The sequence below is a fragment of the Schistocerca nitens genome, chromosome 11, assembly GCF_023898315.1.
Source record: "Schistocerca nitens isolate TAMUIC-IGC-003100 chromosome 11, iqSchNite1.1, whole genome shotgun sequence".
Taxonomy (NCBI): domain Eukaryota; kingdom Metazoa; phylum Arthropoda; class Insecta; order Orthoptera; family Acrididae; genus Schistocerca; species Schistocerca nitens.
In genome coordinates, this window is record NC_064624.1 from 58,720,542 (window position 1) to 58,864,720 (window position 144,179).

At 44.8% G+C, this 144,179-nt stretch overlaps 2 protein-coding genes across 2 annotated transcripts; one reads left to right on the top strand and one right to left on the bottom strand.

Moving 5' to 3' along the window:
- Window positions 1–17,403: 17,403 nt before the first annotated feature.
- Window positions 17,404–60,658, bottom strand: LOC126212836 (ADP-ribosylation factor-like protein 5B). Its single transcript, XM_049940253.1, has 4 exons — window positions 60,014–60,658; window positions 57,837–58,045; window positions 45,099–45,334; window positions 17,404–18,345 (listed from the first exon to the last, which is right to left on the bottom strand). The coding sequence occupies exons 1-4, from the start codon at window positions 60,057–60,059 to the stop codon at window positions 18,297–18,299; spliced, it is 540 nt and encodes a 179-aa protein (XP_049796210.1). The 5' UTR covers window positions 60,060–60,658; the 3' UTR covers window positions 17,404–18,296.
- Window positions 60,659–61,314: 656 nt separating this feature from the next.
- On the top strand, window positions 61,315–95,874 carry LOC126212837 (phosphatidylinositol N-acetylglucosaminyltransferase subunit P). The gene is made up of 4 exons (XM_049940254.1): window positions 61,315–61,445; window positions 79,810–79,969; window positions 85,193–85,409; window positions 95,618–95,874. Exons 2-4 carry the CDS (start codon window positions 79,830–79,832, stop codon window positions 95,654–95,656), a joined length of 396 nt encoding a protein of 131 aa, XP_049796211.1. The 5' UTR covers window positions 61,315–61,445; window positions 79,810–79,829; the 3' UTR covers window positions 95,657–95,874.
- The last annotated feature ends 48,305 nt before the right edge of the window (window positions 95,875–144,179 follow it).

The following is a 144,179-nucleotide window of genomic DNA, read 5'->3' on the forward strand; positions in this document are numbered from 1 at the left end:
TAACATCACCTATCCCATCAAAGGCAGGGCTACCTGTGAAACCAGTCACGTGATTTACAAGCTAAGCTGCAACCACTGTGCCGCATTCTACGTAGGCACGACGACGACAAGCTATCTGTCCGCACGAACGGCCACCGACAAACTGTGGCCGAGAAACAAGTGGACCGCCCTGTTGCAGAACACACTGCCAAACGTGACGTCCTTCATCTCGATGACTGCTTCAGAGCCCGTGCCGTACGGATCCTTCCCGCCGACAGCAGCTTTTCTGAATTGCACAGGTGGGAACTTTCCCTGCAATACGTCCAACGTTCCCGTAACCCTCCCGGCCTCGACCTTCGCGTTAGTCACTGCCCTCACCCATCCGGCCCCCTCCCTGTTCCCATTCCAGCACTACACAGCTGTCATTTCACTGCCACACCCAGTCTTTTAATTTCTTTTATTTCTCTCCTTTCCGCTACTTGCCCTCTCCCCCCTCCGCACCTTCTCTCCTGCCCTCCGTCTAAACTGCAACACTTGTCTGTCCGCCACTCCCACCGTACTATCACTCCCCCTCCCCGCCCCAGCCTCCTCCTTACCCCCACCCAGTCGCCACTCCCATCGTGCGTTGGTGCTGCGGTTCGCTATGTGGTCTCAGCTCTCTGAGACTGCTGACGTGTGTGCAAGTTGTGTTTATTTGTGTGTGTGTGTGTGTGTGTGTGTGTGTGTGTGTGTGTACTGCTGACAAAGGCCTTAATGGCTGAAAGCTGTGTGAATCTTTTTGTTGTGCCTATCGCGACTCTGCAATCTCCGCTATATGGTGAGTAGCAACTTTCCTTCTCTGGTAGTTATCAATTTTCTTCACTCAGTGAGGGGCTTAATACAAAGAGAGGAAGAGAAAAGATTTTATACTACTATGGGAGGTTATTATATATTATGTCAAGGCAGGGTTTTCTACCAACTGTATCTAGAGCAAATCAACACACATCAGGCTTATGGCATCTGGTAGAGGTTCACTGTTGCTTCTAAAGCAATGTTTAAACAGAACGATCTTGAGCCGATGTAAAATTGTGTGTCATCAGTTTCTGACTTTTGGTGTAATATGTAGCCTGTGATTAGCAAGCTTTTTATTTCAATCGACAAACCGACTACACGTTTAATGATCTTTCAACTGAAGCTACATGTAATCAACGTAACATAACAGCAAAGTGCTGATAGTGTACAACTTCATAAACTCTTGCAGCTGTTATACGTCTTCTGGCACCTGTGACTCTTCATCAGGTTTGATTCCACGAGCAGCATTGCCCTACACACGAATCTGCTATCGAGTGGTGCCGCACTTCCACTGAACTACAGTATTTGAAAGCAAACGTAATGTATGTGTGTCCTCTAACTGCACTTGCCATCAACAAGTCCTTATTTTTCCACCAATAATACAAGCAAAAGCATAGATTGTTGATCACCATAAAGTTGACACATTGAATTGCAGACAGCCACAGCAAAAAGACTGTTACAAATTTATGTTTCGGCCAAAGTCCTCTTCAGAAAAATAAACATTTGTGCAGTCATTTTCACAAGCAAGCACACTTGAAACACATACGAATGCCACCTCTGGCAGCAGGCGAAGTGTGCTTGCTTGTGTGAATGACTGTGTGTGCTTTTCCTTTTCTGAAGAAGGTTTTGGTCAAAAGCTAAAAGTATAAGAGTCTTTTTGTTGTGCCTGTCTGCAAAGTGTCATCTTTATGATGAGTAGCAATTTATTCTTTTCCTTATATTGTTGATATCCCAACCTCGAGTTTCCATTGGTTGCTTATTTTTCCACCCACATGTGATGATGGTTAGTTCTTACTCTGTAATCTAAATGTCAGTAAGTTAGGTGTATGTTTCGTGGATCATTTTGCCAAATAGATTGTAACAATGTGGAACAAGTCAGTTTATGTTCACATTGCAAATTAATTTGTCCATATGTTACATTCTGAATGATACTTGCGTTTTTTTTATTTATTTTTTATTTTTATTTTTTTTATACGTCAGGATAAGTGATATAGAGATGCAAGTATTTCCTCAACAGCACCTTTTACACATCACAGTAATAGAAATTTTTCTATGGAATAGGAGTAATTCACAAGGAGAAACATTTTCAGTTTAATTTCAAACTTTACTTCGCTGTCTGTCAGACATTTTATATCACTACGTAAATGATCAAAATTTTGTGTTGCAGCATTATAAACGCCTTTTTGTGCAAAAGACAACCTTAATGTGGAGTAATGAAAATCATTTTCACTTCTAGTATTGTAATTGTGATCATTATTGTTCCTTTTTAACTGTATTGGGTTATTCACAACAAACTTAATGAGGGAATAAATATACTGTGAAGCAGTAGTCAGAATGCCCAACTCCTTAAAAAGATGCCTACTAGATTATTAGAGGTCAGCACCACATACTATTCCTGCTGCACATTTTTGCACAATGAAGACTTTGTCTCTTAAAGATGAAGTACCTTGAACATTGTTCCGTACGACGTTATTGAATGAAAATCTTCAACTTACTAATACGTCTCTCCCCAAGGTTTGCAATGATTCTAAGAGGAAATGTGGCTAAACTGAGTTGTTCTATGAGTTCCAAAATGTGCTTCTTCCAGTTAAAATCCTCATCAGTACGGACACATCTAAATCTGCAAGGGTACTCTGCAGATCACATTCATGTGCCTAGCAGAGGATTCATTGACACACCTTCACAATAAAAGAACAAGAAAACCTAGATATTTAGAGGATTGTGCAATGTTGGCCTTGAATGGAGAAGCATTTGTGGAAAAATTACCACAGAATTTTGAAGATGTGAAAGGGTACAATGAAGAATGGTCAAAAACAATGAAGGAAAACTTGGACTTTATGTCACTGAATGGAACTTGGACTTGTGCAACCCTTGCAGCAAATAAAAAGGCCATTTTCAAAGTAAAAAAGAGATGCATCTTGAAATACTGAAAGGTAACCTATAACCCACATTTAGTTATTACAGGTTGTGCTCAGGTAAAGGGATATGACTATAAGGAGACATATGGTCCAGTTGCTTGATCCATAACACTGAGAATTTTTCTTACTTTGGTTAATGAGTATGATTTTTTTTATGGAACAAATGTATGTGCAAAATGCATCTTAGTGAACTAATAAAATTTATAGGAAAGTTCCTCAAGGTGTAAAAATTAGGGAAGGGCTCGTATGCAAACTCAATATGGCTTTACAAGGTCTGAAATAGGTGCCAAGAATTTATAACTCTACATTTGACAATTTTATAAAGGAAATTGGGTGTCAACAATCCTGAGTTAATACATGTATCTATGTCAAAAGCACTGATGATTGTAATACTTTCTTGATACTGCATGTTTGTGATTTTCTAATTGCTGGGAATTGTGGTAGGAGAATCACTGACATTAAGAAAAGGTTAAAATTAAAATTTTGAATTAGAAAAGTAGGAGAACCAAAATTATTCTTTGGAATAAACTTCAAGAGGACCAGTGGCAAAATGTTTCTTAGTCAGTGTGTTCAGCGTGAAAATTAAATTAAGAAGAATCGACACGGAAGACTAAACCCTGTAAAACAGCGAAGGAAACCAAACCCAGTGAAGATACGTGTGGTGGCGTGGTTGGAAATAAACCGTACACAGAGTTAATAGGTTGTCTGACGTATGTAGTGACAGTTACAAGACCACACAAGTTCATCAGTTAACTATTTTAGTAGTCATCAAAATAAATGAACAGAATTCCACTGGAAAGGTTAAAAAACACTTGAAATTGGTCTGCGTTACAAAAAGGGAATTCAAATGTTCATCTCTGCTTGTTGATGCTGACTGGGGAAGTGAAGAAGACATAGGCTACAAAAGGATACATACTCCAGGGTTTTCAAAATACTGCCTGTTGGGCTAAAAGAAGAGAGCCACGTATTTCACCATCTTCCACAGAAACAGAATTATATTGCTTTGGAAAAAGCTGCAACAAACTGACATCATGTGGCTTAAGTTAAATCTTCTTGAAGAATTTAAAATATCTGTGAAAGTTCCAACAGTTTATGAAGATGATCAGTCATGCATATATCTAATGTTCCAAAAGTGGGAATAGACAAGCATGGGGATACTAAGTACAATTTCATATGCCAGCTTTATAACAAATGGCATCTGAACATTCAGTACATTAGGTCTGAGGAACAAGTGGCAGATATTTTAACAAAAGCAACTATGATTGTTCAGTTTAACAGACTGTCTGAAGATGGGATTAGTGAAATATGCACGTACTCAATGAGATTATTAAATTGCTTTGACTTATTTTCTCTTTGTTCTTATAAATGTGTTTCTCTGTGTTTTTTCCCTTCTGTCTGTATCGTCTCTTCGTGGTTTTAATTCTGATAAGTAATGAATTGATATAACTCAGCTCAATTCCTGGTAATTTCTATCATTAACAGCAACACACATTTCACCACACATTGTACAAATACCGCTAGTACACAGTTAAGTAAGTACTACTCCACAATTTTTTTTTATCATTGCCTTTGTAGAATATTAACCAAAGCCATGAAGAGGACAGAAATTCATAGGTTTCAACACTGTTCACTACAACCACTCTATACCCAAGGTTTTAATGACTCGAGCAATACAAAATCAAATTAAGCCTGCATACACAAAATATTAAATGTCATGGCGAATCTGTTTCGTGGGGTACGAATACTGCTTTCGTTTTTCACAGATGCACAGTGTTTATGTTGCCGCAATGTTTATGTGCCGGTGTAAGCTGTCACCGGCACACCGGTTGACAAAGACGCAGCGAGAAGATCGACAGTAGGTGCTGGATCGAGCTTGCCTACCTGGAGGGAGGCTAAAGACAGACTCACTAGCAACACACCGACAATGCCCTCTCGACCGCAGGTATTTAGATTGTTGCCGCTGGTCGGAGGGCCTCAGTCTGTCTCAGTCACTAGTGCAGTCGCTCAGCCATTAGGACAATCTCTGGAGCACTAACTCGCATCCTAGTTTGGTGTCTGTCGTTAATCACTTGGCGGGGCTTTTACTTCACCAGCAGTGAGGCTAAGGCAGACTGTCAGTGAAGGGCTTGCACCACAACCCGTGGACTCTTAAAGTTAATTAGCTTTGTGTATAAGTAAATAAACAACCCTGTTAATATGTGCGTGCAGTTGTGTCGGACTGGTTTTCTGCGCACGTGCAACACTGTCAAGTGGGCGTCCACGCCCTGCCGAGTACAGTGTCGTCACGGAAACTGTTTGGTGTGAATGTCCTCGGTGGAGAAATCTCAAAACATCCTTTTGCAACACTCTGGGAATAAGCACACACGATTGCCCACTGTTATTTTGAACTAAAAGTCACACCCTGTCGAACTGAAAGGCTACACCGTGCAAAATATCGGCGCACTACTGAGTTCTGAATACTGTCCAATGAACGAGGCCAAGATGTGTGAATGTAATGCAATTCAGATCTGGCTCTGCTTAAGTGGCCTGTGCAATTTTTCTGTAGTGCAAGGGAAAAGATTGCAGCAACTCAAAGTCCAGCGCACGAATTTGGCAACAAGATGCGGCAGATGCATCAAAATCAGAGGTCCGGGCCAATCGGAAGGTGCGATAGGGCATCTGCATTGGCACACTTTGCTGTAGGTCTGTAAACAATTTCGTACTGATACTGGAAATGCGACAAAGCCCGACGTTGCAATTTTTGAGCAGTGTACGTAGGTACCAGCTTTGACGGATGAAACACGGACTGCAAATACTCGTGATCAGTCACCAAACAGAACTTGCGACCGTACAAATAGTGATGGAATATGGTCACACCGTACACAATGGTACGTGCCTCTTTTTCTATGTGAGAATAATTGCACTGAGTTTGAGTTAACAACTTTTGAGTCAAAACCAATAGTCTTGTCGACTATTTCCGTGTGAAAGCACAGCACCGATTCTGTACGAAGAAGCGTCAACTTGCAAAACTACTTGCTTAGCAGAATCAAAATGTACTAAACATCTGTCACTAACCAAAGCATTTTTGAGTTTCTGAAATGCATCTCGACAGTCACAAAAGGTACACTTATGCGATGCAATGGAGCCACGATCTGAGCGGTATACCGTACGAACCGAATGTACTACGTCATCTAGCCTGGTACTGACTGCAGTTCAGACATATTGCGAGAGAGAGGCAGGTCACGGATTGAAAGCAAATGACATTGGACGGGGTGCACACCCTCTCTGTATCACATGATCTATGTACTGTAGTTCAGTTTGAAAAAAAGTCACTTTTCGAGACAACACTCGAGTCCTACTTCCGACAACACTTGAAAAAGAGCACACAAATTGGCAATGTGTTCCTCTAGTGTACAACCGGAGCCGAGAATATCATCAAGGTAGTTTGAACAAAATGGCACTTTAGCAGTCAGCTGTTCCAAGTAAGTCCGCAGCTCGTGGTCGTGAGGTAGCGTTCTCGCTTCCCGCGCCCGGCTTCGATTCCCGGCGGGGTCAGGAATTTTCTCTGCCTCGTGATGACTGGGTGTTGTGTGATGTCCTTAGGTTAGTTAGGTTTCTAGGGGACTGATGACCACAGATGTTAAGTCCCATAGTGCTCAGAGCCATTTGAACCATTTTTTGTTCCAAGTAACACTGAAAAATGGCGGCTGTAGCAGCACTGCTGAACAGCAAAGGCAAATACTAAGTGCGTATTTACAACAAACACATTCTGCGAGTCTTCTTCCTACGGGATTTGCAAATAGGCATCACCCAAGTTATGTTAGAAAAGTAACATCCTGCACCGAGCCTCTCCACGAGTTCCTCAGATAAGGGTCAAGTACTGTAAGTTGACAGTAGACTTGAAGTTACACAAATGTGAATGCGACCAGAAGGCTTAGGCTCCGCTACCTGCCCGGGTCGACTCAAGCGCACGCGCGCCACATTGGGTCGATCTGATTGGCTGCTGATGATGTCATCGTGCCTATATAAGCGAGAAACTGTAGCAGCTCTGGCAGTCAGTGAACTCCCGACAACGATGGCGGATACGGCCATTGAAAGCTCGAGGATTTTATTCGAATTGACGCGGCTGGAAAACCGGGAACATTTTATTCGTGTATGCCGTCACAAAAGACTCCGAGGACACACAGCAAGTGATACAGTTTAGCAGGTAGAGTCAGTGATTTACGTCTGTACTGCCCGCAGAATACGACGCAGATAGAGTTAGCGACAAATAAGTAAACAAACTGAAACTTCACACCTAATGCTGAAATCTTACTACACGAACAGCGAAAATGTATTACCAGTAAGCGATAAATATTTTTCCTTCCGTTATTAAGTTGGAGGTGTCGGCGAGGAAAACGTTCGTAGAGGTTTGAAATTACGTGAAAAGTTTGTTCGAAGTCCCTAATTGCTCTCATCCTTAAATTCTGGACGAATATACTCTGGGTAATTTTTGTGCCACAAATTGTGCTGCGTCGTGACATATACACAGTTTCTGATTGAATTCTTAAACTTTGGTCCGCACTAGCAAGTTACTTGCAGCAGTTTACTTTAGCCGCGAGTGTAAACACGTCTCCGAGTTGGTATTTATTGAGCAAGTGACTTGTAACCAGTCTCCCAAACGCACTTTCACAAGTGAAGTGAGAAGAGAAAGCAGGCTGCTATCTGTGTAAACTAAGTTGCCAGTAGCAGATGTGGATGATGTGAGTGACCATTTAAGTGTCTCCCATTTGCGGTCGCCCCCATCAGCCATCGCCCCCGATTACCAAATCAATTAGTACTTGCATAAAACAGAAATGAATAACAAAACATCCAAGTTGAAAGAGCAAGTTTTTGTAAGTACCGTTGTCACACCGCAACTTAATATTTTACTGAACGTTGCAAATTAATTTGATGCAACCATCTCTCGTGTTAACAAATTCCAGGAATGGAGGAGAACTGGAATGGTGAAACCGAGATATCAGAAATTTCACAGAAGCTTACACGAAACGAGGGATGTGCACAGTGATTTTAAAGACAGAATTAAGAATGCAATTGCACTAAACGAAATTTCTTCCATATTGGCGCGTCGGTGAAAAAAAATCCACACGAAGTGGCATACCGTAAGACGCAGTATTCTGCAAGAAGTGAGGAAACTGCGGCAAATAAAATGTGGCACCTCAGGGACAATTCTCGATTTTCAGTGGCCGTACGTTGCTCTGCTGGCGTGAAGTTTTTTTCGGAAAGTGGTGTTGCCACAACCTCTGACAGAATGTGTTAATTACAAAGGTAACATTATATTTGTAGATAACTTGCAGCCTATTGTTTGTAATCTGTACCTCCTTGTCTGGGTGTTAAATTACAGATTGCCATTTTTGTGACATTGTAACACCTTCTGTTCTATGCAGAAGAATTAACTACCAGGTACACTGTCGATCTGTCCTCTTAATAATAATTTATATAATTTGGCATTCACACACACTATTTGTTCGTTCCACTTTTCGGGATCTATGAATCTACCTGTACAGGGTGGTCTATTGATAGGGACTGGGCTAAATATCTCACCAAATAAGCATCAAACGAAAAAACTACAAAGAACAAAAACTCATCTAGCTTGAAGGGGAAACCAGATGGCGCTGCAATAGGTCAAACGGATATCGACTGCGTTCTTTTAAATAGGAACCCCCATTTTTTATTACATATTCGTGTAGTACATAAAGAAATATGAATGTTTTAGTTGGACCACTTTTTTCACATTGTGATGGATGGCGCTGGATTAGTCACAAACATATGGCTCACAATTTTAGACGAACAGTTGGTAACAGGTAGGTTTTTTAAATTTAAATACAGAACGTATGTGCGTTTGAACATTTTATTTCGGTTGTTTCAATGTGATACATGTACCTTTGTGAACTTATTTTTGTTACAGTATGATTACCTGTAAATACCACATTAATGCAATAAATGCTCAAAATGTTGTCCGTAAACGTCAACGCATTTGGCAATATGTGTAACGACATTCCTCTCAACAGCGCGTAGTTTGCCTTCCGTAATGTTCACACATGCACTGACAATGTGCGTTGTCGGTGGATCACGATAGCAAATATCCTTCAACTTTCCCCACAGAAAGACATACGGGAAAGTCAGATCCGGTGAACGTGCGGGCCACGGGGTGGTGCTTCGACAACAAATCCACCTGTCATGAAATATGCTATTCAAAACCGCTTCGACCGCATGCGAGCTATGTGCCGGACATCCATCATGTTGGAAGTACTTCGCCATTCTGTCATGCAGTGAAATATCTTGTAGTAAGAACGGTAGAACATTACGTAGGAAATCAGCATACATTGCACCATTTAGATTGCCATCGATAAAATGGGGACCAATTATCCTTCATGTCGTAGTAACTGAATACAGAAAATACAGACGGTGTGTCTTCGTTCATACAAAATAGAATAAAATAATACAGAGGCATCCAAAAAATGTATCCACTGTTTAAAAGTCCGTTAACTGGCAAACTAATTCACGGAGTTGTCACATCTTTGGTAGTGTAATAGTTTGTAGTTCCGGCAATTGCCACACAAGCGTTGTATTGTGTTGTTTTGTTAGATCACAGTCGCCAGATAGTGTTTTGTTCTCAGTTGCACCTAGTTACTCGAGTAAACACGGCTGACATTCGATGAAAGGAAGTCAGTTTTGAAGTGGTATTTTAAGTACGAAAACGTTAATGAGGTTCAACGGCATTGCGGAATGAGTATCAAACAGAGCCACTGACATGTTTAACGATTCGTCGCATTCGAGACAAATTTGAAGCCGAAGGCTGTGTTAAAGATGTTCACAAACAATGATCTGGACGACCTGTTAACGATTTTAAAACCCCATTTTATTCACCATTTCATCCCACCTTCTCTTCTATTTTTCTTTTTTATTAACCACTACAAAGTCCAGCTAACTCCCGTCATGTGTTACGACAATTCACTCGCTCATCACAGAAGTCTGTGATACAGTGTACACGCCCGTGAAACTGGAGTGAGTCGCTGAAGTGGTCGGTGAATTTTGGACAGCTAGGTGGAACTGCTACATCCCACGATTGCTACACACAATTAACGAGGACGACCCAGATTGTAGAATGGAGTAATACGAGTGGTTTACTTACACAGTGCGCGACGACGAAGAGTTTGAAGAGATTATTGTGTGGTCTGATGAGGCACAGTTCAAACTCAATGGTACAGCAAATCGCCACAATTGCATCTACTGGGTCACCAAAAATCCGAACGTCCGTGTAGACAAAACCGTGAATTTGCCAGGAGCAAATGTGTGGTGTGGGTTGTCTTACCGGGGTTCAATTGGGCCATTCTTCTTTGACGGCACAGTTACTGGTGAGGTGTACCTTCAGAAGCTTCAGACATCCAATTTACCTGCCATCCGAGACTTGTACGGAGACAGAAGAGTTTACTTTCAACAAGATGGTGCCCCAGCCCACTACCAAAATTGTGTTAGGACGTATCTCGACGAAAATCTACCAGGAAGATGGATAGGCCATAGAGGTACTGTGGAGTATCCACCACATTCCTTAGACCTAACTCCTCTGGACTTTTACCTGTGGGGAACACTAAAGGAAGTCATTTATCCACAAAAGCCATGAACATTGGACGAACTTCGAGAATCCGTCATACATTCTTGTGCAAATATCCAACTGGAAACGTTGCAGTCAGCACTTTGTGCTGCAGTTCGGTGGCATCGTTTGTGTGTGGATGTTAATGGTGACCATTTAGAACACCTACAGGGATATCTTTGAGTTGGACTTTAAGCTACACTTTAACCAAAAATGAGACACCTCCATCAGTTAGTTTTCAAGTTATGGACTTTTAAACAGTGGATACATTTTTTGGACCCCCTCTGTATAGCTGAGCTGCCACTAACATGGAATACAGCCACAATCTGTACGAATAATACATTACAGTATACATTTTTATAAACAAACAATTACATCTCCACCTACACCTTCACAGATACTCCACAAGCCACGGTACGGTGTGTGGCGGAGGAAACCAGTACCATCAGTAGTCGCTTCCTTTCCTGTTCCACTCACAGACAGAGTGAGGGAAAAATGACTGTCCATACACCTGTACAAGCCCTAATTTCTCATATCTTATCCCCGTGGTCATTACTCACAATGTATGTTGGCGGCAGTAGAATCGTTCGGCGGTCAGCCGGGAACAGTGATTCTCTTAATTGTCCAACGCTGACGTGGAGAGTCCAACGCTGACGTGGAGAGTCCAACGCTGACGTGGAGAGTCCAACGCTGACGTGGAGAGTCCAATGCTGACGTGGAGAGTCCAACGTTGAGGAGTGTGGAACCAGGGGATCGCGTAAAGGGAAGGGGGAGAAGTGTTGAAATTCTGGACGAATGTGTATAGGGTTTCCTCACCCTCAGTCCAGATCACGAGGATATCATCAGTGAACCTGAAGCAGGTGAGGAATTTGGGATTGTGGGTAGTTAGGAAGAATTCCTATAGATAGACCACGAATAGATTGACATAAGATGGTGCCACACGAGTAAAAATTTGTGTGAAAACTATTACAGCTTTTTAAATCAAAACAACTTTATTAACATTCTACCTGTTTATTCTGTGTGTCTTTGTATTTATTTCTCAGCACTGGGATGACAGACACACATTTTCTCAACGAAAGGCCAGTTTGTCTCCCTTTATGATTTTTATCACCCTCACCCACACTCTCTCCCCCCCCCCCCCCAACTCCAATCATAAATTGGTGATCCCTCCTAGTCTGGCTCTGACACGAATTTCTTGTCTTCCAAAATTCTATTCAATACCTCCTCATTATATACATCATGTATCCATCTTATATTCAGCACTCTTGTGTAGTACCCCATTTTAAAAGCTTCTATTCTCTTCTCGTCTGAACTGTTTATCGTCCACATTTCACTTCTGTACGTGGCCACAATCCATAAAAATACTTTCAGATAAGAATTCCAAACACTTAAATCTACATTTGATGTTAACGATTTTCTCTTCTTCAGAAACACTTACCTTGCCACTGTCAGTCTACATTTTATACCCTCTTTACTTTGGTGATCATCAGTTATTTTGCTGCCCAAACAGCAACACTCAACTACTAATTTTAGTGTGTCGTTTCCTAGTCCAGTTCCCTCTGCATCACGCGATTTACAATTCAACTGTAATCCCACTAGCCTTGTTTTGCTTTTGCTGACATTCATCTTCAAGACAGTGCTTCCGTTTCACGCCACTCGACTCTCAAAACTGTCGTCTGGTTTCTGTACACACTGTAAATAACCTTTCACTCCCCATATTTTACTCATGCTATTTTCTGTTATTCAAGGATTTCCACAAGACCTTGTCTTTTTACCTGTCGGGTCCTCTGCTGCCTTATTTCACCACTTAAAGTTACCCATTACTCTTCTATTGTATTCTTTTCCACTGTTTCAGTTAAATGTTTCTTAATTATCCCTCCAAAACTATCAACAATCTCCAATTCTTTCAACTCATCCAGGTCCAGTGTCTGTAATGTCCTACACTTTTGCAAATTCTTGAGTTTTAATCTACATTTCAAAACCAATCATAAACAATATATCTAAAAAATGTAAATTTGTAAAACTATTCTTAATGCCAGTATGGCAGAGGAGGTCATCAGTGATGGAGCAAAGCTCGGATTAGGGAAGGATAGGGAAGGAAATCGGCCGCGCCCTTTCAAAGAACTGTCCAGGCATTTGCCTGAAGCGATTTAGAGAAATCACAGAAAACGTAAAACAGGATAGCCGTACACAGATTTGAACCGTCGTCCTCCCGAATACCAGTACTGTAAAAGGTAGACTGTGGAAAAGCAGTATATTAAATGGCTGGAAAATGAATTCAATATAGTATCTACCTAAGACTTCTCAACCATTAACGTAATTTATAAAAAGATCTGAGGTACGAGATGGTATTCAGTTCCACTATTTACTGCATCTCAGTTTTGTGCTAAGTTTTAAAACAGCTTCATGCTGGAAACTTTTTGTACCATTATTTACCAATGTGCTTTTTAATCCATTTTAGGTAAGTGGGCGACCATTAGCTGTTCAATTTTTATGTTATTCCATAGGTGCTTATATGTGGACTGTTATGATAACCGTATCAACATACGGGGATTTTGCTGACTTATCTGAAACTATTGCTCATGGTGAGTGGAATTTATTAGTATTTTATCTACTTCATAGTCCCTTACTAGGAATTTCTTTTTATTAGTTTCCCCCTTTCTAAGTATCACAGGAGCATTCTACGTTATTTTAGTTTTTGCATCCAGTACTTAGCGAAAATTTGTCAATTATAAACACTGGCTCATCCCATTCTCTTTTTTCAGTACAAACGTGACTATTTTGTGAGTATGCTCATCCCATACACAATTTTCCCATTTTATTTGTGTTTTCTTGCTACCGGACATGAGGTTTGTTTACCAGTCTGCACGGACTGCACTTGATGCCCCTGAAATGCTGCGAAACATTTTGTGCCTACAAATAAAAGATTTACAGCTAAAGTTGTGTTATCTTTTGAGAATGATAAATTCAAGTTGTGGCTGCCCTAACTTTGGAGTTTGGCATAAACGAAAATACTCGAAAAACTATATTTGCGAGAGATTACAGCAGATTCGATTCTCATAACCTCAGTGACGGCAGCCACTCTCGCCTGTGACGTCCCGCTCGCTATCACATGCGGTACGCATCTGCCATCTCACTATGACATGCGGTACACATCTCCCCGCAGGCCGTATTCTGTATGGCTGTGCCTTTACAGAGGGAGCAAACCTCGCACCTCCACGATCTGCGACGAGACGCGGACGTCCGACACCTCGTCGCCTACTCGAAGTTTCGCAGTGTTTCAACTCCTGTCCGAAGGTGCTCACGACAGTAGCACGTCGACGATTGACCAGCTCTGCCATGTACGAGATGTTTGTTCTTAAGCGCTGAAGCGTAACAATCTATTATTTGACAAAGATACTTACATCAGTGGATTTCCTTATTTCATCTGCATCTACATACACGTACACGTGCCACAAACCGCCGTATGCTGTGTGGTGGACAGTACCTTTAAAACTGCAGTTCTCTAAATTTTCTCAATAGTCTTCCTCGAAAAGAACTTCACCTTCTCTCTAGGAATTCCAATCTGATTTCTGAAACACCTTCGTAATACTTGTACGTTTTTTGCATCTACCGGTAACAAATCTACTAGCTCACCTCTGAATTCCTTAGACGTCTCGCTTTATCAGATGTGGTAGTGATCCCAAACTCCACAGAAGTACCCGAGAATGGGTCACATTAGTGTTCTGGACACACACTCTTTTACAGATGAGCCACAGTTTCCCAAAATCCTCCCAATAAAGCCAAGTCTACAATTCACCTCACCTATTACAACCCTTACGAGTTCGTTCCATTTCGTATCATTTTCAGACATTACACCGAGACATTTAATTGATCTGACAGTGTCGAATAGCACATTATCGGTGCTGTATTCAAACATTACAGGCTCATTTTTCCTACTCGTCTGTATCAACTTCCATTTTTCTACATTTAGACCGAGATGCCACTCATCACACCAAATAGAAATTTTGTCCGAGTCATCTCGTATCCCCCAACAGTCACTCGAGTTTGACACCTTCCTGTACGTCACAGCATCGTCAGCAAATGGCCAGATTGTTGCACACGCTGTCCGTCAAATTTATGTACAACAATGAAAATAATCAGTTTTTGACAATGCAATGTAATTGGATACATAAAAGAATCTACTCACCATGCGGCAGTAGGAGAACACACGTACAAAACAGATTTTGTGTAATGTCAGCTTTTGTAGCCAATGGCTTCTCCTTGCGGCAGAAGGGTCCGAGAGGATGGAAAAGGGGCAACGGAAAAGGCCTAACGAGGTTTAAGAATATGTGTAGAGTTTGGAAAAGTCAGCCAGAACCCCAGGTCTGGAGAGACTTACCAGACGGGAGGAAAAGGAAAGGCTGATCAGTCGTTGTCAGGAACAGTGAGTGCCAACATTGCACCCAAATTCATATTACTACCCAGTTGCCGCAGTTGATGTCGAACTGTCCTTTTCTGCATATAAAAGATTTGAGTGATCAAATACACAATCATACTACCGAACATTTGGAACCATACTTGATCGTTTATAATTAGAATAGTAACAAAATGCAAAATAATTTGTAAATAATACTTCAGTCTGATAATACTAATCAAACGTTAATGTTGTTCAAAACATTCCTGATTGTATGTCATTTTCAAAATAAAATATTACGGAATTCTCTCGCATGCCCTTCTGCGTGCAATCTATCTCTAAGTCAGATTTGTGCGTATCGATTGTTTTGTGGGAACTAATTTGCATCGCATTCGCTTGTTACTGCCGACAATACAAAGAAGGCATACTGTGTGAAACACAACGTGCATTTCTTTTTGTAATATTTAAAAATTAATCTCAGAAATGACCCTGCCTAACCTCTACCACAAAGTATAGAGATCGTGAAGGCATTCCAAATGTTCCTATTTTTCAGGTGGCCAGTGCTCTTCTTCGCAATTGATATGCACAGGTCCAACTTTGAGACATATCACGTGCAATAACTACTACATTTTTTACTATACAATCTTGCACGTTTCAACACTTTTGTGCATATTTTAAGCTATTAATACTGCAAATAATCTGGCCTCTAGCTATAAATAAACAAAACTGAAACTGAAATAATTAAAACATGCAGCTACTTAGCGACTGCAGCTTGTAAGGTAATAAAAAGGTCTCAATTAAAGCTGAGTTTCCCATACAGAATATTGTAAGTGTTAATGTGTGGAATTCTTTTATGACAATATATTAAAAGCTGTTAAAAGAAGTACACCGTTCCATCAAAAAACTATACATACTTCAGTATTTTGATAGATAAAGTTTTGAGTATTAATTGTACTGTGAAGTACACACCTGTCTGCACGCTATCATTTTCAAAAAACCTCATTTTCATATCTAGAGCCATTTATGAAATACGAGAGTTTTCTACGGCAGCACGATTCACATTAAGCACAAACAGAACACTGGGTGTACTGCACGGAACCCTCCGGCAGATATAAAGTCTACGCAATGCATTTTTATCTCCACAGAACTCTTAAAATTTCGAGCAGTAGCTCACAAATTTGCCACACAGTAACCGAGACAAATAACTAAAAGAAATTCAGTCCTTTATCGAGCAAAGATATTGAGCTGTATGATGTGAAAGAATCAATTTTTTTCACTGAATAGTTTTCTTAATATCGAATGACGAGTATTTCAAAGCGACTGGCACATCCGCTCACGAGCATCGCTGACAATTTGTGGAATGCTCCAGGAATATTCGGTACAGGAAAGCCGGACCGTGTGGCAAAACCAGTACACAGGCAGCGGGCGGAATGCGGTTTCTCGGCACAGGTAGCAGTACGAGGTGACAACGGGACCGCGTGCACCACGGAACGCAGCTACCTCGTCTCTAGCACATGGAGAGTTTTTGTTTCAGTTACTCTCCTGGCAGTGCACGGCAGATGGAATCGGTCAGTAAAACCCTGAAATTACAGCAGGTTCTGTACAGAGTCCGAGAGGAACCCCCGAGTCCTCTGTTCCGTAGTCCTTCCACTGATGTCAAAGACGAGTGCCACAGAAATACCGAGTGTAGCAACTGATAGCCGGTACTGGTCAGTAGGAGTCCAGCTCTTGCTCGTGAAAGAACAGCTAGTTTCAAATCATTACATTTGTCCGGAATAAATAAAAGTATTTGACAAAACCAAAATACGGAAAGGAGAAAAAAATGTAATTAGGCTATTTACTTATCTGCGAATACAAATGATAAAAGTGGAGTAAATTTAACCTACCAATACCGCAATTGAGTTTCGTCCCACAAATTAACGATGTAGTGGGTGCACAAACTGAAAGGTAGCCAATCACTGAAAACATTTATTTTGCACTAATATTATTTTTTGAAATGTACATTACAGTGACAGACTAATATGCAGCACAGCCCAGTGTCAGTGGTTAGGCTGGAAGATGATACCGACTGTGAGTTGGGAGTTCCTCTCATTTTGTAAACATGGAAAGCAAAATTTTGTGAAAAATGAGAATGGGCCTGTAAAATTAGTATATCTAAATGATTTTAACTGGTAACAAGGCAGCCCTTTACATGCATTGCCAATGCAGTCAAAGTTTAACTTACATCAAATAGTATATACGGGCATTTATTAAGGTAGATGCCGCTTCCTTCCTTTGCAATTAATACTTATTAATAAACTGGTACCACACAGTTGTTGCATGAGTGAAATATTGTATAAAACTTGACTGGAACAAACTACCATGATGCACTGCATAAGATTGCAGCATTATTCAAAAAATGTTTCGGCACACAAAGTAACTGGGAATATTAAAACAAATGACACCAGTAAATCTGCAAGTAATTGTTTATTTCTACAGTTACTGAAATGCGATTTAGACCTGTAGCTTATTTACTGGACAAGGCAGAAAACCTGCCGCATACTGCAGCCGAGTGTTCATTTTTTAGAGTTCTGGCGTTCACAGTGAGTAAAACGTCTCCACACGACGATAAGTCACATTATTGGGAATGGAACAGTTATTTCATAAAAATCTATCACAGCCCTCACAAATCTGTGGGAGACATGACTGCAATTGCCACTTTCTGCGTACCCCGTCCAAACGGAGCCCGCGTACAAAAATTGAGGACACAAACACGATAAGGTAACACAAACAGCGCACAAACATCACAATACTGCTCGTAACTTGACAAAAAATGCTGGCACTTATTTCATTTGTTAACTGAATAACTCCCTTTTTATTCACTTTGTAAATTCACTTAAAATATGGAAGAGGACGAGTTGTGGCAAAATGATATGGGCTGGGGAAAGGCGGGGGGAGGGAGGGGGGGTGTAAGTGGCAGATTTAAGGTTCTATCCTAATTATACTGAACTTATGAAAGAAAAGATAATAATCATAATAATACAGTAATAGCAATAACAGTGATGTCCTTACACTGAACGACTTCAGATTTATTCCTCCGAAGAAATTAAAAGGCAATCTAAACGAAAAATTATCACATATTTCAGTCACTTTCTGTTCCCGTTTGTCCAGTCCACACACCTGCATGGAAATACGCACAGGCGGATGCGCGACGCTGCAGTCTGCCCCCTCGTCACTGTGATGTTTTGGGTGGCCGGCAGACGGGCAGACTCCGCCGCCGCCATCTCACCGCCTCCCCTCCGCCCAGCCCACGGGTCCGCCGGCAGGGGGAGCCGCGCCCGCGCTACGCCCCCATCGGCCGTCACTTCTTCTTCAGTTGGCTGCATATCCACTCCAAGCCCTGGTACAACCTGCAACACGGCATTCGCCTACACGTCGTGCTCTTCTGGGAAGGGCTGTAAAATTAATTATTAAATTTTGTACGGTACATATCTGCTACCGACTAATGACATACCCGTTACTACGTATTCGTTATTCATCACATCGTGTAGTGTTACAGAATATTCTCTGTAAGACGGACATCTACCGGCCTTAGCGCATCGGGTAAATATTTACGAGTTTGCTTTTTAATGTATATTATTAAATATCTACCAAAACTAATACAGAAATCAAATACTAAGCCAACAAAACATAGCACATGAAACAGGACTCGAGATATCCTTCGGAAACATTGAGACGATGTTAAAAGACCCGCTACTAATAAACCGTGTAACAGTAAATGACAACAGTAAAAATAGTAAAACAATTTTAATACCCAAGAGAAATTATAAAATGCACGTTAAATGAAAAAACTGCTTGGCAAGAAATAACTAGCGAAATGGTAAAGTCTCAAAAACACACACGGTCCACACATAATAAAAACTGTATCGATCAAAACAAAATTAATATACTACGAGGCAGTGGTTCAGCCACAAGAACGTACACAAGAGAAACTCTCTTAAAAGTCACTCACAAAATCAATCGACAAAATCACACGACGAGGACACTAGAAACCGTATTAATAAGTTACCGTGCGGGGATTTGTAGAAATCCCCTGGATAGGCCAGGGGCGCACAACACAGAGGAAGCAGCTACTCTGACAGCAGACTACTTGTGGAGTGCACACGAGGGTTTTTAGGTCAGGCAGTAGTTCGAAGTGCTCTATCGAACACTCGCCGGTCGATATGCGGCGAGGGAAATCGAACGGCATTCGGAATTGAGACACTTCCACTGTCAAAATTTTATCAGTAAGCTGTCAAAGTATTCACAATAAAGTTCCCAAATTTACTGCCCTCCAGGAAAAGTTCTAACGCTCAAATTATTCTCGGAACTGAGAGCTGGGTGAAACCCGAAGTGGGAAGCTCTCAGATATTTAGCGAGTCGTGGGACAAATATCGGAAAGACAGATCTGAGGCCGTACGGGGGAGAGTATTCGTTGAGGTTGACAAAAATATTGTCTCTACTAAGAACGAAGTTGAGTGTGATAATGAAGTCACGTGTAACAGGTGTAAGTGAAACCAAGTTAATTGTCAGATTTATTACAGGCCCCCCATGCTGCTGTGACAGTTCTAGAGACAGTCAAAGAAATTCTACAGTCAACAGCTTGTAAATACCCAGATCCTGCAATACTAGTTGGGGGCGACTAATCTGCTAAGTATATACAGGGATGTCTACGGATTCATTGCAGGCGTATAGACAGACAGTTGTGCAAAATACTTTTGAGCACGTTTTCTGAAAATTGTCTCGAGCAGCTAGCTCGGCAGCCCACACCCGACGGAAATATCTTAGACCTCGTAGCTACAAAGAGGCCACGTCTTATCGACGATGTCAATATAGAAATTGGGATTAGTGATTAGGAAGTCGTTATAGCAACTTTAATTAGGAAAGTTAATAATTCAGTCAAGCTGGCTAGGAGAGTCTTTCTGCTAGCTAGAGCAGATAAGCAATTATTAGCATCTCACTTAGACAGTGAATTGGCATCACTTGGTTCCAGTAAGATGGATGTAGAGGAATTACGGGCAAAATCGTGGTCTGGAGAATTATGTGCCTAGTGAGTGAAAATGTAACTGTTACTGGAGATATTACTTTGTACTATAATTATTAATAAAGTGTGATCCTTGACCTCTGTAACTGGGGTGCGTACATTGCGAACTGGGGGCTCGAGGATGCAACAGTTGAAAAAATTCGAAAACATAGTGCCGCACTGCCCGCTGAGCCCCTAGCGAGTCGGTGACGCAACCCGCTCGGCGCCAAAAGGCCGGCGCACCAGCGAGTGTGTGCTGCTAGTAAGGCTACAGCATGTGTCCGGGATAACGCTCACACGTTGGTGCCTGCAGAGTCTAAGTCCGTTACCGGCGCATTACGTAATCGAGGTCGCTCCTTTCCTATATAAGTGGGCAGTACATGCCAGCGGAACCATTCCGCCGTGAGCTCTATCTGCAACAGCATTGCAGCACTGTGCCTCGTCGACGTGCGCATCGTCAACGCCGCCACCGCATACCTGTGACGTAATAACATAATGTGAGCAAGCAGAGGCTGTTGCACTCTCAGTCGAAAAGGGAACACACAAATGACGGTTAGTAGAGAAGCGTGTGTCTGTGAAAAGATCTATGCACGAAGCATACAATAACTGCCATCATCACACCTTAGCAAAAGATCTGGCAGAGAAACTGAGAAAATTCTCATCTTACGTGAAACTGCAAAGCAGAGCTAAGGCTTCCATTCGGTCCCTTGTCAACCAGTCCGGTCTGGCAGTCGAAGATAACAATACGAAAGTCGAACACTGAAATTTCATGTCGAGATATCGTTCACGCAGTAGTGTACAAAGTACCGTCATTTGATTTATTGGACAGACTCTCGTACGAACAATATAGTAATAAGTGTACACGGTATAAAGAAACGACTGAAAGATTTGAAAGCAATTACACCAATAGGTCTGAACGGAATCCCAGTTCGAAATTTACAAAGAGTATTCTACGGCATTGGCCCCTTACCTAGCTCGCATTTATTGTGAATCTCTCACCCAGCACAAAGCCCAGGTGACTCCAGTACGTTAGAGGGGTAAAAGAACGGACTCGCAAAATTACGGACCGATAACCCCGACTTCGGTTCGCTGCAGAATTGTCGAACATATTCTCAGTTCGAATATAATAAACTTTCTCGAGAGCGCGAAGCTTACGTCCACGAATCGGCACGGCTTTAGAAAGCATCACTCGTGCAAAACAGCTTGCCCTTTTCTCACACGATATACTGCAAACATTCCATATTTCTAGAATTTCGGAAAGCATCTGACACTGTGCCCCATTGCAGGTTGTTAACAAAGGTACAAGTTTACAGAATGGGTTCACAGATGCACGAGTGAAGATTTCTTAGTTTGTAGAACCCGGCACGTTGTTAACGGCGAACGTTCATCAGAGACAGGGGTATCGTCAAGAGTGTCCCGGGCAAGTGTGATAGGACCACTGTCGTCCTGTAAATACATAAATGATTTGGCCGAGAGGGTGGGCAGCAATCTTTCGCCGTTTGCTGACGAGGCTGTGGTGTACGGTAAGGTGTTGTAGGAAGATACAAGACAACTTAGACAAAATTTCCAGTCAGTGCGATTAATGGCAGTTAGCCCTAAATGTGGAAAAATATAAGTTAAGTAGGAAGATCAAACCTGTAATTTTCAGATACAGTATTATTGGTGTCCCGTGTGGCACAGTCGAGTCATTTAAATATTTGAGTGCACCGCTGCAAGGCGATACGAGGAGGAACGAGCGTGTGTGAACTGTGGTAGGGAAGGCAAATGGTCGACTTCTGTCTACTGGGAGAATTCTGGGAAAGAACGGTTCACCAGTAATGGAGACCGCACATACGGTGCCGGTGCGACCTATTCTTCAGTACTGCTCGCACGTTTGGGATCCGTATTGTGTCGGATCTAAGAAAGACATCGAAGCACTTCAAAGGTGGGCTACTAGGTTTGTTACCGGGGAGGTTTGAACAACACGTAAGTGTTACAGAGTTGCTTCCGGAACTCAAATCGGAATCCCTGGAGAGAAGACGATGTTATTTTCGAGAAACATTATTGAGAAAATTTGGTGAACCGGCATTTAAGCTGACTGCCCAACGATTCTACCGCTGGCAACATATATTGCACATAAGGACCACAAACGTGAGAGAAATTAGGGCTCATACGGAGGCATATAGTCAGTCATTTTTCCCTCGTTCTATCTGCAAGTGGAACAAGAAAGGAAATTAATAGTAGCAGTAGTACCTTCCGCAACACACTGTACAATGTCTTGCAGAGTATCTATGTAGGTGTAGAAGAAGAAGAATTGTAGAGAAATAGTGGAACCTGAAATAACAACAACAACGATGGATCTAGGAAATTAGAGAGAATGCGGTATGATCTGGAAAACAAAATAAATATAACCAAGAAACTGAAAAACAAGAAACAAAAAGTTCAAGATAAAATAACAACAATATGGAAAGGATAAATTGCTACCCACCACATAGAGGGGGCGTGTACACACACACACACACACACACACACACACACACACACACACACACACACACACACACACGGCCACTGGCAAACGATTGTTTGGCGCTTGGAGACAGTGGTGGTAGAAAGAGTGAGTGAGAGTGAGAGAGAGAGAGAGAGAGAGAGAGAGAGAGAGAGAGAGTGTGTGTGTGTGTGTGTGTGTGTGTGTGTGTGTGTGTGTCCGTCCGTCCGTCCGTCCAAAAACTTGAATATTTCAGTGGTCTTTATCATGTCTGTGACTCAATGCCTCCTCTACGTGGTGAGTAGCAATTTATCCTCTCTATAAGATTTATAGCAACAATAGATGAATGGCATACAGTGGAAACGGTATTTACAGACGACAAAAGACGCAAAAGATGAGAACCGTGGAAATATATTGTTCAGAAAGAACGAAACGTAGCTTGTCAAAGAAGATGATCAGCAATTCATTGACTAGAGTGGTCCAATGACACCATACAAGTGTGTTGTAATAACATCAAAATACTGAAAGGATTTGTGTCATTTTTTCTGATTCAGGCTGAGCACACAAGTTCGTGACAATGCAGCCCAGTTATTTTATGCGGACATGGTGATACAGGTCAATACTATGCCTTTGCCAAAGGCTGGTGTGCAGAGCGAGATACCGACCGCATTGTCGAGAACCTCGCTGTGTTTGAACTCTGCAAAGCCATGTTCTTGCTGAGACTACAGATAGAAGATACTATATTATGCAATGCCATTACTGTTATCTTCTGCAATAAAATCTATCTCAGCAATGAGGAAGCAATGGAGTTTTATTATAGTAGTATTATACGGTATTAGGAATCACATTAAGGAAGTTAATGTTAGTTGTTAAAATTGGACGTCGAATGTTAAAATCGTTGTCTCTGGTAAATTATGCACCGATTTTGCTTTTATCGAATACGAAAGTTACAAACTGAAAGAAGTTAAACTACGAAGTTTCGTTCTCTTTCATCTTAATCGAATGGGAGAACACGTAACAAAATAATAATGACGCAACATCTTAATATTCAAACTAAGCTGTTTGAAACGGAGAAATATGAGAATTTACGTAATTTTTTGGTGTTACCATGCAATTCAGGGTCATTCTTGTTACAAAGTACCCATAAATGGCCGATTGTTTAAAACACCTTCAAACATCTGATTACTTTTCACAACAGTTAAGGTGTTACCTATTTGTCATTTAGCATGTTAGCGAGAAAAATGTTTAGAAAAGTTTTGAAATTATGTTTAAAAGTGCTCTCATTATCAAACACCAGATAAGTATTCTGGGTAATTTGCAGTATTTTAAGCAAAAGCTCTATGTTTATGATGTCTTATCTCCTGAACCCTGTGTCTTACAATGATATAATTTTGCAAGTGCAAATGTGGACATTGTCTGCAAAATGTGTTGTGAATACAGGCAGTAATAAAGAAGAAGCAAATTAAAATGTCAGGGCTAATGTGTGTGTGTGTGTGTGTGTGTGTGTGTGTGTGTGTGTAGGACAGGGGCGGAGGGGTTGGGTGTCAGTGAGAAGTAGTTTCACGAAGGTCTGAAACTGCGTACAAAGTTTGTCGGAAGATTCTAAGTCATCCTCAAATGCTGGATGAATACGATGTGGGTATTTGCGCGCTGTGAGTTTTGGCACCTCATAGTATATGCACAGTTTCTAAGAGTAACACGTGTCTCACTGTGTTAAACCAATAACATGAGATTATACCTATTGATGAGCAGATTATAACAGCCATTTTAATTTTGAAATTTCAACAATTATACGAAATAATAGCTGTTACCCACAGCTGAGCTCGAGTGAGTAACTAACTGTATGTGCCATAACACCAGCTGCCCTCATGTGTCTGCCTGTTTAGGTAAGCAGAGCTCAAAACAGTTAAGTCTGAAATGACTAAAACTTTCTTAATGTAGTTTTTACTTTTTACGTTTACTCACTCCGGAGTACCCTGCACCGTGCCACGAATCGTCCTCTCTGTCATTTCCCAGAGGCCTCAGCCAGAACATAACGATCACTGGCCTACTACAGATATAAACCTGTCCGAGTATAGCAGTGTCACCTGGCGAGGAACGACTGCTAGTCGGACACGCGCGCGGTGCACTCAGAATCGCCGAGCGTGCACGTCTGTGCGTACGACGAGGAATGTGCGCGACTCGTCCGAGTTTCACCGAGGGCAGATCGTGACGGAACAGAGGCTCGGCTCTCGCATTTCTGAAACTGCGCGATGTGTCAGGAGTTCGAGCAGTGCCGTCGTGAGTGTCTCGAAGACAAAATGAAACTGTGTCCAGAAGTGGGGTCAGACAGCTACCCCTCATTAAAGATGTCGGATATTGTACGACGGGCAGACTGGTACAATGGGACAGGCGGCAAACTGTGACCTGACGTCAGACTTTAATGCTCGGCAGAGTACAAGTGTATCTGACCACACAGTGCACCGATAACCCCAAACGGTGTACTTCTGCAGCCGATGACCTGTTTACTTGCCCCGAAATCACAACTATGGCCGAAATGGGCACGTGGACGCCAGCACAGTGGTAGAGTGGCAGAGAGTTGCACAGTCTAATAATTCCCGATGCCTCCTCCACCGTGGGCACGAATCTGTCATCTTGTAAACAGTAGATTTCAGCTATCAGTCATCCTTTGGAATTTTTATTGGTAGATCTAGATTTCACATAGAAACTAGGCATTCACAATGCACTATCATTTTTGGTCAATGCATGTAATGCCTGTTGGTCAGGCTTTGTTCACAATCCATTGAATTCAATGAACTGTGAACAAAGCCCGACCAACAGGCATCACGTGCATCGAGAATGGCTAGTTTCTATCTGAAATCTAGATCTACCAATAAAAATCCCAAAGGACGACAGATAGCTGAAATCTATTATTTACAAATCAAAAATAACGGTCGCCGCGTGCAACAGCCTCCGAATTGAGGGTAACTTGACGAATCTGTCATCTAACTTGACGAATCTGTCATCTACCGGGGAAACGGCCCTTCGACACCTGTACGGTGGGACAGAGACAGTCTGGGGGTGGCCCATTTCACACTGGGGAACATTCACACAGGCACCCGTCAGTCCAGTGGAGCTCGTACAAAGCAGTGTGACGGCCGAGGAGTACGAGACTGGTCGCAGACCTCGTACGCTCCTTCGTGTCGATCCAGTTTTCCGATGGCAGCGGCATTTTTCTCAACGAGGTAACGCACCGTGTCACGAGGACAGGACTGACACACAGTGGTTCGAGGAATACAGTGGCGAGTTCCAATTGATGTGCAAACCCCCAAAACTGATTGAGCACATCTGGGATGCGATCGAACGTGGTGTCAGAGCTCATCGACACCCTCCCGGGTATTTACGGGGATTAGGTGTGTGTGTGCGTGTGTGTGTGTGTGTGTGTGTGTGTGTGTGTGTGTGTGTGTGTGTGTGTGGTGCCAACTCCCTGACCTACTGAGGACTCTCACTGCTTCCTCGCCATGACGCATTGCCACTGTTATCCGTGCCAACAGTAGAAATACCAGCTATCGGGTAGGTGTCCATAATGGTCTGGCTGATCAGTCTGTAGGGATGACGACCTTTAGAGGTGCACCAAAATATACGGAATCAAAACATGGAAAAATAAAAGGATACATTGCTGGTCAATACAAAGACGAGACATCGAATTGCAGACAGGCACGACGCAAAGACTGATACGTATAAGCTTTTGGCCAAAGCCAGTCATCAGAAAGTGAGCAACCACACCTCACACACACGACCACTACCAACAGTCGCCCCAGTCAGAATGCAACCGAATTGTACCGAACGGAAGTGACAAATCTTAGTGTGGTTGGGAAGGATGAGGGACGGCAGGATACAGGTGGGACTGAAGGAAGGAAGGAAGGAAGGAAGGAAGGAAGGAATCGACGCTGCTGCTGAAGCGTGCAGCGACTAGATCGAACGATTAATCGAGAGGGTTTACGGGACCGAACGGCAAAGTCACCAGTCCTGTGATTCCAAAGTTACTCACAGAACGAAGAGGGACCACTAAAAGCGGACGAATCCAGTCAGGGAAGTGAAACTGAAAAAACATGGAAGTTAAAGAGACGCACAGTAAAAGGGATAAAAGGTTAAACCAAATCTAAAAACTGGAAAGAAGAGCGATCTCACCACGAGGGAGTGGTCGCGGTATAACATTACAGGTCGGGATTGATCTATGAAGTCTTGAATATCTTATCTGTACCTGTCAGTTGGTACGGAGAAATTGAGATTTCGGGCATTTCTTTATATAGTTCTGTGAGATTAAGTCCCGGCACTATGCAAAGCTGTTATTTAGTTACATGCGATTTTCTGATTACCATTAAAATATAATAACGATAAATGTTTGAGGTCATTTGGAATAATATTTTAATAACTATCTAGATGACGTGATGTCATTCTTTTACTCTTAGAAAAAGAGTGCTAATTGTGCGTTTATGAACAGTGTCGGGACCAGTGATTACGATCCGAGAAATAATTGATTTGATGAAGTTCAATTGCACACAATCACGAGGGGTGAATTGTGACCTTGGAATTGATTGTAGATGTATGCAGGTCAATTTCGTGACAGGCTAGTGAGCGTCGCAAGTGTGTCGCACTATCGAGACCGCTTTCACGTCACCGACGGTTTGATTTAAACTCACAAAAATACAATTTACACGAATTCTTAATTATTGCGAAAGGGTAGAATATTTTACGGTTATCCCACTGTTGATGGGCCATTGTGGAGGATGTAAGTTTGGATAGAAGATCAATTTAAAAATCCAATATAAATCCTGTTGATCGAAGTAGCCTAGCAATCCAAAAGCTCATACATGGTTATCAGCAAGAAACTGTGTACAGTCAAACGGGGTGATTTCGGACATTGGGGTGAATTCGGACAGTATGACTTATTTGCTATTTGCCACTGCATAGAAACAAAGAGTTACTTATTTTAACATCTGTGCGCCAGCTATTTTAAGCCCAAGATTGCATTTATCGCTTTCCACAACTTTTATTTGTGCCAGTTGTTTCCCTAGGTGAATAATTGACAAACAGTCTCAGTATTAAAAATCCACGCATTATCGTAAAGTGGAAACTTTCTATTGTTGTGCCGAGCGGGAAGTTATTGTAACCGTAATTGTCGACACGCTCAGTAGCTAACAGCATTGAGACAATTTCTGTACAAGTTTGTCAAGTTACAAAATAACGACGGTTTTTGTAAAATTGTGTACTGTGTGGGATGGTTTCAGACAATGCCAAGAACGTATAAGAGCAGGAGAGGTGCTACAGTACGGTGTAATTATGACCCAGAACTTTTAGATAAAGCTGTTCGTGATATTCAGAATGGTAAATTATCATACAGAAAAGTATGTGATTTGTATAGTATACCTAAATTAACCCTATAAAATAAAGTGCAGGAAGCACATCCGAAAAAAATGGGACGATGGCCAGTGCTAAATAAGGAAGAAGAAATGTTGAAGCAAGGTATCGTGAGGGCTGCACATTTGGGACTTTCCTTCACTAAATTGGATATTAGATATTTAGTTAAAGGCTACATCGATAAGTCTGGCCGAAAAGAGAAGAAATTTCGTAATAATTTACTAGGAGAAGAATGGGTGCATTTATTCCTCGTACGACAGTCAGAAGATCTTTCATTCGCTTAAGCGGAAATATTAAATGAGCTCGTGCAGAAGAGAACAGAGAGACTTAAGATTCTTCTCCAGTATCGAGGCAAAGCTGGAAAATCTCCCACCTAGCAACATGACCAACTATGATGAAACCAACATGTCAGATGATCCAGGCAAGCAGCAGATAATTACGAAACGAGGGAGTAAGCACGCTGAAAAAGTGACGGACTCATCAAAATCTAGTGTCTCAATAATGATGGCAGCTAGTGCTGATGGTAAACTGCTTCCTCCGTACACCCTTTACAAATCGGAGCATTTGTGGGACATGTGGCAAGAAGGTGGACCACAAGCAATCAATTCCGATAGGAACAAAAGTGGATGGTTTGACCTGCCAGTATTTGAAGGCTGGTTCTTTACAATCGCTTTGCCCTATTTGAAGAGGCAAAACGGGCCGACAGTCACGACTGGAGACAACTTATCCAGTTTACGTGTTACTGAAAAGGGTGAGCGGAACGATATTTCATTCGTTCTCCTTCCCCCCCAATAGCACGTACCTCCACCAACCGCTCGATGTAAGCTGCTTCAGGCCAATGAAAGCAGTGCGGCGAGCTGTATTAACTGATTGGGAGAAACACACTCGTGGGACCATTTCCGAGGATGCCTTCCCATCTCTTCTGAAGCAGACACTGACTAAGATTTCAGCAAACTCCAAGGAAAACATAAAGGGTGGATTTTGCGCCACGGGCCTAATCCCTTTTGATCCAGTGCGTGTCTTACGAAAATTTCCTGATAATCGGGAGAGCCAGCAAAGCAACACAGACGCTCGGTCTTCCACTTTTGAAGAAATGCTCAAAGAAATTCGTTATCCTCCAAATAAGCTCGGTAGCTCCCGCTGCCGCCACAAACTAGACGTTCGACCTGGAAAATCAATCACTGGCCGAGATTTCGAAGGAAACGAATACAGTGGTGAAACAAGTGACAGTGCTTCTAGCAGTAGTGAAAGTGAAAACAACACATTATCCAATGAAGTTTTACTGCTGAAAGAAGAGGCTTTTCTTGTTGCAGAGTACAAACATAAGCGTGGAAACAAGGAGCAAACAGGGCAGTATGTTGGAGTTGCCACAAATGTTGGTGCTACGGAAGTAAGTGTGAAATTCTAGCGCCCACACGAGAACAGTAAAAACATTACTTCCCACACAAGTTGAGAAGAGAGGAATGTTCATTTTTCGAGAAGATGTGCAAAGGACTCTAAGACAATCGTTTATTTAAAGTGTTTGCAACTTAATTTAGAATGACGAGTGAGAAAAACTATTTTGACCTTTTAATTAAATTACTTTGTTTGTTTCTGTTTCTAATATTTCAGTTAAGATCCGTAAAATTTTTTTATTTAAATTCTTGCAAAATAAAAACTTATCTGTAATATATAAAATTCATATCATATCATATCATTCCATATCACTTATTCGTAACAAAGGGCTTAATAAAAAAAGAAGAGGACAGTAACTGTCCGAATTTGCCCTCTATATACTGTAACTTTGGACAGAGATTTAAAAAACACATGTGTCCGAAATCACCCCAATCCATGGGGTGACTTCGGACACTTTAACTGCCTCAGATAAATATACCTACACATACACTTTCTGGTTCTTGGATATTTTATTCGTTACACATATACCCTACCACTTCCATAACAATCAATTAATCTAACAATATATACGAAACTTACAATCAAAATAATGAAAAAACCATCCGAAATCACCCCGTTTGACGGTACTATTTTTCGTGCACACATTTACACTGTACATTGAGGTGTGAATGATTTGTGGGTGCGACAAACATTTGAAAGCATTTGACTGAATAAAAGGAACGATATAAAGAAGTTTATTCGTATATTTCGTTATTTCATGAACAGTGATATTTTATTACAGTGGTGTATAGCGTTACGTATTATGAATATTGTGACAGACTGGTCGTAAGTGCTCTCACTACAAGTCGAGTTCTGGGCCCGATTAAGAGTCGCTGGTTCTTAGAGTCTCAAAGATTAAGTGAAGAATAAAATCACACTTAAATAACGTTGCATTGAAGCCCACTATCTTTATACCATATTAAGCTAGCTATCGTGGAATCAGGTGGTACCGTGGCCGTGTCATCGTGTGTTGTCGACAATAAATATGTAAACACGCACAAACATTTCTCACACTCTGATACCGACGAGGGAAAGAAGAGACGTCAACGATGACATACATATACAAATGGTATACGTGGCGCCTTACAATACGACGCAACGACGTCAGGGTATAGCAGGGTCCCAGACAGAGAAAATGTGAAAAGATCCCCCGACCAGAACTTCCTGCCCCTGCTCAGGAGTAAAGCAAAACTTTATACCTGGAAATAGAAACGACTTTCGTGGAAGAAACTGAGGACTAGTTCAACTGTGAATATTCTGCTAATACTAAAATTAAGAAATCTAGTAGACTAAACTTTGCACGAAGGGGCAAAAGAAAGGAGCATTCCACCAATGTGTGGGATACTGTCAGTCTGGTGCCACAGCCACACCGTGGGGGTAGTTTGTTACGCGGGAGGAAACACCGGGTGAGCCCGATACGACCAGTGAGTAGACGGCACGAGACGGTGGACTCCTCCTGTGAGGAGGGGAAGGAAGAGCGCCACACTGCAGTAGACTCCTCGACCGAGCAGAGTTTATTACCGAGAGCAGTTGCGCACCAGACGTCATTCCACTTTTGGGTAAAAAGAGATACGTCAGATCTGCATATCTGTACCTGGTGGTACGAAAGGGAACGGAGGGTAAGTATCGGCTCCTCTAGCCGAACGGTCAGCCATTTCGCTCCCTGGGACACCCACACAACTCGGGTCCCTGCTGTGAACACACTACAAGATCCCAGGAATAAACTGTGTTCTAAGCCAGTAGGAGCGTGTCCCGCTTCATCCACCACTTTAGGACCGTCAGTGTAGAAGATAGTAGCACCCTGGAACTCTGCAAGGACGGAACGTACGAGACGCCAGAAGACCGTAGGGGCGACAGAGACCTCGGCACCCAGGAACAGGTCGATCCTAATCCGTGATATAGGCACCAGCCGAGGGGAGGTACGGGGTGTATTCCGGTGAGTGGAGACGGTGACCCGGACAGATAAAACTGAGATGCAGTCTAACCGACAATCCCACCAGTGGGCGGTGATTAGGAGGGAGACATCCCTCGCTTGCAAAGATGACGAAGTACGAGAGACTTTCAGGGAATTTGCGGACAGCAGTACGTAAGAAACCAGGAGTCGGCTCGGTCATATTTGCGGAGAGGGAATCCCCGCACCTGCGAGGAGACTCGACGGGACTAGTGCGAAAGGCTCCGATAGCCAGACGCACCCCACAGTGGCAGTGGAAGGAGCTGCCGAGCCGTAAACCTGTCTACCACAACCTAGCCCGGACGAGACGAGAACGCAGTACGGGGGCAGAAGAGTCGCGCGGTCTGCACCCTGAAATGTGTGGGCCGGAAGCAAGTGTTAAGCTTCTGTGTGCACGGTGTAGTCTTCAGGTGGGGAATATGGGGCAGCCACGTCAGGCTTTTTATCAGAAATAAGGCCCAAGAAATGGAACTGTGCTATGAAATATGCTCACTATTTTTATATACACGAATTTAGCATATTTCGTGACAGTACTCACTTTTCCGTGGATGTTTATAAGATGATATTTGACTTTTTTGTGTTGGCTTCAGTCGTCTAGTGAAAGTATGATTCCATAATGCTGTTTCGTCTGCTGCGGAAATGTCACGGTTCGATGCGTTTGCCTCATTTTTGGTGCTTCAAATACCATTTTTCCAAATGTGCTTCCTTCTTGATGTTTATATAAAAAAGTAGTAGAATAATTCATTTTTGCTGGTCACTTGCAAATTATTATAACGGGGACCTGTACATTGTTCCACAGTCACACACCGAGTGTTCACTGCCGACCGACTTCGGTCAGAGACGACGCCAGCGTCAAAGACATTTCAAACGACACACCAGCTTCCACTTGTAACCAATCTCTTTGATATTATTTGTCACATCTACTAATATTAATCAATATGCTGTCACTCTCGAACATATAAGCAAATTAGCATAAAATAAGGCAAATTACAATTCACAAAAATATTCTGACAAAAATATAAGAAAACATTTACAACCTCCCTCATCAGATTTGGTATCGACAAACCCGGTACAAAACAACGCATCTCCCAGATCCGTCACAGCTACAACATCGAGGAACTCGTCATCTAAATAAAGTTACGGATTGGGGCGTACTGTGGGTCGATGACAAAAATGCACAAACCACGTTTTCGAGGGTGAAAAGCTGTGGGAGACGGCCAGACAGAGGTCCGTCGGACGGCGCCTTCGAGCCGGTGCTCGGCCGACAGTGCCAGTGGGAACGGCACCAGATGCAAACATCGTCGACATACAGTAACGGTGTAACCGGAGGTTACAAGCCTACCGGTGGCTACGAGGAAGAGTGCGATACTTAATACAGGACCCTGTGGGATACTGTTCTCCCGAATACGAGAGGTACCGAGTGAAGTACAAACTCGAATCTGGAAGAACCGGTGGGACAAAAACTCACAAATAAGAGTCGGAAGGGGACCGCAAATGCCGCAGCGATGTAAGGTAACTAAAATGTGATTGTGCCAAACTGTGTTGTATGCCTTACGTAGGTCAGAGAAGACAGTGACGAGTTCGTCCTGTTTGGAAGCGACACCAATACGGTGACCGAAGGCCCCCATACTCCGGTACCCGAGATAATCGGGAGCTGTCATCTGTAGTAGTTTACAAAGTATCACCGTCAGGGTAACTGGGTGGCACTGGGTTCTTCCCCGGCTTAAGGATGGGGACAACTATACCTTCTCACCATTGCGAGGGGAGATCACCTGCGAGCCAAAGGCGGTCGAAGAGCCCCGAGTAGACACCGCCTCTACGTAACGTCCGAGTGTCGGATCGTCCGGTTGTGGACGGAATCTGGGCCTCGGGCTGCGTCAGGTAAAGAGGAAAGTGCCTGCCAGAATTCCCAGTCAGTGAAGGGTTCACAGTAGGGTACAACCTGGCGAGGGTCGAAACAGAGGTTGTCCGTTCGACTCAGAGTTTCTGCCGGAGAAAGGTAGCGGGACAGAAAGAGGACACCGATGCCGTCGCAAAGTGTGTCGCGAGGTGTTCTGCGAGGACCAACAGATCGGTAGACAGAGCACCTCGGAGGAGACCCCGGACAGTCGACTGTCGCCGGCAGCCGCGAAGGCAAAGGAGCTCGGCCCGAAACTACGACGAAGGTGCGTACGTTCCCGTGAAGGAAACGTAGTGCTTCCGGGATGCCTTTTTACTCAGTTTAATAAGGAAATGAGCCTCAGCAGAGAGACGCTTAAAAACCGGGCCGCCCATCTCACAGCAGTGCCGGCAGCACAAAGAATAGTGGCAGAAATGCCCTGCACGACTGCACCGATGCAGTTCGAGAGAGGGGTGTCTAAGTGCACAGCAGAAGATTGGCACTGCAGAATGCCCGACATGAAGGCCCGTCTGCCCGGCAGTGGCAGGGGAATGACAGAATCGCCAGAAAGTGGTCACTGTCACAGAGATCGTGACAGGGCAACCGACGTGGGGAAGCCACGAAAGCAGGGGAGCAGATCGTGAGATCGATAGCAGTAAAGGTGCCACGAGCGGCGCTAAAGTGGGTAGGGGAACCGTCGTCGAAGTCTGCAATACGTCAGTCGAGTAGAAGACCCCTACCTGATGAAGTGGCACTCCACCACAAGGGGTCAGACGCACTGAAGATACGGGGATGGGAGTTGCTGTATTAAGTAAGACAGTTCGGCATAAGGAAATGGCCTCCTCGGAGGGAGGTAGACATTGCAAACTGTAATTGCCAGTGTCGTCTGCACTCTAACCACTACCAATTACAGGTCGGTACAAAAGGGGGTTCCGGTCACTGACGACATTGGCGCAAACCGAAGTGCGGGCCCCTCCAGACAGTATCCCGAGGCAGGCACGGTTCAGACAGAACAACCGATAACCGTGAAAAGCCGGAAAGTGGTCGTCACGTAAGTGCGTTTCTCGAAGAGAGAGACAGAATGGAGAGTAGGAGGAAACGAGGCGTCGTATTTGCGGTAGGTGACGATAATATACAGTGCGATTCCACTGGATTACAGTGCGGTGAGAGGCCAGGTGAGACATAAATATGCCGAGGGGAGTTAACATCGGTCGGTCAGTGGTCGTCACTGACGAGGATCGGGTGACATCCGTAAAAACTGGGACCTATTCGAAATGAGGAGGAGGAGCGAAGCCCCCCGGGAAGCCTCGTACTTTGACTTGCCTTCTTCTCCCTCAGTGGGAGGGAAGAAGGAAGTGTTATCTGTAAGGAGAAGGAGGCAGTGATGACGGGATCTGACAGAGAGCGAGTGGCTTCGGGGGCCTCGGAGCGCGGGTCTCGTGTCCGACCGAGGGTCCCGTCCCGAGACTGCCAGGGAGGGGTGTTCCGAAAGGAAGCCCCATTCCTACCAGTAGCCAGAGAAGAGGACGTCTTCCCTAGCCGAGGAGGAGACGGAAGAGGAGACGGAAGAGGAGGGGGTTCCTGGAGGGGAGGGGCGGGTGCTGCCGAGGGTGGGGAGAGGGAAGGGGGTAATGGGGAGAGGTGAGGAGAGAAAGCCGTAACAGAGGCCGAGGTACAAAAGAGATTCACATAGTGATGTCTGTCAAACTACTTCCGGGTCTGAAAGTGACTGAGACAGTCAAGTATTGTTAGTTATCTTTATTTCCTGAATTCTTTTTTCCTTCACGTACACGGGACACTCCGGTGAGCGGGGAGAAAGGAGCCCGAAGCAGTTTACACTGTTAGGCGGTGGGGTGCAAGGGGCTCACCACGCGAAGAGAGCGGCCACAGTCGCCACAGACGGGAGGTTTCACATCGCACCTGTACACCATTAGCTTGAACTTCTCGGGCAGACTATCCCCCTGAAATGCCCAGATGAAAGCACTAAAGCTACACGACAGTCCTCGGGGCCTTTCTGGACACGCCGGACGAAACTGACGCCACGTCATTCGAGATTAGTCCAAAGTTCATCATCGTTCTGGAGGACAAGGTCCCTACCGAAAATTACACTTTGTGTTATACTGAGTGACTCGTGAGGAACGATAGTCACGGTCCCGGGCACGGAGGGAGGCCGACTGACTGGCAGAACTTATCTTTACAAGGAGAGACAGATCTCGTCTCACTCGACTACTCGACTTCACCGAACCTGTCGTCCACAGAGGAAAGATCTTCGGTGGTGGCAAAAGTCTCACCGTCGGCCCCGGTACAGACCGGGAACTGTGGAAAGTGTTTCGCCCCGAGCCGGGAGGCCCGGTCCTCCTCACAGGGGATAGAAAAGTAGGGCACGGTCAGGAAGGCAGAAACAAGAACCGAGATAGAACTGTGTCGAGGAGAAGATGCGGCTGCAGAACGTCGATTATTCCACGACCGGACACTGCGCACAACACGGTCACTTGTCGAGAGTGTAGAGACTTCGCGACTGCAAAATGCGGATTCTCAGTCCCTCAAATGCACAAATTTTGCTTGCTAACAAACCCGTGCACGCAGATACTACACTCGTGCTCATAAATTAAGGATAATGCTGATACGTGGTGAAACAACGCTCTGGTGGGCGGTTTGCGGGTTTAAATCACCTCGGGGTATGACCGTGCGGTGCATTTGACCTGCGGTCGTCGCACGGTGGCGCTGGCAGCAGTCCACATACGCAGAGGTGTGTCGGTGCTTGTCAGAATTCGGTGCAGCGAGTAAGTGTGCCGACGTTCTCAGACGTGCTAATGGTGACTGTGTGTTGAAAATGGCTCAAAGAACATATATTGATGTCGTTATGAGTGGTAGAATACCAGGGCGACTGGAGGCCGGTCAAACACAGCAGGTCATAACACGTGTGCCACAAAGTGTGATCTCAAGATTATGGCAACGATTCCAGCAGACTGGAAACGTGTCCAGGTCCTAGAGTACGGGACGTCCACGGTATAGAACACCACAAGAAGACCGATATCTCACCGTCAGTGCCCGCAGACGGCCACGGAGTACTGCAGGTAACTATACTCGGGAACTTACTGCAGCCACTGGAACAGTTGTCTCCAGACACACAGTCTACAGACGACTGAACAGACACGGTTTGTTCGCCCGGAGACCTGCAAGGTGCATTCTACTGACCCCTGGTCACAGGAGAGCCCGTAAAGGTGTCGAGAACACAGTACACGGTCAATGGAACAGTGGTCCCAGGTTATGTTAACAGACAAGTCCAGGTATAGTCTGAACAGTGATTCTCGCCAGGTTTTCATCTCACGTGAACCAGGAACCAGATACCAACTCCTTAACGTCCTCTAAAGAGAGGAGGTCGCGGTTTGATGGTGTGGGGTGGGATTACGATTGGTGTACGTAGACCCCTGCAGGTCTTTGACAGAAGAACTGTAACAGGTCAGGTGTATAAGGACGTCATTTTGCACCAGTATGTCCGCCTTTCAGGGGTGCAGTGCGTTCAACCTTCCTCCTGACGGATGACAATGCACAGCCCCACCGAGCTGCCATCGTGGAGGAGTACCTCGAAACAGAAGATATCGTGTGAATTTAGTGGCCTGCCTGTTCACCAGACCTAAACCCCATCGAGCACGTCTGGGATGCTCTCGGTCGACGTATCGTTGCAGCTGTTCAAACCCCTAGAACACTTCAGGAGCTCTGACAGGCACTGGTGCGAGAATGGGAGGCTCTACCCCAGCAGCTGCTCGACCACACGATCCAGAGTGTGCCAACCCGTTGTGCAGCCCGTGTACGTGTGCACGGTGGTCGTGTCTCGTATTGATGTCGGGGTACGTGTGCAGGAAACGGTGGCGTTTTGTAGCACGTGTGTTTTGGGACAGTTTTCTCAACTTATCACCGATACCGTGGACTTACAGATCTGTGTCGTGTGTGTTCCCTACGTGCCTATTCCATTAGTGCCAGTTTTGTGTAGTGCCACGTTGTGTGGCACCACATTCTGCAATTATCCTTAATTTATGAGCACGAGTGTAATTCCCATCGTGCCACGTGCCAACCGTGCAGTTTGAATGTCTCAATGAAAACCGTTCGGAAGTTATGACAATATTATTTCGTACAGTTCAATAACTGTCATCCTGTATATGCTATGTGATATATACAATCTCCAATGTGTGTAAGCCACACTTGCACACTATTTGACGCACAACGTACACACTGTATAATGCGCACTCTCACCCGTTCCCCTCCGTACGCACTGCACGGGCCAACGCGTGCATGCAGATGTGCAGGGCAGCTGATATTGCGCGTACAGCAGCTTACTTACCACCACTCGTAGTAACATATCTACTGACACACGAACACAGCCTCAGGTGATAGCAGGCAGATAATAAACCGAACTACTGAGACTCCACTACTGGCAAGTACTTCCCCACAAATTTAACTATGAATTACTGTAACCGGTCTCATTTATCTTATTTACTTTCCACTATCTGTGTCGGTGTATTATACGTTCACAATTTATGTCAGTAAGGCACATACGTACCTGCCGGTTGTACAACTTTTGGGCCGTCTTTCGACAATACAGTCACTTACTGTACACTGAAACACAGTGCCACACATTACCACAGGTCCTAAATACAATACCTATACGTCTCATTACTCAACAGAGATACCCAATGCTGGGGGTATGCCTATAATCTTCCGAAAACAGTACTGGCGAGAGTTTTAATAAATGGGGCTGGTAAGAGTAACGTACAGCTAATTTAGTTAATAATACACACAACTAACAGGATAACCTCAAACGTCTGCATTTGAAGTATCTACTCTGTTACTGCAACTGAGAAAGTAACTTTTAGAAGCATAGGATTTCACATTAGTAGGCTGTGAGATCTGAGGTCGATTCTGTGAAGACAGTAACATAAGGAGAGATTGATGCGACGAGAGAACTGAGGAATATACTGACGTGCAAACTCGGGATCAGTGGCACACACAAAATTATGAAGGTAGCGGAGAAAAAATACAGGGAATAGGAGGTAATCTACAACTCGTGCAAAAGCCAAATAGTCGAAGGATGTGAAAGGGAAGACACAGTAAAGAAGGGAGTGGGACAGCACCTTAACTTATTCCCCACGTAAATTGATCCGTACACCGAGTAAGCACTGACGGTGCGAAAGAGAAATCCTGAAAGAGAGTTAAATGTTGTGGAGAACAAACAAAATATTTTTAGGTTTACCAATGACGTAATTGTTTCAGGGATGACAAAGAACTCTGAAAGCAGTCGAGTGAAATGGATTGTCTCCTGAAATGAGGTCATACACAGAGCATCTGAAAGTTCAGCAAATGGTCACTGAAAAATTAAGGAAACGACAGTTACAAATAGAATACCATTACTGGCCTCGAAAGTAACTGCCATTATTTACAACACACTTCTGTCATCAGTCATAAATCTGTCAGAAACTGTCAGCAAATGCTTCACGTCAAATCACTAAGTACCACGATCGGGTGTCGTTCCTCGTCTGCGACACGTGCGTGCTCAACTTTCTTGTTAGACTCGAGGTGTCTTCTTCGACACCCTCCCGATTCTCCACATCTGGCACTGGCAGACTTCTTTTCGTTTCCCCACCTGGAATTAGCCTTTAAAAACTTACGTTTCACATACGTTATTGGGGACAACCGTGCTTCGCGGGACCCGAAAACTTTACGAATGAAGGCAGAAGTGTGTTACAGATATAGGTTATTACTCTGAATGTCCGTAAAGGTTTTTGATCGTAACTAGAGTTCCCTTTATTGTCTGCGACCGTTTGCTGAACTTTCCAGACATATCTCTTGAGACGATCAATGAAAATAAATCGAGGATAATGGAATGTTGCCAAATTAAATCACTTTATGGAGTACGTGATGTCAAGTTGTCTGCCTCGTTATCACTACCAATTTTTGTTAACACACATCACCAAAGTGTAAGACCTCATATACAGGGTGTCACAGTCCTGCTATCATTTCAAAAGATCGTAACTTGGGAATTATTATATACAGAGAATTGTTGTTTGTTATAAAACATTAGCAGCTAATTTCTTTTCCTTTGTCCACCGGTGACAGAGTGGGAGGAGGTGCAATGTGCCTTCCAGTACACAGAACCCACATTGGTGAAAACAGTGCTGCGGAAATATCGATGACAGTGCGGGAGGGCACCTCCCGCAAAAACAAGTGTAAAGAGGTGGTTAAAACTATAAAGAGACAGGTACTGTCACAATAGTCTCATTGTGTGGCCCCTGCACTCTCCTACTGTAACGCCATTATACTTCTTTTGTGTGGTTAGGTCAAGGATTACACGTGCACAAAACCTCACAGCTACCCTTTGTGCACGAACTGATGAAGCAATTGAAACAGCTGATATGCTGATGCTGACCTGTCTCAATGTTCTACAAGTGACAAGTGAGGTGCACACTGAAATTATGACATTTAAAAAGGTTTTTTGAAGTGACTGTTAGACTTTAGAGACACCTCGTATTACTTCTGCATCAGGTCATGTCATATCAATACGGCAATGTGGAAACTTACTCACAGATTAAAACTGTGTGGCAGCCAAGGACTTGAACCTGGGACCTTTGCCTTTCGTAGGCATCTCCACAATACCCTTTCTTCCAGGAGTGCTAGTCCTTGTTTTGCAGAACTAGTGTGAAGTTTGGAAGGTAGGAGATGAGGTACTGGCTGAAGTGAAGTCGTAGGGCGGGATCCGAGTCGTGCTCCCATAGCTCAGATGGTAGAGCACTTGCCCGCAGTAAGGTAAACGTCCCGGGTTGGAGTCCTAGTCTAGCGCACAGGTTTAATCTGCCAGGAAGTTTCAAATTAGTGCACACTCTGCTGGAGTTGAAAATTCGTTCTGAATTACGGCAATGTTGTTAATGAGGAATGTCGAATGTTTGTACTCGGGAAGTGAAACCTGTTTGTTTCTGCTGTACTGATATGACACGACATAATACATAATTAAAATGTGAAATTTTATGCTGTGATGATGGTTATGAACAAAAATTCTTAGTGATAATAAGGGACATGTATATAGCTGTATAACATGCATTTTGTAAAGTACATAACAACTGTTGGCAAATGCCTTTAAAAAAAATACTGAATTAAATAAGGTAATTCTGGGGGAACTGTATTGGGAAAAAATTCTCCTTAAGGGGTCATTCCATGTCATGTCATCCAGGCCATGACACCCATTATCTAATTGTGAACTGAGATTTTGTGTACTGCTTTTGTATCTAATATCATGAACTTTTGACACTTTTTATTGCTTTATATACATTTTGTTGGTAGCAATTGCTGAAAGTTTGACGCAATTTGTTACTTCAAAGCAAACTGCAAAAATTTGAAAACTGGCTGCAGTTTTTGAACAAAAAATGGTACGCTGACAGTTTTTTTCCCCTGAATATCCTATCAGACATGTACTTTGGGAAAACATGTTAACCTGTGCAATTGAATTTTTGTAAATTAATTTTATTGTTAAATTAGAAAAAACATTTTGAACAACTGCGCCGAGCAACTGAATGCAACTTTGAACGAGATACTCCTAAGCTAGTATTGAGCACAGACTTTTCAGGAATTTGCACCTTCACACTATTGTCATTTATATAGTCTGTTCGTGAGTCGACACTTGCCGGTTTTTCCATAAATAAGGTTGATACAGGTTGGGCACATTTTCTCCCCAGGAATAACGCTAAAGTCTTTCATTTTGAAGGTCTTTGCCTTTTCTAAACTAATTTCACGCAATCCAGATGGCACTTGAAGGGATCACAGGAAATTTTCTTATGTAGAGCGAATCTGCGCACGTACCTGTTTGTGTTTAACACCTACACATGAAACACTTAAATCACAGTATGAGTGACTGTTGCTTTGTTCTTGTTCTTCACTGGTCAGTCTATTCACACAAGTCAGGGCATTATCACATACTGTATATCTTGCAGATACTGTCCAAGAGAACACTGCCTACTTGTACTTTCCATACTGCTTCAGTCATAAACCCAATATTTGTCATAATCATTCTATCCCATTGTTTCATTACAAAAGTATTTCCCATTATTATTAACATTAGGGGACTTACTTTTGTTTTGAAATGAATAGTTAAAAACTGAAACAACTGAATTTTTAACCAATAACTGACTCTGGGTACAGCTCAGTACAAGAGCTCAGAACTGCATGTTCAAAAAACAGGACTCAAAACAAAGGAATCGGGTGCTGCAATACACGGAATGGCAATAAAACAGTATTTTCAGGTATGATTTGTTCCTAGTGAAATCCAGTGTGGCCAACTTCAGCAATTTAGTGGTGACATGGTAGTCATGAATTAGCAATTTTAATATTTCTTTTACAATAATGTTGTTTTTCACACTTCCCATTATTTCTACAAACTGATTCTTTTTGTGTGATAATGGAATAATAATAATAATAATAATAATAATAATAATAATAATGTCGCAAATTTTTCGAAGGTATCTATGAGGGGTAATACCTTAAAAAATTTATTATTTTATCTGAGATGCAGATGTTTGATATTCACTACAAGAAGCATGAATATAAAAATATAAAACACACACACACACACACACACACACACACACAAAATAAATAAATAAATAATTCAAGCTTCTACTGCAAAAACTGTAGGAACTATTGCATTTCTAAATTATAAAGGAGCTCGTCTATGAAAGCCTAAATTCCTGAATCTATACAACTTCTTTTTTTCGTAAGTGAAAAAGTAATTGACCTGCAACATTTACATTTTAGAAAAGTGAATACAACTAGGTAAATTTCCACTATCCAAAATTTCAAGGATTTGTGTGATGGTGGGTGTCATTTCCTAAAATCACTGGACGATTTGACGTGACATGACCCTGAGGTGCCTTCTCCTGATGGAGGTTAGCGGTTCACGTAGCCAGTTCCAGACCCGACACTGCAGCACGGAAGACAACTTCACACGTGCAGTCTTATCGTCTCCAAATGCCCTCCACTCACAGACTTCTTCTGACAAATGTTTTCCCTCATATTTTCCCTTTGATGACGAGTCATAATAGCTGGTATCTTTTGTCTCTTATAACGTCTCCTCGATATTGAATTTTTCTTTGTTTTACAGTACCAATAGTTCTTTCAGATTTCTCATCCTACAAAGGACTACTTCGTTTGAAATTTTTTTCACCCAAAACGTCCGTAAGAAACGGCAATAAAGATACATTTCTTAAGTGTCATATTTTCTTCCTCCAGATATCGATTGACGGGCCAGCTTTCACACCGACAGAGAAAAATTGAGAACTAGTAGCGACAAATCATTTACGTGTTCAGCTGCGGACTGAGACCCGACCTTACGAAAGGTTTCTTCGTGCTACTAAATTGGCTACTGGCTTTTTCTGTTCTAGAGCCGATCTCTTTCTCGCAGTCACACTGCTCGTCCATCTCAGGGACTGAGAACATCGTGGACAATACCTGTCAAACCTTATTTCCCCGTACTGACGAGGTTGCCCGGACTCTTCTCCCAGATAAGACTACAACTCAGGTCTCGGGCAGGTTACACTCGCCGCACTGCCGGACTAAATTGTCTGTCGCATGTCGGACTGCAGGTAGACCGTTTGCTACACCAGTTTCACCTGCGTACCTAATACTGTCGATTATCTTTCCATTTGTAATGATCCCAATGCTACCTTCTGCCAAAGCTCTCCTAAGAATTGCTCCAGACTAAATGATAAACGAGAGAGGTGGTAGTATACAGAACTGAGAAACACCTTTACTAATTGTAGTCGCACCTTTACCGACTGTAGTCGCTTCCGATGTTCCTCTGCGAGTTTTCACACCTGCAGTCAGATTCCAATATTGCGCAATAACAATACGTAGATCGTTTTGTTTGAAACCGGTTAACCTCAAAATCACTGCCTTTTATGTCTTATGCAATCGAAGGCATTTTTATAGTCCACAGAACACCTGTTCACATTGACATTCATATGACTGACATATCTGTGCCGACTAAAGCGTAGAATGAAAATTTGTACCGAAGCTGGGAGTCTAAATCGGACCTCCCGCTCTCTAGGCAGGTGCGCTAACCGATACCCCATCCGGGCACAGTGGCTCTGCAGAACTGTACGAACTACCGTATTTACTCGAATCTAAGCCACACCTGAAAAATGAGACTCGAAATAAAGAAAAAAAAAAAAAGAAAAAAAAAAAAAAAAATCCCGTATCTAAGCCGCACCTGAAATTTGAGACTCGAAATTCAAGGGGAGAGAAAAGTTTTAGACCACACCTCCAAATCAAAACAAAGTTGGTCATTGTAACATGAGACACAATTTAGGTCGAATGACTGAAGATACAGTTACAGTAGTTTGGTTCGAGTCGTAAGCTTAACAGTTAAGCTTTACGAAGTAGCCATTGCTATGTGTCAGGTGCTCCATCCGTACTTATGCGGGTAACCTTCCTTTTTCACATGCTTCGTCTGGTTTGAATCGATTGCTTATTTTGCTTTGATTTGATAAGTGCCATTCTCTTTGTTATAGGTGTTTACATCACTCTAAGCTAAAAATACATTACTGTACTTTGTCATGCATTGTTTGTCACATTCTGATAATGAGTCTTTACGACCTGTCACCACTCGCGATATGGCTTGCTTTTGTGCACGCTACCACCGCTTACAATAAAAAAGGAAGAAAGAGAGAAAAAGAGAGAGAGAGAGAGAGAGAGAGAGAGAGAGAGAGAGAGAGAGAGAGAGGAACTGTCTCATAAGCGACACAATGGCAAGAGACTGCTATTTGTTGTTACTTACACTGCTGCTTTCTTTGATAATGATCAACAAGAACCAAATAATAGACTGTGTACGATAGATGTTCTGAACGAGAGTTTAGCAAAAATTTTTCTTTGCTTGAAAATCTTTGCAGACACCTCTTTAGTACATTACATTCTGCACAGAAATTAGAGTCATCTTAGATTTAAAAATCTAGTCAGTTGCCGTGCTTTATTTCTGACTGTATCACTATTCAGCATAAAATAATACGAATACGAACATGACACGATATGTATATTCTTCCGTGTTTGCTGTTGTCTCACTCTAGTTTCGTAGTTTATTAGGCAGACAGGATTTAAATGAGATAGCAACAAACACGAAAGAACACGTGGCATAATGTTTACATTCTTCTACCTTTTCTTTTAATTTATTTACTGACGCAGAGGTTTTGGCACCACTATTTATCTTTGTGCCTGTAAAGCACGCCTGTGTAGCACTACATATATTCGATGGCAGAAGTCAGTTGTGGCGGCACCTACCAACATTTTCCAGAACTTCTGCTCACTTTGCACTCGATTCCAAGCCGCAGGCGGATTTTTTGATTACAAAAACCGGAGAAAAGGGCGGCTCGAGTAAATACGGTATCCTAGCTTGCCTCCCTCCTCGATCCAAATTGTGACACGCCTTGACCCACTCGGTATCCCTCCACAGCACTGCAAAGACACACTAACAGTACCGGAATACACCTCAGCTTAGAACACATCCCACGCTCGGTACAAACGTTCGTTCGTCCCCTCAGTCTGCACGTATACGCCGTACGTGCTCGAGACTCGGAAAGGTCTCCGGTACAGTATATTTTCATCTGATTTGTATCTCTGCACTCTGTGCACTAGTGCATTAGGAAATAAGACACTTCTGAAATGTGGTGCTCCAGAAGGAAGCTAAACATTACACAGGTAGATCGAGTAAACTAATTAAAGAGGTGCAACTACGGAGAAAAGACCCGAGGAAGGGATCGGTCAGTAGGACACATCTCGAAGCACCTGGGAAGCGTCAACTCGGTTACGGAGGGAATCGAGGAATATACCACTCTGCTAATCGGGACCTGGCACCGACCTCTCCGAGGAGACTGCCACCGACACCTACGAACGACAGACTCGGGAACGTGCGGGAAAAGAAGAGAGAGAACTGACCCTTCTCCGGTGAGGGCGCAGCAGGACTGGATCTGCCACTGGTGGTGCTTGATTGAGGTGAGGTCGAGCAGGCGAGAGATCTCTGCCGCCGACATGGAGCCGCGCAGGTCCTGCTTGTTGGCGTAGACCAGCACCGCCGCCTTCGACAGCTCCTCGTGCTGCAGCATGCGGCACAGTTCCTGCCGGCACACGCCGATGCGCTCGCGGTCCGTCGAGTCCACCACCAGGATCACGAACTGAAACCGGACGTCACTGGTCTGTCACAGCTGCGACTGGGGCGGTCGTAATTTATGCCGACCGAATAAAAAGGCCAAACCGTGATTACAAAATTTGATCGACATAGAAATGTTACACAGTCAGCCTTATAAATATTAAAAAGAGCCGTCATATTTATTGAAGGCAACTATTTACTGTCACAAGAATTTATTTTACTGACATTGTCTTTTAACTCTTCTTGCCGAATGACATTTACACTTCCAGAAAACAAACTAACTTTACGTATAACTGTAATGACTGTAAAGTACAACTTCGTCCTTTTTTGGAATGCTGCACAAATTTATAGATCTTCACTAATTTCTTAATACTTTTTCTCCTAAATTATTCCTTTATTTCGACCAAACGAGCCAGCAAATTGACAAGATTCTCTCCGTGCATGCAGTGCTGGCAGGACAAGAAACAAGGAACTAATAAAGAACTTGTATAAACGGCTCAGTGTTTCGAATAAATTAATCACACGGATTTAAATTAAACTATTTACCATATTTTACAGACTGTATGACATTTATTTCTTTGAAAAACTGCCTCCAAAATTCGGGTGCTTCTAAAAGATGGTTCAAATGGCTCTGAGCACTACGGGACTTAACATCTGTGGTCATCAGTTCCCTAGAACTTAGAACTACTTAAACCTAACTAACCTAAGGACGTCACACACATCCGTGCCCGAGACAGGATTCGAACCTGCGACCGTAGCGGTCGCGCGGTTCCAGACTATAGCGCCTAGAACCGCTAGACCACCGCGGCCGGCCTCGGGTGCTTCTCATACTCTAAATTAATATAAAAACGTCTAACAGTTTGATTTGAAATTTCCACTAGTCTTAAAAATAAATGGCCATATATTTGAAGCAGAAGGAAATCAATCTCTGTGTGGCAACACTGGATTCAAGTGGCAAGAGCAGTGCACCGATGCATCAAACGTAAGTTGCGAGGATTCACGAGCTCGCTAAGACCGTCTCCCTCCCAGCCCGCCGTCACAAAGCCTGCACACTGTCCAGCCTATGACGCGTCACTGCAGTCTACGGTGACAGTTAACTCTAAAGTGATGTGTGTTATCGATGACAGCACAATATCTTTATTAGCAACTAGTTTCGTAATAGAAAAAATAAAAGATCGTATGATGCGGGTTATAAATTTAAAGTAATGCCATATGCAGAGGAAAATGGAAACCGAGCAACTGAGTGGAATTGTGGCCCTCTAGCAACAGCACAAACAATTTGCGACTGGCGGACAAGTAAAGAAGAACCGAAAAAAAAATGACGAAGGCTAAATGTGCAAATAGGGGACTGAATGAAAAATGGCATTCAACCTTCAGTGCCCGTGTGAAAACAGTTTGAGTCAATTGTCGCTAAAATACACTAAACAGGAGCACGAAGCAGCACAGAAACTAAAAGTAACAAAATTCAGAAAGCTATATGTGTGCCTACACGGAATTATGAAACGAAGTATAGTGACAATATTAAAACATTAGCTAAACAGGAAGAATGTCGTAGGAGGAGTTAAAACGATACAGCAGATGGACATGGCTGGCTGACTGCAAGAATAAAAGAAGGATGTGGGACCCACTCTGCAAAACACTCAAACCTCCAATGAAGCAGCTTATGCCACAGTCCATACACGTAAGAAAATTTTAAAACTTTAGCCATACTCATCATTAGCTGAAACAGAGTGGCAGAACCCTCCCAATATTGGCTTCTGCCCTCAAATCACGATACGAAATGCTCTGCCCTCGCATCACAGTGCGAAATCGTCTGTTAAAATATGGCACGCAGAGATTCGCATTCCTCACGCCACAACTGCACGAACTTCCTACGGAGTGCAGAAACGACAGCCTGCAGGGGAATAGAACACTGAGCCGCATCCTGCTTTCTGCAGCCTCCATCGGGCTGTTCATTTTCCCGTATCCCTACACGACCCGGCACTCGGCAGAATGACACCCGCTTTGCCCACCGTCGGAGCGAGTACACGGTCGGTCGTATATTGTTCGGGCCAACTTCTCGGCTGGGTACAGGTTCTGTAACGACTGTAAGGCTCCGAGGGAATCAGAGCAGACGAGGAACCGTTTGCCTCGAATACGTCACATCTGCTCCAGTGCCTTCACCGTCGTGTAGAGCTCTGCCGAAAAACCGCTATACTCGTCACGATGGCGAATCCTAGTGGTGTGGTCGGGGAGCACTACAGAGCAGCCGAGAGCATCTCTCGTTTGGATGCCACCACTGTACACTACTGTGAAACAGTAATGCGTATCAAAAATGTTAAAATACATGAAGTGAAATGGAATATACAGTGTACTATCTTTCTTAAAATTGGTCAACTCTAAAATAAGTCTGGGCCTCTGGAGGAGACAATGTGGAAATCTGCTCCAACCTCATTGTAAAACATTAAGACCGGCTACAACCACCTTTTAAAGGCAGTGCCGTGCGCGAATCCCGTACAGCATCACTGACTGTTACGAAACAGCCTTTCTGACGGAGGCCGAGTAATGGAACGGTATGCAGGTGTGTACGGTACGAACGGTATTCTAGAAGCCTAGTGCAACGTACGAAGCGGTCGCCCGAGGTGAAGTGGCGGTTCACCGGCCTCTGCACAGAGGTTCGGTACAGGGCATGTTCGGAACACCCCAGTGGCCGACCGGACGCCTTCACGGTGCACCGAGTCCGACATCTTCGAACGAGAGGGTCTCGCAGACCCGTAATCTAGCCGAGGTCGACAGAGGCTCTGTAAAACCGGAGCGGACGAGTCCTGTCTGCTCCCCGTGTACCGTGGCTGAGACATTTTAAAATACTTACAGGCTTAAGAGGGACTTTTTTTCAGGTCCTTAATACGTGAGAACAGTGTAAGTTTACAGTAAAATATGAGGCTCAGAAACATCACCGTGTCTTTAAAATTAAGACCAGTGTCCCACAGCCTCAATTCAGGAAAGTTTAAAATGGAACGAGAACAGTTAAAAAGAACACACACAGACTTCTCTGTCGAAAACGTAAAACCACTCTTCTCCACCATTCGTCCAAATGTCAAAGAGTTAGTCACAGCTGACGTGCTGTTGTCGAAAGGCCGGAAGAAGAACAAAACGCGAGGAAGTCGTCGACAGACAAAAAACACCAGACGGGACTTTTCACTACTGACGTAAAGATATTAATAGCTATGGCAAAGACAGTCACTTTTAAAATACTATCTCGAGGAATAGCAGTATCCTGCTCGTAACAATCTTACAGAATGTCGCCGGCTCAGTATCTACAATACTGTAACGAAAGGACAAAATAAAAATGGGAAGCCGTCCACGAAATCCCCATTCGTGAAGCAGCTCGAGAATAACACGCCTCCGAGTAGTGCCGTAGGCCTTCTCGATTTCAAAAAATATACCCAGAATGTTATGCCGGTCCAGGATAGCCACTTCCAGGGCAGATAGGTTATCAAAGGTGGAACAATATCTCCTGAACCCACCACGGAGTTGCCCGGATTCTAAGAACGAGACAAGGCAGCAGTTGACTATAACTAATCGGGCACATACAGTCTTTCCCAGATTTTAAAAGAGGAATTCAAATTGCCTCATGCCACGAGTCGAGAAAGTGACCCGACGCCAAAACGGCATTAAAAAGTGCGAGGAGGATATCTCCGTTTCACCTCGTGAGGTGCGAGCCGCAAACAATGCAGGATCCAGCTCCCGTGTGGAAAATGAGCAGTTGTAATGTTAATCGGTGGTGGGCCGGAAGACCAAACTGCTCGTCTCAGCAATCAACCTGTGGTGCCGGAAAACTAGATCTCTACTGGCGACTGCAGTAAATTGGGCAAAATAGGTCGTTACAGTCGAGGCAATTTCTCACGGACCGGTTTGGAGAGTACCGTTCTCCACTACAGCAGCCACGGGCACTTTTCTCCTCTCCCAGAAATTCTACTGACCATTTCCGAAGCAGCTGAACCCTTCGAGGAACGATTAGTGGTGCTCAGGAACTGTCGCCACGACCTCTTCTCGCTCTCTCGAATAATCCGGTGACATTTTTCTCTCGCTACACGAAAGGCTGCGAGATTATCGTCCCGTGTCTCCACCGGGGTGGGGGGACTGCGGCAGTTGTGGGCGAAATGACTGCTCCACACACTCCCCGTACTCCGTCAGCTCTGGGGAAGAGGCAGGTGCAGCACCGGGTAGAATCACGTCGACACAGTCCGACACCTTACTACCCGGTTTTACCTGCTGTTGCTGCTGTACATTACCTTTTCTCCCTTTCGAGGGCTCTGCCGGAGCTCGAGTAGGGGCGGTAACTGTCGTGCCGGGCTTTTCGACAGCCTCAGCCGTCGGAGGTCCTCGGGACTCTCCGACGTCGGCCACCACCTTTTTCTACTGTTCTGGGGGGTGCTACAGGTTCTGAAACACTCGCTGCCTCGCAAGTGCACCGACACGTGCAGGTGTTACTGCCGACACGTGAACCTCCGTTTGTGTAGACGCATCAGCTTTTGACGTACGCTCCTCCAGGATCGATGCCTCAGATGTAGCAAATGCGGGAGGTTGCTCGGACGTTTAGATCTTTCGGCCTAAACGCACGGGATGTGCTTTGGTGTTCTTATTTCCTGAAGTTTGCATTCATCTAGAAAGATTATGCAGCCCCTATTCCAAACAGGGTTGTTTCCAGAGCAGTTTATACATTTGACAAAAGACGAGCAACCGACTGCTTCACGGGCGACCTACTGCAGTCGCCACACGTCTTTACGGGCTCGGGTCGTATGCCCGAAACGCTAGAATTTGAGACAGTCCGTCAGGTTTGGGACTTACAGCTGTACATTTAGGTGAAGAAAGAGCACCTTGACGTGCTCTGGGGCTTTGTCAGTACTGAAGATAAAAGTGTAGGACCGATTTTACCGAGTCTCCGTCCACACTTTTCATAATTTTCTGAACATCGACAACTCCCTCTGGGGCCCACTCTTTCTTTAATCCTTCTATAGGAATTTCAACTAGGTCCCTACACGACACCTTTGCCGAAGTTCGAGGAGCTAAGGAGCTCGGTGTCCGTAGCACGTTCCCCCGGGCACTTACCACTCTGTAGATTAACAGCTTCTCGGGAACTGGATATTTCGACAGACAGTGCCTCGTATCGCAACCGTACAGATTTTAGAGTCCCGGCAATTCCTCCTCGGCCCTTGTGGACGTATAAAAGTGAGACTCTCTCAAAACTTCCTTCTTTCCTTTTTATTAATAGAAACACATTTAGATTGCCACCTCATGTTCTGTTATTCTTTACTGCTGTGCTTTTCTTTTCTTTACTCCCCATCTGGAGAGACAGTTACCCGAGCACTCTTATTAAGTCGGCTCTCGGTGCCCACCAGCAGTCTACCCATCCTACCGGCAGGTGTAAAATTAAAAGTTGAAGGATCCATTTTAGTCCCACGAGCAGCTAGGGAACTGTAAGTCCACCCAGACAGAGCCCCACATACCTGGGTAAGCCTCGTACAACTGCAGCGCACTCAGTTTCCTACAAGGTTCCTACTCGTGACTGTTCCACCTCGTCAGCCACGCATATTTTTGGCGCGCTGCTCACCTTACGATTGAGGGCTTTTTACAGAGGATTTTACCATCCTCGCAACCCGGGCAGTCGAACCGAGTTTCCCGTCCCCTCCGATACGCGACATTTCACCGCCGTGCGGCAGGGTGGTCGCCGGAGCGTGCCGGGAGCTCACGGTGAGAGAAGACGCGCGGCAGTCACCTATCCCCGTCTCGGGTACACTGGAGTCACCAAACTTGCACTCGGCAAATGAATTCCGAGTCCCTGTGGGGTTTCTTTCAGTGATCCTACATTGTGCACTTTCCGAAAAATAAACACACACAGACATTTGCAGACAAACAAAACAGTAAAAGTAATGCTAATCTGAAACGTTTAATACCGGAGCCATAACAACGCAAACTCTCAAACACTTTTATTGTAAGTTTTCATATTGTCCGAGCTAAAACGAGTGTCTGCAACAATATTCCTGGTGTTCGTGATAAATATTAGATTAAATGTACATGCTGCTAACTTTAAAGAATTCTCCAGGATTTGTGTATAAATCCTTTTGAGGTCAGATTAGTGGGCAATATAATGCTAAGCAACAGTAGCATATTTTCAACTTCTGGTGTATTCCTTTGTATGTATAGATCACTGCTGTCGTTAACATCCGTGCCAAATCTTGTAAAGTAGCAGAATACGAGAACACACTCGGTTCACGGCCAACTGAAGTTCACGACACCACCTATCGGTATAGAGGGTGGTCCACTGATCACGACTGGGGCAAATATCTCACAAAACAAGCGTCAAACAAAAAAACTACAAAGAACGAAACTTGCTAGCTTGAAGGGGGAACCCAGATGGAGCTACGGTTGGCCTGCTGCATGGTGCTGCCATAGGTCAAACGGATATAAACTGCTTTTTTAAAAATAAGAACCCCCATTTTTATTACATATTTGTGTAGTACGTAGCAAAATATGAATGTTTTAGTTGGACCACTTTTTTCGCTTTGTGATAGATGGCTCTGTAACAGTCACAAACATATGGCTCTCAATTTGTAATGAACAGTTGATTTTTCAAATCAAAATATAGAACGTAGGTACATTTGAACATTTTATTTCGGTTGTTCCAATGTGATACACGTACCTCTGTGAGCTTATCATTTCTGAGAACGAATGCTGTTACAGTGTGATTACCTGTAAATACCACATTAATGCAATAAATGCTCAAAATGATGTCTATCAACCACAATGCATTAAGCAATACGTGTAACGATATTCCTTTCAACAGCGAGTAATTTGCCTCCCGTAATGTTCGTACTTGCATCGACAATGCACTGACGCATGTTGTCAGGCGTTGTCGGTGGATCACGATAGCAAATATCATTCAACTTTCCCCACAGAACAAAATACGGGGACGTCAGATCCGGTGAACGTGCGGGCCGTGGTACGGTGCTTCGACAGCCAATCCACCTGTTATGAAATATGCTATTCAATACTGCTTCAACCGCACACGAGCTATGTGTCGGACATCCGTCATGTTGGAAGTACATTGCCATTCTGTCATGCAGTGAAATATTGTGTAGTAACATCAGTAGAACATTACGTAGGAAATCAGCATACATTGCACCATTTAGATTGCCATTGATAAAATGGGGGTCAATTATCCTTCCTCCCATAATTCTGCACCATACATTAACCCGCCAAGGTCGCTGATGTTCCAATTGTCGCAGCCATCGTGGATTTTCCGTTGCCCAATGTGCATATTATGCCGATTTATGTTACCGCTGTTGGTGAATGACGCTTTGTCGCTAAATAGAGTGCGTGCAAAAAATCTGTCATCATCCATTAATTTCTCTTGTGCCCAGTGGCAGAACTGTACAAGACGTTCAAAGTTGTGGCCAATTCAATTCCTGGTGCATAGAAATATGGTACGGGTGCAATCGACGTTGATGTAGCATTCTCAACACCGACGTTTTTGAGATTCTCGATTCTCGGGCAATTTGTCTGCTACTGGTGTGCGGATTAGCTGCGACAGTAGCTAAAACACCTACTTGGGCATCATCATTTGTTGCAGGTCGTGGTTGACGTTTCACATGTGGCTGAACACTTCCTGTTTCCTTAAATAACGAAACTATCCGGCGAACGGTCCGGACACTTGGATGATGTCCTCCAGGATGCCCTTTGGGCATTTTGATCACAATAGTCATACCTCAACATGATATCGACCTTTTCCGCAATTGGTAAACGGTCCATTTTAACTCGGGTAATGTATCCTGAAGCAAATACCGTCCGCACTGGTGGAATGTTACACGCTACCACATACTTATACGTTTGTGACTATTACAGCATCATCTATCACAAAGCAAAAAAAGTGGTCCAACTAAAACATTCATATTCCTTTACGTTCTACACGAATATGTAATAAAAAAATGGGGGCCTCTATTTAAAAAATGCAGTTGAGATCCATTTGACCTATGGCAGCGCCATCTAGCGGGCCAACCGTAGCGCCATCTGGTTTCCCCCTTCAATCTAGACGAGTTTCATTCTTAATAGTTTTTTCGTTTGACGCTTATTTCGTGAGATATTTGGCCCAGTCACTATCTATGGACCACCCTGTATATGTGAAGGTATTTAATTAAATGAACGTGAACTGTAATGATATAGCTGACTTAATGAATGACACTGAGGTGCCTGAAATTTAATTAAGATGAAATACAATGATATTTAATCACTATCTGGGCATATATGAAAAACAAAAACAACTGTCCTAACTTGTACTTACAAAATTCAAGCACAGTAAATTAATAGCAATTGTTATTCAGCTAATCAAAGATGCAGGAGTCCTTTTAGTATCAAAATCAATTCTGTATTAACAAAGTTACAAAGGAAATAACAACCAACATCATTTTATAAAGGTGTTTATGTCATTTCACCAATACACTCTTGATATTTTGGCACGTTAATCATTTTAGAAAGATCGTAACACATTTGAATCGACAATTCTGTAGCCTGTTTTGCAAAACTAATTAAATTTTACTTGTAAATTTCAAAAAATATCTAATTCAAACAATGTATGTTTTCGGGCTGCAATTGTTAAAACATATGTAAAGACCAGTGGCAGCAGCACTTACAAGGCTAGTATTGTCCCAGACTTTGTAGGATCAAGTTTGTATCATCTTTGCGGCACAATTGACTTTATTTAAATCGATAAACTGCTTCGGCCACATTATTTCAATTCGATTAACTCCACGAGTCGCTCCTGACATTTGAGGAGACCTCACTTTCCTAACAGGTGTAGAGTAATGCAGTGGAGAGATACTCACCTCATCCGAGAACATCGAGAATTTTAGTACACAGATTTGTAGCCGTATAACCACGAAACATTTTAACTTCCGTCTCTTTAATCGATTGTAAGATTTCGGTGTCACTGCCGTGTCAGTGTTGTGCAAAATAAATTGGTCATTATTTTTATTCTAGCAGTGGGTTTAAGTTAATTTGTGTTCAGTTGTTGTCATGTCATTTTAATCTCAGTATTAACTTTTTTGATAGCTCTCATTTCTTCTTCCCATGATTCTTTTTCCAGCTGTAAACTTGCAGGTGAATGTAACTAATTATGGGAATGTAACTAATTATTTTTCTTTGTCTACTACAATATTTAAAAATCTAATAATGCTGATCTACTTGGTAAAAAATGAAATATGAAATAGTCTATTTATATGTGCAATTTTGTAAAAAATGAAATTTTTGCTACACAATGTACATTATCTTGGACAGTAATCGTGATACAAACATTTAAAACATAATTTCCTCTTGCACTACGGACAAAACAATGCAGATGAAGATTTAAACGGAAAAAACGATTATAAGTAAAACAAAATTTGAGCAAAATAAGAAATAGTGATATTGATTAATGAATGCGGTAACGTGGCTGAAAATATACAATGACGAGAGAGAAGAAATTAATGTTAGTACATGGACATAATTAAAATCACACTCAGTAAGATGCCAAGTAGAAAAAGAATTGTATGAAGAAGAATATGAGAAGAGCAACTGTAGATGTGACAAAGGAATAGAAATAAAAAAAAAACATTTAAACTAATTATCTGAATAAAACTAATGATCAAAATTATTTTGATGAACATTCAAAAATAAAAAATTTCGCAGCACCTGACGAGACTTGAACCCACAAGCTCATGTATTTGAGGCTTGCACCTCATCCATTACTACACTACTGTGTAATACTTCTTTTTTAATTATTGTGATAACTTTTTCTTGTCAATTATTCACAAACAAGGGCCTGCAATGTTTAACACCTGCAGCGTATTAACACCTGGAACCGGGTCAACAGAAGCATCTGATTCCACCCACCTCATTTGACCCATGACGTAAGGGTGTTGTGTATGATATCATTATGGTGTGGAGTTTGAGTTGGTTGTATTCGTAGATGTCATCTTTTGTTTGTTTGTGATAAGTAATTTGTTTTGTTTTTTGGGACTGTTTGTGGTAATGTTGTGTGTATTTATTGTGTATTGAATGTCTTAATTTATGTACGAATGTTTGACTTTTGAATTTCTGAGGTGGTGGTGTTTTGATTTTTGTAGTTGTAGGTGTTGGTTTTTTCAATCAGTAGTTGTGGTTGACCTATAAAGGTCAAGGGTAATGAAAGTTCCCGATTTTCGCAGTTTAATATGTAGGTATTGGTGTTTTGGAATCGTCAGCAGTAGTCAAGGGAAACGTCCGATTCCAATGTCCATAGTTTTTGCTGTAGGCATTGGGGTTTTGGTATTGTCAGCTGCGGTTGACCTATATAGGTTAAGAGCAGTGTCCAATTCCTACAGATTTTGTAATTTTTGTTGTTCGTCTTTTAGTGTGTTTTGGAATTGTGTTTTTTTTTTTTCCCCCCTGTTATATTTAGCTTGTCCCCTCCCAAAAATTCCCAATTTCCCCCGGTTGTCCCGTTAGTTTGATTGTATTTTTGGAGGAGGATGCTATTGTCTTATTTATATGTATTTTCGCGTTTGTTGCCGTGTGTATGTAGTGACATCATAGGAGACGCTTAGAATAGCCATTTCCGCCATATTGATGACTACTTGCATCAAAGAAGATGTGTGGAATCTGACACTTCTGTAATCCCCTGAAACCTTAACCTACATCAGTGCATAGACGGTTTCAGAAAGTCTATCTCCCACCAATGGGGACCTCTCCTTGTTAGCATAATTTATTAAATAAAAAAATTTAGATACAAAAATACTTAAGTGCAGCCTGTAATTTTCATTACAGAAATAAAGCAAGATGACTAGTTTTGGTTGCTTTCTACAACCATCTTCATATCATTTGAAGAAAAGAATTTAATATGCCTTCAAAAACATCATTAGCTACAGTCACGCAATGACATGCACTCATAAAATGGATAACAAGACTATGGCAGTCTGCAGTTCAAAGCCTCATCGTGAGTGAGTCAAGTTATAACCCACAATGCCTTAGCTACTTGCACCTTGCGAGTTATGGTTTACAATCTGGCTCACTCACAATGACGCTTTTAACTGCATACTGCCATAATCTTGTTCGTGGTACGAATTCATGTCATTGTGTGACTAACTAATGATTTTTTTTGAAAGCATATTCAACTTTAATGATCTGAATGATCTAAAGACAGTTGTAGAGAGCAAACGAAGCTAGTCATCTCACCTTAACTGTACAACGAAAATTACAGCCTAGGCATTAAAAGTTTTTACTCTTTTTTTGCTTGAAAAATGCAGCACCACATTCAAAATGTTGACTGTCGCTTTTGGCAAATCTACTATGAATGAGAGAAGAGTTTACACGAGGTATAAATGATTCAAAGAGGGTTGAGAAGACGTTTAATATGATGGCTGCCCTGGTCGTCGTAGCAAATCAATTACTGATGACAATGTCGAAGAAGTAAAGAAGTTAGTTCTCGACAATTGTCGAATCACCGTCGAAGAGGGTGCTGACGATATTGGCATAGCCTTTGGCTCGTGCCCAGCAATTTTTTCAGATGTTTTGGACATGAAATTGAAGAGCCAAGACTGAAAAGAATTCGACAAGTCTGATCACATCTGAAAGTTCTTCTCACCGTTTTCTCCAATTACAATGGGATAGTGAATCACGAGATCCTGCCTTAACGTCATACGGTCAATAGGGAAGTTATGCTCCACGAACTATTACGGTGCCTCAGACACCGTATTTGCCCAGTATGCCCCCTGCAGCTTTTTTTCTATTCCCAAGGCTGAAAACTGTGAAAGGATGTCATTTTGCCACCACTGATGACAGAAAAACAGAATCACTGAAGGAGCTGAATACTATAATGAAACTCGAGTTCCAGAAGTTCCTCCACGATTGCAAAAATTGGTGACACAGGGGTATTATATCTGCGAAGGATTGCTGTCGATGACAACGAATAAATAACGATTCTTTAAGAAAAACAAAAATTCCCGTTACTTTTTGACCACATCACATATCTGGCTACAGTACACATCAGTCTATCATGGCTGTAGTATTTTTGGGTTGATATTTGTTGGCTTTGCCAACTCACCAAAAAAATTTCACTTTACATCCTAATCTATGCTACAGGTTAGTCTGTCAGCTCATCTAGATTTCTCTTTTTCCCCCTTCTCCAGTCACTAAAGAAATACAAAAATCAGTACTCAATACCCAACCTTAAAATTCAAAATAATCAAATTAGTGAAAGTTATTCTGCCATCCACCTCACAGAAAATAAATGCAATAAATTTGTATCTTCTGCAAAAAGAAATCATTACATTCAGCGATTTTCACTGACTATCGTACATTATCACCCGTTTAGTTAATATCAGCACACAATGCAACATACACTTACACTGTGAGTGACCTACCTTTAGCTGTTTGCAATCAAACAAATTACATAAGTTATGAAGGTGGTGCATACATTTTTAGAGCTATTTATAAACAGTATAATGTAACATCACTGTGACCGTCAGCAGGCTCACCTCCGTGTTGGCATAGTAGGTGCTCCAGGCAGCGCGCAGGGACTGCTGGCCACCCAAGTCCCACATGATGAAATGGATGTTCTTCCAGACCACCTCCTCGACGTTGGAGCCAATTGTGGGACTCGTGTGCACCACCTCGTTCATCAGGTACTGGTACAGGATCGTCGTCTTGCCCGCATTGTCCAGGCCCACCATCACAATCTTGTGTTCTACAAACCCCACAATCTCAGTTTCCTTTGACATGGCAGTCTAACACTTACAAATGAATGCACTCTACAATAAGTTGAAAAACATCTCCTTTTACTTTCTGTGTAATATTTGTCATCATAACATGAAAATAAACATCGCTTAATGCACAGACATAAAAACATACAAGGAAATATTTATGGGATATGACATGTGATCGGCAATGACCTCGAGGGAAGCATCCCAGCATTTGTCATATTATTTTGGGAAACCTCAGAATACCCAAATTGAGATGGTTGAAAAGTGCAAATTCCATCCGTCTGAATATTAAGTGCACTGTCTCATTCGGTCGGTATAACGGTCTTTCGATTACACACAATTTTCACAATTGTAAACAATACACACAGCAACATCTAAACTCAAACATACAAACAAAATCATCAGAAATACCATGCATGTAACATAACATTTCACTTTTCACTTCAAATAAGATAGTCTACCAATTGCTTGAACTGTTTACTATAGAATTCCTGCTGCTGCTTCTCTGATTTCATTGTTTTTCAGTGTACCAAGGTGAAGAGCAATAATGGTTGTGTGTGTGTGTGTGTGTGTGTGTGTGTGTGTATGTGTGTGTGTGCGCGCACATGCGCAATGGAGGGAATGCATATGTGTGGCACATGCTAGGCTACAATTTACAATCTTGTGGATGTAACACTTTAACCACTTTTGATCAGCCAGTGGTCACTGCTGGGCAAAGAATAAGCTGCAAGTGGTGACATTCCTGTTGTTTAGTTGACGTAAGTACTTCTGTGATTGTGTCAACAGCAGAAAGGTGATAACTGACCAGTCTATCTCCATGGAAAACTTTTCCAAGCTCGAAAAGGCAACAAATCTAACAGTAGAGGTCTCATATCTCTTCACGTGTTATAAATACTATCAACCTGTTTGTAACAGGAACGAACATGAAACATGTCAAATCAAAACAAAAATAAACCATCACCCTTCAAATAAAAATGGAGAAATAACAAAGAGAAAGAATCCCATAAAATCCAGTTACAAGAGTAATGGGAAACATCTTGAGCACATCACATTTTAAAAGTATCTTGGATTAACATCATGAAGCTGTGTGAAATGAGAATCAGGTAAAAACAGTCTTAGGGAAGATACATTTGATTGAAGGGTTCTGGGAAAGTCCAGTGCATCTCAAAAGATAACCATGAATGCAAAATGCTAGTGTGACCAAATTTTACATTATTGTTGTGTATGGAATCCTTATTAATTAGGCATGAAAAAAATAAACTAATTTACACATTCACCGATGGAATTGTTGCAGGCTAATATAGCCCTTACGCAATTTTAACAAAAACGCTTGGGGAACTTAAATGGGGAAACCTTGGAAGAAAGAGGACCTCCATCTTATTAATTAACTGGCTCAATCCAGGTAACATGCATTCAAGGAACACTGTGCAACAATTTTGCTGTCATCCCTTAACATCTCACAAAGGAATTATGAGAGTCATTTAACAGCTGACATGCAACCACCACAGCTGTGACTTGGGCACGGAAAAAAATTATTTAAATATCTAGAATGTTACAACTAGAGGAAAAAAAAAATTATGAAAGATGACAAACTGAGAATGCTGGTGAAATATGGATATAAAATAATTACAAAATAGGCAATACAAAATTGAACAAAAGAAACTCACGCAGTTACTCAATTTACATAACTTAAGGTACTTTCGTTAATGGAGAAAACAAACAATTGTGATGACATGAAAACATGAACAGCATTCTGACAAAACTGTGCGAAGAACTAACGGTGTTTCATTCCGTGTACTTACGCGAATGTTTATAAATTACTAGTGCATGATGTAAAACGTGTAGAGAAGTGCTGAATGTAACCCACAATAGTTAACAGCTGGTGATATATAGCTAACTACTACTCACAGAATAAAAATAAACAGTGTGCCAAATGGCTCTTTTTCCCTTACCTTCATTTCCGAACAGGCTCCAAATTTTAGAAAACAGCAGCCCCATTGTTCTATCACGCAGTGTTATACAAAAAATGGAACTCGATAAACAATCACCAGCCTATTGCCATCGCAATATGGTACGTCGACGAAAAACCACGTAAACCGTTATAAAAATACTCACTTTCACTCAATGCCACTGGCGACTGGTATCCTTCATACATCAAACAAGTACTATGAACTTACGTAAATTTAACAAGTTACAGTTTCTAACCTAACATGATAATGAATTAACCATAAATAAAGCTGGCAGGCACTATCGATTCCAACACCTTCTTTACTTGTCAGACACGGAATTGCCATTTACTCCAGTTTCCACAACCTATGTGTAAAGTAGGCCATTTGTTACAGTTAAATGACCATGAAACATGAGGTCTGCGAAAAGGTGTTGTACTATCTATAAAACGGCTTGTACATCACAGAATCGTTAGCATAATAACAATGTCGATGACTTCTTGACGCTTAGAGCGGTGACTGATGAAGGCTTCATATGGTGCACGTAATCTCATTTAAACGTCACTCTCCCAGTAAAAAATACTATCACTCCCACAGCCTTTCTCTTGTTGATTCTCACTGTGACGTCACGCAATCAGATTTCGCTTGCGCATAGGAAGAAACCTCTGATTGGTGAAGGCCGCCAGCATTGTGCGACTAACGTTATCGATAACGAATGCGGAAGAGAACTATCGATACGGTAGAATATCGAATGAATTGTGACTCTGACTTGCGTTGTGAGTATCGTCGCTATGTCGGTGGAAGGTGAAGAATATGAGTTGTATCCTTTTCTAACAACAGCGGAGGCGCATTAATTGATTAAAGTTATAGAGCTTTGCTGTAGAAGTGTAGTCAACTCGTGTACTGAAAGTTGGACCTGCCAATGCGATTCTTTGGCGCTACGTTGTTCGGTAATCGGAATCGGGCCGAATGAATCTCGTGTTTACATGTTGGCATTCAACTCGCAAATGATGTACAGCAATTACAGGACGAATTATTGTAATTTATTTCCATGATAAAGTAGTTCATTTTCCTTAAATAATGCTCTGTAGACAAGTCGATATTCCGTTTCTAGCGAAACAACACGCTGAAATAGCACACAAGGTTCTAAGAGTGGATCTAGAGCCTGCCAGAAGCAAAGTGAAAAAGAATTTCTCTATCAACGAAAATGTTTTATCTATGTGAGTTCCCTTTCTTCCAAGTTAGTAGGGCAATTATTACCATTTTTCGTTTACGGTGAAGTTTATACTGTGGCCTTTATTTTGCAGTAAAGTGAGGGCGCCAGAAGTTAGGAATCTAAGGGTGTGCATGACAAATTTTTTCGAGAGTCTCCTCTCAGTAGTTGAGACAATTGAAGAGTTCGGGGAAGAAAACAGTTAACGACATTAACAGTGAAGAGGTGAGAGGGAATAACATCCTCAAATATCCTATTTATAATTAAAAAAATTCTCTAGTATTTGTTTGTTTGTTCAATTTTAGGTAGTTATTAATAATTTTATTCTTATTAAGCTTTGAACATGTTGTGAATGAAAATTACTTTCCTTTGGCCTTATTTTTTCATTTGTGCCTTTGCTTCTATATATGAACAGTCATCCCTCTGTGTAATTAACAAATTATTGCAGTTACTTTAAGAATGATTTTCTTTCAGTTGCCTTAAAAATTACGGCTTATATAGTCCATGTAACAAATGAGTCATCTATAAAATTATTAAACAAATGTGTTTGAAATTTTGTTGTTCACATTTAAGTGTAATATGGACAAAGCAAATCTGCATTCCTTGATATTGTTTAGCTCTTTTACTTGCAAAAGTTTGGACCTATCTTCTGGAGGAGATGAGGTGAACCTTCTGTTTTTTATGAGCAAAAATTGTGAAGACATACACAAGACTGTTGTATGTCACTGTTAAACATACATTGCTGTATTTTTCATATGTGCATTAGGCCTATAAAATGAAATTTAGTTACTGTTACATGTTTCTTGTCACCTAAATCCATACCTTATGCCAGCAGGCAAAGCTAGCAGTTGATAATTGTTCAGCATTTCTATGAGGGATGTATAGGACATTATATATATCCTTGGTTACTTTCTGGAATCCAAACTTTTATTAGTTGGTGAAAAAGATTACTGGGCAATTTTAGAAGTTCACTGTTATTGTCTGCAAATCAGAAAAAAATGGTGTGACAGATGGGACAAAAATTAAGCCTATGTTGTTGCAGTCTGCAGAATATTCAAGCAAGATTTGTGTGGTTTATGTACACATTAAAACTAAGTGTAACTACTACAAGAACTGTACATAGCGCATCTTAATGTAGGACCATTAATAAATTTAAATTTCTGGAACAGTAAATGTTATGCATGGGACAGGTAATGTGATGGACAGGATGTGCCTGATGATTGGCGCTCCAAAATTATATTAAACGCCTTCCAGATGGCAGTATAAAGTGGCAGTAGCAACAGAAATAAAGCTGCAGTGAAAGAGTAATGTCTTAAAAACAGCTCAAAAACTAAGTTACACAATAGAGACACAAAATTCGCTGTAAAAGTTATCAAATTTGAACCTGCCCTCTCCCCCATACTGTTTTGTACAACAGGAGAAGAAATTATTTTCAGCACTTGATCTTTGCTGTAGTATGTTCAATCTGTTTACTGACACCACTTTCACTGGCCTAGAACACGTGTCTGGAGCAATGCTGTGCTCTGATCACTCTAATCACTTCACTAACATTTTTTTTTTCCATCGTAAGTCACAGCAACTCATTTCCCAGATGCATTATCTGTGTCGGCTTGTACAGCAGTCATTAATATAAGTGCTATTTTGAATCTCAGGAACGTGACAGCATAATCGTCTGACTCACCCTAAGAGTAAATTTCATATATTCTTACTCGGTTTTAGGGCTCTGTACCTCAGTTGGTAAAAATGGAGGATCAACAGAAGCGTCCGATCCCACGCGTCGGCTTTGACTCGTGACATAAGGGAGTTGTCGTGTGTGACGTCATGACGGCGCGGAGTTTGGTTTGTGTGTGTGGCGTGTTTGTAGATGTCGTCGTGTTGTGGTTTGTTGTGCTCTCTGGTGGTATGTTCAGGGTTTTCGTTTGTGTGGTGCAATGGGCTCAGTTTGCTTTTGCTCATTATTGAGAATTGTTCGAGTGTCGGTGTGTTTGTAGCTGAATTCGTTTCAGTGAGTTAACGATATTGTGTTTAGGTTAATTTAGTGTTGTTCGCAGTACGTCGTGTGGTAATTTTAGTAAAATTAATCGGTTGTTGTTTTTGTTTAGGAATGGATATGACGGATAAAATTAACAGTGCGCAGGTCAAGGGAAGTGTTCGATCCCAATGTGTGGCTGTGTATGTTGATATTGGTATCAGGAGATGTTTTTGAGCTATATAGGCCAAGGGAAGTGTTTGATTCTAATTTATGGGATCGGGAGCTGCTGTTGAGCTATATAGGTCAAGGCAAGTGTCCAAGTGTTAGTGGTATTTGGGGAGTTTTGTGGTGTCCTTTTTTTTTGTATGGGAGTGGGTGTCTAAATTTGTTTATATTTAGTTTGCCCCCACCCAAAAAACACCCCATTTCCCGCACTTGTCCCGTTAGTGTCATTAGGCTTTTTGTGGAAAGTGTGTGTGTTTGTTTTTCGATGTATTTTCGTCCTCATAATGTGTACATAACGACTTTATATGCGCCATATTGGAATCGTGGTTTATGGTCGTTTCTGCAATATTTGTGACGTCGTGGGTCAAAGCAGACGGACGGGATCGGACGCTTCTGTATTTCCAAAATGAAACCCATTTGTGTAGGTTTGCATTGCTATCATCCTGTCTGTTAAGAACCCTTTTTTTCACATGAATGGATGGGTGTGTCAGGTTAAAATTTGTCACGTACTAAAGCCTACACTTCCTTGGCTGTGTAAAATATTTAACGTTGTAAGTCAGTGCAGTCAAAGGTACAGCCATTTGCGTCACATACTTTGACGATCTAACTCGCTATTGAGTAGTTCCCATTGACGTAGCACCACAAAGTTGAGGAAGAAGCAAGGTTTCACGGTACAAGTAAAGGAAAAAAAAATCTGAAAATGGGGTATTTGCAGTTATATCACAAAAAAGGTCATTTGTTACCTATTTGTCTGTCCGTCCACCCGTCTGTTAAGACCTGTTTTTCTCAGGAATGAGTAGATGTATCAAATTGAAATCTACATTACATACTAAGACATTGGCTGGATAATGTAAAAAATGTAAGCTCACTCAGTGCAATCAGAAGACATGGCCATTTGTGGCACGTATTTTGATACTCGCAGACTCTTGCGTAAAAACTTAAAGGGCATTTCTCACTGACCTAGAATCATAAAATTTGACAAGAAGCAAGGTTTCACAGTACAAGTCAAGGGGAAAAAAATCTGAAAATTGTTAATCAGTAATTATATCACATGAAAAAATATTTTCGTGTTTTTTATTCATCTGTCTGTTTGTTCTTCTGTTAACGCTCTTTTTTTCTCAGGAACGGGTAGACTTACATATTTTGACACTCGCAGAATTCCTCATCAAAATCTATACGGTACTTCTATTTCACCTCGAAACATGAAATTTGGCGAGAAGCGAGGTTTCACTGTACAAGCAAAGGAAAAAAAGATTCAAAAATTGTTAAATTGTAATTATTGCATGTAAAAATTCTCTCTTTGCCTTTAGCACCAGCATATTCAGCACCCATCAAAAGCATAATAGAAAAGTATTAATGTTTGCAAACGTAAAATGTTAGCTGTATGTACACTGTAGTTGTGTTTTAGTAAGTAAATGGAGAATATTTTATTAAATCTTCTGTCTCTACAGATCCCCTACTCACTTCCTTTTATATGTCCAGTCTAGTCTCGTGAACTACCATAGAGATCTTTACATAGTTGATTCTTCAGATGACTGAAGTGCCTATATATGACTAAATTTGCAGAGAACCCTCAGTGTGCAAATTCTACACACACTTGCCCCCTCCCCCCCTTTTTTTAAAAAGGTCCAAGTTATATTGTCTGAAAAAGTGGCTGGGCTGAGTTCTGGGCACATTTGACACTGAGCCATTGCTTAGAAAGTGTTTGTTCATCTTTTAGTGCTGTTTCTGTACTTATTAAAAGAATTGAGGTACGTTTTATTTCTTCTTTTGCTCTATCAAATAATTCCTGTGTGTTAGACACTGTACTGGCGAGACATCACTCATTACGAACCTGTTTTTTAACGTCTCCATCAGTTGATCCTTCTCTGCGGGATGTTGCAAAAGAGAGAGAGAGAGAGAGAGAGAGAGAGAGAGAGAGAGAGAGAGAGGCAGTGGAGCTCTGCACTAGTCGTGTCTTGAATAGCATGATGGGCTCACAATAAATTTATTTGTAAATTTGGATGTTGCCGCATATTTGTCATGTGTAAGGTGGTCACTACTGCAAAAGACTGCTCTGTAATTCCAGTTCAAGCACATGTACTCAAGATAGTCACTTGTTTGTAACAGTAATGTGCTGACTGTATTTCATCGTGGGAAACCAATGAGTAGTTTGCAGGACATTCTGTTGCACTGGTATTTGGATTTTTCTTTTCAGACTACGCATCTTGAAAATTATGTGATTGTGTGTCTTGAATACTGGAACCTGATCTTTAATTTCAGAACTCATTTCGTGGAGAGGATCATTTTCTTTCAAAAGGACTATCTTTTTATTTCTCCTCTTCCACTACTTCCATTTTACAGACTGGTTTCTGGCAACATCTTTTGAGAGGAACTGATAAAGATCAAGGATATTATCAGAAATATGACAGTGTCTTAACATCTGGGGTACTTTCTGTGTTGCAAGACACAAGAGGAAGCAAGCCCCTACTAGGGAAATGTACCCACACACTATTTATAGCTTCTAGCAGGTAATTAAAGTTAGCATGATATTGAAACACATATACATTAAGTGGAGTATCTGAAACAGCCAGTACACACATGGGATGAAGCTTGTAAAAGAGAGACTTCTTTATGACAATTTCTGTTTCTTGTTTAAAGACTTCATATGCCTGTTTAACAGGAAGCAACATATACATCTTCTGGTGAACCTTGAGTTTCCCTGTTTTGAAGTTATTTACAGACTTTGTGCCTTGTTTTCCTGCTGATTGCATAATAATTAAAGGTGCATCTCTAGTAAGTTAGTTCCAATGAGCAATCAGTAAAACAAAAATGTTGCTAAGTAAAAAATATATATTGGAATACTTACAATATTATATAAAAAAAGATTGCTATTGACCATATGATGGAGATGTTGAGTTGCAGATGTTGTTTTTGTTGTTGTGGTCTTCAGTCCTGAGACTGGTTTGATGCAGCTCTCCACGCTGCTCTGTTCTGTGCAAGTGTCTTCATCTCCATGTACCTACTGCAACCTACATCCTTCTGAATCTGCTTAGTGTATTCATCTCTCTGTCTCCCTCTACGATTTTTACCCTCCACGCTGCCCTCCAATACTAAATTTGTTATCCCTTGATGCCCCAGAACATGTCCTACCAACCGATCCCTTCTTCTAGTCAAGCTGTGCCACAAACTCCTCTTCTCTCCAATTCTATTCAATACCTCCTCATTAGTTATGTTATCTACCCATCTAATCTTCAGCATTCTTCTGTAGCACCACATGTCGAAAGCTTCTATTCTCTTCTTGTACAAACTATTTATTGTCCTAGTTTCACTTTCATACATGGCTACACTCCATACAAATACTTTCAGAAACGACTTCCTGACACTTAAATCTATACTAGATGTTAACAAATTTATCTTCTTCAGAAACGCTTTCCTTGCCATTGTCAGTCTACATTTTATATTCTCTCTACTTCAACCATCATCAGTTATGTTGCTCCCCAAACAGCAAAACTCCTTTACTGCTTTAAGTGTCTCATTTCCTAATCTGATTCCCTCGGCATCACCCAACTTAAATCAACTAAATTCCATTATCCTCATTTTGCTTTTTTTGATGTTCATCTTATATCCTCCTTTCAAGACACTGTCCAGATAGACACAACAAAAATACTGCTAAATAAGTAAGATTATAGCCAAAGGCGTTCTTCTGACATAGACAACACCCACAAACGCCCACGCGCTCTAATGCAACTGGCGCCCTTTGTGACACCGTCTCTGGCTGCCGAGGCCAGACCTGGCTGCCAGACACAGCGGTCACGTGTGTGCGAGTTGTGTTTGCACGAATGTGCAAGTGTGTACTGTCCACTTCAGGAGGAGGCCTTTGGCCTAAACCTTACTTATTTAGCGGTCTTTTTGTTGTGCCTGTCTGTAATTCAGCATCCCCACTATATGGTGAATAGAAATCTATCCTTTTCATAACATTGTCATTATTCCAACCTGGATTTTCCTTTGTTTGATATTGGAATATTTACATAGGTTCACTGGCTACTTCTCAACATAGTTGCCATTGCCGAGATATTTATCGTAACGGTGCATTGTCAGTTGTGTGTCACAGGTGTCTGCCACCAATGTCGAGAGTCACAAAGTCACTTCAGTCTGCGCCTCAACGTCTTCGTGCAAACGTTTTCCTACCAGAAAAAAACATCACGAAGTGGAAGAGATGAGTCACTTGGAGTGAGGTCGAGACTGTAGTGTAGGTGGTCAGAGACCTCCAAACGGATTCGATACATTTTTTGTGGCATCGGATGTACGAGATCTTGCGTTGTAATGAAAAAGCTTAATGCCTCTCGTCAACATCCTAGATCTCTCGTTCTGGATTGCAATTCTCAGATGTCGATGTCTGTCTGTACCGATCGGCATTTTTGGTGTCCCCTCGTGATAAAAACTAGCACTGGATGACATCACATCAATCCCAGAAGACTGTGTACACGACTTTTTGACAAAGATTGTCCGTTCGAATTTGATCTTCACAGGCAAACCACTACGCCGCCAATGTACGGATTGTCATTCTGTTTCCGGTGTGACGTGCGGTACCCGCATTTAATCCCCAGTGACGACACGGACGAGAAACTCGTTACCTTTCTCTGCTTACCGCTGCAGTAATGTCAGTGCTGTGGCCAGACATATGGTTTTGTGTTCACCTGTCAGTTGCCCCGGCACCTATCTTGCACACACTTTACGAAAACTGAGCCGCCGGGAGGCAATTTCGGTCGACAGCGGGTGAAGTGTCTGGAGGAATTGACAGTACAGTTCTGAAATTGCGTTTTGCACATTCTGGTGTCACCAGACACAGTCAGCTACTACGGTATTTGTCACAAGTATCGGTCCGTCCTACAGCAAATTCCACCCCCCCCCCCCCCCCCCCCCCAGGGGGCTCACGGTTCTTTCATGAGTACGTGTGTGGTGAGCAAGGGGCCCCGAGCTATTGCAGCCGTCCTTCTTTCCTGGGCTGCATTTGCTTTCCTTTCCCTGTCGTTGCTCCTTCCCCTCCACCCTCTCGTCTACCTCTCTTGGTGTCCTCGTTTATGTTGGCCCCGCAATCCTCCTGGTTATGTTGGCTTTGCGATTTGGTTTTGTTGAGTAAGTACCTCATCTGGCCCCCCTCTGGGGTTTGATCTCCACTGCTAAATATCTATTCCATAGTGTGAGCCATTTAGGGAAGAGCACCTTACCTAGTATCTCCAACATGTGCCCTCCTAGTTCCTTCCATCTTTTCCTTCACTTCATTGTCTGATGCTAGGGTGCATAGCCAGCCTGTGTGGTGGTGTCACTATGTACCCTTTTGGTTGATCCCCCTGAAAACACAGGGATTGCACTTCTGATACCTGAGCTGTGACCACCGATGTAACCCTGGGAGTGGTTGCTTGTCGTCCTGGAGCATCAGAACTCCCTGCAATGGCCGCTGTACCAGACTGCCCGTGCTGTGGCTGGGTTGCGCCCGTGGAGAGAGCCCGTGATCGGAGTGGGTGGTAGCAGGGCGGATGCAATGAAACGCTTACCGGTCCAGAACTCTGACTGTTCTTTTACGGCCATCTCTGTGAGTGGAACTGATTCTTTTAGTGCTGCTTCTTCTGCCCCTTCAGCTACCCCCTGGGAGGAGGGTCAGGCTCGTCGACTAGGGGCGAAACCTTTCCCCCGCTATCTGGTTTGCACCGGGACTGATGGGGATACTTTCACCAATACCAAACTTTTATTTTTTGTGGAACACACTGAAGACAAGTTTGGCGAAGTGGACACTCTGAGCAAGATACGGTCGGGTTCATTGTTGATCAAAACTAATATCCACCATTTGCTGTTTAGGATCCTGTTAAATATCTCATAGCAAATAATTGCTGACGAAGAGGCTTGCCTAAATGCGCACCAAGTTTACACTCGTATCGTGAATCGGCATGTTGCACTATATAAGTGTGTCATACTGGCCAGTTTTCTCCAAGCATTGGTCTGCTTTCCACCGCCGTACTGGGAACCGCCCCACACCCCAGTACCCTCTCCTCCTTGATGACCGTCCCTTTCCTGACAACCTCAGTAAGGCCAACCACTTTGCCTCTCACCTCTCAGATGTTTTTTCCATCCTAGATGATCCCCACTTTATTCCCTCTTCCCTGACGTCATCGACCGTACGAATACCTCTGTTCCTCCCCTTGCTCCTAGCTTCCAGTACTTGGGCCCCACACCACCGTCTGAACTTAACACTCCCATCACTACACACGACATCAGCCTCACACTCCGCACTAAACGCAACACTGCTCCCGGCCACAACTGCATTACCTACCGCCACCTCAAACACTGCCCTCCCTCCTTCCTTGCAGTCCTTGCCACCCTCTACGACGTCATTCTTGCCAGCGGCTTCTACCCCGACCTGTGGAAAACCTCCCGTATCCTGAGGAAAACCTCCCGTATCCTGATGTTCTCCAAACCCAACAAGCCTCCGTGTGATGCCTCTTCCTATCGTCCCATATGTCTCACCTCGGTGTTCGGCAAGCTCTTGGAATCCATTCTTATCTGGCGCATCCATCACCACCTCCGCTGAAACCGCCTCCTCCCCGACACCCGACGTGGCTTTCAACCTTCCTTCTCGACCTTCCTTCTCTGCAGATGACCAAATCCTACGCCTCACTCATCTCCTCTCCCTCCAGCTTAACTCCCGTCGCTCCGCCATTTTTGTCTCCCTCGACCTCGAAAAGGCCTACGACCTTGTCTGGCATCCCGGTCTCCTGTTTAAACTCCAAACTTAACGCCCTTCCTGTCAACTACATCTGTATGATGGCCTCCTTCCTCTCCCGCCGCCCCTCCTACGTTACCATCCATAATGCCGATTCCAGCACCTTCTACCCCTCTGCAGGTGTGCCCCAGGGCTCTGTCCTCTCCCCTCTCCTCTACCTCCTGTACATGGCAGATATGCCCCCCCCCCCTCCAGTACACCTCTTGCAGTATGCCGATGACACCGCATTCCTCGCCCTCGCTCCTACCCTCCAACAGTCCCAATGCCTTCTCCAGAATCACATGGACCTTTTTGCTGCACGGTGTAACCAGTGGCTCCTGAAAATCAATCCGTCTGAGACCCAGGCAATCGTCGTAGGTCGTACCACTCGCTCCTTCTGGCTCCTGGATTTCTCCCTTACCGTCTGCGCCTGTCCTGTCCGCCTCTCCCCCACCCTCACCTACCTCGGCCTCACCATTGACCGTCACCTCACCTGGATCCCTCATCTCCGCTCCGTCCAATCCAACGCCCACAACTGCCTCCGACTCCTCAAACTCCTCTCTGGCCGGACATGGGGTGGCACCCCTCTACCATCCTCCACACCTACAAATCCTTAATCCGTCCCATCCTCTGCTATGCCAGTCCCGCCTGGATATCCGCTTCCCACACCCTCCCCCCCCCCCCCCCCCAAATTATATAAGTCTCTCCAGATCCTTGAGCACCGTGCACTCCGCCTCGCCTTCCATATACGCCTCCCGTCCCCCACGCAGATCCTCTATGACCTCATTCCTTTCCCCCATTTGCTCCTATTCCTTGAACATATCCGCATCCTCTACACCTTTTTTCCTCTCCTTCCCCCCCTTTCCTTTCCCTTCATCTGTCCAGGTTCCCCCCATCTGCCTTAAGCTGTGGTATATCATATTTGTGCCAATTTTTTAGTGCAGTTTTCAGGTGAATGTTCAGTGTTGTTCATCTTTCCAAAGTGTTCCAAACAGAAACCATACTGTCGCTGGGTGTAAATTTTAGATCTCTTGCGAACAGAAACCAGACTGTCGCAGTGTTTTTTAATTGTCTGTCATTCTTTTACCTGTCTGCTTCATATGTATTTTATTAGCATCATCACCCCTTTGTTCTGTGTTTCAAGTTCCACGATTTTCCGCCATTTTAAGTCACCGATTTTATCGCCTGCTTTTATTGTTTATTATCTTCATCTTTTTAAAACAAATTCTGTAGGCTGAAGAGCGGTGTACCGAGCTGCTGCCAGCCCGCCCCCTTTGGGGGGGAATCAAAACTCAATAAAGAAGAGAAAAAAAAAGAAAAAAAAGCTATTCTTCCATCTCATTGCTAGCCTTGAGGATGGCATTCTTCCCATGTGCTAGGCTGCTCTCAAAGTGCTCCGAAAAATGGGCACTTTTCAGAACTGTCTGCTCGTTAAGCAATAAGCAGTTATGAGATTTCAAGTTTCAGGGAGTCTCCATCTTCTCAAGGAGATAAAGATATCTGATTTTGCACCCCTACGCAGCAATTTAATGTTCTGCAAAATTGGATCTATGAGCTGGATGGTTAGAATTACAATCTAAGCCTCTCAGTGCACATATTCTTCTTAAATATTCCAAAGGTGTGCCTGCCATTTTCATTTCTTATAAGTAGATCTAAAAAAACTAGAGAGATCTCCATCCCTATATCGACTGCAAATTCAATTTTCTCATGCAAACTGTTAAATTTAGTCATTATTTCATCAATTTTGGTACTGTTTCCTTTAATCAATAAAAATGTATCAACAACATATCTGTAATAATAAACTATCTTGCTAGCAAGTTCAGAATAATCGTTGAAAAATTTCTCTTCAAGATAATCAATAAAATCATGAGCCAAGAAACCTGCAACTGCACTACCCATACATAATCCATCTTTCTGAATGTATATTTTATCGTCAAATGTGAAGTTATTGTATTTTAAGCAGAAAGAAAGGCAGTCTCTAAATTCTTCAATTTCTTTCTCAGATAAGCCACCTTGTCTTTGAATGTTGGCAGTGACAATCTCAAAAGTATTGTTCGCAGGGTCATTTGTGTATAGGTTTACAATGTCCAGTGAAAGAAACGTCATATCGTCTGTTATCTGTACATCCTTAATCAATTTTGTTAGCTCTATACTATTTTTTTACTGAAAACTGCCAGTTAAATTTATAATATTTCTTAAGAAATTACAGGCATTTCCTAGCGATCTTTCACAAGGGGCCTTCCCTCTAATCTACAGTTGGCCATATCGGATTTAATTCCTTACGAACCTTAATTTGTTTGCTCAGTTTGGGTGCACAAGGTTTCGTTACATTAAGAAATTGTGCTTCATTAGGTGAGGGAATTTCATAATATGTCTCAAGTTCTTCTATTAACTTTTTTTTATGTCATTCGTGGGATTCCTGTTGCCATTGTCAATCACATTTTCTCACAAAAACTTTAAAGTTTCCTCGATATATTCACTTTTGGAAACTATAACTATATTCCCTTTACCAGCTTTCGTGATAAAGGCCCCATCGTCGACTAGCTTCTTAGTGACGGCTTTCACTAATTTTATCTGATTTATGGGTTTGTCCATTGTCTTATTACATTCTTGCCTAACCGCTTTGAGTTGCCACTGCAATTGTATTTTGCTCAATTCTAGGAACTGAGCATGTCTAATGCAAACTTAATATGAGCCAACATGTTTTCGACATCTGTTTTCGTAAAATTCTTATTAATATTATAATTGAGCACTTTCTGTAGCATTGCTTCTTCTTGTTTGTCAGACACAATTTCAGTTAAATTTAAAACACTAGGATGAAAACTAAACCTCAGTTTACACACCTCACCAGGAGTGTGTGACTGCCCCATTAAGTTTAAAATCCTTTTGTTTTGCTTTTGTCTTGTGACCTGTACCATTTTCTCTACAATATTCTGTGTACACACTGACTCTGAATCAGACAAAGTATGACTTTGTTTCTTAAAGTTGAAGTACGCTGCACGCACAGCAGAATCTTCTCTCTGTCTAATTTCAGTGGGAGCTGTCGGCACTTCGACCGTATTATTAACACATTTTGGATAAATAGCAGCAGCAGCAGCAGTCACAAATATTGAAATCTTTTATTGTAGAGATCGATTTTGGTCACTGTGTGACCATCATCTGTGCTAAAAATACATTAGAACCATCAAAAACGTGAGGATCTTTACACAAATGAGGCCCTATTTATTACCACCATCAAAAAATTCAGAATCAGAGGGATATACAGGGTGTATCATAATTAATGGCATAAACGAACACAGTTGAAAGTACACGATACTAGAAGCAAAAAAGTCTCAGTAAACGTAGGGTCGAAAGTTCATGCGTTAAGAGCTATGAGCACTTGTTCATCTTCAGTACTTTGGAACACAACTCTTCTAATGAACAAGTGCTCATAACTTTTAAGTTATGCATTTTAGAGCACATGTTTACTGGATATTTTTTTTTTTCTTGTTTTGGTCAATATTATCACTTCCCAAAATATGGAAAGGAAAGAGCTGGCAGTAGAAGAGATTTGCTTCACAGTATCGAAGATGAAAAATTGCTCATAGCTCTTAAGGTATGCGTTGTCAACCCTATGTTTACTGAGACTTTTTTGCTTCTAGTATCGTGTACTTTCAACTGTGTGTGTTTACGCCATTAATTATGATACACCATGTATAGAGATGTACATATTCTCATATCTACCAAATTAATGATACACTCTGTATAGAAATATACATATTCTCGTACCTACCAAATTATTTTAACGTTTTTTAAGCTCGTGTTGTAACAACACATTATTTTCTATGAGGTGTAACATGTACTGTGATTATTACTTCCAACAGATATTATCACTTTCACTTTTACTCCAATTTTTAGTAGGACACAGTGCGATGGAGGAAATTATTTGAAGTTTGTGCTCATCGGGTTCTACAATTATTCACTGAAGACTGCAAACTTCAGAGAAGAACTGTCACCAGAAACCTACAGAGGTTTTAGTTTTAATATAAAGGTAATATTTTTTGACAAGCATTGTGACATATGATGAAAGCTAGTTCTGTCATTATGAGCCTGAAACAGAATGCCACAGTATAAAATGGTAGCACACGGATTCACCATTAAAGTAGTAGTTCTGTAATTGAGTCGGAAACGGAACACCAGAGTATAGAATGGCAGCACTCAGATTTGCCATTGTAGAAGAAAGCGATGACAGCGCAGTATTCGCGGAAGTTACGGGCACCGTCTTCTGGGGTGCACGAGGTTGCATTCTTATTGATTTTCTCAAAACTGTACAAACCACAAACGCAGCCCACTGTATCCGGACACTTTAAGCTCTGTTGTGCGCTGCGTGATGGAGACCCTGGAAAGGAGATTGTCCTGCAACAGGGTAATGGACCCTATCACACTGCTCGTCTCACTGTGGGAAGATTGGGACATTTAGATGGGAAACTGTATCACAGCCTCTCTACAGTCCCAACTTGCCAACCTCCGACTACCGTCTCTTCGGTTCTGTCGAGAAACGTACGCGAGGCCGATGCTACGAGACAGTGGAGGATATTCGGCAAACGGCGCAGCTGTGTTTTTGATGGACCAGAGTTCTGCTGTAAATATGTTTTCAAACTTATAGAACAGTGGCATAATGTGTGCAAACAAATGGACCAATATGACTGAAATTGTGTTGATTAAGATGATTAGAGCTGGAGTGTCCATGCAAATGCCTGTTGCGTGCATGGTTTGGCCATTTATGGAATAAATGTATATTTAGAAGATTCTTTAAATATAATAGCTGAATTTAGACATTCATAATGCGTATAACATTTTTCTGACTTCAGTGCTTATATTGTAATGGCTCGGATGATAACACATTTTACTGTTTCTTCATACAAATTGTGCCAAAAGTGATGGAATAAGAGTAATTTTCTAAATTTTGTTAGTGAACTCGAGTGCCCTAGTTCGGCTGGGTAGATGTCGCTGTACGGGAATATCCGTAATGGATGTACGATTACAGGTTGTAAACACGCGGTTGACAGCATACGGAAATTTGGGCCCGGCTGTGAGTTTCGGGTAGCCAAACGGTAAGGCGACTGCCCGTGATCCGCAAGAAATCCAGGTTCGAGTTTTGATCTGGCACAACTTTTCATTATTTTCATTCCGTTATACTGGTGATCGTTGTCCGTATTCACATTTGTGAATACAAACCTCATATCAAGTAGAGACTCTGCAAAATGTGTTGTGAATAGTGAGTAGTAAAGTAGTAATAAATTAAAACCTCACGCCCGATGCTGAAGTTTCACTGCACGAACAGCGAAAATGTCACACACGATAAACTTTCTCCCTCTCGTTATTTTATGGGGCTATCGGCGAGAAAAAGTTTTGAAAAGGCTCGAGCTGACACCAGGTCCCAGCAGAGTCTCCTAGTAATACAGGTATTACGTATGTCCAGCACGGTACGGTGTCGGATTCGCTGCTAGTGGGCATTGAAATAATTTGATGACGTCAGCTGAAAATTTGTGCCGAAGTGTGACGTGCATATTGCAAAGAACAGACACTTTACCTACATAATATATGCACTCGAGGGCATGCCGTTGCACAGTAATTTCCGACCTCTTACAGTGTACAGCAGGGCTGAGAGTGTGTGCAGATGAGATTCGGGTCGGAAGGGAGATGCGCTCGGACAACTGAAGCAGTTAAGGCGACTGTTCACATAAAGCAGGGAATCGGGGTTCGAATCACGGTCCGGCACAGACTCTTGCCTGTCGCCATTGAGTTTTTTTGATGCCCCGATGCTGTGTTACGCCCGGGTATTTGCACAAACGGCAGATTCCGACAACAACTCCGTGATATACTCGTAGGCTACTCCACTTTCTCTACGTTGTGAAGGGCACAGTTTCACATTTATGAGTAATGAAACCATGTTGCCAGTCTTTGCAGAACTTTTATATCTTACCAATATCAGAATATTTGTGCAGCTGCTTTCAGACAGTGACTCACTGTAGATAACTGTGTTATCTGCAAGAAGTCTGAGGTTACTATTAACATTGTCTGCAAGGTCATTAATATACAACACGAACAGCAATGGTCCCAACAGACAACCTCGAGGCACACCCGAACTTACTTCTACTTCTGACGGCACTCTGTCTGAGATAAAGTCCTCAGTTCAGCCACACGTTTCACTCGGTACCCCATATGACTGTACTTTTGGCAATAAGTGTATTTGTGGTAGTGAGTCAAATGTCTTTTGAGAATCGAGAATTACTGTATCTATCTGACTGCCTCGATCCAAAGCTTTAATTTTGTCACGTGAGGAAAGCGCGACTCGAGTTTAATGTGATTAATGTTTTTGGAATCCGTGGCGGTTGCCGTGGAGCAGGTCGTTCTGTCCGAGACACCTTATTTTGTTTGAAATCGCAATATGTTCTACCAGAAACTCGATATTGAGAATACTGGACACTAGTTTTGTGGTTAACTTCCACTGCCTTTTTTGTAAATGCATTTGACTGCGCTTTCTTCCAACTAGTGGGCAAGGTGTTTTGTTCAGTGGATCTCTCGTAGATTGTAGTTGCAGGACGGGCTAACTTAGCTGCAAATTCCTTATAGAATCTGATAGGGATTCCATTGGGCCCTTCACCTTTGTTAAATTTTAATGATTACCACTGACACTAACATTTATTTCACTTTTCTTTTCAATGGTACTAGGATTGTTGTTGTTGTTGTTGTTGTTGTGGTGGTGGTGGTCATCATCATCATCGTTGTCATCTTCAGTCCAGAGACTGGTTTGATGCAGCTCTCCATGCTACTCTATGTTGTGCAAGCTTCTTCATCTCCCAGTACCTACTGCAGCCTACATGCTTCTGAATCTGTTTAGTGTATTCATGCATTGGTCTCCCTCTACAATTTTTACTCCCCACACTTTCCTCCAATAATGATGAATTGATGATCCCTTGATGTCTTGGAATGTGTCCTACCTACCAATCCCTTCTTCTAGTCAAGTTGTGCCATAAATTCCTCTTCTCCCCAATTCTATTCAGTACCTCCTCATTAGTTACGTGATCTACCCATCTAATCTTCAGCATACTTCTGTCTCTTCTTGTCTAAACTATTTATTGTCCACGTTTCACTTCTACAAATGCTAGAAACATAGGTTTGCCTTTCCTTAATCTATCTTCTAATATAAGTCGTAGGGTCAGTATTGCCTCATGTGTTACAACATTTACACAGGATCCAAACTGATCTTCTCTACCAGTTTTTCCATTCGTCTGTAAAGAATGTGTGTTAGTATTTTGCATCCATGGCTTATTAAACTGATAGTTTGGTAATTTTCTTACCTGTCAATACTAGCTTTGTTTGTGATTGGAATTAATATATTCTTTTTGAAGCCTGTTGGTATTTCGCCTGTCTCATACATTTTGCTCACCAGATAGTAGAGTTTTGTCAGAACTGGCTCTCCCAAGACTATCAGTAGTTCTGATGGAATGTTGTCTACTCCCGGGGCCTTGTTTCAACTTAGGTCTTTCAGTGCTCTGTCAAACTCTTCACACAGTATCATCTCCTAATTTATCTTCATCTACATCCTCCTCCATTTCCATAATATTGTGCTCAAGTTCATCACCCTACATATACTCCTTCCATCTTTCTGCCTTTCCTTCTTTGCTCAGAACTGGTTTTCCATCCGAGCTCTTGATATTCATACAAGTGGTTCTCTTTTCTACAAATGTCTCTTTAATTTTCCTGTAGGCAGTATCTATCTTACCCTTAGTGAGATAAGCCTCTACATCCTTACATTTGTGCTCTAGCCATCCCTGCTTAGCCATTTTGCACACCCTGTCGATCTTATTTTTGAAATGTTTGTATTCCTTTTTGCCTGCTTCATTTTCTGCATTTTTATATGTTCTCCTTTCATCGATTAAATTCATATCTCTTCTGTTACCCAAGGATTTCTAATGGCCCTCGTCTTTTTATCTACTTGATCCTCTGCTGCCTTTGCTATTTCATCTCTCAAAGCAACCCATTCTTCTTCTACTGTGTTTCTTTCCCCTCCAGTTTTGTCAATCATTCCCTAATGCTCTCTGAAACACTCTACAACTCTGGTTCTTTTAGTTTATCCAGGTCCCATCTCGTGAAATTCCCATCTTTTTGAAGGTTCTTCAGTTTTACTCTACAGTTCATAACCAATGGATTGTTGTCAGAGTCCACATCTGTCCCTGGAAATGTATTAAAATTTAAAATCTGGTTCCTAAATCTCTGTCTTACCATTATATAATCTATCCTAAACCTTCCAGTGTCTCCAGGCCTTTTCCATGTATACAACCTTCTTTCATGATTCTTAAACCAAGTGTTAGCTATGTTTAAGTTATGCTCTGCAGAAAATACTACCTGGCAACTTCCTCTTTCATTCCTTACCCCCAATCCATATTCACCTACTACATTTCCTTCTCTTCCTTTTCCTACTATCGAATTCCATTCACCCGTGACTATTAAATTTTCATCTCCCTTCACTATCTGAATAATTTTTTTTATCTCATACATTTCTTCAATCTCTTTTTCATATGCGGAGGTAGTTGGCATATAAACTTGTCCTACTGTGGTAGGTGTTGGCTTCGCGTCTATCTGGACTACAGTAACGTGTTAACTATCCTGTTCGTTGTAGCTTACCTGCACTCCTATTTTTAAATTAATTATTAATTCATTATTAAACCTATGCCTGCATTACTGTTATTTATTTTTTATTTATAAAAGAAGTCTCGTTTCTCCTGCCACCGAACTTCACTAGTTCCCACTATATCTAGCTTTAACCTACAAGCATTAAACTGGGGCACTTCTCCCAGGGTTTCCTTTTTTAAAGGAACTTTTGAAAACGGAGTTAACCATTTCAGCTTTTGCTACCGTCAATTTCAGTTCCTGTCTCATTTTCAAGTGCTCGGATACTACATACTGCCAGAATTTATTTGGGTTTTGTGAAAGTTCATTTGACAGTTTTCTGCTACAGTAATCACTGAAGACTTCATGCATTGCTCTCTTAACAGCCAAACGTGATTCAGTCAGCATCTATCTATCCGTAGGCCTGTGCTTTTTTTTAAATCTATCCTCAGACCTCTGCATTCTGTGACAAGTCACGGCTTCAGACACCTCTGTCACTTCTTTACGGTTTCAGCTTTCTTCAGTGATTTTTCATAGGTGCTCACGATTAGTGCGTGAACAACTGCCAACATTTTCATTCCAGAGATTCCAGTCCCCAGATGCTCAGCCGTAACAGTCTGCTCTTTGTTAAAGTTGCTTATGTCAGTTGGTTTTCCCATTTGCACGAGAATGATTCCCCATTCGTATCTGGTCCACTTACGTACTCGCCTACGATGCTACCGAGTGGCATTCGATGTCACGGTGGTGATATTGTGGCTCGGCGTTATATCATTACCTCGTACTATTAAGTTGAACACTGTGTAAAAGGATTTCAAAGTAAAGCAGAACCCTCTTATTAGCAGACAACAGCTTACCCATTCCTCAACATCAGACTAAAAATCCAAATTCCTGAAAAGACGGACGTCTTATTGGGAAATACGCAGGGACAGTATATTCTTCGCCAGCCCGAAGTACTGTACATTTCAGTAACGCACAGTGTAGGCCGCGGCCTGTTCCAGCGTGCATCCGGCCGAGAGCCATGCCCGAGCACACCCCGGCACCGACACCGGCGCGTGCCGTCTACGGGTTCGTCTTGTACCTGGCGTCCGTCACGTCGGCCGCACTCTTCCTGCTGTGGGCGTACGTGCCGCCGGATGTGGCATCTTCACTCGGTCTCAGGTACGGTGTGCCGTACTTTTGGTTCGGCCGAGCTCGACTGGGATGGTTTGAGGGCAGCTGTGGTAGTGCAACAGCCTCGTGTAGTTTGGACGTACCCTAATAAATGAACAGAGAGAGAAGTGTGCCAATGTAGTTGGTACGGTACACTTCTCTCACGTATATAAACAGTAACGTCTACAGCTGTTGTCTATTTGATTAAGGGAATAGTAATAGTAATAGCGTTTTAGTAGTGGAGAAAGTAGTTTTCCTCCCATTTTATGTTACACTACATATGTACTACATATTCTTCTTTTTTTCTGGTGGTGTTATAGTGTTAGGAATTTTTCCTATGTAGTACTTGTCAGTACCATGTAGTAATTATTACCATTTACACTGTTTATTAGACAAAGAAGTCTGAGGTCACTGAAAAGTAGTAATTCTGCTATTATGACTGCATGTATAAAAGAATATATGAGGGTCACTCCAAAAGAAGTGACACTATTTTTTTTAATCTATCTTATATTCTATATGTTTGAAAGTTTTGCAGTGTGTAGATACATCCTTTAGGTACAATATTTTCATTTCTCCACGTAATCTCCATCCCTCTCAGCTGCCTTACACCATCTTGGAACCAGCGCTTGTATACCCGCACGGTAAAATTGTGGACCGACCTGTTGGAGCCACTGTTTGGCAGCATGCACAAAGGAGTCATCATCTTCAAACCTTGTTCCATGAAGGGTCTTTCAGTTCCCCAAAGAGATGATAGTCATACGGAGCCAGGTCAGGACTGTAAGGCGGGTGTTTCAGTGTTGTCCATCCGAATTTTGTGATCGCTTCCACGGTTTCTTGACCGACATGTGGCCGTGCATTGTCGTGCAACAGCAAAACATCCTGCCTGTGCCAATGTGGTCGAACAGGACTCAGTCGAGCTCAAAGTTTATTCAGTGTCGTCACATACGCATCAGAATTTACGGTGGTTCCACGTGGCACGATGTCCACAAGCGAGAGTCCTTCGGATTCGAAAAACACTGTAGCCATAACTTTTCCAGCAGAAGGTGTGGTTTTGAATTTTTTTTTTTTTTTCTTGGGTAAATCTGCATAATGCCACTCCATTGATTGCCTCTTCGTCTGTGGTGAAAAATGATGAAGGCATGTTTCATCACCTGTCACAATTCTTCCAAGAAATTAATCTCCACCATTCTCGTACTGTTCCAAAAGTTCACTACATACCATTTTTCTTGTTTCTTTGTGAGCCCCTGTCAACATCCTGGGAACCCACCTGGCACAAACCTTTTTTAACGCCAACACTTTCAGTATTCTGCAAACACGTCCTTCCCCTATCCCAGCGTAGCATGACAATTCATTCACTGTGACGCATCTGCAGTCACCAGTTCGTTAACCCTCTGCACATTGTCTGCAGTGTGTGCAGTACTAGGCCTGCCGCTGCGAGGACAATCCTCAATATTGCCGTGCCCGCTTTCATCACGTAACCTGCTCGCCCACCGACTAACTGTACTGCGATCGACGGCAGGATCTCCGTACACCTTTATCGACCTCTTGTGGGTGTTTCCCATTGTCTCGTTTTCGCAGCACAGGAATTCTGTGACAGCATGTCGCTTCTGACGAACAATTGTAGCAGCCATCTCGAAGACGTGCTGTGACGGCACCACTCACGGGAACAGGTTGAACTAGTGTTTGAAAACAAGCTGAAAGGACGTATCTACACACTGTAAAACTTTCACACATGCAGAATGAAAACAGTATTTTTACAAAAATAGTGTGCATTTCTTTTGGGGTGACCCTTGTAAAATGTTGTGCTTACTTGATAATGTTGCTGTAAGTTATCTTTATAAGCATTCAGTGACTCACAGCATGTTTCCTATAGACTTAAATATGCTGCAGTAACACTCATGTGTGAAACTACATACAGACAAGTAATTGCAGACCTGTATCACTCATTCCAGTCTTTGCAGAACTATTTCAGAAAGTGGCCTGTGGTAAGATGCCACCTCATTTAACTGTGCAGAACATATTAACTGTTTCAGAGTTTGGCTTTTATAAAGGATTGTTCTCACAGAAAGCAGTGCAAGACCTCACAAATGAAGCACTAGCAGAGCTAAACGAGAAAAATTATCCTGTTCGTATGTTCTGTGACGTCGAGAAAGCCTTCGATTTAGTAGATAACAAAATTCTACGTATAAAACTGATGTAGAGTGGCATTAATGACATTCCTCACACACGGGTGGAATCTTACCTCCATAACAGAAAGCAGTGTTCCCATTGAGACTCTTATCGCAGACACAAAAATATCAGAATGGGGAAACATGATGTGTGGGGTCTTTCTGACCTCTGTAAATGATTTTCTATTGACATTAGAGGACAGTTCGAAAACTATGTTTGCTGATGACATAAGCATACTAGTCAAGGCTCCAGACTCAACCCTAAAAGACACAGCTCGGATGATAACCGAACTGGCTTGCAAATTGTTACTAGCTAACATTTTAAGTGGTAGTCTCAGAAAGACTGTAATTATGCATTTATGAGCACATAATAGTGACCTTCTAACACCAGAAGTTTAATGTTAACACGAATTTGACATCAAAATATAAGTTGTGCGCGACTTTCGGTGTAGATCACATAGAACAAAAATGTAGACATACCGACTGTGGTAAGGATATTTTAGAATCGAATAATTTTTATAATAATGAAGATGGAGAATTATATAAATTTGAAGTAAGAAACAAAGCTAAAACGATGATGAACAAACAAAATTAACTGGATGTCGGATTCCATTGGGGACCGTGTGCTGTTTGTTTTTGCAACTGTTGGCCTTATTAAACTCTCTACCAGACAGTTTACCATCCGCAACAACTATTTTATTCTGATCAGCTTTGGTACCTTACTTGTGTTCGTTGCAAATGTTATGTGAGATAACATATTTTTAATAGCCTTCGTATCAGTTCTCTTACTAATTTTATACTTAAGCTCTTTCTTTAACAATTTCTCATGTTGCTCAAACACAATGTTTGTCAAATTTAAAACCCAAAATGTGTTTCACAAACAGCATAGGAGGTGCACGACTCTCATTAGGTTTAAAATCTTTTTTTCGTACCTTTGCCTTACACCATTTACCGCTTTTACGACAGTATCGAGCACAAAATTGGACAATGGATCAAAGACTATTGGGAAAACTAAATTAGCTAAGTCAAAAAAGGGCAGCTCGTTTTGTGTTTTTGTGAAGTAGGGGAGAGACTGCCACGGATACAGTACACAAATTTAGGTGCAATCATTAAAACAGAGGCCTTTCTTGCTGTGGCAGGACCTTCTCATGAAATTTCAACCACTGAGCTTCTCCTTAGAATGTGAAAATATTTTGTTAGCACTCACCTACCTTGGGAGAAGTAATTGTTGTAATAAAATAAGAGAAACCAGAGCTCACAAGGAGAGATTTAAGTGTTTGTTTTTCCTGAATGCTGTTTGAGAGTGGAACGGTAGAGAAGTAGCTTAAGGGGGGAAGCCACATTGGGAGGCTGTTTGACACTGACTTTTTGGGATTTTTAATCAAATTTTGACATAATTTCATTCATATTTCGAACAGTTTTTGTGAATTTTTTTGAATAATTTCAGCCAAAAATAACAAAGTTACGCTGTGTTGTCCGCTGAAGGTTGTGAGTATAGTTCAATTGCGTGCTGTGTAGCCATTCAGATTTTCATCTGAAATCAAAAAAGTTTTGATTTTATTTTCTTATTTTCTAAGAATATGAACCTCAATGCAGGTGAAAATAATGAAAATTAAAAATGTTGTAGGTGTTGGTTCAATTAACTTCGATTTTTATGATTTTTTCTTTTCTAATTATGCAAAGAAAAATACCATTAAAATCATGATATCATGTCACAAGTTGGCGCATATAATTTGTAATTTTTATGAAGAATGATATTATAAGTTTTCATAATGATCAGTTCTATACTTATTGAGTTAGACTGCACGCAAATGTGAAAAAAGGCATTTAGAGATAAATGTGTTTGAAAAATAAATCCTCGAAAACTAGAAATTCGAGGAAGTTAACAATAATGTAAAATGCTTACCAATTAATCTGTGATTCCAGTACCGTATAGTAATCCTTCTTCCTCATAGGCTTCGTTTTGCGCTTGCAGCAGTGCTTTCTGAGCTTTTCGACCTTCCTTCGATTCCAATGATTTACAGCGATTCTGCCGGCTCACGTGCTGGTCATCCATTTTGTGTGTGGCCACTTAAACGTCTCTCCAGTAACTCATTCCTTGTGCCACTCGCACCAGTTGTCTTCTCCCCCTGGGAAATAATCGTGTCGAGGATTTTCAGCCGTGGAAATTGTACGATAGTATGTCGTCATAATTGCTTTTTTGACGTCTTGCACACTATCGAGGTGTCACGTACAGTACTCGCATATTGTGTACGCCAGTTAATTTCCCAATAGAAGCTGACCTCGAGAAGATTGTGCCTAGCCCGGCACGTGCAGCGTACTTTGAGTTTTACCCACGTCAGAGTCACACTAGCAGTTACAATTCGGCACATTTCGACGATGCCTTTGAATCGGTAGTCCGTAGTAAGTGCTGAGCATTTTCACTAATGACTCTGAGTTTGCCTTTTCCACTGAGCTTTTTAGTTTTTCGAATGTTTCGGAGTCGAGTCCCCATTCTCCTGGACTCGAGCCTGTAGCTAATGTGCACTGGATTCTGTGCTCGTAAAATCTAAACGGACGCAAATTTCGCTTCGAAATTTTGACAGCGTATTCTTGGAGAGTTGAGCTAACAACTTGTGTAATAAAAAAAAAAATCAGTTTTTTTTTAACCTTCTAATGTGGTTTCCCCCTCTCGAAGGTGGTTTGATGGACCCCCTGACAGGCACTTAATCGTGAATTGTAGAGTCATCGTGTAGATGTAAATGTGTTATCTAATACTGCACTAATCACTTTTTTGTCGGATAGAACTTTCTAATTTCACTCCTTACCAAAACAGCTTCACATTTTCTCCTAGCTAGTTTTCTGGTATTTAGTCCACTGTCGAAATGTGCCGAAGTGTAACTGCTAGTGTGATTCCGAAGTGGGTAAAACTCAAAGTCCGCTGCACGTGCCGGGCTAGGCAGAATTTTCTCGAGGTCAGGTCCTATAAGGGGAAATTAACTGGCATACGCGAGTACCGTACGAGACACCTCTACGGTGTAATCGGGTCGAGTCGGGGTACCGTAATTTAGTGCGTCTGCCGCAGCTACCTGCCCCAGCGCTACTGGGCCGTCGCCCTGCCGGTGCACCTGTGTGTCGGGCTGGCGCTGTTCGCATTTTTCTTCTACCCCGGACTGGGTCTCGCGATGACGCCCGCCCTCTCGGACCCGCAGACCGTCGGGGACGGGCGAGGCCGCGGGGCGCGGAACGCCGCGCCTGCGCCCGGTGCCGTACCCCCGGTGGGAGACCTACACGTCTCCGAGGTGAGTACTGCCGCGGGAGGCTGTAAATGAAACGTACACATTTTACGAGTACGTACTTTGTGACGGAGCAGGTCCGAAAGGAACGAGAGGACAGAGGAATTTCTCGGGAACGGTCATCTGTCCTTCACCGCTGGTCAGTTCTGTTCCCACGTCAGTCTCATTCGTTTTCTACCGGTTACTCGTCGCTCTCTCCTGCTCCGCCGTTCTTTGTCCGGTTGCAGTTGCTTTCATTTTTTACGTTCAGCCGTTCTCGTACAGTTTCAGACGATTCTCGAAATATTGCCTTTTAGTTCTTTGTTTGCACTGATCCGTGTCCGTGACCGGTAAGGTTATTTTGTTTGGCCGCACCCACACCCTCAGAACGTGCGACCGAAGTTTAATGTTAAATTTATTGTCTTCAGTGAACTATTGTTGTAATTTTTATATAGCTTATTAATATGTTTCACAAATTTTATATTAGTTAAATAATCTGACATCACATTTACACTGAAATAATTCCTCTTCTTATATTCCTAAATCTAACATTTCCATCTCTGGAAGCAGAGTTACTATGAGGGTAATCCCAAAAGTAAAGTCTCCTATTTTTTTTATAAGAACATAGACCTATTTATTTCTACAATGGTTTACACCAGTTTACAGTTTGAACATTTAGCTATTTTTCGACGTAATCACCATTTCTGTCGATGCATTTTTGTAGACACTGTGGCAGTTTTCGTACGCCCGTGTCGTACCAGCTCGCCGCCGTGCTGTTCGGAAAGTTATGAACTGGCGTGATTGTTGCTTGGTCTCAGGTGTAAAGTGGTTTCGTCACCCGTGACAATTGACTCCAGAAAGTTGTCCTGTTCGGTTGCAAGGTGGTGAAGAAATGCACGGGAAGCGTCAACTCGTTGCCGCGTGTGTTCCTCAGTCCGCAAGTGTGGCACCCATCTTGCGCACACTTTCTGGTAGTTCAGTGTTCCTGTTAAAATTCTGTGAGCGGTGCTTCGGGAAACCTCAGGAACCGACGTGCAGAGATCATCTAGGGTGATCCGCCGATCTTCACGCGTGCTTTGCTCAAGCTTCGACACTGTCTCCTCAGAAATTGACGATATCCCGCTCATTTGTCAGTCGTGAATTTCAGCCCGACCAGCTGCAAATTCTCTACACCACTTACGAACATTTTTGACATCCACGCACGACTCACAATACACTTCCATCCGTCGGCAGTGGATTTCAATTCGCACTCGGCGCTAACATCCGACGGGAGCTCCATTCTCGACAGCTGCCGAGCCGAGACCGAACACCTCAGTGCGGCGTGCGCATGTTTACACACAGTGCGTGAGCACTATTCGTAACAGTGTGACCGACTGCCACACAAACTGAGTTCTGTACTTATAAAAAAATAGGAGATCTTACTTTTGGGATTACCCTCATATGTAGATTAACTAGTTTAAAATCATTTATCCCAGCAAATTCCACTGCACCACTTATTTATCTCTGTCGCTGACTATGGCTTAACAGCCGCAAACTGGATTGTGAAATAAATAATAAATACTGTAGAATATTACACCAGTGTTGTGTGTGTTTTCATTCACAATGTATAAAATTTTATACCAGGAACCAATGGAACAGTCAATAAATGCACTTGTGTGATCACTTTATTGTCTGCTGTCTGTCCGTCTGACTGTTAAAAACCCTTTTTTCGGGAGCAGGTAGACGTGTCAAGCTGAAATTTGTGCCACATGCCGAGGTCTGTTGTCCTTCGGCAGTGTAAAATGTCGGAGTTTCTAAGTCTGTGCTGTCAAAAGATACGGCCGTATCTGTCACACATTTTGATACTCGTGAACCCACTCGTCAGAACTTATAGAGCGCTTCCTGTGGGTGTATAATTATAAAATTTGCCAAGAAGCGAGATTTCCAATTACAAGTAGAGGAAAAAATCGAAAAATTATTGATTTGCAGCTATTTCACACAATATTTTATCATTTGTTACCTGACTGTCTGTCCATCTTTCAACACACATTTTTCTCTGGACTGGATAGACATATCAACTTGAAATGTATGTGACACTAAGGCCTATGGCCCCTTGGTGGTGTAAAAAGTTAAGGTTCTGAGTTATCAAACAGTGGAAAATCCAGGTGGAATGTAACAATACGGGAGAAGGAAAGTTGCTATTCACCATATAGTGGAGATGCTGAGTCACAATAGGCACAATAAAAAGTGTAATTTCAGCTCTCTGAGACTGCAGACGTGTGTGCAAGTTGTGTGTGTGTGTGTGTGTGTGTGTGTGTGTGTGTGTGTACACTGCTGACAAAGGCCTTAATGGCCGAAAGCTATGATTGTGTGAATCTTTTTATTGTGCCTATCGCGACTCAGCGGCATCTCTGCTATATGGTGAGTAGCAACTTTCCTTCTCTCATATTGTAAGGTTCAAAGTTAGTGCTATTAAAAGATCAAATCGTTTGTGTCACATATTTCGATGCTCAAAACCTACACGGTTTTGCAGTAAAAGTAAAGGGGAAAAACCAGGAAATTATTAATTTGTATTTATGGCACATTGTCGTCTGTTGTGCAACTTCAGACTTAAAATCAAAACATTCTCAAAAGCCTCAGAATTCCCAGCATCAATACCTGGCCAGTACCGATGTCAATAACGGGCAGAAAGTTCTCGATTCCTGGGATGGGTGAACTGTCTGTATGTACGAACAAGTTTGTACGCAATCCTCAGAGCTCGAGTCCTGCTCGCACCTAGCTTTTTTTTTTATTATTCAACTCAATTTGGTATTTCCTAATTAGTCGTTTTATCTACCCTATAATCTTCAGCAGTCTCCTGTAAGACCACATGAAAAGCTTTTATTCTCTTCTACTCTGATCAGACACGTGTCCACCTTACCCTTCTGTACAAGGCTGCACTCCAGACAAAAGCCTTCAGTAAAAGCCTTCCTGATACTCAAGCTTATTAATGCAAACTGTAAATTTATTATTTTCAGAGACACTTTCAGTGCTATTGCCCTTCTGCATTTTATACCTTCTGTGCTTCAGTCCTTCAGATATTTCGCTGGCCGAGTAGCAACCAGTGTTGCCCCTGTGTCCCGTACGGCGAGGCTGAGAAGATCTGTGGGGCCGTGAGACCTCCCACATTCGCTACACCTTTTGCTTTGACTCTCGAGAAGCCTATTTCATCAGCCGACACTTTTAAACAAACGGATATTGCTGGCGTTGGCACTAGTACCTGTGTTTGTAACTGCACTTGTCAAGCTGCAGTTGTTTCAGAGCCTACAGCCCCCCCCCCCCCCCCCACACCCCTGACCGCCCCCGCCTCACCTGGAGAACATCAGAGAAAGCCACAGTTACCATGACTGCGGTGCTCCTGGTACCTCAAAAGACAGAGCCCGGTAAGAAACCCGGCACTGCGTGTGCCTCTGCTGCGGCATCTCATAGAAAGTACTCCCAGATCAAAAGAGCAAACGGGAAGCTTCCACTGCAGGCAAAAGCAGGCAGTAGACCGTCAGACCGTTTCGGTGTCACTCGACGTGACGATTCTAGTGCTTCTCCTTCGGAGCTGACGGATTGTGAAGTCTGTCTGGGGCAACTGTCTCACCCCGACACTGAACCTCCACCTGTTGCGTGCTCCCCAGCCTGGTGGAAAGACATGTTGAAAGTGCAAACCCCGTGATAAATGGCTCTCATACTACATAAATGGGTTCAGAACCCGTGTCAAGGAACTGAAACCCCTGGCACAGGCACATTCCCAGTGCTCGTGTTTACAGGAGACCCCTGTGCTACCGGTCTATAACCTCCACCAAACCTGACTTGGCCGAGAACTGAGGGAGGGGTTGCTGTGTTTGTCAATAACACACACCACTCCTCGGTTGCCGACCTACGAGCAGTAGCCGTTGCTGTTTGCGTGGGTTTTACCTACACAGGAGCGATAGACTCTGAGGCTCTCACACCTCTTATCACACAACTCCCCCATCCGTTTCTCATACTATGCGATTTCGGTGCCCGTAACGTATTACGAGGCTCGAACTCTATTTGCCCTTGGGATCGGAGAACCTCGTGATCTTTCGGGAGCTGTGCATCCTCGAAACAGGCAGTCCAACTCGTTCCTCTGCCGGAACCGGGTCGTCCTCGGGTGTCGACCTCACCATTCTGCTCTCCCGCCCTCGAGGACAGTAGAAAATGGCTGGTGACCTTCATTCCGGTGACCACTTCCCCACTGCGGATCCACCTACCGGACAGAGAATTGCTCGAAGAGAAGCCACCGAAATGTGTGGTCGGCAGGGCTAACTGGACGCCATTCAGCCGGCTGGCAGTGTCCGAAACCCCGACAGTTTCCGGCAACGGGTGGACCGCATCACGTGTCTGATCTGTCACCCCACCGGCTTACCTGTCCCAATGTATTCGGGCCGTCTCAGGCGACCTGTACCTCGACAGACTGACGAGTGCCATTCGACAATCTGGGACAGGCGTATGGTGCTTCGACAGTTTAAATGCTACCCGACAGCAGACGACCACCCAGTTTTTTGAGCCGGAATTGCCCATGTCAGTTGGAATGCACAATGGACACAAATGGATGCAGGTGATCAGACAGAATGCTCACATGTTTGTCATATGTCAGAGTTGTATCTAGACATGTGAGGGGCCCATATCACTCCAACTGCACACGCCCCACACCATTACAGAGCCAGTCACCTGCTGACATGCAGGGTCCACGGATTCGTGAGATTGTTTCCATACTTGTACACGTCCAACTGCTTGATACAATTTGAAACGAGACTCGTCCGCCCAGGCAACATATTTACAGTCATCAACAGTCCCGTGTCTATGTTGACGGGCCCAGGCGAGGTGTAAAGCTTTGTCGTGCGGTTACCGAGAGTACACGAGTGGGCCTTCGGCTCTGAAAGCCCGTATCAGTCACGTTTCATCGAATGGTTCACACGCTGACACTTGTCGATGGCCCAGCATTGACGTCTGCAGGAATTTGTGGAAGGGTTGCACTTCTGTCACATTCAACAAGTCTCTTCAGGTGTTGATGGTCCCATTCTTGCAGGATCTTTTTCCGGCCGCAGCAGTGTTGGAGATTGACGTTTTACCCGGGTGCCTGATATTCACGGTACACTCGTGACGTGGTCATTTGGGGAAAATCCCTACTTCATTGCTACCTCAGAGATGCCGTGTCCTGTTGCTCGCTCGCCAGCTATAACACCACATTCGAACTCACTCAAATCTTGATAATCTGCCATTGTAACAGCAGTAGCCGATATAACAGCTGTGCCAGACATTTGTTTTCTTATGTTGGCATTGCTGACCCCACAGCTATATTGTGCCTGTTTACATCTCCCTGTATTTGGATACACATGCTGATACCAGTTTCTTTGGCACTTCAGTGTATATTCTTTGACATCAGTAAGGGGTACAATACTATTTAGTGATGCAGTATTCTTGTGCAACTCCATCAGTGGGGCTTTTGTGGCTATTTCCTAATCTTCATACGTCTGTCCTGTCAAAGCAGTTTTTTAGGTTCCACATTGGTGGCATGCTGTCAGATCATTTTATGCAGGAGAATGTTTTTCCCAGGTCATTGTTTTAAGTGTTACCTTCTTTGCCATAGCCATAAACAGTATCATGTCTATGGTACGGAGTCCAGCACAGTGCTCCTTATTTGTGGACGACTTTGCTGTTTTTTGTTCCTCCTCCGTTGTTGCAACAGCAACTCGGCCAGTTGCGTGTAACAATGAATAGGCCACAGGAGTGAGCTGGAAAGACTGGGTTTACACTTTCTGTAGAGAAGTGTGTGTGTGTGTGTGTGTGTGTGTGTGTGTGTGTGTGTGTGTGTGTGTGTGTGTGTTTGTTTTCATTTTAATAATTCTCACCGTATTTTCAATCTACCTGAACTGCATATGTCGAATACCGTTCCCCCCTTTTAGAGACACTGCAGTTTTGGGGCCTCATTTTTGACTCTGAGGACTTGAGGGACCTGAAAGCCAGAGTTCAGGCGGCACTGAACATTTTGAAATGCCTCAGCCTCAGGTCTCGGGGAGCAGACAGGGCGCACGTTTTACGGAGCTTTTGTTCGATTGTGGGTGGACCCCGGGTGCACATTGTACCCTTTAGAGAGGCCTTCGATCTGAAAATTGTTGACACCGTGCACCGTGAGGGGATCGGGCTGTCCACGGGCGCTCGAGAGAACGGCCACGTACCCAGTGCTCGTGCCGAGACTGGGGAACTCCTACCTACCGTCCGGTGGCAGCTTCTCACGGTGCGGCAGGTGTGTCGGTTACTCGCTACTCCCACTTCCCCGGCATACCGTCCCGCTACGGAACGCATCTCTACGAATTGTCCGGGGGTGACGAGGCCGTTCGGTATCTGTGTGACACGTGTGCCGGAGTCCCTACATTTTGGGCACGTACGGGCTCAAATTGGGGGTTTTAACCGACTGTCACACTGGTTACTGCAGAGGCCCGGCCCTGAGTGGTTTTAGAATTAGTGCAGTGCAGGAGAGATTGCACTCCTGGTTCTGTTTTTAATGTGATATTTTCAGAATTTTTAAATGGGCTCCACAACTACGTAGCTGTCTTCACAGTCGGGCCTAAACAGGGGGACTCCGTCAGTTCTTCTGTCGTTTTCCCAGATCGTGTCCTCGAAATTCGGTCACCTCCAGAGTTTACTGTATTTGATAAGAACTAGCTGCTGTCTCGAGGGTGCTGGAGCAGACGAGATGGGCTGTGACTGCTAAATTTCTCACCTGTTTTGACTCTAAGTGCCCTTCAGTCTCTGCAATTCTTGTGTCCAACTGATAAAATAGTCCGTAATAACCAATATTCCCTCCTCTGGCTACAACAGTGGGCAAGGATGTGTCCTGCAGGGTGCCGGGACACACGGGTATTATGCCAGGACATTCGGGTATTGCGGGGAACGAAAGGGCAGACGTAGCAGCCGAGGGGGCGTGTCGCAATCCTCAGTTACTTCGGTATGCCGTCAGCACGCACGCTCTCGTATCGCCCTCGAGGTACAGTGTCGTGCGTCGACGGGAAGGAGAGTGGCCGGAACTGCCGGACGACGAGCTCCAGCTAGTAAACCGTACGACACAGCAGTGGTGTAGCTCCTTCCGGCCACACGGGCGGGACGCAGCTCTCCGTACTCGTCTCCGTGTAGGCCACAGTTCTGTGATGCACGGCTCGTTGCACCGGCAGCTAGAGGACCCTCGGTGTGTGGTGCTTGTGGCATACAGATCACAGTGCACCTCATTCTATTAGACTGTGTTTTATTTTCCGATAAGAGGGCAGTCAGATTGCTGACAGATCTGCCTTCTATTTTAGGTAATGTTTACACAAATGTGGTGAGAGTTTTAAGGTTTTGTGATAAGTCTAACTTGTTTCCTAAAATTTTAGAGAGATATTCCTAATCTGTTAACAGGGTAAATGGTTCACCCACGTATTTCGCATTTCTTTTAGCTCTTCTATGATTTCACATCTGTTGCAATCCCAGGCATAGTACCTATTACCTTTCCTCAGGTGTCTTCAGGCATGTGAGATAGTGCGATTGTGTGGCTCAATGCAAATGTTGTACCTCATTTCGTCCAACCACTCTATCTTCTTCCTTTCAGACTGTCTCTTCTTCACTCTACATAATTTATCAGCTCTTTCCCTCCTCTCTCTCCCTCTAATCTTCTGCAGCTAGTCTCATTTTCCTTTGCAGTATTCTCTGTCTTGCCTTATTTCTTTCTCCGATTACCAGTGGGCGTTTCTCGTCGAACCGTTTCACCGTTCTTTAGTATTCTGCCCTCCTCTATACTTCTCCCGCGGTTACAGTGACAGCGGTTTCCAGTATCCCCCATTTAGTTTCCACATCCCCTTCCTTTTTCGTGCCCTTTCTTGCCTCAGTAATGACTTCTAGTTTCTTCTTCTATTCTTCTTTGATTTGGAGACTTTCTGTGCTTGTTTCACTTTTCCCCCTACTATTTTTGTTTCTTGCCCTATCTATCTTCTGTCTATATTTGAGCCACATCAAGGAATGATGCCCATCTACAACTACAGACTTTCGTAATGTCTGATGTGTGCATTTATCTACAGAATATCTAGAAATTGTCATTACAGACTTCTACGACTTGCAGAGGGGAGCGAGTACATAATATTTTGAATAGGAACCCACGTCCAGATACGTACTGTTTCCATTCTATGACGGTTTCAGTTCAGATGTGTATTGTGTACCCATCTGCTGAGGGAAAGAGTCAAGTCCCGGAGTTGCTCGTCCCGGTATGCAGTAGGTGGACAGTACGACACGTACTGCATAAGACGGTCATCCGACGGTACTCGACATCTGCCTCGCTGCCAGACCTCTTTGATGCCAGTGCGTCTCAGACACAGATCTGCTGGCACGAGTTCTGGCTGCTACACTAAAAATTGAAGAGACACCAGGTGGGATGGAGAGTGTACCAGAACAGGCTTCGTAGGCACAATGTCGGTGGTTGCCGCAATTAGCCGCTGTTGTAATGCGTCGGTGCTGTTCTGTACGTACAGTATGCTGGGTTCTTTTTCTGATTTGGAATAATGTAAACACACAATGTTGTGTTAATACAAACAAATATGTCTATTTGATAAATGGATGGATGTTTCATTATGTTTCCTTTTGAATTTTTACCTAGCATTTGTTCCGTGTCAGACATAATTCTGTTCCTCAAGTGGAAGTGGATGAGTTAAACATATGAACTGAAACTGTTGAACAGAAATGGTACATTTCTGGACAAGGTTTCCTATTCAAACTATTATGTACTCATTCCCCTCTACAAGTCCTAGAATTTGTAATGAGAAATTCCGAACATCCTTTATAATCACGTGGTCTACCTGGTTTGTTTTTTTTAACTCTGTCTGGTGAAGCCTGATCTTCCTAATACCTTTCATTGAATGCCGTGTGCTTTTTATCGTCTTCTCCTTACCATTGACAAAGCGTATTGTGCTGTGTTAGGAGTTGTGTGGAAGTTAGGACCAGAAGTAAACACGTGTAAAACAAAGTGCATAATGATGGGAGATCTTGGTGGGGATAGAGGAGAGACTTCAATTTTTAAAAAATGGGTAAGAGTACCAAAGAGTGAAAAAGTTTAAATACGTAGGCCTGATAATAACAGAAAATAATAGTTCAGCACCAGAAATTCAAGGAAGGATAGTGAGTGAAAACTGGTGTTGTTACTATGAAATAGCAGTGCCTGTGTTATTAAGAAGTACAATGCAATGTTCCTTTGCACAGCTGAAGGAATATCACACACCACTTCTTGATAACACGGGCACTGTTGTTTTGTATTTATTCTCAGGTACCGTGCCCTCGGTTCTCACTAATGTACGAGTGCAGGTCATGACACACAGAAGTTTGCGTCCGGTTGTGATTCGTACACATGTAGCCGAAGCAGTTAAGCGACTGATCACATAGAGGGAAATCCACGTTCGAATCCTGGTGCGGCACAAATTTTCATTGCTGTCATTCCAATATACAGCTGATGGTCGTTCACATTTGCACCTGCAAATACATTCCCTGATGTAGTTATTCCTTTTAGAATATACTGAAGCCCAAAAATGTTAGTAGGAATCCAAAAATCAAAATATATTTTACTGTATTATGACTTACAGTAATGTATGGATTCTAAGGTCAGGTGATGACCACAAACGAGGAAGGCAGGTTACTGAGGCAGGGAAAGGAAGTTTGTGAGAAAGATATCTGGGACAGTGAGTGAGGGAGGAGGCTGGAGAACGAGAACAAAGGCAGAATTACAGACACTTTTGGGACACACGAATACTGTAGTGAAATGGCTGAGGAAGAATGAGGTGGGCCAGACGTGTACAGAGAATACTGGAAATTCGAAGTGTTAAGGAAGAGCTTATACAGAGAAGGAGAAGAGAAAGACCCGGGGAAAGGTGACTCGAAAATGTGGAACAGGTTGCCAGAGGAATTGGAGGAGGAAGGCAGTGGACAGAGAAGAACGGAGGCGAGTGACGGAGGAGGCGGAGGTCGTACGAGGCCCGTAGCGCCGAGTGGTAAGTGAGACACCGATTTGCTGGCGCGGGACCACTACTGGAGGGGAACGAGAAAAACTGAATAAAAAGTAGATTGCTCTGCCAGCAAAATTTTTCTTCATATTTGTTGTTGACTTAGGTGTGGTAAATGTGCTTTCCTAGAGCAGAGGAATAGTAACAGAACTGGAGCAGGGTCCGGCTGTCACGTGTGGTCTGTTACAGGTGTGCCGCCACCTGTACCTCGGGGGGCAGAGCGGCTGACAGCCGGGGCGTGGAGCTGGGCCGGAGGTGTCTCACCGAGTGGCGTCCCGCGTTCTGAAGTTTGCCAGACAAGAGGAGCTTCAACTGCTGGTGTTGTGTGGTGGACTCTTGTGGAGCACGTGTTTATGTTGAGACAAAAGTGTAAAATTGTTCTAAAGGCTATTGATAAAGGTTGTCTTGTGTGTTAATGAATAAACTATCTTAAATTTTTTCCTCAATACCACATTATTTCTGATGGCAATGCTTTTGACCTCCATATTGTGGTGGGTGCATTTCTCCATTTCAGTGACACATTTCAAGTTAAGATATCCTCTCACTCGGTCCAACCAGAAATCTCATGTTTCATTAATCCTTTAACATAAAACCCAGAGTTATCTAATTTTTATTATTTTGACAGAAACTTAACCCCCCCCCCCAAAAAAAAAAAGCTTATATCCCTTTCAGCACTGATAGTTATTACATATAAAAGCCAGTTGCACTGCCCTGTAAATTGTTTTTATTTTATATCATTAGCGATGAGCCTATTTTGTCGTATTGCCGTCATCAGGTGCTCTGTAAATACGTAAGTAAGCGATGTTCTTAATATGTATTTACAGAGCACCTGACAACGGCAAGATGCCGAAATGGCTCGTTGTGAATTAATATATATATAATAAAAACAATTTACAGAGCACTGCAGCTGGCTATTATTCATAATAACCGTGTCATTAAGACGTATTTTGCACTGTGGACCCCAAAGAACAAAAGTTATGATAGTTAAGTGTCTGGCCACGAGAGAGCATCCAGTCTTACATACGTAGCCGGGCTGTCTTGTTTTGGTTGAGGTGGCTGCCACCGATATGATCTTTACAGCGTGCAGATTTGGATACTCGACAACAAAAGTGTACTTTCAGCCTGCGACGGGGCGGGTTAAATGAGGTGTTATGAATTGTGTACCTAAACTGTTCACTGTCTGTCAGTGTTCGGCATGCTGTCAATGACAATTTTATCACCTACCTCGGCACAGCGTCTGTTCACCAACCCGTTTCTCTGCAATGTAGGTACTATGTAGACGACGTTAAAAGCAGTGTTGAAGAAAATCATCGCCCATACTTATGATTGTAGAGGCCTCAAAAACTCAGTAGCTAAATATCCTGAAATATCTTATAACAAAAGTTCATGTGGAGGGCGATTGCTTCATCTTTATACAAAAATGTCTAAATCCGGTAAAATTTTCTTTATTGCCTCGAGAGGCAAAACTAAACAGTTACCATCTGCCCACATTTAATTGAACAGTCAGTGTCACTGTCCTCCTCTCTCACAGTTACACCATTTAGTACACACGCAAGACAGCCAGAAATGTACTACGTCCAACCCAAATTCTTACGCGATTTTACAATCATTGATCTGCTACAATATGAGTTTCACATTCGGTCCTTTTCAATGGATTTCCTTAAAGGAAGGTGCTCACCAATATTGTTCAGCGCTTGAATACTGAAACATGCCACGCGGAATTCTTCACAAAGGTCGATAGTTTCACACGCAGTTTTCGCTACGACAAACACTCCAAAATCTTCCATACTTCACAAACCTATTCCTAAATGCATCTGCTATTACGGCAATATAAACCAAGCGCGAAATACTAGCATCTTCTTCATTTTACACAACTTTTTCCGACACGTACAACATAACATTCCCGTCCGACAGCTAGTCCATGACTGCCCTGAATGCCGTTCCTGACAGCGCCTGTACTACTTGATAGAGCATGGGAAGGGCTACTCTGATTGGTTGATCAAAACAAACAGCCAGTCGGATCAATCTTCCCAGATCATATTCGCACTGAACCCGTTTTACTCCAATTAACATTCGCAGATGCATTTATGTCATTTCCTGCTGCAAACGTTCAACCAAACCAAACGAAAGAAAAACTAGTTTTGAAATAACTTTAGAAAATCATTATCCTACAAATAGCTATTCTGGCTGCCTTCTTACAAAAGCAAGTACTCTTGCTCATACATCAGCAAATTAGGGGAATTACAGCTTTCGTGGATACAGTTTGCTGTACTTTTTCCATGAGAATATTACATTATGCTACACACAGAATGTAATATTGAAACTTTTCGTAAGTCAATCATACACACTGTCATTTACTCTCATTTACTCGCGCAACAAAACAAATAATTATTAAATGCATATTGACTATTACTGAAACCTGTATTATGAAAAAAAAGAAAAAAGTTGAAGATTATTTAAGTATAAAAAATCTAACACATTGACCTAACCTTTCGTAAGCTTCTGTAAGAATTTCAAATGATAGTAGGAGACAAATTTCTATGACACCTAACTGATTTTAGTCTTGACAGTTTCTGTTTTGTGAGTTTTATGTAGTTTTTGGTATCTTTAAAAGTATTCCATCTAGAAAGCTGAGACTTTAACAGCTTCTTTTCAATAACATAAAGCTATTCCAAAAATTCTATCAGAATTGAACCACATTTATTTCTGTTTATTTAGATCCCTAGGGGCTTAAATATTATGTCACTGGCAGTGACACCAAAATCTGTTCCCACGGTCGGATGACAGTAGGTGTGTATAGGTCACTTGTAGGCACACACAGCTACATATGCGATCACCAATGGCTCCGAGCGACGGAGGCCTGTATAAGTGGCATACTGCAGTAAAACTATTGCGAATTGATTTGCGACATTACAAGCCACTCTCTTATGTTGTTATTATGCAGTGCTTTGAAAAAAATGATGGCAATAGTGACACTGAGTTTGACATTGAATTTAGCAGCTCAGAAAGTGAAGAATGATATGCTGTTACTTCTCTAAAGACTGAAAGTGACAACAGTTCATCAGTCGAGGGACAAGTGCTCAGTGGTGGTACGAGAGAAGTACATCCACTGTGCTCCAGCCAGCACCTCCGAGATTTATGTTCATGGGAAACCATTTTAAAATACACCAGCACCGTTAGACTTCATAGCTATACAGAAACTAAAAAATGACTTCGAACTTCGGGATATTTTACTCAAAGTCCAGTGTACGAGTGTATTCGGGATTTGATTATTGGTGATCTTCAAAGTATTGTAACTCATTATTTTGAACTTTAAAGCTATATTTACACACTGAGACGACAAAAGCCATTGAAACCTCCCGATATGTCAGCCATCCTTTTGTGCGGTTTAGTGCAGCAGTGTGATGTGGCACAGACTCAAGAAGTCATTGGAAGTCCCTTGCAGAAATATTGAGCCACATTGCTGTCCGTAATTGCATAAGTGTCGCCAGCGCAGGAGTTTCTGCACGAACAGACCTCGCGATTGTGCCTCATAAGCCTACAACGGGATCCAACTCGAGCAATCTGGTTGGCCAAATCGTTCACTCGAATTGTCAAGAATGTTCTTCAAACCTGTAACAAACAATCGCAGCGGGATGACTCGGAGCATTGTCGTCCGTAAAAATCCCTTCGACGTTTGGGAACGTGAAAACCTCTAAGTAGAGGACATAACCGTTCCCAGTGAATGGTCAGTTCAATTTGGACCAAAGGACCCAGTCCATTCCGTGTAGACACAACTCACACCATTATGGAGCCGCCATCAGCTTGCAGAGTGTGTTGTTGACAACTCGGGTCTGTGGCTTTGTGGGTTCTGTGTCACACGTGAACCATACAGTAAACTCGTACCAATTGAAATTGGGACTTCTGTAACCGAGCTACGTTTTCCAGTCATCTAGGGTGCAACTGATCGAGTCACAGGCCCAGGAGAGGCACTGCAGGTAATGTCGAACTGCTAACAGAGATACTCATCTCGGTCGTCTGCTACTGTGGCCCATTAACGTGAAATTTCGTCACACTGTCCTAATGGATACATTCACCGCACGTCCCACATCGATTTCTGCAGTTATTTCACGCAGTGTCACTCGTCTGTTTGCAGCGACAACTGTACGCGAATGCCGCTGCTCTGTTATAAAATGAAGATCATTGGCAACTGTGTTGTCCGTGGTGAGATGTAATGCCTCAAATTTAGTATTCTCAGCACTCTCGACAGTGCAGATCGCAGAAAATTGAATTCACTAACGATTTCTGAAATGGAATATCCTATACGGGTAGCTCCCAACTACCATTCTCCGTTGAAAGTTTATTAATTCCAGTTGTACAGCTGTAGTCACATTGAAAACATTTTAACATGAGTTGTCTGAGTACAAATGACAGCTCCACCAATGCACTGCCCTTTTATGTCTCGTGTGTGCAAAACTACTGCCACCTGCATGTGAGCACATTGCTATCCCATAACTTTTGTCCTGTCAGTGAATGTCCATATATGAATGTTTTTAATTAATAATGAAATGTTACACTTTGGAACATAATTTGAACCCCCGAGAGAGCCCACAGTCCTTTTGTGGGTACCTGTGTGGCGCGCACGGCGCCACGAGCTATTGCAGTCTCCTTTCCCTTCCTTTGAAGGCTGCATTACCATCCCTGTTCCTCTCCCTCCCTATCCTTGCTCCTTTGTCCCTGCCCCCTCTTTTCCCTCTTAGTGGACTTCTTTGCGTCGACCTAGCTATCCTCCTGGCTTTGTTTTGGTCTGTGCTATTGTTTAGTTTGCTGTTTCCATGTCCCTTTCATTGTTTTTGGTCCCCTTGGGGTTTGACCTCCATTTCCATAATTTTCCGTTCAGTGTGAGCCATTTGGGGATGAACTCCCTACCTAGCTTCCATGGTGCTGGTTCCTCTCCTCCTCCCCTCTCCTTTCCCATTGCACCCTGGCCACCCTACTGCTAGGTCACCAGCACGGTAGCCAGTCCGTGTGGTGGGGCTGTTAAGTACCAACTTGGCTGAGACCCCTGAAACCACAGGAATCACACTACTAGTGCCCATAGCTGTTAACGCCTCGTGTATGCCCAGGAGTCGATGCTCATCATTTTGGGGCACCAGAACTCCCGGCAATGGCCGCCGTGCAAGACGGCCCTTGCTGTGGCTGGGTGGCGCCCACGGGGCGAACCCCTTGTTGGAGTGGGTGGTACTAGGGTGGACACCTTGCGCATGAAGCGACAAAAGCTTCACCGTCCTGGCCATTCTTTGGCCGTCTCTAAGACTGGTAGCAGACGTGACACTCCTCCTGATCCTTCGGCCTTCCCCTCCCTGGCCACCCCCTGGGAGGAGGGGCAAGCTCGCCAGCTTGGGTTGAAACCTTTCCCTCGGTACCTGGTTTGTACCAGGACGGATGGTGGTAGTTTTGCCACGACCAAGCCTTTGTTTTTTGTGGAGACGATTGAAGGTAAGTAAGTAAGTAAGATGAATCGGTGAGTAAAATGCGGTTCAGTTCTTTGCTCATCAAGACATCTTCTGCTGCCCAATCTGACGCCCTGTGTGCTTGTGACCATCTCGGTGACATCCCAGTCTCCATCACGCCCCACCAATCTTCGAACTCAGCACAGGGCATTATTTTTCACTGAGATATTCTTTTGCAAACTGACGAGGAGCTCTGTGCTAACCTCGAGCGGCGAGGGGTTCAGATTATCCACCGTGTGCAGCGAGGTCCTCCAAACAGTCGTGTCGCTATGGGCGCCTTTATCCTGGCCTTTGAGGGAGATGTCCTGCCAAGGAAGGTCAAGGTAATGGTGTATCGGTGTGATGTAAAACCTTATATTCCACCACTGATGAGATGTTTTAAATGCTTAAGGTTTGGACACGCGTCTTCCCGCTGCACCGCTGATCCCCTCTGTGGTGACTGTGGGTGCCCCCTCCATGAGGGGAGTGCCTGTGCTCCCCCACCAATGTGTGTAAATTGTAATGGACAGCATTCTCCATGCTCACCTACATGCCTGGTATTTGTGAAAGAAAGGAGGATTCAAGAGTGCAAAACCTTAGAGTGGCTCACCTACACTGAGGCTCATCAAAAATATGACCGGCTCCATCCCGTGTCTGTGACCTCTACTTTTGCTTCAATTACGTCCATTACCCCTCCTCTTCCCAGCCCCACCCCATTCGCCCCATGCCTTCAGCCTCCTTCTCCCCCCTCTCCCCCCCCCCCCTCCGTCAGTACCCATACCCACCCTTTGGGTGCTGCTCCCTTTCCCCCACCAGAGAAGTGCTCCCCTCCTTCGCAGGCTGCTGGTACTGGAGCCCCCTCCCGGGACTCCTCTTCCCGTCACCCCCCCTGAAAGGCGATCTACTGCTCCACATCGGCAGTGTGATCTGTGCCCGGTGGGCGCCAAGATTGCTCGGTGTAATTCCGTGCCTGCCCTCGCTGAAGTCTGCCCTTCTCTTCCCTTCCCAAGAGAAGAAGCAGAAACATAGGAACGAGGGCAAGGCCCCCTTGGTACCCCCTGAGGTGCAGCCTTCCCCTCCTACAGTCAATCAACCAACAGAGTCTGACCCCACCTGTGTGGATATTACCCCATCCTTATCGGTGACAGATAGCGACTCGGTGGCGTGACCAACTCCGGTCCATTCACTTCCACTTTGGACTCCGGCTTGAGAATCCTTCCAGTGGAATTGTAATGGATATTTGCGTCACCTTCTAGAGTTGCAGCCCCTTCTTTCCTTTTACTCTGCCACTTGCTTTGTGCTCCAGGAGACCCATGTTGTCAATTCTTACTCATCCACCCTTCGTGGGTTCCACACTTTGAGTCTGAACCGAATTGACCCCTTGCGGGCTTCTGGTGGTGTTTGCACCTTGCTCCGCAAGGACATTGTTAGCCAATGGGTGGCCGTGCAGTCTAACACACGGCTTTCCGGGCAGGAAGGCACGCCTTGTCCCCGGCACGAATCCGCCCGACGGATTTGTGTCGAGGTCCGGTGAACCGGCCAGTCTGTGGATGATTGCCCCCAGGGGCTCAGCATTCATTTGCTGGGTACGGGCTTGGCGACCCCGGGGTTCCTGAGCTGGGGACTGGTAAGCGCCGCCAGTCCCCTGTCACCCTAAGCTCTGAGCATCCTTCAGCGACCACCGTGCGGCGCGGCGGTGGAACATTGTGTGTCTCAGGGAATGGGGATCTTGGCTTGACTGCCCGGATTGCGAGGATGGAATAAACCTCTATAAACAACCCCTCAATCTCAAGTTGTGCTGCGCACTGATGAGATGTATGGCTGTTGAGGTGGAACAATCCATGCAACCGCCCACGTTCGCTGCCTCCTTTTCTTCTGTTCTGAAACAGCCAGTCTTAAAAACCGATGCCGCTACACAAACGGAGGTTGCTACTGTCAGCACTAGCACCTGCGTTTGTCAATGTACATTTGCTGCTGCCGTTCCTGTGAAGCCTGCTGCTTCCCCCCCCCCCTCCCCCCTAGCCTTCTGACCAGGCCGTGGTAGCTGACATCATGGAACTTCCTGCCCCTTCCCAGGTCCAGTCTTGTGCACTGCCCAGCGCTGCTACACCCCCTACTGCTTCTAAGGTTTTGGCTCCAATGCCACCTCAGGCTCGACAATCTAAACCAAAGCCAAAGGTAAAGACTCGCCCACTGAAGGAGACTGAAGATATACAGTCTGCTGATGTTGATGTCATTCTCTCTGACGTCTCTCTCAACTCCTCTTCAGAGGTGATGGAGGTTGAGGTCAGATTGGGGCAATCATCTCACCCGAAAACTGAGCCCCTCCGCCTGTTGTGGGCTCTCCTCCCTGACAGAAAGTGAGAATGAGGGTACTCCCACCCTGGTAGATGGCTTCCATTATGCAGTGGAACATGAATGGATTCCGGGCACATATGGAGGAACTTAACCTCCTAGCACGGCAACATCCCCTGTGCTTGCATTTACAGGAAACGCATTTCAAACCTTCTGATGCTCCTGTACTAAGGGGCTATACGTTATATCGCAAAGATGACCTGACTGGAGAAAGGGCCAAAGGCGGAGTCGCCTTGTTTGTCAATAATGACCACCACTCCTTTGCTCTCCCCCTGGATACTGACCTGCAAGCAGTTGCAGTTGAAATTCATTCACGTCGGAGGCTTACCGTTTGCTCCCTTTATTTACCCCATCTGGATGCAGTGAACTTAGAGGCTCTCACAGATCTTATCGACCAACTCCCCCGCCCATTTCTTCTCCTGGGAGACTTCAGTGCCCATCATGTCCTGTGGGGCTCCACTTCTCTTTGTACTCGAGGTCGAATTTTGGAGAGCCTCCTAACATCTCAAGTGTTGTGCATCCTCAACACAGTACTCCGACTCATTTCTCTACTGCTACTGGGTCATTCTCAGCCATTGACCCATCTTTCTGCTCTCCAACCCTCACCTACTCTGTTCACTGGGAGGTCGTTGACGACCTTCATTCCAGCCATCACTTCCCCATCCGCATTCATCTCCTGGATGGTGTATTGCTGGAGCAGAGGCCGCCATTGTGGATGATTGGCAGAGCTAACTGGCCACTGTTCACTCAGTTGGCTGTCTTTGAACGCCACAACAGCGTACAGGAATGGGTGGATCACATCACACTTGTGATCCATCATGCTGCTGACCTGTCCATACCACGGTCTTCTGGCCCTCTTAAGCGGCGCCTTGTGCCTTGGTGGACAGAAGAGTGCCATTCAGCCATCCAGGACAGGCGTGCGGCTCTTTGACGATTTAAATGCTGCCCAACAGTGGTCAATCTTACCGCCTTTCGAATCGCGAGAGCCAGGGTACGCCGTGTCATTAAAGAGAGCAAGAAAAGGTCATGGCAGGAGTTCCTGGACTCCATCAACCGTTCCACTTGTTCCACAAATGTATGGGAAACCATCCGGAGGATTTCCAGTAAACACAGCCGTTTACCAGTAGCTGCAGTCCTGAACCAGGGATGCTTCCAAACGACACCCAGAGCCATTGCTCAGACGCTGGATGAGCATTTTGCACAAAGTACTGCCACTGCAACCCAGGATCCAGCGTTTCATTGCTACCGTGTGACTGTCGAAAGAGCGAACTTGGACTTTCGGTCGAACAGTTCTGAGGCCTACAACTCCCCTTTCTCCATGTGGGAACTTGAATCGGCACTTAATGAGACTTCTGACACTGCACCAGGTTATGACCACATCTGGTACTCCATGCTGCGACATCTGCCAGCGGCGTCAAAGGAAATCCTCCTCCTACATCTACATCCATACTCCGCAAGCCACCTGACAGTGTGTGGCGGAGGGTACCCTGAGTACCTCTATCGGTCCTCCCTTCTATTCCAATCTCGTATTGTTCGTGGAAAGAAAGATTGTCTGTATGCTTCTGTGTGGGCTCTAATCTCTCTGATTTTATCCTCATGGTCTCTTCGCGAGATATACGTAGGAGGGAACAATATACTACTGGACTCTTCGGTGAAGGTATATTCTCGAAACTTTAACAAAAGCCCGTACCGAGCTACTGAGCATCTCTCCTGCAGAGTCTTCCACTGGAGTTTATCTATCATCTCCGTCATGCTTTCGCGATTACTAAATGATCCTGTAACAAAGCGTGCTGCTCTCCGTTGGATCTTCTCTATCTCTTCTATCAACCCTATCTGGTACGGATCCCACACCGCTGAGCAATATTGAATGTTTTAATCTCATATGGCAGACAGGAGTGTTCCCCACCTCGTGGAGGGAGGCAATCCTCATCCCTCTCCTCAAACCAGGAAAGGACCACATGTCCCAGTAGTTATCGTAGTATCACCTTGACAAGCTGTGTCGGAAAGACCCTGGAATGGATGATTCACCGTCGTCTGGTCTGGCTGTTAGAGACCAGACAGCTCCTTAGCCGCTTTCAGTGTGGAGTCCGAAAATTTCGGTCCACGGTTGACAACCTGACCCTCCTAGAGGCGGCTATTCAGCAGGCTTTCCTCTGTCAGCATCACTGCATCGGTATCTTCTTTGATATCAGTAAGGCATATGATACTACTTGGAGACACTGTATTCTTGCACAACTTCATCGATGGGGCTTTCGTGGCTGCCTCCACATTTTTATTCGGTCTTTCCTGTCTCAGCTGTTTTTTCGGACCTGCGTTGGTAACACCCTGTCTGATCGCTTTGAGCAAGAGAACGGTGTCCCCCAGGGCAGTGTTTTAAGCGTTACCCCCTTTTCCATAGCCATCAACAGTATAACGTCTACAGTGAGGAGTCCAGTACAGTGCTCTTTGTTTGTGGACGACTTTGCTGTTTTCTGTTCCTCCTCCAGTGTTGCAACTGTGAGCCGTCAGTTGCAGCTAACAGTGCGGCGGTTAGAGGAATGGGCTGCAAAAACGGGTTTTCGGTTTTCTGCCGATAAGTGTGTTTGTGTTCATTTTAATCGTTCTCGTCATCTTTTTACTTTGCCTGCCTTGCATATGGGGGATACTGTCCTACATTTTAGAGACACAGTGCAGTTTCTGGGCCTAATTTTTGACTCCAGGTTGTCACGGCTGCCACACCTACGTGACTTGAAAGCCAGAATGCTGAAGGCACTCAACATCCTCAAGTGCCTCAGCCACAGGTCTTGGGGCGCGGACAGGGCGCGTCTGCTTCAGTTTTATGGAGCTTTTTTGCGTTCACGGCTGGACTATGGGTGCACAGTATATGGGTCAGCAAGGCCGTCTTATTTGCGGATCCTTGACGCTCTTCACCATGCTGGGATTCGACTGGCCACAGGTGCGTATCGGACCAGTCCCGTGCCCAGCCTCTGTGCTGAGGCTGGCGAACCGCCACTTACCATCCGGCGGCAGCTCCTGCTGGTGCGCCAGGCATGTAAGTTTCTTGCAGCTCTCAGCTCGCATGCTCACCATCTTGTTGCCCATCCACCTCTGGACCACCTTTTTTCCCACCATCCCCGGGCTGCGTTTCCGTTTGGGATCTGTGTGCTAGAGTCCCTCGGTGTGGAGTCTGTACAACCCCAAATCCTGGGTTTTAACCGCCTGCCACCCTGGTTCCTGGTTACTGAAGAGGCCCGGAGTGATTTTAGATTTATTGCCGTACAAGAGAAATTGCACTCCTGCCACCGTTTTTAGTACAGCATTTTCTGCCATTTTATCTGAGCACCACGACTACGTAGCTGTTTTTACGGATGGATCGAAACAAGGGGATTCCGTTGGTTGCTCAGTTGTTTTTCCAGATTGTGTCCTTAAGGTCCGACTGCCTCAGACTTTTACTGTCTTTGATGCAGAATTGTCTGCGATCTTGCGGGCACTGGAGCAGATGAGACTTTATTCCTCTCCTAAATTTCTTATCTGTTCCGATTCACTCGGTGCCCTTCACTCATTGCAACGTTTGTATCCGGCAAACAAAATAGTCCAGACCATCCAGGATGCCCTCCTCCAACTACAACAACTGGGGAAGGTTGTAGCTTTCTGCTGGGTTCCGGGGCATGTCGGCATTGCTTGGAATGAAAGGGCAGATCTCGCAGCCAAGGAGGCGTGTCTCGATCCACAAGTTTCTCAGTGTGCTATCCCCTTGCACGCACTCACCTCGCTGTTGGGCTCACGAGTCATGCGTCGGCGGGAGGATGAGTGGCTGGAAGTGACTGACAATAAGCTCTGTATAGTCAAGCCCACAACGCGTGTGTGGTGTACTTCCTTTCAGCCCCATCGACGGGACGAGGTTCTCCTCACTCGGCTTTGAATAGGCCACAGCCCTATGACGCACAGCTTCCTGCTCTGGCGAGAGGACCCTCCAATGTGTGGTGCTTGCGGCGTCCAGGTCACTGTGCGCCACATTTTATTGGATTGCGTTTTATTTTCTGACCAGCGGGCCGCGGCTGACTTGCCGGCGGATCTGCCATCTCTTTTAGGCAACACTCAGACGAATGTGGTTAAAGTTTTAAAGTTCTGTACCATGTCAAATGTTTTTACAAAGATTTTAGGGAGAGGATTTTAATTTGCTCACTGTGTGACAAGCTCTCCCATACTTTATGTAAGTGGCCAGCCAATGACAATTTCCTGTGGCATTCTTGTTGCTATGTTTTCCCTTTCCTTAGGTTTTACTTTCTTGTGCAGCATTTTTCTTCTTTTCCTGCTTTCTTTGAGTGAGTGCTTCAGTTTTATTAGGTCTGTCCATATTTGTTCCTTTTAATGTGTGTCAGGGCACTGTTGACCTCGATGTTGAGCGCCCATAAGCCCCAACTCACCAGCAAATGGGTTCCCCTCCATACCACTCTGGAAGCCATTGCTGTAAGGGTCCATCTGGTCACTCCACTCACGATCTGTAATCTTTACCTCCCACATCCCATGCCCTCACCACCCTTCTTCAACAACTCCCTTCTCCCTGCCTGTTATTACGGGACTTTAATGCCCACAACCCTCTTTGGTGTAGTCATGCGACTACTGCCCTGGGCAGGACAGATGGAGCTGCTCTGGCAGGGCTTGACCTCTGTTTACTAAACACAGGCGCTCCCACACACTTTAGTGTGGCACACGGCACTTTCTCAACCACTGACCTCTCCATCTGCAGTTCCAGCCTTCTTCCCTCCATTCAGTGGGGCGTCCACGATGACTTATGTGACAGCGACCATTACCCGATTGTTTTGACCTTCTTTCAATGTCTCTCGCTTTGTCACCCTCCCAGGTGTGCCATATCTAAGGCTGATTGGGGTGACTTCTCCTCTGCTCCCATCCCCCCTGTATTGCCACGTGACAGTGTTGATGAATCTACTCAGACTTTGACTGACTCTGTCCTTTCAGCAGCTGTTTCAGCAATCCCTTCCTCTTCAGGTTCCCCCCACCGGAAGATGGTCCCTTGGTAGACTCCGGAAATTGCTGCAGCCATAAAAGACTGCCGCCGTGCTCTTCGACACTTCAAGTGGTACCCTTCTACTGCTCTCCTTCTGGTCTTTAAACAACTCCGCGCCCGGGCCCACTACCTAATCAAATTTCAGAAATGGATTTGCTGGGAACAATACGTAGCTGCCATAGGACCCCACACCCCCTCTCCACAATCTGGCCGAAACTCCAGAGAATTTTTGGCCACCACCTCCCACTGGGGTTGCAGGAATTTCTGTGCATGGTGGTGTTGTTACCAATCCAGACTTTTTGGCAGCAACTTTCCCTCAACACTTTGCTCAAGCTTCGGCACCGGCTCAGTATCCGCCCACTTTCCTTCTATTGAAAGAGCATTCAGAATGACTGCCTCTGTCTTTTGTTTCTCACTTCTCAGAACCTTATAATGCCCCATTCAGCGAGTGTGAATTTACCAGCACCCTCGCCCTTTGTCCTGACATGGCTCCTGAACCAGATCGGATACATGACCAAATTCTCCAACACTTATCGGTGGCTGGCCACTGTCGTATACTGACCCTCTTCAACCGTCTATGGGGTGAGAGTGTCTTTCCTACTCAGTGGCAGGAAAGCATTGTTGTTCTGGTGTTGATGCCAGGGAAGCCGCCTCTTCAGTTGGATAGCTACCGTCCAATTAGCCTTACTAACACCCTCTGCAAGCTCCTCGATTGCGTGGTGAGTTGGTGGCTGTTTTGGATCCTTGAATCCCGTGACCTTTTGTCATCAACACAATGGTTTTCGCTGTGGCCACTCTACGGTGGATAACTTGGTCTACCTGGAGTCTGCTTTCCGGTCAGCTTTTGCCCATCGGCAACACCTCCTTGCAGTCTTCTTTGATTTGCATAAAGCCTTTGACACCACCTGGCACCACGACATCCTCACCACCCTTCACGAATGGGGCCTTCGTGGCGCTCTGCCCGTTTTTATCTGTAACTTCCTTTCTTGTTGCTCTTTTCGGGTCCAAGTTATCTCCTACAGCTCTCCCCATCTGCAAGAAAATGGGGTACCAGAGGGTTCTGTGCTAAGCGTCCCTCTCTTTCTCATAGCCATTAACGGTCTAGTGACAGCTGTTGGGCCAACAGTGTCCCCCTCTTTGTATGCTGACGATTTTTGTATCTACCTCGCCTCCTCCATAATAGGCGCTGCAGAACGCCGTCTACAGGTGGCAATCTATCGGGCTTACTCGTGGGCTCTCTCCTATGGCTTTCAGTTTTCAATGGCCAAGACTTGTGTTATGCATTTCTGCCATCGCCGTACAGTCCATCTCCATCCGGAACTGTTGCTCGATGGCCATCCTCTTGAGTTTGTGGACACGCATTGCTCCTTGGGTCCGGTCTTCGATGCCCGGTTGACGTGGCTCCCTCACCTTCGCCAGCTGAAGAGGACGTGCTGGTCCTATCTCAATGTTCTTAGGCGTCTGTGCAATACCACCTGGGGTGCAGACCGCTCTGTTCTTCTGCGATTGTATCAAGCGTTGGTCCAGTCTCGTTTAGACTGTGGAAGTCCTGTCTATGGTTCTGTGTTGCCTTCGATACTGCAGATACTAGACCCCATCCACCACTGTGGGGTCCGACTTGCGGCTGGTGTCTTCCGGACTAGCCCTGTACTTAGCCTTCTCGCAGAGGTGGGGATTCCGCCAATCCGCGTTTCACTCCAGCAACAGCTGATATCTTGTGAGTTCCGCATTCACTGCACCCCAAAGCACCTTAATTATGGTCTCCTATATCCAGAGATGGAGATCCCCCAGCCACAGCGGTGGCCACGATGTGTGCTTACCTTGGCCGTCTGCATTCAGTCGCTCTTTTCTGAGCTCCAGCAATTGCCTTTATCACCCCTCTTCTCCACTCATGCACATACCCCTCAACAGTGCGTTTCTCGGCCACAGCTCTGTCTTGCTCTCTCAATCGAGTCAAAGGATTCTGTCCCTCCGATGGCACCACCAGTTCTCCTGTCTCCTCAATTCTTTTCAGGGTTCAGAAGTGATCTATACTGATGGCTCCATGGTTGCTGACCACACTGGTTTTGCTTACACCTATGCGCAGTGCGTGGAACTTTGCTCCTTGCCAGATGGCTGTAGTGTTTTTACTGCAGAATTGGTAGCCATCTTGCGCGCACTGGACCGTATCCGCTCCTGCTCGGGACTATCCTTCACTATCTATAGTGACTCATTGAGTGGTTCGCACACTATGGGCCAGTGCTTCCGTCGCCACCCATTGGTCATCGCTATCCAGAACCCCCTTTCTCTCCTCCCTCAACGTGGATGCTCAGTGGTTTTCATTTGGACCTCAGGCCATGTTGGGATTCCTGGCAATGAACTTGCCGATCGACTGGCTAAATTAGCTACTACCAGGCCATCTCTCGCTATTGGCATTCCGGAAATAGACTTTTGCTCGACTTTACGTCATCAGGTTTTTGGCCTTTGAGATGCAGAATGGAGCACTCTTTCTTCGCTGAACAACCTCAGGGCAATTAAGGCTTCTACAACTCCATGACGGTCCTCCTTACGGGCCTCTTGTAAGGCCTCTGTCGTTCTCTGCATCGGCCGTACTTCTTTGACTCACGGTTATCTCCTCCGTCGTGAGGACCCCCCTCTCTGTCATTGTGGATCGATGTTGACACCTCATTGGATTGCCCCAACTTAGCCACCCTAGGACTTTTAGCTTTCCAGAATTGCTACCGCTGGTGTTGGCTGACAATGCCTCAGCAGCGGATCTCGTTTCATGTTTTATTCGTGGGGTTTTTATCGCTTTATTTAAGGGAGGGGCCTTCCACCTTATCAGTGAGTGGAGGGGATGGCAGGCTTTTATGCTGCCCACTTCGCCCTGACTGGATTGGCTTCAACTGGACTTGGTGGTTCACCCCGTCCTTCTGCCTTCCCACTCCTTTCCTCATGGAGTCTTATGTCCTGAGCATCTCTCTTGTCTCCTGTGCTTCTTCCTTCACGCCCCTGTCATTAGTCACTTTCTTTCCCTCACCTCATCTTCTGTCCTTTTCCTTCCTTCCCTGTCAATAGCTTCTCATTTTATGGATTTTGTAGTTCCCTCTTTTAATGTGGGATTTTATCGATTTTAGTTACTCTCAGGTCAGAGGGACTGATGACGGCGTAGTTTGGTCCCTTCTCCAATCAACCAACCAACGTAATTTGAAAAAAAAACATCAATATGTTAAGGCATTAATTCTTGATCGTTAGGGATAACTGATGAATTGCTAAATCTGGTAGTAGTTGCATTTGCAAACATTTTTCTCGAAACATTATTTATCATCACATTCAATCAAGTTCTTTTTCAGTAATGAAACATTGTATTTCATGAAAGACTTGTTATCTGACGTTTGAATACATATCGATGCTGCTCTTTTGATCACTCTCGACAAATTGTCGCAATCTGTCATTCTCATTCTAATATGTTTTGCAGTCTGTTTTGAACAGGTCCAGATCTGCTGTGTCCTATCCTCACTCTTCTTACATATAAAGTGCATCGTGTTGACAGCACATTTGTAACTGGCAAGTTTGCCACTCGTTCTTCAGTGTCACAGTCTTAAAGCTGACTGTTTGCAGCTGAGACTGGATGATTCCTGTTGCCTAACACTGCATCAGGATTCCACAATCCTCCATTAATCGACCGTCTGTGGAAATACCTTCGAATAGACAGATTGAAATATCTAGATGAAGTTATTTAATTGACGGGAAAAAAACAGTAAGTTCACATAGAAGGAATGGCATTATTACTAAGATCTTGAGCGTGGCATCGGTCAGCAACAATAGAATTATTGATAGAAAGGGAATCGAACAGCCAACCAGTTGCATGCCAAAAGTTTATTGAACCTTTACCTAGGTTTCCGTCAGATATAAACCTGTCTTCCTCAGAATGAGTAAAAACATTTAAAAATAGGATATATTGCAACCAGTTTGTAGATCTCATATGTGAAGCAGAAAGAAACATCAAAAATTACATGAAAAGGAAATATAAAACAAACTTGAATACATACTGTGTGCAAAGAGAAACAAAGCCACAAGGCTTACACCCCCCAGGAGGATCACGGTTCTTTCGTGAGTACGAGCGTGGCGAGCACGGGGGCCCGAGCTATTGCAGCCTTCCTTCTTTCCACGGCGGCATTTCCTTGCCCTTCCCCTCCTTTCCTCTCCTTGCTCCTTCCCCATTGCCCTCTCCTGTCCCTCTCTTGGTGTCCTTGTTTATGTTGGTCCCACTATCCTCCTGGTTATGTTGGTTTTGCAATTTGGTTTTGTTGCATAATCACCTCATCCTTTTGGCATTCCCTGATCCCCCCGCTGGGATTTGACCTCAATTACTAAATTTCTATTCCGTAGTGTGAGCCATTTGGGGAAGAGCACCTTACCTAGTATCTCCGTGTGCCCTTCTAGTTCATTCCACCTTTTCTTTCACGTCATTGTCTGATGCTAGGGTGCATAGCCAGCCCGTGTGGTGGGGTCACCATGTACCATTTTGGTTGAGCCCCCTGAACACACAGGGATCACACTTCTGATACCTGAGCTGTGACCTCATATAAGCCTAGCTTGTCGTCCTGGAGCATCGGAACTCCCGGCAAGGGCCGCCATGCCATACGGCCCTTGCCGTGGCTGGGTGGCGCCTGTGAGGAGAGCCTCTGATTGGAGTGGGTGGTATCAGGGTGGACGTTAGCGAATGAAATGCATACAGACCCAGAACTCTGGTCGTTCTTCTACAGCCATCTCTTTGAATGAATGGAACTGATTCTTTTAGTGCTCCTTCTTCTGCCCCTTTGGCCTTCCCTTCCGTGGCTACCCCCTGGGAGGAGGGTCAGGCTCGTCAGCTAGGGGCAAAACCTTTCCCCCACTATCTGGTTTGTACCGGGACTAATGGGGATACTTTCACCAATACCAAAACTTTATTTTTTGTAGAACACATTTAAGACATGTTTGGCGAAGTGGACACTCTGAGCAAGATACGGTCGGGTTCGTAGTTGATCAAAACTGCTTCAGCTGCCCAGTCTGTGGCCCTTCGTGCCTATAGCCATCTTGGCACAATTCCTGTGTCCATTACCCCCCCCCCCCCCCCCCACCACCACCACCACCAGTCTTTGAGTATGGTTCAAGGTGTAATTTTTCACAGGGACCTCCTCCTTCAAACTGATGAGGGACAATCTAGGAAGGTGGGGTGTTCACTTTGTTCGGCATGTTCAGATGGGCCCAAAGGACAATCGCATTGATACTAGTGCCTTTATCCTGGCCTTTGAAGGGGACACCCTCCCCGAGAAGGTCAAGATTATGGTTTATCGATGTGTTGTGAAGCCATACATCCCACCTCGTATGAGGTGTTTTAAGTGCTTTCGTTTTGGATGCGTCTTCCTGCTGTTTGCAAGCCCCTCTCTGTGGTGACTGTGGACTTCCACTACATGAAGGGGATTCCTGTGTTCCCCCTCCTCTGTGTGTTAATTGTCATGGTAATCATTCTCCACAGTCACCAGATTGCCCAGTATATAAGAAGGAAAAGAAGATACAAGTGTATAAGTCCTTTTATCCTTTAACCTATGCTGAGGCTCATTAGTAGTATGCAAGTCTTCACCTTGTGGCCATGATATCTAGTTATGCTCTAGTTAAATCTTCACCCCTTCCTTACCCCATTCCCACTTCTTCAGCATCTGCCGGTCAAGGGTGACCCTCCCAGGATGCCCCTTCCCAGCACAGTCCAGGCCAAAGGACTGCTGCCACATGACAACCACGAGAATCACGGTCTGTGGGGCCCCTAGGTCGCCCGATCTCTTTCTGTTCCAGATCTTGCTGCAGCTGGCTCCTTTATGCCGCACAGCCCTCCATAATCTCAAACAGAAAAGAAGAAGAAACATAAGTCCTGGTACAAGGAGCCTCTGGTGTCACCAGATGTCCCGTCCCTGCCTTTGCAACCTGACTCTGACCTACTGTTTGTGGATGTGGCCCCTCCTTGTCAGTGACGGGTGGTGACCCAGTGGCATGACTGGCTTTAGCCTGTTCCACCCCCATTTGAATCATCGTTTTGTGGTTATCCAATGGAATTGTAATGGATATTACTGTCACCTTCCGGAGTTGAAATCCCTTATTTCGTTTTACTCTGCAGATTGTGTGGTTCTACTGATGATCACTCACCCACCCTCTAAGAGTTCTGTGTTTTCTGTCGAAATCGTGTCGGCCCCTCTGCGGGCCTCTGGTGGCGTTCGTACATTGGTCCGTATGGACGTTGCTAGCATGTGGATTCCTCTTCAAACCACATTGGAAGCAGTTGCTGTTAGGGTCCACCTGGACTCTGAGGTCAGTTTGCAATCCTTATCTGTCTCCTGACAGGACTCTTACACCTGTTGCCTTAACTGCCCTCCTTCAGCAACTTCCTCGTCCCTTCCTCCTTCTTGGGGATTTTAATGCTCATCATCCCTTGTGGGGCAGTGCATATCCATCTAGACGAGGTCTTCTCATAGACTAGTTTCTTGCAGACCACGACTTGTGCCTTCTTAATGATGGCTCCCCTACTCACTTCAGTGCCTGTCATGGTATCTTTTCTGCCATTGATCTTTCTTTTTCTTCTCCCTCCCTCCTCCCTTCATTACACTGGTCGCTACATGACGACCTTTGTGATAGTGACCATTTCCCATTGATTCTCTCGCTCCCTTCCCGCTCCCCGATGCATAGGTCATCTCTCAGTGGTCTTTCCAACGTGCCGATTGGCCTCTATACACTGCACACATCATGTTTTCTCCCTCTTTGTTGGGTTGTATTGATGACGTCCTACGTGATGTATCTGACGCGATTGTTCGCGCTGCTAGCCTTGCTGTACCATGCTCATCTGGACCATTTCACTGCCGGCAAGTCCCATGGTGGAGTACGGCCATTGCCATTGCCATCTGTGATCGCCATCGAGCTTTGCAACAACCTTAAGAGACACCCATCTGTTGCCAACCTTATTACCTTTAAACAGCTTCTCGGTAAAGCCCGTTACTTAATCAAACAGAGCAAACGGATGTGTTGGGAAAGCTTTGTTTCTTCCCTCAGTTCTACTGTCCCTATGTCACGGGTATGGGCTCTTCGCTCTCTCTGAGTTTGCCATCGGCAGTCTACCCTCCCAGGCCTTACCCTTCCGGATGGCCTTTGCACGGACCTGTCAATTCTTGCAACACATTTTGCAACATCAGCATCAGCCTCCTATCCAGCTACTTTCCTTCACCAGAAACAGCGGGCCAAAGCTTCCGCCTTATGTTTTACCCCTTGTCAGTCAGAATCTTACAACATTCCTTTTACTGAGTGGGAACTTCTTTTTGCACTTTCTTCTTCTCATGATACGGCCCCTGGCCCAGACTCCATTCACAACCAGCTGCTTTAACCTCTCAGTGCTCCACAATGACAAAATCTTCACTGGGTGTTTAACCATATTTGGCTCCAGGGTGACTTCCCTTCTCACTGGAGGGATAGCATCGTGGTTCCTGTCCTTAAGCCTGGTAAGAACCCCCTGTTTGTCGAAAGCTATAGGCCAATTAGTCTGACAAATGTTGTTTGCAAGCTACTTGAATGGATGGTAGCCCGTTGGCTCAATTGGGTCCTCATATCTTGGGTTCTATTGTCCCCTTACCAGTGTGGCTTCAGAGAGGGTCGGTCTCCGATCGATCATTTACTTCACTTGGAATCGTCAGGCTTTTTCCCAGCACCGCCATTTGGTTGCAGTATTTTTCGACCTTCGCAAGACCTATGACACGGCTTGACGGCATCACATCTTACACTTCATCAGTTGGGCCTTCAGGGCTCACTCCCGATTTTTATCCGCCAGTTCCTGTTCCATCTGTTGTTCAGGGTTCGGGTTGGTACTGTTTATAGTTCTCCATGGACCCAGGAGAATGGCATCCCACAGGGTTCTGTATTGAGTGTACTTCTTTTCCTCATTGCTATCGATGGACTTGTGGCCTCCGTTGGACCTTTGGTCACCCATGCTGTGTATGTGGATGATTCCTGCATTTGGTTTAGTTCCTCTTCGACGGCCTATGCAGAGCAGCAGCTCCAGGAAGCTATACAGTGTGCCTCTGTGTGCACCCTCTCACTCGGGTTTCAGTTCTCTCTTTTAAAATCATGGGTGGTCCACTTCTTTCACCGTACTACGATCCACCCCAATCCGGAGCTCTATCTCGATGCACGACGATTACCTGTGGTCCAACAGTTTCGTTTCCTGGGTCTTCTTTTCGACAACAAGCTCACTTGCATGCCTCATATCATACTTCTGAAGGTAGGATGTTTCCATAAACTCAATGTCCTTCGCTTCCTTGCCCACACCTCTTGGGGTGTGGATCGCTCCATCCTTCTCCGCCTTTAACAGGCTTTAGTGCTGTCTTGCTTGGGCTATGGTTGTCAAGTTTATAGTTCGGCTGCTCCTCCACACTGCACCTGCTGGATCCGGTCTACAATCGTGGTATCCGTTTGACCCCTGGTGCCTTCCCTACTAGCCCTGTTGATAGTCTCCTGGTTGAAGCTGGGGACCCCCCCCCCCCATTTCTGTTCAGCGGTCCCAGCTACTGGTTTCTTATGCAATTGCTGTCTGTTCCTCTCCCACTCCCCTCCAGGGGCTCAGCATTTAGTTGCTAGGTACGGGCTTAGCGACCCCGGGGTCCCTGAGCTGGGGACTGGGAAGCGCCACCAGTCCTCAATACCGTAAGCTCTGAGTGTGCTTCAACGACCACCATAAGGCGTGATGGTGGAACGTTGTATGGTACAGAGCCCGGGGATCTTGGCTTAACTGCCTGGGTCGCGAGGATGGTATAAACCTCTATAAAAAAAAAACTCAATCTCAAGGTGTGCTGCGCACTGAGGACACGCATGGGTATTGAGGTAGAACAGTTGCTAGCGGGCGACCTCTGGGGAACCTGCCGCCCCCCACTTGTATTAGGCTTACCCAGGCAAGCGGGGCTCTGGGTGGGTGGACTTTCCTTCCGCTAGCTGCTCGTGGGACCACCATGAAATGAAATACGAACAGTGCGCAAGCACAAGTCTCTAAGAAAGGTAAGTTCAATGCTTTCCAGTATGACCTCCAATCATTCCCTTCCCTGTCCACTCCAGGGGAGGAACGGCAGTCTAAATTACTTGGTGAGATGTATTCTCCTCGATTTCTGGTTTGCAGCCGAACAGATGGTGACTCATTTCTAACCACAAAGCCTCAGTTTTTTGTGGAAAATTTAGAGGACAAGTTTGGAGAAGTTGAGGGCATGTCTAAAATGAGGTCTGGAGCAGTCCTCATACAGACAGCATCCCCAGCACAGTCACGGGCGTTGCTTGCTTGTGACAAGCTCGGTGATGTTGCAGTCTCCATTACGCCCCATAAGAGCCTCAATATGGTTCAGGGACTTAATTTTCATCGTGATCTGTTGTTGCAGTCTGATGACGAGCAAATGTGGAACGGCGAGGTGTCCACTTTGTACGACGTGTCTTCAGGGGACCTAAAGATAGTACGGTCGCCACCGGCGCCTTCACCTTGGCTTTCGAGGGAGACACCCTGCCCGAGAAGGTCAAGGTGATGATATATCTATGTGATGTTAAGCCTTATGTCCCTCCTCTCATGCGCTACTTCAAGTGCTGGAGGTTTGGGCATATGTCATTGAGATGTGACGCCAACCCTACCTGTCGGGATTGTGGATGTGCCTCCCACCCCAACGTCCCGTGTTCACCGTCCCCTGTTTGTGTCAACTGCGGACAGAAACATTCACCTTGCTCGTCATACTGCGCAGTTTATCAAAAAGAACGGAAGATTATGAAGTATAAGACCTTGGACAGGCTCACTTACATAGAGGCTAAACACAAGTTCAACCGACTTCACACTGTGTGCATTTCATCGACGTTTGCTGTAGCAGCTTCGATGTCGCCATCCTTGGCGACGAGCCCCCAATCTCAGCTGCTTTTTGTGGTCCTCCAGCCCGGCCATCTATTCCTGCCCCCCAGGTAGTTCGGGGAACACCCTCTTCCGTTGCTCCCCTGTTATCAACATCGGGAGTATCAACCCCTCTTTCTTTGGGGACTTCAGTCCCAACCTCTGAGCTGGAGAAGTGCCCTTCTCCTTCGGCTCCCCTCGCGCGGAAGGGATCGCTTGGTGCCCTCCCTTCCAGTTACTGCCCCTCCATATGTCAGCCAGTGGCTGAAAAAGCCGCCACTTGAAGGCCGTAGGGCTTCCAGGTCTTCCTCGGTCCATGAGACTGGGTTGGAAAAGCCCACCCAGCCTGATAAACCAAAGGACAAATGGGACCCTACCAAAAAGAAGAAACAGGCAAAGGAGAAGGACATAGAGACAGAAAAGTTCACCACTGCACCTGAAGATGATGATGAGCATCTAGCGTCCCCTCAGGAGCTAGATGTTGCTTGACCCGCAGCTACTATGGAAGTTGTGGTGGCGAGCGCTTCTAAGGCGTAACCTATCTCCCTGCCCCCCTCCCAAGGTTCTTTCATGTCTTCAAAGCCGGATACCATTATCCTTCAATAGAATTGCTGTGGTTTTTTCCACCACCTTGCTGGGTTGAAACGGCTTTTGTGCCGCTTCCCTGCCACTTGTCTGGCCCAACAGGAAACCTGGTTTCCAGTTCGGCGGACCCCCTCCCTCTGTGGCTACCGGGGAACTGCGTAGAATACGACAGGGTGTCTGGCGGTGTCTGTGTTTATGTTCTTGCCACTGTTCCTAGTGCCCCAGTGCCACTTCACACAGCTCTGGAGGCTGTGGCTGTTAGTGTCCAGGCTGGAATGGAGCTTACCATCTGTTCCCTCTACCTTCCTCCGGATAAGATTGCCGCCCTAGCTGTGTTGTTCGCCCAGCTCCCCCCGCCATTCCTCCTTTTGGGGGGCTTTAATGCCCACCACCCTTTATGGGGTGGGTCCCAGTTCTCGGATCAGGGTAGGAAATTTGCCTCCTTAACACTGGTGCTCCCACATGTTTTAGCTTGACTCATGGCGCATACTCGGCCATTGACCTCTCTGTTAGTAACCCAGGTCTTCTTCCATACCTGAGCTGGAGGGTCCAGAACGACCTCTGTGGTAGTGACCAGTTTCCTATCCAGGTTCTGACCAGCTGCCATGATGATCTCTTCGTGGAACTGATTGGGCAGCCTACACCTCAGCTACTATGGCCATCACTCCGCTTCCTGGTGACATTGATTTGTCGGTGGATGAGGTCACTACGGCCATTGTTTCTGCTGCCGAGGCAACTGTCCCCTGCTCTTCCAGTCCCCTAGGGCGTAAGTCAGTCCCTTGGTGGACACCAGAGATTGCAGAAGCTATGTGGGACCGCCGGCGATCGCTTCAACGACACCGGCGTCATCCTTCCCTAGAGAATCTGGTTGCCTTTAAACGGCTGCGGGCCCAGGCTCGGCGGTTAATCCGGCGGAGCAAACAGGACTGCTGGGAACGATATGTTGCCACCATAGGTTCTCGCACCTCCCCATCTCAGGTGTGGTCGCGGGTTCGGCGCATTTTTGGCTTTCGCCCGAATGCATCTGTCCCTTGCTTTTCTCTTCGGGGTACACTTTGTACTGACCCAATCGCCATCGCCGAACATCTGGCAGAGTACTTCGCTCGTATTTCCGTGACAGCACGCTACAGCGCAGAATTCTGCGCCATTAAAGAGTAGGCTGAGCGTACGCAGTTGTCGTTTCGCACGCACCGTTGGGAACAATACAATGCCCCGTTTAGTGAATGGGAGTTCCAAAGTGCCCTTACAGCTTGCCCCGATACCTCTCAAGGTCCAGACCGAATTCACAACCAGTTTCTTCGCCATCTCTCGGTGCACTGTCAGGATGAATTACTCGCCCTGTTTAACTGCGTCTGGACGGAGGGCGTTTTCCCAACTCGTTGGCAGGATAGCATTACCATCCCAGTGCTGAAAACTGGTGCAGATCCGCTGGTGGTTGATGGCTATCGCCCTATCAGCCTTACCAACGTTATGTGCAAACTCCTGGAATGGATGGTGAGTCAGCAGCTCATGTGGATCCTCCAAGCTCGGTGCCTCCTAGCCCAGCAACAGGGGGGGCCTTCCATCAGGGCCGCTCAGTGATCGACAATTTAGTCTTGCTAGAGTCGGCTATTTGTACGGCTTTTACTCGGCGAGAACATCTATTTGCTGTTTCCTTTGATCTTCGGAAGGCGTCGATACCACCTGGCGCCATCATATCCTTGCTAAGCTGCATGAATGGGGCTTACAGGGTTCACTTCCGATTTTTCTACGGAATTTTCTCTCCAATCGCTCCTTTCGGGTTAGAGTTGGCACATATTTTAGCTCTGCTCATATTCAGGGGAATGGTGTCCCCCAGGGCTTGGTTCTCGGTGTTCCCCTCTTTTTGGTGGCGATTAATGGTCTTGCGGCTGCGGTAGACTCATCAGTCTGTTCCTCTCTCTATGTCGATGACTTTTGTCTTTATTACAGTTCCCCAAGCATCAGTGTCGCTGAATGGCACATTTTCAGTTCTCAGCCTCTAAGACCCGAGTGATGGATTTCTGTCGTCGTCGAACAGTCCACCTCCATCCAGAGCTCTACCTTGCCAATGAACTCCTTCGTATTGAGGAGACGCATCACTTCCTTGGCATGCTGTTTGATTCTCAGCTCACTTGGACACCTCATCTTCGCGAGCTTAAACATCCTTCGCTGCCTCAGCCACACCGTTTGGAGGGCTGCACGAATAACCCTCCTACAGCTCTATAAGGCCTTAGTCCAGTCACGTTTCAACTACAGGAGCGTGGCGTACAACTCAGCAACACCTTCAAAGTTGCAGATCCTCGACCCAATTCTCCATTGTGGCATCAGACTGGTGACAGGTGCCTTCCGCACTAGTCCGGTGACTAGCCTTCTTGTAGAAGCTGAAATCCCTCCCCTAAGATTCCACTGCAAACAGTTGCTTGCGTCGTACATTGCCCGCGTCCATGCCTCGCCTGGCCAACCAAACTGCAGGCTCCTTTTTCCATCTTCTGCACTCCCCTCCCCACGACGGCGGCCTAGGTCGGGGCTCCTGATTGTGGACCGCGTTCGTTCCCTTGTCTCGCCACTCGAGTCCTTTCCCCTTCCTCCATCCTTCCGGCCCTCTTCTTCTACCCCTCCTTGGTCCCTTCCTCACTTGTGGCTTTGCTTGGACTTGTCCTGCGACTCCAAGTCCTCCGTTCCACCTGCCAGTCTCCGTCAACAATTCCTGGCTCTTCTTGTCTCGTTTCGCGATGCAGGTGTAGTCTACACCGATGGTTCTGTGGTCGATGGGCGCACTGGGTTTGCTTTCATCCACAGCGACTATGTTGAGCAGCATTCCCTGCCTTGTGGGAGCAGTGTTTTCACTGCGGAGCTGGTTGCTCTTTATCGCGCACTCGCTCACCTTTCCTCCTGCCCTGGGGAGTCATTTGTCATATGCAGTGACTCCCAGAGTGGATTGCAAGCACTCGACCAGTGTTTCTCTTGGGACCCTTTGGTGCGCGGTATTCAAGATGCTATTTCTGCTCTTGCCGAGTGTGGTCATTCAGTGACGTTTGTGTGGATCGCGGGCCACATCGGCATTCCAGGAAACGAACGTGTCGATCGGTTGGCCAAGCAGGTCACCACTTCGCCACGACTGGAGCTCGGTGTCTACATCTACATTTATACTCCGCAAGCCACCCAACGGTGTGTGGCGGACGGCACTTTACGTGCCACTGTCATTACCTCCCTTTCCTGTTCCAGTCGCGTATGGTTCGCGGGAAGAACGACTGTCTGAAAGCCTCCGTGCGCGCTCTAATCTCTCTAATTTTACATTCGTGATCTCCTCGGGAGGTATAAGTAGGGGGAAGCAATATATTCGATACCTCATCCAGAAACGCACCCTCTCGAAACCTGGAGAGCAAGCTACACCGCGATGCAGAGCGCCTCTCTTGCAGAGTCTGCCACTTGAGTTTATTAAACATCTCCGTAACGCTATCACGGTTACCAAATAACCCTCTGACGAAATGCGCCATCATGGAAAGAGACCTCCGGTCAGCCCTACATCGCAAGGTCTGTGATGTCTGGAGCTCTGAATGGACTGTCTTGAACACGCCAAATAAGCTCCGCGTGGTCAAGTCATCCACGGACGTATGGAACTCCTCCTTGAAGGCACGCGTAGCGACTCAGTTGTTCTTTGCCGTCTCCGAAATGGACATACACGGTTGACGCACAGCTCTCTCCTTCGTCGTGAGAACCCTCCCAAGTGTCGCTGTGATGCAGGGCTGACAGTGGTCCATCTTCTGATGGACTGCCCCCTTTTAGCCCCCTTGTGGCAGTTCTTTAATTTACCAGCTGCACTTCCTTTAATTCTCGGTGACAATGCCTCTATAGCTGACTCAGTTTTACGTTTTATCTGTGCAGCTGTGTTTTATCACTCCCTCTAGTGTGGGCGCTCTCGCATGATTTCTCAGGCTACACCCACTCCAGTGACTTTTAATTGTGATGTGGATACCAAAATAGTGTCTTTTATGGTAACAAGTTGTGTTGGTACCTCTATCAACGCTTTCCAGCTGGAGGTTCTTCGTTTGTAGTTGAGTGGTTGACCTTTTACCTGAACCATCAACCATTGTAGTCTGTTTTACTCTAGTCAACTATTTGCTCTGCTCCTTTTAAGTGTCCTCTATTTTGTGTTACTGCGGTGTTCAGTTTAGCTCTGTACCCCTTGGTGTTCCCTCCCTCTGGGTGCAGAGGTTACACTTTTAACGTATAGGCCTTTTACAAGTATGTCTGGTTTTAACTGGGGTCTGATGACCTCGATGTTTAGCCCCCCTCAAACTCCAAAACCAACCAACCAACCCCCTCCCACTCATCCTTCCTATTCTATCCTGTTCCCAGACCATGGACATCACCCACCTGATTCCTGCCCTCAGGCGGGTTTACCGGTTGGGCCCCACCTTGCAGCATGCCTTCTTTGTTATTTCTCCCACGGTCCCTCCTGAACATCTCTTCCCCCCCCCCCCCTCTTCCCCCCCCTCTCCGGTTAGTTCCTCGGCCACGAATTTGGATGGATCTCCACCGAAGTCTGAAATATTCCATTCCCCCAATGGTATTCCATTGTTTCTTCCGCCGAATTTTATGGGAATTTAGGGATGCTGTTGTTTTTTTACACCGATGGCTCTAAATCTGCTGATCATGTGGGATATGCCTTCACGTCCTCTGTTGGCACGGAAAATCATCTGCCACCTACATGTGGGGTGTTTACTGCAGAATTGATGGCAATTACCCAGGCCCTTACCTTTATTAAACAGTCCCAACACAACAGCGTTTTGTTATGTACAGACTCAATGAGTGGCCTTCTGGTTAGTGACCAGTGTTTTTCCCACCATCCCTTGTTCTCGGCCATCCGTGACCGTCTCGCTGATCATCACCGTGCTGCTTGTTCTGTTGACTTCCCTTGGGTCCCTGGCCATGTGGGTATCCCAGGTAATGAGCTCGCTGATCGTTTGGCTGGGGGAGCAGTCCCTTACCTCCCACCCTTCTCTGTGACCCCTCCTTCAGTGGATTTATGGCTTCACATCAAATCTCACTTAGCACAATCATGGGCTAACTCTTGGGAGGCTACCTCCCTGTCTAATAAACTTCGTGCGATTAAGGTGACACCAGTCCCATGGTGTTCTTCCTTCTGCCTCTCCCAAAAGGCCTCAATCACCTAAGTCGTCTCCGCATCAGCCATACCAGGCTGACCCACGGTTTTCTTTTGTGTAATGAGCCATCCCCACTTTGTCGTCGTGGTGCCTTCTAGTCAGTAGCCCACATTTTGGTGGACTGCCCCCTCCTTTTGGCTCTGCGTACCAAGTACAGACTTCCCCACACTTTACCTTTAATGTTGGCTGATGATTCCTGGACGGTCAAACTGGTTCTCAGTTTCCTCCGTGAAAATGGTTTTTATTCTCAGTTTTAAGGTTTTTAAACTCACTCTGGTGTTGGGGTAGGGCGGTGAGGGTTGGGGTGTCTCCCACTGTAAGCTGTGTTTGGAGATTCCCAACTCCCCTCCCTGGCCGAGATCCTCTTTTCTCCCCCTTTTACTCTGTTTTTATCACTTTTTAGATTTGGTTAGTCCCCTATTCCTACACGCACTTCTATGTTCTAGCAGTTGAACACTTTTAAATAGCAGGTGGTCTTTCCTCTACTGCTTCAGAGGTGGGATATTTCCTGCCTCTGACATAGCCGTGGGTTTACTCTCTTGCTGACTTCCCTCATATTGTTTTTACCACTGACGACACGACTGCACTTTTACGTTTTTTTAGACTTTTCCCTATTATCATTCTGACTTTTCTGAGATGTCAAACTGTCTGACTGGACCACATTTGAAACAAGGGACTGATGACCTTGCTGTTTGGGTCCTTCAAACAAAATCAAGCAACCAACCATAAGGCTTGCAAGGGGAAGGCCTTAGACACAGCCAACTGATTTGGCTCAAATTTGGCAGGTCGCTTGTGTACAACTCAAAATGAAGGACTCTAAGATATTTCAGCTCAACGCCCTCCCATTTTAGAGAAAATTACCCCTAAAGATTATGACGAGTAGTCGACTCAAAATTGGCGGGATCTATAGATAATTGTAAATAGAGCACTTTTCATTATCAGGTATGGGGTCCATAAATGCATACTTTCCAGAAATCACGGAAAAAAACTTTTACATCTGCCACTTCTGTATCCACATGGCAAATGCTTCTCGATGAGACTGCCGATAGCACAATGGCCAAGGTAACTCACTGCGAAGTGGAGAACCCAGGTACGAATCTCGAGGAAACTAGCGGATGTTATTCTTCTCATTTGTATTTCTCCATATCTTAATCGATAGGGATAGGAGGGTTAATAAAGAAATTAATTCAATAAGGAATGATAAAAAGGTAGGCAAATAAATTTCTCAAACATGTTGGCATAGTAAACAACTATTCCAGTCACTGTTTCATGTCCTCACTTTTCTTCAAACAACTAGATGGATAGTACTTGTTATATAAACATATGAAACAAATATACTCACGCCACCGAGAACATCTAATGAATGCAATATTTCAACAGCTACACTGTTCCTTCCAAAGAGTCTGTGGAAAAAAGAACTTCATTTACATTTAAAAACACGTCTTTTATGGAAATTAATTTTGATGCGTAGCTCGCATATATCATTACCTGAAAAATCGGTGCTGGAAGTTGGCTATGAATTAAGCTGTGAATAGTTGTTGCATCCTGCAATTGTGCCACTCTGCTAGGTTTCCAGAAGTACACTGCAATTCTGAAGCCTTGAAAATAGTTTTTAACCTGGGGATATACATAAACATCACACGGATGGCACCCAAGTCTGCAGTTTGGCGGTATTACTTTTACTGTGCACGTCAGTTGGGCCTGGTCGTCTATAAATGTGGTGTCATACATTAGAGTATTAATTTGTCCACCCCAGGAACCCAGTATTTGACAAAACTTGTTATCAGCACTGTATGGTCTTAAAACATTCTCAAGAAATGTTCTGTAAATCGCATTTGTCCATTTCCCGGATTTAGAGCAAGTCATGTAAACATTTATCAATGAGGACCACATGTAACATTCGTTTGTTGTAAACACAGGAAAACCTCGGGCAACACTTTTCCAGAGGCTGTGATGGCATATTGCGCCACGTACGATAGTGTCAGTTTCTTTTATTACCAACTGTGACAAGGGTCCCTTTTTCTCCCTTACACAACGTGCGTCGAATGTTCACCCGATACTCGCATCCTGTTCGATCGCTATGATCACGTAATCACGATTAAAACCTGTGTGCCGGACCGAGACTCGAGCTCGGGACCTTTGCCTTTTGCGGGCAAGTGCTCTACCATCTGAGCTACCCATGCACGACTCACGCCCCATCCTCACAGTTTTACTTCTGCCAGTACCTCGTCTCCTACCTTCCAAACTTTACAGACGCTCTCCTGTGAACCTTGCAGAACTAGCACTCCTGAAAGAAGGGATACTGCAGAGACATGGCTTAGCTACAGCCTGAGGGATGTTTCCAGAATGAGCTTTTCACTCTGCAGCGGAGTGTGCGCTGATATGAAGCTTCCTGGCAGATTAAAACTGTGTGCCAGACCGAGGTAGAACAGTTGCCCGCAAAAGGCAAAGGTCCCGAATTCGAGTCTTGGTCCGACACACAGTTTTAATCTGCCAGGAATGTTTCATAACAGCGCATACTCCGCTGCAGAGTGAAAATTTCATTCTGGAAACATCCCCCAGGCTGTGGCTAAGCCATGTCTCCGCAATATCCTTTCTTCCAGGAGTGCTAGTTCCGCTACGTTCGCAGAAGAGCTTCTGTGAAGTTTGGAAAGGAGACGAGGTACTGGCAGAAGTAAAGCTGTGAGGACGGGGCGTGAGTCGTGCTTGGGTAGCTTAGATGGTAGAGCACTTGCCCGCGAAAGGCAAAGGTCCCGAGTTCGAGGCTCGGTCCGACACAGTTTTAATCTGCCAGGAAGTTTCATATCAGAGCACACTCTGCTGCAGAGTGAAAATCTCACTCTGGACGATTAAAACGGGTCATAAGTGACGCCGTTTGCAGGATGTCAAGCCAAAATATCTAAGTCCTTCGTTTTAGGTTGTACACGAGCGACCAAATCGGTTGGCCATGTCTGAGACCATCCCCTCGTTAGTCGACAGTAAAATGATTCGTGTGAAATCTAAGGCGGAAGAGCATGATATACACAAGCAGACAATTAACGGGGCAGAAGGAACAAGCCAGCAGGAAACAAGCCCAGGTGGCATTCCCATAAGAAGTGGTGACAATCACGAAAGTGGCGTGTTAATAAAATTGCATTAAAATAACATTTCAGAAGCAGTAACACAACAAAATGGTAAAAAAGCAAAGGAATCTAAGCAAATGACGAACAAAACTGTGACGTGTGTTGAAGGAGGACAGTGACAGGTGGCATCATTGGAGAAAATAACATCTCAAAACAGCACGTAAATCTCGATACAGGTGCTGTGTCAATTGGAGAACAGGCCAATAACCATGAAAAGAGTAGCTGTTTTCAAGCTGTAATTGACCATTAAGAATAAAGTCCCTATAATAGAAATTGTACTTGAAAATTTGAAATTCCTCCAGCAAGTCCAATCTAAAATCCTTCTCTTCCCTGTGTAAAATACCCGTCTTCCAATTTAATAGTGGATTGTTATTACTACTTCTGAGTAAGACACGTTTATATCTTTCGAAACCTAGGTAAAGATTCGAATAAACTATCAGTGTGCAACCGGTCAGCCGTAGGATCCCCACTGTATCCGATAATACTGAGAGCGCAGAATCCCACCTCGATAAGATACGTGAAAGAGTCTGACACCAAATGCAAACCTGTGACTCCATTCGAACGACAGAAAATAGAGGACGGAACATAACAGTATAACGAAAGGGGTAGTTTCTTCTCACCGTATAGCGGAGATATCGAGTCACAGAAAGGCACTACAAAAAGAATGTCAGAAATTTAGCTCTCGGCTGGGGCCCTCTTCTGTATCGTTCATACCAATCGGTGTAGTAGGTTAGTCTCGGTAGTGACGTCATTTTCGGTTCTTTGTCGATATATCCTATTCAGTAAGCTTCTGAGACTTGTTACTGAACGGTCCTCCCACCGATTTTACGACAGTTGTACCGAGAGGTTTTGGATTTCGGTCTGGCCCTGTCGATCGGTGGGCAGTGGTTTATGTAGACCTATAATTTGTTATCTTAAACATATTTAGCGGTTTTAGCTTTGGATTTAGTGATTGTGTTACTAAAGAATCACCGAGGACGCAGCCAGTTGGAAAGTGAGTTCGTAATAGACTATTTTCCTTTGTTAGAAATTAGGTTAGGTTGTTGTTGTGAATGATTACATAAAAAACAAGGTTTTCGGTCAATATTCTCTCAAAATACGTGTTATTTTTATGCAAATAAGAGTTTAAACATTATTAAATATCAAGAAATCGGCTCTGCTTACGTATATTACATGTGTGAACTGACGTTACTAGTGCCTTTGTCTACTCTCTCTCACAATTGGTTCAGTTAGTAATTATCGTAACGTGTTTGCAACTTTCAAGTAACAATGGAAAGCAATTATGTGAAGCCTGATATTGGAAACCTTCCAAACTATCACGCATTTATGACTTAGCAAAACCGTTTGGCAACGAAGTCAGCCTACGTTCCTCTTCACAATACTACAAGAATTGAGGAGTGCATGCATGTTGTTTGGCGTGGCCAAGTGGTTAGCGCGCGGGAATGCGATACGAAAGGTAACTGGTTTGTGCATGGGTGGATGCAAAAAAATTTATTTTCCTCTTCATATATGCACCACGTTCTGAGACATTGTTATTCATGTAAGATTTTTCTGCAATATCCGTTATTACTTACTTGTAAGAGCGCACTTCTTCAGTAATGATTTCGTGATTTCTGTGTGTTTAAAATATGAAATTGCTGCGAGTGAAACAACCTTTATATTTTTTCTTGTCAGAAATAATTCACCATTTTTTCCGAATATGTAGCGATTTCTGACTATGCAGTTGGATAGGAATCTAAGAGCACAACTTAAAATTACTGGGAATGTAACTATCAGCAGTCATCTTCATAATCTTGCTTGTCACAAGTATTTATCTGCGATCGAATACTCAACCACAGTAGACAGAGATGAAAGATCTCTGCCGTAATATTTTTAGACTCTAGGACAATACACGAAACATTTTGATTCATGAGATGCCTGTTATAAACTTCGACAAACTGCAGGAGCTCTCGAAAATGCCTTTTTTCCAATTTTGTTTTATGACCCAAATCGTTGACGTATCATATATGGAAGACATTCTGTTTACCTTCTTATTCTTTGAAACTCTCAGAATCAATTTTTTGGCTGTTTTTATAGATGTACTAGTACAATGTGGTACTACACACTATTCCTAACGCATTTTCCGAAACGTCAAATCCAAAACACGATGTCAGTGTGAATGAAAATAAGATGACATAATGCTGCATTTACGACAATCTGCAGAATACGAGGGCGGTTCAGAAAGTAACCTCCGATTGGTCACAGTGCGGGTTGTGGGGGGAGTAGCGACGCCATCTGTGCGTTCACGCACTCAACAGGTCAGTCGGCATCAAGCCGTGGTCGAGTGAACGTCGTACCTGCGCTAGTTTAGTTTTTGTGGCAGTTTGAAATGTGTGCTGCAATAGAAAACTCCGCCAAATGTGAAGTGCATGCTGTCATAAGGTTTTTACAGCCAAAGGATATTCTGCAGCAGCTATTCATCGTGAGCTTTGTGCCATGTACGGACCAAGAGTTATGAGTGAAGGAGTTGTCCGTGAATGGGTACGTTTATTTAAAAGTGGACGAGAAAACGTTCACGATGAAGAGAGGAGTGGTAGACCATCATTGGTGACTGACGAACTCGTTCAGACAGTTGATGCAAAAGTTCGTGAAAATCGACGTTTCTCAATGTCGAAGTTGTCTACTGGTTTTCCACAGATTTCTAAGACTCTCTTGTACGAGATAGTGACAGCAAGATTGGGTTACCGTAAGTTCTGTGCACGATGGGTGCCCAAAATTCTTACCGACCACCACAAAACTCAAAGAATGGCCTCTGCATTAGACTTTCTGTCACGTTATGAGGACGAAGGAGAACCATTGTTAAACAGAATCGTGACCGGTGACGAAACCTGGATTAAGTACGTGAACCCTGAGACAAAAGAACAATCAAAGATGTGGGCACATTCAAATTCGCCTACCAAACCAAGAAAAGCCTCGCAAGATTTTTCTGCCAGAAAACTGATGGCAACGGTGTTTTGGGATGCCAAAGGGGTGTTGTTGGTTGAATTCATGGAACGTGGTACGACCATTAATCTAGACGTGTACTGTGAAACAATAAAAAAGTTACGATGGGCTATACAGAACAAACGCCGTGGTATGCTGACTTCCGGTATTGTTTTTTTGCACGATAACGCCCGTCCTCACTCTGCTCGCAGAACAACGGCCCTTCTTGAGTCCTTCAAGTGGGACGTTATCAACCATCCACCTTACAGCTCAGACCTGGCGCCAAGTGATTATCACCTCTTCATGCATTTGAAGAAATGGCTTGGGTCACAGCGGTTTGATGACGACGAAGAGCTCAAAGATGCGGTCACAGGCTGGCTCCAGGCACAAGCGGGTGATTTTTATGCAGAAGGAATTTCAAAGCTTGTGAAGAGATACGATAAGTGCCTCAATCGCTATGGAGACTATGTAGAAAAATAGTGCAAAGATGTAGTTGTAAGATGTATATATTAAAATATTTTTATTTAACTTGGTGTATTTTTTTAAATCAACCGGAGGTTACTTTCTGAACGGCCCTCGTACAATCGAATACGTTATCGTTATTATGCATGCATGGAAACATGCAGTCAGAGAAACTGTAAAAATTTTTATACATTTCAGTTGAGAATCATGGAAATGGATATAGTGTGCCTGATACTGTTAAGGAGGAGGCAAGGGCGATGAAGGCGGGCACGTCAGCTCGATGGAATGCGGCGTCATGCGTTATGGCAACGTAAACGCAGTTTTCTGTACTTGGAAGAATAGCGCCCCTGTGTCGTCTGCTAGCCGCTTTGTGTTCGTGGCGCTGTGTGAGCTGCAGTGCGCATGCGCGGATCTGCGGCCGCTTGCTTTTGATTGGCTTGCGCGACACGAACCAACAACAGCGCTCCAGTTCTCTAGACCCAAACAGTATGGCTGCCGAAATGCGTACTGAATATCGCAGGGACTCTTAATTCGAGTACTAGACCGTCCGGTGCTAGTGAGTACCGAAACGATCGGCACAATGGCGGAAAGATACAGAATAGGCACCCTGACGAGGCCTCTATCAAAAATAGATGACGTGCACCCGCATGCACACTCACGCAGACTCAAGTCTCACGGACGTGACCACAGTCTCTGACAGCAGGAGGTAGACTGCGAGCAGTGGGACATTGTGGGAGAGGCGGCCGAGTGGGGTTGAGGAGGAGGCCGGGGCAGGGAGAGAGTGGCGGCAGGGTGGGGATGGCAAAGTGCTGTTGGGAGTGTGCAGGAGACGGAGAGTGGGGCAGCTGGGTGCAGTCGAGAGGTGACACGGAGAGCGGTCGCCTCTCCCACAGTGCTCTGCTGCTCGCAGTCTACCAGAGACTGCAGTCACTTTGTGAAGTGCGTTTGCGTGAGTGTGTGCGTGTCTGTACGTTGTCTATGTATTTTTACCAGAGACCTTGTCGGCCGAATGCTGATTTTCCGACAGTCTTTTTGTCAGGTCTTTTTGCGACTCGGCATCTCCACTGTACGACTGTTCGTTCATTCGTACAGCTGTTACGCGCTATGGATCTCTCAGTAGGAGAATGGTCAGCGATGCGGTGCGAGTCAGAGTATTCGGCAGGCTTCCACGCAACACAAAGCGAGAAATTTGGAATTCCTACCAGGTGAAATGAAGACTTAAAGCAGACCTTATAAGCACTTATACAGATCGACAAACTACGAGCCACTCATCGGAGCTAAAGCTCTAGCTGTGCTAACAATAAACCATTTCCGTACGCTCGATATTACTTGTGTTTTGAACAGTTGAATTTAACCTAGAAAATTAGAACGTTTTACACTGAAAACAGCTGCTGCATCCTCAGTTACATTAAATAGCTGCTGTTTGTCTTTTATACCCATTATAACAGTGGCCTTTCCGGTATACACTGTTGTGATTATGAAGGCTTTCCCGGCGTAACAATTGATAATATTCTTCTCAGGTGTGCAGCCTTATCATAACGTCATCTTGACACAATATTTCCGCGGTAACTGGCCGCCGTCTTCGGGTGAGAGTGCTGGTACATGATCTCGCCAGGATATATATACAGTATTCATTTCTGCTCCTAAAGGGAGGCGGATGGGCCGCTGGAGAGCTTATTGCTCTAATGGGGCCAGAGATGAGGGTATTTCTTTTGCTTTTCTTTATTTAGGTTGAACTTATTGCTAACTTACATACTAATTACAGTTTTTCTTAAATAGCTTTTGTGTAGCTTTTGATAATACATAATTGTTTTGTTAACTTAGAGACTAATTACAATTTTTCAAACAAATAAATAACTAGTTACTGTTTTTAATAAGTAATTACGTTTTTTTGTCTTTACACTATCTTATAAACTACTAACATTTTACTTAATATGGAAATTTAGAATTTTGACAGTGTCTTATTGAGTTACTTTGTACCAGTGGCCTGAGTGGGGATGACAATGGGTTAACAATTGTGTGGACTGCTTTGATAGGGCTTTACAATGACTTAATTTATATTAATTAATTTATATTAATTAATTTATTACTTAATTTATATTTTTATTTGGGCTCAAGCCACTGCACGTGATGGGTTTTGTTGCGCTGTTGCTAGAGCGACAGTGGTAGCGGAGTTGTTTTGCTGTTTTGGTTACAGTCGACTTGGGCAGGTTTATGGTGGTGGGCGGTCGGGGTTCAGTGCCTGGAGGTGGAGAGGGGTGGGAGTGTTGTTGTACTGTATGTGCAGTTGTCTTGTGTGCTCGTGTTGATGTATTGTGTCAGGGAAGGTGTGGAGGGTGTTGCTTATGATTGTTCTGGATGGGTAGGTGTATTTGTGTTTGGGTTTGTTTCTGTGTTGGGTTCTGTGGGTGTATATTGTGTGTAGGTCCGTTCAGGAGGTGAGGGTGGTTTTCCCATAGCGGGCTCTCAGGTTATAGCTAGTCTTGATTGTATAGGTGTTAGTTTTGCTTCCTCAAAGACCCTTTGTCTGGGGGTGGAGTCGAAGGATGCTGCGTAAGATTCGTCTCTCAGTGCGGTAGATTCTTTTGGCTTGGGTTCTGGAGATGCAGGCGAGGGGCGCTGCCGCATATTCGAATAGTGGGCGGAGGAACGTTTTGTAAGTATTTATAGCTGTCTTGTCGTTACAGCCTATGAATTTGCCTTGTATTCGCCTTATGAGGGATTGGTGTTGTCGGACTGTGTTCGAGGTCTCCTTTACGTGGTTGCTCAGGTTCAGGTATTTGTCTAGATGGACGCCTAGGTATTTGAAATGGGAAGAGGGGATGAGCTGGGTGCCCCACAGCGTGAGGGAGATGTGGTCAGAGTTTTAGTTGGTCTTGTTGTGGATGTTACAGTGTTTGAAAAGGATGAGTTGGGTTTTGATGGGGTTGGGTTTAATGCGCCACTGTCGCATCCAGTCTTCTAGTTTGGTAAGGTAGGTCGCTGTCTGGTTGTTGATAGTGTTTGTCGAGGGTCCTGAGTTCCAGTAGGCTGTGTCGTCTGCGTGTAGTTGGAGTTGTTCTGTTGTTCTTGTCAGGGTGGGGATGTCGATGGTGTAAAGGGAGTAGAGCAGGGGTGAGATAATCCCGCCCTGAGCTACTCCTGCTTCGGGGGAGAAGGAGGCTGAGGTGGTTTGGTTGATGTGGATTTGGCAGTGTCTGTCGTGTAGGGGTTTGGATTAGTCGTACTGTCTGAGGTGGGAAGCCTGTCTTTAGCAGTTTGTATAAAAGTCCGTCATGCCAGATCTTGTCGAATGCCCGCTCATTGTCCAGGAAGACAGCGAGCATGCACTGTCCAAGGTCGTGGTGTCTTGTGATGTCTGAAGTGAGTCGGAGAAGGGGATCATTGGTGGAGTGGAGTTTGCGGAAGCCGGACTGGAGGTGAAGGATGAGTTGGAGTTTGTTGGTATAGTGTGTGAGTATGTCTGTAATTATTCTCTCAAAGGTCTTATGGACGACATCAAGAAGGGATATGGGGCGGTAGGATTTGGGATCTGATTTGGGTTTATCTGATTTGGGGATCATGATGACTAGCGCATTTACAAGCTGTGGGGATGGTGGTGTGGGAAAGGCAGAAGTTGAAAAGGAGGGTGAGGAGGTGGATGATAGTGTTGAGGGAGCAGTTGCGGAGGTGTAGTCGCTGTATTCCGTTTTCGACAGGGGCTGATTTCCTGTCAGAGAAGATGGCCTTTTTTACTTCTCTCTCAGTGATTGCATTCTGAAGTTGAGTGTCTTCTTCTGAAGGGGCTGTGGGGGTGACGAGTAGTAAAGGGAGTTCTGTGGCGACTGTGTGGTGGAATGGTTCGTTGAAGAGGGGGTCCTGTGGAAATCTGTGGGTAGTTTCTAAGACGGTTTTGAAGGCTTCTGCTATTTGGGTGGGGTCAGTGGTGGGGGAGTTGTCTGTGTTTAGTTTGAAGGTCCTGTCAGTGTTTTGTCCTGTGAGTGTCTTGAACTTTTTCCAAAATTTGCATCCTTGTCCATAGTCAAGTTTGGAGCAGGTTTTGTCCCATTGTTTTTGTCGGTGTTCAGAGGTGAGGTGCTTAATTTCGTTGTTCAGTCTGTTCCAAATTGTTTTAAGGTCAGGGTTTCTGTATTTGGTTAATTTGCGGTAGAGCTTTCCTTTTTTGTCAGATCAGTCTGAGAATTTCGGGGGGTAGGTGCGGTTTGAAGAAGGGGATGGTTTTGGTGGGGATAGCTGCATCAGTGGCTGTCTTGATGGTGTCTATTATTTTGTCATTGATGTGATTAAGGTCGTCAGTGTCGGTGATGGCTAGTGGGGCTAGCAGGTTATTATTGATGGTCTCCTTGTACTTTGCCCAGTCAGCTTTGCTGTAAAGTTTTATCGTTCAGGAAGTGGGAGCTGGGGGAGGGGGATTGATGGCAGTGGTGCTGAAGAGGATGGGTAGGTGAGGGCTGGTGAGGGTGACACCTACTGAATACTGGGTGATGGTGTCGGAGAGGGAGGGGCTGTATAGGATGTGATCGGGGAGGGAGCAGCCGTTGTGTCCTAAGAAGGTGAAGGTATTGATAGGAAGCCATGTTGCGTTTTCGGTGGTGAGGAAGTCAAGTAGGTCGGTTCCATTGTGATTGTGTGTGGTGTCTCCAAGTAGTCCGTGTCTTGCATTAAGGTCAGTTAGGAGGAAGAATTCTTTAAAAGTTGTTAGGTAGTGGAGGAAGGATCTTGGAAGTGCTGTTTTTGGTGGGTTGTATAGGCAGGCTATAATGAGGCGTCTGCGTCTGGGGCGGGTTATGGATATCATGACTGCCTCTAGGTGTTGATATTGAGGTGGAAGTGGGATCTCTTGGGTGGCCAGGGTTGTCTTGGTGTATATCGCAACGCCGCCTCTGCCGTCAGGGCGGTATTTGTCATAATGGTCGTAGTTGCGGTTTAGTCTCATGTTGTCAGTGGGTTTGGTCCAGGTCTCTGCTAGTCCAAGAATGTCTATGTCATTTCTGCAGAGGCAGTCATTTAGGAGGGCTTTGCTGCTGTGGAGGCCTTCTATGTTAACAAAAAGGAGATTGGTGAGTCCTCTGTTGGGGTGTACTGCCATGATTGGGGTTAAGGAGGAGGGGATGGGGGTGTTGGCATTTGTTACTTATCTCCTCAGGGCTTGCGAATATGCTGTTTTGGCTACCACCGTCGTGACACTGTTGCCTGTTTGGTTGTACTTTAGGTCCTTATGGAAGAATTTTTGGGCCACCTGTCGAAGAGTAGATATGATCTCTTGACGTCGGCCTTGAGAGAGGGAGGCAAGTGTAAAGGTGATTGTTTTTAGAAAGTCATCAATGAGAAGGTGAGGTCCTTGGGTAGCGGGGGTGTCAGCGAGGTGGAGGGGGGGGGGGCTTGAATATGGTCGTTTTCTGCTTGTTGGGGGGCAGTTTTTGCATCTGAAGGAGCGGGAGGAGTGTAGGCCATCGCAGTTGGCGCAGGTGGGGGTAACGGAGGGGTCTAGTTCACAGGATGAGAGGGGATGGTCCTTGCCACAGCAGCTGCATTTGTGTGTTGATGTGCAGTGTTCTGTTCTGTGATTGAACTGTTGGAATCTGTGGCATTGGATAGGAAGGGGATTAGGTGGGTTAGATGGTTCCACCCTGTGGTGTGATAGGAATATGTGGACTCCATGTTCCAGCATGAAGTCAATGTCCCTCCAATTGTTTGAGATGACTCGAATCATGGGGCCAAAGTTGTCTGTCTTTCTTGATTTGATTCTCCAGGCATTCAGGATAGGGATACCCTGGCATTGGAGTTCGGCTTTGACATCTTCAGGTAGAATGTCAAAGCCGACATCTTTGATTACTACGCTGACTGTGGGGGGTTTCAGTTGGTGAGGGGGGCCACGGTTTCCGTAAAGGTTTTCCTCTCCACTGTCACCCTAGAGTTGAGGAGTTTCCTGACCTGGTTCGGGTTGTAGCTGGTTTCGGGTCAATGTCTGTAAGAGGTTAGTTTCGCCGTCCTGCCATCTCTGAATACATTGAGGGAACCATTAAAGTTTCGGAAAGAGGGAAGGTGTTCCCTGAGAGTGAAGGATAGGGTTTTGTTTGTGGAGTTGTCCAGGAGGTTCTTGAGGAAGTATATGGAAGGAGCATAGGATTTGGTGGGTTCCTGGTTTGGGGAGTGGGTGGGAGATGATGTTGGGTTGAGGAGGTGATAGTGCCAGAGGGCTATAGGAGAGGGGATGGGTGGGTTGGGGAGGCTGTTACGTCGAAGCCTGGGACCTTCCGGCTTGGTGTCGTTGTTGGGGGGGAGGAAGGGGTGAGGGATATGTCTTCCAGTGAGGTGTGCTTTCTGGAGAACTTTTTCTATGCTGTACTGTTTGCCATCGTTCCTCTTCTAGTTGTTGGCTTTCCTGGGTGGAGTCAAACTGGAGAGCAGGGTCAAGATCTAGGGTGAGGGATGGAGTCTTTCAAGATGTGGTAGGAGTGGGGTAGATTGAGGTTGCTGGTGGTGCATTGCTTGGCACATCCATGTTTTTGGTTGGGGGGTCGCCTTTGTCCTCGGGTTGGCGAGATTGGTATTTCGCCATCCCAGGGGGGAGGGGGAAGGACGGACTGGTGTGGAAGTGTGGTCGCACTAGAGTGGGGTGGACCTTCGCTCGCTTCGTTAACACCTCCTGCGATCCATGAGGGATCGAGGATCTCCACAGGATAGAGGGTCTCCTACACTTGCTCCACATACTTGTGAAACAGGTGCTGGCCGCCTCGATTCTGTTCAGCTCGAGGGGGCAAGCCACCGGGCCCTGGCACAGTAATTGCCCTAGCTGTTTTAAGGGGAGGGTCGACACTGTTGTGTGCTGTGGCTGAGACAGAACTCAGTGGTCCAGGTGTACAGTGAGTGTTCACTCGGCGGTGGCAGCTCAGTCGATGAGTTACGACAGAACGCATCCTGTCACGGAACGTTGAAGATTGCGGCACCCTGGGTGTGAACACGACACTGCTTTTTCGTGAATCGACAATTTTGCTTCACGCCGTGTGCCACCATCGTTTCACAGAATTGTGAGGGGTGCCAGTGTGCCTCCCTCTGTCGGCGGTGGAGAGCTGTACTGCGCTATAGCAACCGCTTCGATGTTGATTGATGTGACTGAGAAAGCGGCCTCCTCTGGCTGCCGGTGCTGTTAAACAACTGCCGAAGTACTATCGGCACGCTGCTCAGTGGTGTGGGTAGCACAGCGTCCGAGCTGCGCACACTACGGCCGCTAAACCGCGACTGAGGGCGCTGCGCCACGTGTGTCACTCCAGCAGGTGGTGGCGTGATGGAGCAGGTGCGCACGCTACAGCCGCTGCCCATTGACTGTGGGCACTGCGCAGTGCTCCGCTGGACTCGGTGCGGCGTGGAGGGGGTGGCAGGGCAGACTGGCCCACTTCGTCTGCGTTCCGCTAGCAGGTCTTCATTCCACGGCGTCCTGACGCGGTGTGTGACTTCTCGGCCTTTAAAGGTGGGAGCCCCTCCATGCTCGCACAAGCATGGTGGCCAACTCAAAAGGTCTACTGTCACCTCTGCATTGTTAGTAATTATAATCGAGGAGATCGCAGGAGCGAGGAAGTGTGATGTTATCGGTACATCTGGGTAAGGTTACCCATTCATACGGGTACATCTGGGTGATAGAAGTGGTCGAAAGAAGCTTGACAGAATCAAGCTTGAAAGAAGAGCGGTTTGAAGGGCACAGGGAAAAAGGTGCCAAGGGAAAAAAACCTCTGCGACAGTGTCAGGTTGGGTAGTAAGGGCAATAGCGGTTTCTTGCTATCTGCGACAGATCGTGCAAGGTAAGGTTATGTTAGTGGTTGGGTATCGTGCATCAGTACCACAGAACAATGCCAGATTGTCATAGAATGATCAGTCCTGTCGAGGAGGTGGGCGCTGCAGCTGCTGGCGCCGATGTCTCCTAGGCCAGCTCCTGCTGCTGCTCCTCTTATGTTGCTGCGTGTTCCGGTTGCTGCAGCTGTGCTCGTACAGATTCTCCTGGGCCTGCTGCAGTGGCTTCGTCCCTGTAACAAGGAAATCAGTGCAGCAACGCGCGCTTCGCCATTACGCCCTCTGCTGCGCCGTGTCGTCAGTGACTTGGCACAGCTTCATCCGGCCGGTTGCCGAACAGCGGCAGCCTGCCGCCATTCGGCGTCATCCTCCTCTACTGCACGGCGCAGCTCTGCCGGATTTGAGCCTCGAGGAGCTCCGTTCGTTCGGTGAGCTGTGCCACTTGAGCTTCAGAGACGTGGGCGCCGCTTTCTCGAATAACCGCGAGAAGGGCTGCCCGTTTGGCTTCTCGGTCCCTTGCGGGGACCGCCCCCGCGGCGGTCGGCGTCGCGGCCGGGGCGGCGCTTGTCTTCTTTGTACCCCTGCTGGGGCAGCCGCAGGGACAGGGACGTGAACGTCCTTCTGCAAAGTCGCAGGAGTGTTCGCAGGTACTGCTGCACTGAGGCCTCGGACGAAGACTGCACACAGTTGCCTCGAGGCCTCTTCCTCCTCTGCAGCCTCAGCCCTCTCTGCCGCCGTGACGGCTTTGGGGGGCTGCCGTGGTCTCCTTCACGGCGGTGCCGAATTCGAGGCCACGGTTCTTCTCAGGGGCGCGAGCTGCATCCCGACTGCCCGTTTCCGGGCGGTCGTCCCGCTCTTGGCAGGTGGAGCTGCTACTGCGCCGTCCCTCAGCTGCGCCGGGCTGGTCTACGCCCTACGTCTTTCCGACTCGTCTTCTCTTCTTCCACTGCGTCGGTTCGGCCGCGGCCGCCTCGCCGCCCCCGGCACGGTTGCGGCTCGAAAAAGCCGGGCAACCGCGCCAGCTGGCGACGTGCGGGCCGCCACACCGGACACGAGTCGGCAGAGCGTTGCTGCCGCGGTCGCAGGTGCGGCTGTCGTGCTCGCCTGAGCACTTGACGCACCGCGCCGCGTTGCGGCTGTACTTCGCGACGTGGCCCTCGCCCTGGCACCTGAAGCACTGGGGCTGGGGGTCCGTGGCGGTCGGGAGAGCCTCTGTCGTAACCGGGAAGCCCAGTAACTTCCGCAAGCCGAAGATGTCGCTCCCGCCGTCGACCGTTTGCACGGTCACGGCATAGAGTGGCGCCCTCTTCCTGTCGGTCCGACTCGCAGTAGCCCTTCCCGGACCTCTGCCTCGTCACAGCACCGAGGTAACCCCCTGAGGAGTGCCTCGGTCGTCTTCATCCTTCCTACGGAAGGTGCCTTCTCGCGCGCCGGCAGCGCGTCGACAATGTGGTCGGCCACTGCGACCTCGATCGCCCTGTGGTCGGCCACGTTTGCAGCTCGAACGCAGATCGGCGAGTCTGTATCGACAGACTCGTAGACCACCTCGTTCTTGGCGCATAATTTCGAACAGCGCTGTCCACCCGCCTTTGCACTTGACGTACAAAGGCCGCGACTCGTCTTCTCGGGAATTCTTTGCACGGTCGGCAGACTCAGTGAGTTGCACAACCGAAGGACCCTTCGTAGTGGCAGGTTTCCTCTGCCCTTACTTCTTTTCCATGCTGCGACGCGCGGAACACGACAATCTGTAGGCGTTGTGAAAACAACACACGACAATCTGTAGGCGTTGTGAAAACAACACACGACAATTTGCTTTCCGCGGCGCCCACAGCACAGAAACCTCTTCACGAGTTCTCTACGGCCGAGTAAGTGTAGCGCGCAACACTAGAGATGCGCTCGCCTCGCTAGCTCAGTGACTTCTCGGCGCAAGCGGCGGTCCCTATACAGGGTGTTACAAAAAGGTACGGCCAAACTTTCAGGAAACATTCCTCACACACAAATAAAGAAAAGATGTTATGTGGACGCTTAATTTCCATGTTAGAGCTCATTTTAGTTTCGTCAGTAGGTACTGTACTTCCTCGATTCCGTACCGTGTACAGCGTGTGCAGGCACCATTAGCAGCTGATTGGCCTCCACGGGTACACTTCTGCGAATGATTCATCCGACAATGTGTCAATCCACATTTCAGTGCAAATGTTCTCTTTACGGATGAGGCTTCATTCCGACGTGATCAAATTGTAAATTTTCACAATCGACATGTGTGGGCTGACGAGAATCCGCACGCAATTGTGCAATCACGTCATCGACACAGATTTTCTGTGAACGTTTGGGCAGGCACTGTTGGTGATGTCTCGATTGGGCCCCATGTTCTTCCACCTACGCTCAATGGAGCACGTTATCACGATTTCGTACGGGATACTCTACCTGTGCTGCTAGAACATGTGCCTTTACAAGTACGACACAACATGTCGTTCATGCACGATGGAGCTCCTGCACATTTCAGTCGAAGTGTTCGTACGCTTCTCAACAACATATTCGGTGACCGACGGATTGGTAGAGGCGGACCAATTCCGTGGCCTCCACGCTCTCCTGACCTCAACCCTCTTCACTTTCATTTATGGGGCATTTGAAAGCTCTTGGCTACGCAATCCCGGTACCAAATGTAGAGACTCTTCGTGCTCGTATTGTGGACGGCTGTGATACAATACGCCATTCTCCAGGGCTGCATCAGCGCATCTGGGATTCCATGCGACGGAGGGTGGACGCTCGTATCCTCGCTAACGGAGGACATTTTTAACATTTCCTGTAACAAAGTGTTTGAAGTCACGCTGGTACGTTCTGTTGCTGTGTGTTTCCATTCCACGATTAATGTGATTTCAAGAGAAGTAATAAAATGAGCTCTAACATGGAAAGTAAGCGTTTCCGGACACATGTCCACATAACATATTTTCTTTCTTTGTGTGTGAGGAATGTTTCCTGAAAGTTCGGCCGTACCTTTTTGTAACACCCTGTATAGGCTACAGAATTCTGACAACGCTTGGGCGAGGAAGTGCCGTAACTGCCCTCTAGCGCAAGTAAACATACGGCGCCGCCAGTGGTGGAAACTGGCGAGGTCGAGATATCTATGGATTCTTTTACAACACAGTCCCAATAGCGAGATGCAGGGGCAACCATTTGTGTCTCGTCATACAGCATTCTGTGTCCCTCCGTGAGACAGTGCTCTGCCACTGCATATATCTCAGGTTGAAGCAACCCTGTGTGCCGCTGGTGCTCAACACATCGGTCCTGAATGGTCCGGATTGCCTGACCAATGTAAGCCTTCCCACAGTGGCAAGGGATCTTGCACACACCGGGCTGCCTCAAACCCGAGTCATCCTTGACAGAGTCAAGAAGCGCTCTAATCTTGGCTGGTGGATGAAAAATTCTTTTGATATGTTATCTTTTTAGAATTCTTCCTATCTTCGAGGAAATGCTCCCAGCGAAAGGTAGAAAAGCCACCGATTGGCAGGTATTTTCTGGTTGTTCAGGCGAAGGTCCAAACTGAAAAGCACGACGGATCTGTTTATCCGTATAGCCATTCTGCCTGAACACAACCTTGAGATGGTCCAATTCTTGTTTCAAGCTTTCTCCATCTGAAATGGCATAAGCTCTTCATGCCAACCCCGTATGCTGGAACGATGGATGACAGCTAGAAGCATGCAGGTAACGGTCCGTGTGCGTAGGCTTTCGATAAACACTGTGTCCCAGTGTCCCATCATCCTTTCTGTACACCAGAACATCCAGAAATGGAAGCTTTCCATCACTTTCCACCTCCATGGTAAACTTGATGCTATGATGCAGGGAATTAAAATGATCTAGGAGGCGATCAAGAGCTTCTCCCCCATGAGGCCACCTGGTGTTATCAGACATTAAAAAACAACGGTCTGTGTTTCGATCGTCGGGATAATTTTTAATAGCGACATCTCGATTTCGCCAGTTTCCACCACTGGCGGCGCGGTATGTTTACTTGCGCTAGAGGGCAGTTACGGCACCTTCTCGGCCACGCGTTGTCGGCCTTCAGTGGCTTGCGCTGTGAATTCAATTCCGGCGAGAACGTGTTCCAGCACTCTCACCTGAAGATGACGGCCAGCTGTACCGCGGAAATATTCTGTCAAGATGACGTTATGATCCGGCTGCACACCCGAGAAGAATATTATACACTGTTGTTTGCCGTGCAGCGAACGAGAATTATCGATCCTCGAACCTAGATATTAAGACAATTTGTAGAAGGGTGGGTCATTGAGGAGCGTTTTCAATTTGCTTTTGACCTGGTAGTCACCCAATATCTCGCTTCGTGTCAGGTGTCGGTCTGTACGTAATTAGATTCTGAACACTAGGCAAGGGGTCCGGGTCTGCACAATATTTATTTTCCGTGTTTCTATTGAGATCGTAGTTAGACTGGAACTACTTTTACTGTGTGAAACAAAAACTGTTAAGCCACGAGTAAAGTGGGAAGTGAGTGGGAAGTTAAGGCTATCAGATGCTCGTATTTACCAGTCTTTTTCTGACAGTTATCGGATGACTAAATCGGTAGATAATTATTCGTCACAATATTGTCAAATTTAATTTCTAGTTCATTTACTTTGACTCCTTTAAACATCCAGAGATTAGCCTTTCAGAAAGTTTAGTAATGTTGATAAGTCAGCAAAGGAAAAAAATATTCACAAGTGGCAACCAAAATAACTAACATCTCAGCTCCTCGCCCATGACAGTTAACTTAATGAACGAGCTGAATGATGTACTAACTGCACTGACTTACTGGTAAAGACCAAATGCAGACACGACATGGCACTGATCGAATGCTTACCCACAAGTGACGCGTAAACCTTACTTGTCGAACACTCACTGCAGGTCACCTGTGGCATTGTGTGCGTCCTCTACCTATACAGGTAGTTGTGCCTAGTACAGAAATGACAAAATGTCAAAATAGAAGAGTGTTTTGTCTTAAACATTACCATAAAAGACAGCAAAAATAAATATATAGAAACCATGTTACAGAATGAGGTTATCAAGATTGAGCAAATAAAATCTGTATGGTCAAAAAAATGCCATGTGCTAAATTGTGATGTGGAAGTTTTAATGTGCACTGGGATTCCCAAAGCCCACCAAGAATTTTCTTGTTGGAATATTTATCAACTAATATGTGATTCTATCAAAGTTATTCTTTTTCGTAATCAGAAATCGTAAAACTGTAACCGTGAGATTTTGACAGTGTTACATTTTAAGCTTTAAATATTCCACAATATGATAATTTTGGTTTTAATAACGTTTTAAATATGCAGTTTATTGGTAAGTAAGTTGTTCATTGCAAAGTTTTCAATTAACATATTTCAACCCTGAAACAATTGGTTAGTTGTGGGGATGAATTTGAAGAGCTTGTGGTTTTAGTGAATACTAAATTTAGATAATTCCAGCAAACAAAGTGTTTCCTAAGAAACCAATCATACTGTTACCATCAGCATTCTGAAAACTATACTGTGTGTGATTTTGATACAGTGTGGATAAGATTTTAAGTACTCGTGGTACACGCATCAATATTATGAAGAGGATAGTCGCTATTTGGCATACAGTGTAGATGCCGAGTCGCAAGTAGACACAACAAGAAGATGTCACAAGATGAGCTTTCGGCCAACGAGCCCTTTGTCAAAAGTAGACAACAGACATACACGTACACTGACGCAAACGCAATTCACACACACGTGAGCACAGTCTCTGGCAACTGAAGTCACACTACAAGCAGCAGTGCACAATGGATGAGGCAACAGGGTGGGGGTAAGGGGTGGCTGGGGTGGGGAGGGGGAGGGATAGTGGGGTAGTAGTGGGGGACTGTAAAGTGCTGCCAGTGGGAGCATACAGGGACGAGTTGGAGAGAGGGTAGGGCA

Excerpts from the sequence above, each read along its gene's own strand:
- LOC126212837 (XM_049940254.1), top strand. The coding sequence starts at position 79,830 with ATGCCCGAGCACACCCCGGCACCGACACCGGCGCGTGCCGTCTACGGG. Across the intron at positions 79,970-85,192 it reads GCATCTTCACTCGGTCTCAG|CTACCTGCCCCAGCGCTACT; the intron begins GTACGGTGTGCC and ends CGTCTGCCGCAG. Across the intron at positions 85,410-95,617 it reads GAGACCTACACGTCTCCGAG|GTGTGCCGCCACCTGTACCT; the intron begins GTGAGTACTGCC and ends GGTCTGTTACAG.
- LOC126212836 (XM_049940253.1), bottom strand. The coding sequence starts at position 60,059 with ATGGGGCTGCTGTTTTCTAAAATTTGGAGCCTGTTCGGAAATGAAG. Across the intron at positions 58,046-60,013 it reads GAGCCTGTTCGGAAATGAAG|AACACAAGATTGTGATGGTG; the intron begins GTAAGGGAAAAA and ends TGGGGTTTGTAG. Across the intron at positions 45,335-57,836 it reads CCTACTATGCCAACACGGAG|TTCGTGATCCTGGTGGTGGA; the intron begins GTGAGCCTGCTG and ends GTCCGGTTTCAG.